This window comes from Pristiophorus japonicus, chromosome 2, assembly GCF_044704955.1.
Source record: "Pristiophorus japonicus isolate sPriJap1 chromosome 2, sPriJap1.hap1, whole genome shotgun sequence".
Classification (NCBI taxonomy): Eukaryota; Metazoa; Chordata; class Chondrichthyes; family Pristiophoridae; genus Pristiophorus; species Pristiophorus japonicus.
Genome location: NC_091978.1, coordinates 132,333,392 through 132,453,309, shown reverse-complemented (window position 1 = coordinate 132,453,309; position 119,918 = coordinate 132,333,392). Strand labels below are relative to the sequence as shown.

The 119,918-nt window shown below is 44.2% G+C and overlaps 2 protein-coding genes across 4 annotated transcripts; one reads left to right on the top strand and one right to left on the bottom strand.

The window, feature by feature from the left end:
* Positions 1-22,664: 22,664 nt before the first annotated feature.
* trim23 (tripartite motif containing 23) lies at positions 22,665-80,273 on the top strand. 2 transcript variants are annotated; one of them, XM_070869403.1, is made up of 11 exons: positions 22,665-22,878; positions 32,272-32,434; positions 34,288-34,409; positions 43,838-44,116; positions 47,964-48,146; positions 53,611-53,826; positions 60,970-61,104; positions 73,623-73,752; positions 74,236-74,346; positions 78,646-78,767; positions 79,178-80,273. In XM_070869403.1, exons 1-11 carry the CDS (start codon positions 22,786-22,788, stop codon positions 79,355-79,357), a joined length of 1,734 nt encoding a protein of 577 aa, XP_070725504.1. In that variant the 5' UTR covers positions 22,665-22,785; the 3' UTR covers positions 79,358-80,273. The 2 variants fall into 2 exon arrangements, with proteins under 2 accessions (XP_070725504.1, XP_070725496.1); XM_070869395.1 differs by having other exon boundaries at positions 22,671-22,878; positions 78,643-78,767; positions 79,178-80,272.
* Positions 80,274-84,183: 3,910 nt separating this feature from the next.
* ppwd1 (peptidylprolyl isomerase domain and WD repeat containing 1) lies at positions 84,184-118,863 on the bottom strand. Of its 2 annotated transcripts, none has more exons than XM_070862568.1 (11): positions 118,571-118,863; positions 113,370-113,472; positions 111,760-111,863; positions 101,224-101,344; positions 97,348-97,795; positions 95,040-95,230; positions 92,416-92,605; positions 91,576-91,757; positions 89,851-89,932; positions 86,031-86,213; positions 84,184-84,419 (listed from the first exon to the last, which is right to left on the bottom strand). In XM_070862568.1, the coding sequence occupies exons 1-11, from the start codon at positions 118,686-118,688 to the stop codon at positions 84,276-84,278; spliced, it is 1,866 nt and encodes a 621-aa protein (XP_070718669.1). In that variant the 5' UTR covers positions 118,689-118,863; the 3' UTR covers positions 84,184-84,275. The 2 variants fall into 2 exon arrangements, with proteins under 2 accessions (XP_070718669.1, XP_070718670.1); XM_070862569.1 differs by lacking the exon at positions 118,571-118,863 and adding an exon at positions 117,921-118,550 and having other exon boundaries at positions 84,185-84,419.
* Between the last annotated feature and the right edge of the window lie 1,055 nt (positions 118,864-119,918).

Sequence of the window (119,918 nt, the reverse complement as noted above, 5' to 3'; positions counted from 1 at the left end):
TGACCCTGGTCACCTCACCAGCCACAGCCCTCTCTTCCGACCGCCACATAAAACCTCGGCCGTGGAGGTACGGATTCCCAAGCAGCGGTTCCTGCAGGACGGCCGCCACTCCAGCCGGCGGAGAGCTGCGCTTGGTGGAGACTTTGTTCCAGACCCTGATGAGTTCCCTGTAAAAGACAGGCAGCTCCCGGAGGGCGGTCCTGGCACCCCCCAAGTTCACAAACAGGAGCTGCGTGTCATAATTGAGGTCGAGCTGCTGGCGGAAGAAATACCTCGCCAGAGCACACCACCTAGGAGGGGGCTCGACGTAAAGGTATCTCTGCAGGGTCTGAAGACGGAAAGTCGCGAGCTGGGCGCTGACGCACACCAACGACTGACCGCCCTCCTCAAGCGGGAGACTCAGGACCGCGGCAGAGACCCAGTGCTTCCTGTTGTTCCAGAAGAAGTCCACCAGCTTCTTCTGTATCTTGGCGACAAATGCAGGGGGAGGGGTCAAAGTGACCAGCCGGTACCACAACATTGCGGCCACCAGCTGGTTTATGACTAGCGCTCGACCCCTGTAGGACAGCACTCGGAACAGTCCTGTCCAGCGCCCTAGGCGAGCGGCGACCTTGGCCTCCAGCTCCTGCCAGTTCGCCGGCCAGGCTCCCTCGTCGGGGCTAAGGTAGACTCCCAGATAGAGGAGATGGGTCGTGCTCCAGGCAAAAGGCCTGAGCTTCTCCGGCAGGGAGTCCACCCGCCACTGACCCACCAGGAGTCCGGAACATTTCTCCCAGTTGATCCTGGCGGAGGACGCGGCCGAGTAAATCTCCTGGCACTCACGCATCCTCCGCAGGTCAGCGGGATCCTCTACCGCGAGGAGCACGTCATCGGCGTAAGCCGAGAGGATGACCTCCACGCCCGGCCCTTGCAGAGCCAGTCCCGTCAACCTCGTCCGCAAGAGGCGCAGGAAAGGCTCCACGCAAACAGCATATAACTGGCCGGACATGGGGCATTCCTGGCGCACCCCTCTCCTAAAGCGAAGGGGCGCCGTCAAGGACCCGTTAACCTTAATCAGACACTCCGCGGCGGCGTACAAAAGTCGGATCCGGGCGACGAAATGCGTCCCGAACCCGAAAGCGCGCAGAGTTCCGAGCAGATAGTCGTGATCCACCCTGTCGAACGCCTTCTCTTGGTCGAGGGATAGGAAGGCGACCGACAGACCAGCCTCCTGGGAACAATGGATGAGGTCCCGGACCAGATGGATGTTATCGTGGATCGTCCGGCCCGGGACCGTGTAGGACTGGTCGGGGTGGATCATGTGGTCCAGCACGGCACCAAGGCGAGCAGACATCGCCCTGGCGAAGATTTTGTAGTCCGTGCTGAGGAGGGAGACCGGGCGCCAGTTCTTAAGGAGGCGGAGATCGCCCTTCTTAGGCAGCAGGACGATGACTGCCCTGCGCCAAGAGAGGGGCATCTCCCCGGTCGCCAGACTTTCCCCCAGGACCCGCGCGTAGTCGCTCCCCAGGACGTCCCAGAACGCCCTGTGGAACTCCACGGTCAGCCCGTCCAGCCCCGGGGATTTTCCCCTCGAGAGCCGGGCGAGGGCACCGGTCAGCTCCGCCAGGCTTAGCGGAGCTTCCAGATTTTCGGCGCCCTCCGGGCCGACCCTCGGCAGGTCCTCCCACAAAACTCTACGCGCTTCCTCGCTGGACGGATCCGGAGAGAACAGAGCCCCGTAATATTCACGGACCCTGTTGTTGACGCCCTCCGGATCCGAGACGAGAGAGCCGTCGTCGGCCAGCAGCGTCAAGAGCTGCTTACGGACACTCTGCCTTTTTTCCAGCGAGTAGAAGAAGGGGGAGCCGCGGTCCAGATCCCGCAGGAACCGGATCCGCGACCTCACGAACGCGCCTCGGGACCCGACGAGCTGCAGGTCCTTCAGCGCGGCCTTCTTCGCTTCGTACACCGTCCGCAGGGCCGGGTCCTGGACGACTTGACCGAGACGGGCTTCCAGGTCGAGCACCTCTTTTTCTAGGCGCCCGACTCTGGCCGCCCGCCTCTTGGTCGACCCCCTCGCGTACTCTTGACAGAAGACGCGGACGTGAGCCTTGCCCACGTCCCACCATAGCCTCAAGGAGGGGAAGCCCCCCTGCTTCCTTCTCCAGTCGGACCAGAATCGACGGAACGAGTCCTGGAACCGCACGTCCTCCAGCAGCCGGTTGTTAAAGTGCCAGTACGCGGACCCCGTCCTCGCGCGGAGCGAAGCGAGCTCCGCCCACACCAGGTGGTGGTCCGAACACGGCACCGGCCGCATGGAGGCCGCCGGGACGCAGGAAACGTACGCCCGAGACACGTAAAGGCGGTCGACTCTAGACCATCCAACTCCAGGCCTCACCCAAGTAAAGGCGCTGGAGTCGGGGTGGAGATTTCGCCAGACGTCCACCAAGTCGAAGGACCCGACCAGGTCCCTCAACTTCTCCATCGCCGTCATGCACTGCGGGGCACCGGAGCGGTCCCTCGCCTCGAGGGTGCAGTTAAAATCCCCCCCGAGGACAATGCAGTCGCCGACGTCGACGGAGCCAAGAAGAGCGGACACCTCTTCAAAGAAGCGCGTTTGCTGCGGGCCGGGATGAGGGGCGTACACGTTCACGAGATGGAGCGGCACGTCCCCCAGTCGAACCGTTACGTGCAGCAAGCGGCCTGGCACGGGCTCCTCGACCCCCAAGATCTCCGGCTGAAAATGCGGGCCCAGCAAGATGGCCACCCCACTAGAAATGGCGGTGAGGTGGCTCATGCGGACCTCTCCTTGCCATTCCAGGAGCCACGTGGCTTCGTCTCCCGGAACGGTGTGGGTTTCTTGCAGGAAGCACACCGCATATTTCCCCTCCCGCAGGAGCGAAAAATTGTCAAATCTACGGCGTGCCCCTCTGCCGCCGTTGATGTTGAGGCTGGCTATGGTTATCTTCATGGCAAAAGCATAGTGCAACCTCTACCTTAACCTATTGTGGGGGAGGGAGCGGAGTCTTTTGTTGAACTCCGCTCCCTCCGCAGCCCAGCGAGGAGTCCCTCGAGCTCGCGCAGCTCAAGGTGCTGCTCCTTTGTCAAGGGCCCGCCCGCGGCCAAGGTTTTAACGGCGGCGCGGACGGACCCCTTGATCAGCTCCGGCTCGGACCATTTATCCAGGGCCAGTCGGGCTTGGTCGCGGCGACCCCGGCTCTGGGCCAAAAAGTCCCGGAGTTCCTTTGCAGGAACGAGGAGGGCCTCAGCGGCGGCCGCGAGCAGATCCACCGCCTCACTGGCGGTGGTCTCTAGGTCTTCACCCGCGTCCCCCACCGAGTCCCCGTCCTCCTCCGGGAGGTGGCCGCCAGCAGCCGGCCCATCGACCGCACAAGGTACGGCAAATGAACCGGCCGCTCCAACCGGCCCTGGCACTGCCCCGATCCCACCCCCAGGATCGTCGGCAGAGGAGTCCCCACTGGGCTCTTTTAAAAATGGTGCTGGGTCGGGAAATGACAGCGGAAGGGGTTCCCCCTCCGCCCCAGGAACCGGAGAACAAGGAGACACCCGGCCATAGGAAATCCCCAGGCCCTCCAAGTGCTCCAGCTCCAAAGTAAGGGGCGAGGGTGGGTGTTCCTCCCCCTCCCCGCTGCCACCCCCCGGCCCAGCATGTACAGTATCATTAAAATCAATTGTTTCATTCTCTGCCGGGTCGAGCAAATCCCGGGGGAAGTTGTGTATTGGCTGGGCGGGCTCAGGTTCGGCCTTTTCGGCCTCGCCCGCCTCAGTCCCCGGGACGCCCGGCCCGGCGGCTACGCATTCCTCCGCGGTCCCCACGCCCCCCACGACAGGCAGATCTTCCACTCCATCCCCGGGAGGCAGAGGCTGGGCAGCCTCAACTGTCTCACCCTCCCCGGGGAAAGACTCCTCGCGCCTGCAGCGCAATTTGGGGGCGCTGGTGGGGGACGCGGGACACGCGGCGGGCACCGACTCCTCCGCGGAGGGATATTGTTCCCCCTCCGCGTCATTGGGGCGGTGCCTCTTTTTGTTCCTGGGGGCGCGCGGAGTCAGGGAGACCTCCATGTCTGCCGAGGCCTCCCGCTCCGCCCCCCCCTTTTCCTTTTCTTGCCCGCGCCCGGGCCCCTCTGTGGTGTTGTTCAAGGGCTCGGGCACGGGCTCGGGGCACCCCGCGCTCGCCGGTGACGGGGTTGGGCTGAGCGCGGTGGTCAAATTATCCGGCGCACCGAGGGGACCCGCCTCTTGATGTTTTGTCTTCTTCCGCGCCTTCTTTACGGTCGGACGCTCTCCCTCCCCCCCGCCGGAGGCCCTGAAAACAAAGGCCTCCGACGATGCCCGCGCACCCATGGCTCCCGGCACGCGGACGCAACTAGGGGGAGGGGTGGCGGCAGCGCCAGCCTTGGCTGCCTTCGGTGGTTTGGCGGCCTTGGAGGCGGGGCAGTTCTTGCGAACATGCCCCACCTCCCTGCAGGCATGGCACCGCACGCCGTCCGACGTCCAGAAGACGCGGTAGGCAGTCCCCTCGTGCACCACATTAAAGTGCCCTTCTGTCATGTCCTCCCGCGCCAGCCGGACAAAGAGCTGGCGGCGGAAGGAGAACACGTGGCGCAGGCTGTTCTCCCTGAGGCCGAGCGGTATGGGGTTGATCCCTGACCTTACCTCCCCCAGTTGTTGTAGGTGAGGGAGGAGGAGCCCAGCGGGAACAAAGGGCGGGACGTTCGACACGATGACCCTCTGCGCGGTGGCCTCGAGAGGATCCACCGGCAGGAACGTCCCGCCCACCGTGAGCCCCTTTTCGAGGGCCAGGGACACCGCCCGCTCCGACCCCAGGAAGAAAACAGCCTTCCCAGACATCTTGGAGGCTGCGACAATGGCCGAGGGGCCGACTACCCCAGCCATCGCCCGCACGCACTCCTCGATGCTCATTGTGGGGTGAGTGTAGCTCTTGACCCCGTGTTTTTTTGTTATAAGTGTAAATGGTGGCAGGGCAGCGGGTGGCGCAGGAGGTGCTGTGGAAGCGGTTGCCACCTGCGCATACGTCCTTGCTGGCCCTGCCACCGGCGTGGATGGGGTCGCCATCACGGGGTCCCTTTAAGGGCTACACCCACCCCAAAGTCACAGGCCTTAATGGTCTTTAATGGCCTCTTATGTTAACTGAGCAGAGGAGCCCTTAACGAGGCACCTCTCCCCTCGTTGACAATTGGGGAGAGGCCTTGCTCCCTCTGCTCAGTTGTCTTAATTGTTTTTTTTTATTAATTTGGAAGGAAAGGGTTCTCAGAGAGAGAGGGGAGAAACAGAGGGTAACGGAGAAAGAGAGAGGGGGGTGGGAAGGGGGGGGGGCTGCGAGGGCAGGTCTCCCCTCGCAGCTGTGGGTGGGTGCACTCCCCAGATGGCAAAACACAAAAGTCTTTGGGGTGGTCTTCAGGTGGGGGGAGAAGATGTCTTCACCTGGGGTAGCTGGAGCCACCAGGCACTCCTAACGATCTTTAATTGGGTGATTAATAACAATCTTCAGCCTGGTAGCTCCAGCTATCCCAGGCTAGGCAAATGTGGGGGGTGGGGGGGGTTCCAATTGTGGGGGGGGGCCTAGTTGTAAGCACGGCCCCCACGCACACTACCACACACACACACACCCCCCGCGATGTTCCGGCCCTCAGTGGTCTTCTTTCCTCCCCCCACCGATACAACAAAGTCTGTTTGGGGAAATGCACCCACACCCACCTGTAGAGATAGTAGAGTCTCCCTCCTTCCACACTGGATGTTGTTTGTCTTTTCCCCCTCTCTCCAACTCCTTGCAGAATGATGAAGTTGTTGCAAAGTTTTCTGTTCTCCTCCTCTCCCTCTGGGTAAAGTTGGTGGTGAAACCCCTTCCTTCCTTCTGTTCCTGGGCTGGTCTCAGGGCTCTCCAGGCAGGAGCTCAAGTTGCTAGCTGCTTCCCTCACTGCTCACAGCTCCAACTGAGCAGGACACGCCTCTACTGCTCTACCATTGGTTCCTTCTGCATGAAACTCTTTTGAGTTAACCTGCAAAAACATAAAACATTAAAACCATGCCACCCGACCTGGGTGACACAGCAGACATTTTCAAGGCCCCTTTTTTTTTGGTTTTTTTTTTTTTTTTTGGGGCGTTAAATCAAATTTTTCCAGTGCCCCCTATAAAAGGGAAGGGGGACACTAAAAGCACCGGCAATTAAAACAAATTAAACTTAAAAACGTAAAATCAAATTAAAATTTGGTTGCCGGGCGTGATGATGCACTCCAGTCCCTCCGGTGCCCACCTCTCGCGGAAGGCCGCGAGCGTACCGGTGGACACCGCGTGCTCCATCTCCAAGGACACCCTGGACCGGATGTAAGAGCGGAAGAGAGGCAGGCAGTCAGGTTGAACGACCCCCTCGACCGCCCGCTGCCTGGACCGGCTGATGGCACCCTTGGCCGTGCCCAGGAGCAGTCCTACGAGGAGGCCCTCGGACCTACCCGCTCCCCTCCGCACAGGGTGCCCAAAGATCAGGAGAGTGGGACTGAAGTGCAGCCAGAATTTCAGGAGCAGCCCCTTCAAATAATGGAACAGGGGCTGCAACCTTGTGCACTCAATAAAAACATGGAACACGGACTCCTCCAGACCGCAGAAATTGCAGGCGGCCTGGGAGTCCGTGAACCGGCTTAAAAATTTATTGCACGGCACTGCTCCGTGCACCACCCTCCAGGCCAAGTCCCCGATGAATAGTGGGAGGACCCCTGCGTAGAGTGCCCTCCATCGGGGACCCCCGCCTCCTCCGGACGGCAAGATGGTACGCCATGGCGTGTCCGGACGGCCGGCGAGGATGGCAAAGTTGAGGGTGTGCAGGAGCAGCCCGTACAGGAGGAAACCCCTCCGCGCGGAACTGAAAGGCACGGAGGGGATTTCCCCGAGGCGGCTCAAGTTGTGAGGCGCCAGCCCCCGAGGGAGGTTCCGGGGTTTGGCGCCGATGAGGAATTCCGTCCGGACGGGGGTCAGTTCGGACGGGATCTCCCCACGTGCTTGAGCCTCCTCGATACACCTAACGGAGTCAGGGCCCAGAGCTGTTTTTAGCGACTCGATGGCATCGGCCGCGTGGCGGACGTTGGCAGAATTTAGGCGCCGCGCCAGCGTGTCTGGCGCCATCCAGCCCGCTCCTCCGCCATCGAGCAGGTCCCTGACCCTGGTCACCTCACCAGCCACAGCCCTCTCTTCCGACCGCCACATAAAACCTCGGCCGTGGAGGTACGGATTCCCAAGCAGCGGTTCCTGCAGGACGGCCGCCACTCCAGCCGGCGGAGAGCTGCGCTTGGTGGAGACTTTGTTCCAGACCCTGATGAGTTCCCTGTAAAAGACAGGCAGCTCCCGGAGGGCGGTCCTGGCACCCCCCAAGTTCACAAACAGGAGCTGCGTGTCATAATTGAGGTCGAGCTGCTGGCGGAAGAAATACCTCGCCAGAGCACACCACCTAGGAGGGGGCTCGACGTAAAGGTATCTCTGCAGGGTCTGAAGACGGAAAGTCGCGAGCTGGGCGCTGACGCACACCAACGACTGACCGCCCTCCTCAAGCGGGAGACTCAGGACCGCGGCAGAGACCCAGTGCTTCCTGTTGTTCCAGAAGAAGTCCACCAGCTTCTTCTGTATCTTGGCGACAAACGCAGGGGGAGGGGTCAAAGTGACCAGCCGGTACCACAACATTGCGGCCACCAGCTGGTTTATGACTAGCGCTCGACCCCTGTAGGACAGCACTCGGAACAGTCCTGTCCAGCGCCCTAGGCGAGCGGCGACCTTGGCCTCCAGCTCCTGCCAGTTCGCCGGCCAGGCTCCCTCGTCGGGGCTAAGGTAGACTCCCAGATAGAGGAGATGGGTCGTGCTCCAGGCAAAAGGCCTGAGCTTCTCCGGCAGGGAGTCCACCCGCCACTGACCCACCAGGAGTCCGGAACATTTCTCCCAGTTGATCCTGGCGGAGGACGCGGCCGAGTAAATCTCCTGGCACTCACGCATCCTCCGCAGGTCAGCGGGATCCTCTACCACGAGGAGCACGTCATCGGCGTAAGCCGAGAGGACGACCTCCACGCCCGGCCCTTGCAGAGCCAGTCCCGTCAACCTCGTCCGCAAGAGGCGCAGGAAAGGCTCCACGCAAACAGCATATAACTGGCCGGACATGGGGCATTCCTGGCGCACCCCTCTCCTAAAGCGAAGGGGCGCCGTCAAGGACCCGTTAACCTTAATCAGACACTCCGCGGCGGCGTACAAAAGTCGGATCCGGGCGACGAAATGCGTCCCGAACCCGAAAGCGCGCAGAGTTCCGAGCAGATAGTCGTGATCCACCCTGTCGAACGCCTTCTCTTGGTCGAGGGATAGGAAGGCGACCGACAGACCAGCCTCCTGGGAACAATGGATGAGGTCCCGGACCAGATGGATGTTATCGTGGATTGTCCGGCCCGGGACCGTGTAGGACTGGTCGGGGTGGATCATGTGGTCCAGCACGGCACCAAGGCGAGCAGACATCGCCCTGGCGAAGATTTTGTAGTCCGTGCTGAGGAGGGAGACCGGGCGCCAGTTCTTAAGGAGGCGGAGATCGCCCTTCTTAGGCAGCAGGACGATGACTGCCCTGCGCCAAGAGAGGGGCATCTCCCCGGTCGCCAGACTTTCCCCCAGGACCCGCGTGTAGTCGCTCCCCAGGACGTCCCAGAACGCCCTGTGGAACTCCACGGTCAGCCCGTCCAGCCCCGGGGATTTTCCCCTCGAGAGCCGGGCGAGGGCACTCCTTCTGCATGAATCCCAAAAGGTTAGTTTGCAGGTGCAACAGGTAATCAGGAAGGCAAATGGAATGTTGGCCTTAATTGCGAGAGGGATGGAGTACAAAAGCAGGGAGGTCCTGCTGCAACTGTATAAGGTATTGGTAAGGCCACACCTGGAGTACTGCGTGCAGTTTTCGTCACCTTACTTAAGGAAGGATATACTAGCTTTGGAAGGGGTACAGAGACGATTCACTAGGCTGATTCCAGAAATGAGGGGGTTACCTTATGATGATAGATTGAATAGACTGGGTCTTTACTCCTTGGAGTTCAGAAGGATGAGGGGTGATCTTATAGAAACATTTAAAATCATGAAAGGGATAGACAAGATAGAGGCAGAGAGGTTGTTTCCATTGGTGGGGGAGACTAGAACTAGGGGGCACAGCCTCAAAATACAGAGGAGCTAATTTAAAACCGAGTTGAGAAAGAATTTCTTCTCCCAGAGGGTTGTGAATCTGTGGAATTCTCTGCCCAAGGAAGCAGTTGAGGCTGGCTCATTGAATGTTTTCAAGTCAAAGATAGATAGATTTTTAAGCAATAAGGTAATTAAGGGTTACGGGGAGAGGGCGGGTAAGTGGAGCTGAGTCCACGACCAGATCAGCCATGATCTTATTGAAAGGCGGAGCAGGCTCGAGGGGCTAGATGGACTACTCCTGTTCCTAATTCTTATGTTCTTATGTTCTTATGACTGGACAGGTTAGATGCAGGAAGAATGTTCCCGATGTTGAGGAAGTCCAGAACCAGTGGACATAGTCCAAGGATAAGGGGTAAACCATTTAGGACTGAGATGAGGAGAAACTTTTTCACTCAGAGAGTTGTTAACCTGTGGAATTCCCTACCGCAGAGAGTTGTTGATGCCAGTTCATTGGATATATTCAAGCGGGAGTTAGATATGGCCCTTACGGCTAAAGGGATCAAGGGGTATGGAGAGAAAGCAGGAAAGGGGTACTGAAGAGAATGATCAGCCATGCTCTTATTGAATGGTGGTGCAGGCTCGAAGGACCGAATGGCCTACTCCTACACCCATTTTCTATGTTTCTATGTCCGCCGATAGTGACGCAATGCTTGCGGGAAAAGCACCCAAGACCTCCAGGAGTTGTCAGCTGAGCTGGATGCTCTCTGTGGACAATCCCACCATGTCCAAGTGTGCGCCTCGCTGTCTGATAGCAGACCGGCTTTGCTGATTCGCCCTCTGGAGAGATGGTGTACGGGATTCAATCCTGGGAGTCAGTGGCTGCACGCCACTTGGACCTGGGGCCTCGGATTGGCCAAAGCCCGAGAATGTATCTTCCTGGTCAGAGGTACTGGCCGCAGCTAAAAGTGGTGTCAATTGTATAGGCCCCTCCCCTCCTCCCCCGGAATAGCTTCATGAATTTCCTCCTCCCGTGGAGGTTCCTTGTCCTCGCTGCCTTCGTGGCCCCCCTTCTGCACCCCCACACAATGGGCTGAGGTGGAGGCTTCAATTGGCGGATGTGTTGCCTCCTCTTCTGGAAATAGAAAACAATAGATGAGTGGCTTGCAGCAGGTGAGGAGTGACATGAGGAAGGTCACATAATGCAGGCTCATTTGAAGGACCAGTGCTACTGCATTATATGTAGCCCACAGACACTGCATCACATTGCCCCAACCCAGCTTGGGGATTTTGTATTTCTTACCCTCAGTTTCAAAAAGGGGATCAGCACCCCTATGGGTATTTGACATCCCTGAGGCACTGATCAGGGCTGCCACGCACTCCTCCAGATCCATTAACGGCAGCGTTTGGGGTGGACCACTGCCTGTGCGCCGTTGTCTCGGCGGTTATGTGACAACTTTCTCTGCAAAGATGTCAATTGGAATGGTTACCAGAGGGCCCTTCTGCTCTTGTGGTACACACAGATAGCCATCAAAGCACTCATACCATACTGTGTGCATTTAATACAGTCCTCTGTTTAATGGCCCTGGTAGTTGCATGTGGTTCATGAGGAAGACATCGAAGTGCAGAAACATCTTTTAAGATGTCAAAAAGCAGTCTTACTAATGTGTAACGATCATTCATGATAAATAAGTTGCAACACTAAACCTACCTATACCAACATGTGTTAGATTTACAATTTAAGTAATGAACGAGTGAGTGCGGAGCACACAAAAAATTTGCAAAAGGACATAGACAGGCTAAGTGAGTGGGCAAAAATTTGGCAGATGGAGTATAATATTGGAAAGTGTGAGATCATGCACTTTGGCAGAAAAGAATCAAAGAGCAAGTTATTATTTAAATGGAGAAAGATTGCAAAGTGCCACAGTACAGCAGGACCTGGGGGTACTTGTGCATGAAACACAAAAGGATAGTATGCAGGTACAGCAAGTGATCACAAAGGCCAATGGTATCTTGGCCTTTATTGCAAACTGGATGGAGTATAAAAGCAGAGAAGTCTTACTACAGCTATGTCAGGTATTAGTTTTTGGGCGATGATCACAGAGGCCACATCTGGAATACTGCATGCAGTTTTGGGTTCCATATTTACAAAAGGATATACTTGCTTTGGAGGCAGTTCAGAGAAGGTTCACTGGGTTGATTCTGGGGATGGGGGTGTTGACTTATGAGGAAAGGTTGAGTAGGTTGGGCCTCTACTCATTGGAGTTCAGAAGAATGAGAAGCGATCTTATCGAAACGTATAAGATTATGAGGAGGCTTGACAAGGTGGATGCAGACAGGATGTTTCGACTGATGGGGGAGACTAGAACTAGAGAGCATGATCTTAGAATAAGGTGCCGCCCATTTAAAACAGAGATGAGGAGGAATTTCTTCTCTCAGAGGGTTGTAAATCTGTGGAATTCGCTACCTCAGAGAGCTGTGGATGCTGGGACATTGAATAAATTTAAGACAGAAATAGACAGTTTCTTAAATGATAAAGGGATAAGGGGTTATCGGGAGTGGGCGGGGAAGTGGAGTTGAGTCCATGATCAGATCAGCCATGATCTTATTGAATGGCAGAGCAGGCTCGAGGGGCCGTATGATCTACTCCTGTTCCTATTTCTTATCTTCTTATTGTTGTGTGTGCATGCCTGTTTACTGTGTGATGCCTGTAACACTGTTATGCCACACTGAATGTACCCTTATACTGTACACACCATACCTGTACACCAGAGGGTGCTACTGCTGGAGACCTAAGGGTTACCTACACATGGCAGGTAACCCAGTATAAAAAGGAACTCACAGCTTGTTGTCCTCACTCAGGAGCTCCAAATAAAGGATTACAGGTCTCCATAGTTTAAGTATCATACCCTGCCTCGTGGAGTCATTACAAAAGGTGCCTACATACACCACACTTATGTTCTTATGAATAAAAATATTACTTATTCTGACGACCCTGCGGTGGTCATTGAAATTTTTTCCGACATTGTTGATGGCCCCTCTCGATATTAACGACTGAGGAAACCTCCTCGGCCACGCTGGTCTACAAACGCCTTCGCAGAGCTGGGAGCACCCCTCCTATTAAATTCCCCCAATCTGCTTTGCACAGCTGCAATCAGGGCCTCAGTTGCCTCATAACTAAACTTTTGGACTGTCTGCCTGCTGGAGTCCCCTTCCATCGTGGTTGCTTGGTCTGTGAAAAATAGCTGATTCAGCCCTGGATGTACTGCGCAGGTGTGGGCGCACCCTGACAGCTGACCAGAATCGTAGGAAGAAAAAAATCGGAAGAAAAAAAAATCGCAACAAAAAAATTTGCGCATGTGCAAAAGGTCCATTTTTTTCTTTTTTTTCAATCACAAATTTCGGCTCCGGTACACAAATTCACTCGTGCAAGGCTGGATTTAGTGCTATCGCTATCGCTGGTCACTGTTTGGCGAATTTTGCGATGTCCAGTGATAATGCTACTCCGGCGCTAAAAATAATACTGCTGTGATCATCGCTAAAATCCGAATTTCTAGCCCTGAGGCTTTTCAGTCTGGTAAGGAGCTGTCTGAGATGTGATCTTGTAGAGGTAAATAAAAGGTAAATCTGGAGTATAACTTAAAATTAAATTGTGGGAATATGATAAGGAAATAAGTTATGCTGCTGTGAAGCACTTTGGGACATTTTAACAACAACAACTTGTATTTATATAGCACCTTTAACATAGTGAAATGTCTCAAGGCGCTCCATAGGAGTATCATGAGACAAAAAGTTTGACACCGAGCCACATAAGAAAAAAATAGGGCAGGTGACCAAAAGCTTGGTCAAAGAGGTAGGTTTTAAGGAGCAACGTCAAGGGGGAAAGAGAGGTGGCGAGGCAAAGAGTTTTAGGCAGGGAGTCAGGGAGTTCCAGAGTTTGGGGCCTGGGCAACAGAAGACACGGCCACCAATGGTTGAGCGATTAAAATCGGGGATGCTCAAAAGAGGAGAATTAGAGGAATTCAGATATCTCGGGGGGTTGTGGGACTGAAGGTGATTACAGAGATAGGGAAGGGCAAGGCCATGGAGGGATTTGAAAACAAGGATAACAATTTTGAAATCGAGACATTGCTTAACCGGGAGCCAATGTACGTCAGCACAGGGGTGATGGGTGAGCGGGACTTGGTGCGAATTAGGACACGGACAGCCGAGTTTTGGATCACCTCAAGTTTATGTAGGGTAGTGTTATAATCAGAATAAATCCACAGGACTATATTGCAAGCTCAAACTGTTGTGACCTTGGTCTCTTTATTCAGACTCCAGAGTGAGGAAGCAGCACGGTGAATCACCTTTTATACCTGCTTGCCCCAGGTTGCACGGGTGACCCTTAGGTCTCCCACAGGCATGCCCACTAGTGGCAAGTCTTACATTTGGGTAAGGTCTGCATACATATTTACATACATATCAGGTAGAATGTGGGAGGCCAGCCAGGAATACTTTGGAATCGTCAAATCTAGAGATAACAAAGGCATGGATGAGGGTTTCAGTAGCAGATGAGCTGAGGCAAGGGCAATATGGCGATATAACAGAGGTGGAAATAGACAGTCTTAGTTATGCTGCTAATGTGTGGTCGAAAGCTCATTTCAGGGTCAAATATGACACCAAGGTTTGCAAACAGTGTGGTTCAGCCTCAGACAGAAGTTGGAGCGATAGATGGAGTCAGTGCCTTGCGAACGGAATTTGTGGTGGGGACCAAAAACAGTGGCTTTGGCCTTCCCAATATTTAATTGGAGAAAATTTCTGCTCATCCATAACTTAATGTCGGACAAGCAGTCTGACAATTTGGAGACCATGGACGGGGGGGGGGGGTCAAGAGAAGTGGTCGTGAGGTAGAGCTGGGTGTCGTCAGCGTACATGTGGAAACTGATGCTGTGTTTTCGGATGATGTCACCAAGGGGCAACATGTAGATATGAAATAGGAGGGGGCCAAGGATAGATCCTTGGGAGACACCAGAGGTAACGATGTGGGAGCGGGAAGAGAACCCGTTGCAGGTGATTCACTGGCTACAATTAGATAGATAAAAATGGAACCAGGCAAGTGCAGTCTCACCCAGCTGGACGACAGTGGAGATGCATTGGAGAAGGATGGAGTAGTCAACCATGTCAAAGGCTGTAGACAAATCAAGAAGGACGAGGATGGATAGTTTGCATTTGTCACAGTCACAAAATATGTCATGTGACTTTGATGAGAGCCAGCTCGATGCTGTGGTACGGACGGAAACTGGATGCGAGGGATTCAATCATGGAGTTGCGGGAAAGATGGGCATGGATTTGGGAGGCGACAACATGTTCAAGAACTTTGGAGAGTAAAGGGAGGTTGGAGATGGGGTGATAGTTTGCAAGGACGGAGTGGTGAGGGGTTATATTTATGACGAGAGGAGTGATGACGGCAGATTTGAGGGAGAAGAGGACGGTACCTGAGAGAACCGTGTCAGCTAACATGGGAGCCAAAAAAGGAAGATGAGGTGGTCAGCAATTTGGTGGGAATAGGGCCAAGTGGGTCTCATGGACAAGATGAGCTTGCAGAGGTCATGAGGGGAGATCGGAGAGAAACTGGAGAAAGATGTGAAGTCAGGGCTAAGGCAGAGGGGATCCTAAGAGGAAGTTTGGCCCAATGGAAGGGAAGTGGCAGAGGCAGCTGAACGGATGGTATGAATCTTAGAGACAAAGAAGTCAATGAGCTCCTCACACATATTGTCGGAGGTGAGGGTGGAGATAGGGGAGAAAGGTTTAAGAAGAAGGTTAACAGTGGAGAATAGAAGCTGGACTTTATCTTTGCATTCCAGAATGATTCTGAAATAGTGAGCGATTTTGGCAGACGAGAGCAGGATTCAATAATGCTTTACGTGGTCCAGCCAGATCTGGCAATGAATTGCTAAACCAGTTGTCCGCTGTATCTGTTTAAGTCTGCGTCCCTTGGACTTAAGGGAGCAAAGATGAGGGCCAAACCAAGGGGAGCAGCCAGGCTGAGAGATAAATAATTGTTTTAATAGAGACTAAGGCATCAAAGGTGCTGGTGAGGGAGTGGTTGATCAGATCAGTAGCTGCAGAAATCTCATGGTGAATGGTGGACCAAAGGCTGGACAGTTGGGAGTTCATAGGAGGGAGAGAGAAAACAGGGAATTATAGACCGGTCAGCCTGACATCGGTAGTGGGTAAAACGATGGAATCAATTATTAAGGATGTCATAGCAGTGCATTTGGAAAGAGGTGACATGATAGGTCCAAGTCAGCATGGATTGGTGAAAGGGAAATCATGCTTGACAAATCTTCTGGAATTTTTTGAGGATGTTTCCAGTAGAGTGGACAAGGGAGAACCAGTTGATGTGGTGTATTTGGACTTTGAGAAGGCGTTCGACAAGGTCCCACTCAAGAGATTAACGTGCAAAGTTAAAACACATGGGATTGGGGGTAGTGTGCTGACGTGGATTGAGAACTGGTTGGCAGACAGGAAGTAAAGAGTAGGAGTAAATGGGTACTTTTCAGAATGGCAGGCAGTGACTAGTGGGGTATCGCAAGGTTCTGTGCTGGGGCCCCAGTTGTTTACATTGTACATTAATGATTTAGATGAGGGGATTAAATGTAGTATCTCCAAATTTGCAGATGACACTAAGTTGGGTGGCAGTGTGAGCTGCGAGGAGGATGCTATGAAGCTGCAGAGTGACTTGGATAGGTTAGGTGAGTGGGCAAATGCATGGCAGATGAAGTATAATGTGGATAAATGTGAGGTTATCCACTTTGGTGGTAAAAACAGAGAGACAGACTATTATCTGAATGGTGACAGATTAGGAAAAGGGGAGGTGCAACGAGACCTGGATGTCATAGTGCATCAGTCATTGAAGGTTGGCATGCAGGTACAGCAGGCGGTTAAGAAAGCAAATGGCATGTTGGCCTTCATAGCGAGGGGATTTGAGTACAGGGGCAGGGAGGTGTTACTACAGTTGTACAGGGCCTTGGTGAGGCCACACCTGGAGTATTGTCTACAGTTTTGGTCTCCTAACTTGAGGAAGGACATTCTTGCTATTGATGGAGTGCAGCGAAGGTTCACCAGACTGATTCCCGGGATGGCGGGACTGAAAGACTGGATCAACTGGGCTTATATTCACTGGAGTTCAGAAGAATGAGAGGGGATCTCATAGAAACGTTTAAAACTCTGACGGGTTTAGAGAGGTTAGATGCAGGAAGAATGTTCCCAATGTTGGGGAAGTCCAGAACCACGGGTCACAGTCTGAGGATAAGGGGTAAGCCATTTAGGACCGAGATGAGAAACTTCTTCACCCAGAGAGTGGTGAACCTGTGGAATTCTCTACCACAGAAAGTTGTTGAGGCCAATTCACTAAATATATTCAAAAAGGAGTTAGATGTAGTCCTTACTACTAGGGGGATCAAGGGGTATGGCGAGAAAGCAGGAATGGAGTGCTCAAGTTGCATGTTCAGCCATGAACTCATTGAATGGCAGTGCAGGCTCGAAGGGCTGAATGGCCTACTCCTGCACCTATTTTCTATGTTTCTACGTTTCTATAAGTGCAGTTGCCTGAGTGTTGAGAGAGAAGACAAACACAGAAGAAGGTAAAGTTGGGGAGGGGTGTGGAAGGGGGATGTGGAGGTAGTTTGCAAGGAAAGTGCTATATAAATGCACATTGTTGTTGTTGCAAAAGATAACTTTAGGATTAATGTCAGGATATTCTTCTTCATGCAGAGAGAACGGCACCTTGGATCCCCCCCTCCCCATGTCTTTAATTGCATTAATTTACCTGGTAGATTATTCCAAATGTTTGTTATTGTTTGAGTAAAGAAATGTCAGATTAAATGCAAAGAGCTGAATTCCAGAGGTGAGGTGAGAGTGACTGCCATTCATATCAAGTCAGCATTTGACGAGTGTTGCATCAGGGAGCCCTCGTAAAATTGAAGTCAGTGGGAATCAGGGGGAAAACTCTTCACTGGCTCGAGTCATACCTAGCACACAAGAAGGTGGTTGTGGTTGTTGGAGGTGAATCATCTCAGCTTCAGGATATTGCTGCAGGAATTCCTCAGGGTAGTGTCCTAAGCCCAACCATCTTCAGCTGCTTCATCAATGACCTTTCTGTAAAGTCCTTACTTTACAGCATGAAACAACATGAGGCACATTCCCGGGACAAGGCCACTCTGTGACCTTAATTACAGGACTCCAGAAGTGATGACCCTGCGTGGGACCTCCCTTTATATACCTGTGTTATGAGGTAAGGAGTGTCTCCCACAAGTTCACCCCCTGTGGTCAAGGTGTGCATCTAAGTTGAGTGTATACAATGGTGTTGCATTGTAGTTACAAACATGACACTTTCCTCTATCATAAGGTCAGAAGTGGGGATGCTCAATGATGATTGTACAGTGTTCAGTTCTATTAGCAAATACTCAGATAGTGAAGCAGTAATGGAGATAGTGATGCAGTAAGACCTGGATGACATTCAGGCTTGGGCTGATAAGTGGCTAGTAACATTCGCGCCACACAAGTGCCATTCAATGACTATCTCCAACAAGCGAGTGTCTAACCACCTCCCTTGATATTCAACAGGATTAGCATTGGCGAATCCATGCTATCAACATCCTGGGGTGGGGGGGTGCCGGGGGGTCACCATTGACCAGAAACTTAATTGGACCAGCCACATAAATACTGTAGCTACAAGAGCAGATCAGAAACTGGGTATTCTGCAGAGTGTCTCACCTCCTGACTCCTCAAAGCCTTTCCACCAGCTCATCATCATCATAGGCAGTCCCTCGAAATCAAGGAAGACTTGCTTCCACTCTAAAAATGAGTTCTTAGGTAACTGAACAGTCCAATACGGGAATTACAGTCTCTGTCACAGATGGGACAGATAGTCATTGAAGGAAAGGGCGGGTGGGACTGGTTTGCCGCACGCTCCTTCCACTGCCTGCGCTTGGTTTCTGCATGCTCTAGGCGATGAGACTTGAGGTGCTCAGCGCCCTCCCGGATGCACTTCCTCTACTTAGGGTGGTCTTTGGCTAGGGACTCTCAGGTGTTGGTGAGGATGTTGCACTTTACCAAGGAGACTGAGGGTGTCCTTGAAACCCTCTGCCCACCTGGGCCTCGCCTGCCGTGTAGGAGCTCTGAGTAGAGCGCTTGCTTTGGGAGTCTTGTATCAGGCATGCGGCCCGCCCAGCGGAGCTGGTCGAGTGTGGTCAGTGCCTCGATGCTGGGGATGTTGACCTGGTCAAGTACGCTAACATTGGTGCATCTGTCCTCCTAGGGGATTTGCAGGATCTTGCAGAGACATCGTTGGTGGTATTTCTCCAGCGATTTGAGGTGTCTACTGTATATGGTCAACGTCTCTGAGCCTTACAGGAGGGCAGGTATCACAACAGCCGTGTAGACCATGAGCTTGGTGGCAGGTTTGAGGGCCTGATCTTTGAACACTCTTTTCCTCAGGCAGCACTGGTGCATTGGAGGCAGTGTTGAATCTCGTCATCGATGTCTGCCCTTGTTGATAATAGGCTCCTGAAGTATGGGAAGTGGTCCACGTTTTCGAGAGCAATGCCCTGGATCTTGATGACGGGGTAGTGCTGTGTGGCGGGCTCAGTCTGGTGGAGGACCTTTGTTTTACGGATGTTTAGAGTAAGGCCCATGCTTTCGTACACCTCAGTGAAGGTGTTGACTATGACTTGGAGTTCAGACTGTGAATGTGCGTAGACGCTCGCATCGTCCATGTACTGCAGTTCGGCAACAGAGGTTGGGACGGTTTTGGATCTGGCCTGGAGGCGACGTAGGTTGAACAGGTTCACACTGGTTCTGTAGTATAGTTCCACTCCAGCGGGAAGCTTGTTGAGTGTGAGGTGGGGCATTGCAACGAGGAAGATTGAGAAGAGGGTTGGCACAGCCCTGCTTGACCCCAGTCCGGACATGGACAAGGCACAAGTCAGGAGTGTGATGGGATACTCTCCACTTGCCTGGATGAGTGCAGCTCCAACAACACTCAAAATGCATAACACCATAAAAGGACCAAGCAGCCTGCTTGATTGGCGCCCCCTCCACCACGGGTGCACCGTCGCTGCAGTTTGTACCATCTACAAAATGCACTGCAGCAATTCGCCAAGGCTTCATCGACAGCACCTCCCAAACCCACAACCTCTACCACCTAGAAGGACAAGGGCAGCAGGCGCATGGGAACACCATCACCTACAAGTTCCTCTCCAAGTCATACACCATCCTGACTTGGAAATATATCGCCGTTCCTTCATCGTCACTGGGTCAAAGTCCTGAAACTCCCTCCCCAACAACACTGCGGGAATACCTTCACCACACGGACTGCTGCGGTTCAAGAAGGCTGCTCATCACCAAGAATGATACTTAAAGGGTTGACGGTGGACAGGCAATGGCAAACATTTAAAGATCACATGGATGAACTTCAACAATTGTACATGCCTGCCTGGAGTAAAAATAAAACAGGGAAGGTGGCTCAACTCTGGCTAACAAAGGAAATTAGGGATAGTGTTAAATCCAAGGAAGAGGCATATAAATTGGCCAGAAAAAGCAGCAAACCTGAGGACTGGGAGAAATTTAGAACTCAGTAGAGGAGGACAAAGGGTTTAATTAGGAGGGGGAAAAGGGAGTATGAGAGGAAGCTTGCTGGGAACCTAAAACATGACTGCAAAAAAATTCTATAGATAGAAGAGAAAAAGATTAGTGAAGACAAACATGGGTCCTTTGCAGTCAGAATCAGGTGAATTTGTGACTTCCTTAACGAAGGAAGACACAAATTACCTTCTGGAAATACTAGGGGACCGAGGGTCTAGCTGGAAGGAAGAATTGAAGGAAATCCTTATTAGTCAGGAAACTGTGTTAAGGAAATTGATGGGATTGAAGGCTGATAAATTACCAGGGCCTGATAGTCTGCATCCCAGAGTACTTAAGGAAGTGGCCCTAGAAATAGTGGATGCATTGGTGATCATTTTTCAACAGTATATCGACTCTGGATCAGTTCCTATGGACTGGAGGGTAGCTAATGTAACACCACTTTTTTAAAAAGGAGGGAGAGAGAAAACCGGGAATTATAGACGAGTTAGCCTAGCATCAGTAGTGGCGAAAATGTTGGAATCAATTATTAAAGATGAAATAGCAGCGCATTTGGAAAACAGTGACAGGATCAGGCCAAGTCAGCATGGATTTATGAAAGGGAAATCATGCTTGACAAATCTTCTGGAATTTTTTGAGGTTGTAACAAGTAGAGTGGACAAGGGAGAACTAGTGGATGTGGTGTATTTGAACATTCAAAAGGCTTTTGACAAGGTCCCACACAAGAGATTGGTGTGCAAAATTAAAGCATCTGGTATTGGGGGTAATGTATTGACGTGGATAGAGAACTGGTTGCCAGACAGGAAGCAGAGAGTCGGGATAAACGGGTCCTTTTCAGAATGGCAGGCAGTGACTAGTGTGGTGCCGCAGGGCTCAGTGCTGGGACCCCAGCTATTTACAATATACATTAATGATTTAGATGAAGGAATTGAGTGTAATATCTCTAAGTTTGCAGATGACACTAAGCTGGGTGACGGTGTGAGCTGTGAGGAGGATGCTAAGAGTTTGCAGGGTGACTTGGACAGGTTAAGTGAGTAGGCAAATGCATGGCAGATGAAGTATAATGTGGATAAATATGAGGTTATTCACTTTGGTGGCAAAAACATGAAGGCAGAATATTATCTGAATGGCGGCAGATTAGGAAAAGGGGAGGTGCAACGAGACCTGGGTGTCATGGTACATCAGTCATTGAAAGTTGGCATGCAGCTACAGCAGACGGTGAAGAAGGCAAATGGCATGTTGGCCTTCATAGCCAGGGGATGTGAGTATAGGAGCAGGGAGGTCTTACTGCAGTTGTACAGGGCCTTGATGAGGCCTCATCTGGAATATTGTGTTCAGTTTTGGTCTCCTAATCTGAGGAAGGACGTTCTTGCTATTGAGGGAGTGCAGCAAAGGTTCACCAGACTGATTCCCGGGATAGCAGGACTGACATATGAGGAGACATTGGATCGACTAGGCCTGTATTCTCTGGAGTTTAGAAGAATGAGAGGGGATTTCATAGAAACACATAAAATTCTGACAGGGCTGGACAGGTTAGATGCAGGAAGAATGTTCCCGATGCTGGGGAAGTCCAGAACCAGGGGTCACAGTCTAAGGAGTAAGCCATTTAGGACCGAGATGAGGAGAAACTTCTTCATTCAGAGAGTTGTTAAGCTGTGGAATTCTCGACTGCAGAGAGTTGTTGATGCCAGTTCATTAGATATATTCAAGAGGGAGTTAGATATGGCCCTTACGGCTAAAGTGATCAAGAGGTATGGAGAGAAAGCAGGAAAGGGGTACTGAGGTGAATGATCAGCCATGATCTTATTGAATGATGGTGCAGGCTCGAAGGGCCGAATGGCCTACTCCTGCACCTATTTTCGATGTTTCTCAAGGTTAAATAGGGATGGGCAATTAATGCTGGCTGTTATGTTTGGAATAACTCCACAAGACTGAGTACTGTCTTAAACTGATGTGACCTTAATCTCTTTAATAAAACTCCAGAGTGCCAAAGCAGCATGACAGACAACCTTTTATACTAGTTTGCATGAGGTGTACAGGTGACCCTTGGGTCTCCAACAGGTGCGCCCTCTGTTCGCAAGTCTTACAGTTATAATGTTTGCATACATAATACTGGCCTTGCCAGCGACACCCACATCCCAGGAACAAATAAAAAGAGTCAGTGTTTGAATGGACTTCCGGGTAGAGTGATTGCAGTGAAAACCCTGGATGCATTTAAGAAGCAATTAGATAGTGCAAATGGGAGCTGTAGGAAAAGATAAACTGATATGGGCCAAGTGGTCTTCCTCATCCCCAATTGTCTTGTGACTTCATCTGTGTTATTGAGTAGTTCGTATATCTCAATGAGATCGCCCTTAAATTGTTCCAACTAGACTGTCGGGTTTAAACTTATTCTTTCCTGATAGGTCATCTCCTTTACACGTGGTTCGCTGTTTTTTGCATCCTTCCCATTTTTTGTACGCATTTTGAGATGCAGTTTTTTGTGAGAATAATTAAAGCTGTTTTTTTTGTCATTACTAAGAAAAATCTCTACTTATTTCAATGCATTGATCTGTGTTAATGTAAATACCTTATTGCTTACAATGACTGAGGTTAAATATTATTCCAATCTCCAGTAAAAAGTGCTTGGATGTGCTTTAAGTGCCGTAACCGACAAAGCTGGAAAGTGGGACTTGGTTAGCTCTCTGTCAGCCTGCAGGGATACAATGGGCCGAATGGGCTGTAAATGTCTCTGATTCTGACAAAGAAAGTATCAATCTGAGCATGCGCAGTTTACGACCAGACTGTGACGCGCAGCAATATTCGGACCATACCATTACGGTTATGAATGGGGAATTGGATAAAATCTGCGCCAACGCATCACACGTTTTACAAGAATCAATGACAGTACTAGTAACATGACGCATACTTTCATAAATTATCTAAATGCATGTTGTGATTGGGATGAGGCCGAGCTGGAGTTGAGATGTGCGGTGGGCTTCCCCTGTAATTGTGCGGGGGTTGGGATGCTCCAGCATGGCGGCGGCTGCAGTGAACAAGTTACCTGCGGCGATGGCTATGGGCAGTGGCGGCCGGTTGCCGCGTAGTACCAGCGTCAGCACTGTCAAGGTGAGTGTGGGACGTGTTTGCATATGCACCTCAGCGGCTGCCGGCCCTTCTGGTGTGCAGCCACATACAACAGAGCGGCCAGGATGGGGACAGGGCCACTCGGGGTTGCACAAAGAGAACGGGCAGTTAATGACCGCTAGATTGTTAATCAATGTTTTTTGTGTTGTGGACTCGCTAGGAATTGTGTAGAGACTGCTAACATTTATTTCACATAGGAGTCTTTCAACTGGTATGCAGAGAAGACAATCATATCAATTTACATCACAGAAGTGCATATCCAAGTACTTTTTATATGTGATAAGGGTTTTTGCCTCGACCACCCTCTCAGGCAGGGAGTTCCAGACCCCACCACCCTCGGGGTTAAAACATTTCTCCTCAACTCCCCTCCAATCCTTCTACTAATTACTTTAAATCTATGCTCCCTGGTTATTGCCTCATCTGCTAAGGGAAACTTCCTATCCACTCTATCTAGGCCCCCCTCATACACCTCAATTAAATCTCCCCTCTGCCTCTGTTCCAAAGAAAACAGCACCAGCCTATCCAATCTTTCCACATAGCTAAAATTCTTCAGTCCTGGTAACATCCTCGTAAATCTCTTCTTGTGCATTCATATCTTTCCTGTGATGTAGTTTTAGTATCACCTCCCTCCTTGGCTAATAAAGGAAAGTATCAGATGTGCCTTCACAGAATCATAGAAGTTTGTAGCCTGGAAGGAGGGTATTTTGGTCCACTGTGTCCATGCCGGCCAACAAGAGGCTATTCAGCCTAATCCCACTTTCCAGCTCCACGTTTGTAACCCTGCAGGTTACGGCACTTCAGGTGCACATCCAAGTACTTTTTAAATGAGGTGATAGTTTCTGCCTCTACCACCCATCCAGGCAGTGAGTTCCAGACCCCCCACAATCCTCTGAGTGAAGAAATTTCTCATCAAATCCCTTCTAAACCATCCACCAATTACTTTAAATTTATGCCCTCTAGTTGTTGACCCCTCTACCAAGGGAAATAGGCCCTTTCTATCCACAATATCTAGGCCCCTCAATTTTATACACCTCATTGAGGTCTCTCCTCAGTCTCCTCTGTTCCAATGGAAACAAATCCAGCCTATCTAATGTACATAAAAACATAAGTAGGAGTAGGCCATTTGGCCTCTCGAGCCTGCTCTGCCATTCAATAAGATTATGGCTGATCAGATCATAGACTCAGCTCCACTTCCCTGCCCACTCCCAATAACCCTTTACTCCCTTATCGCTCAAAATTCTGTCTATCTCCACCTTAAATATAGTCAATGACCCAGCCTCCACAGCTGCTTTGGGGCAGACAATTCCACAGATTTAAAACCCTCAGAAGAAATTTCTCCTCATCCCAGTTTTAAATGGGCGGCCCTTTATAAGACGATGTCCCCTAGTTTTAGTTTCCCCTATGAGTGGAAATATCCTCTCTGCATCCACCTTGTCGAGACCTCTCATTATCTTTTATATGTTTCGATAAGATCACCTCTCATTCTTCTGAACTCCAATGTGTATAGGCCTAACCTACTCAACCTATCCTCATAAGTCAACCCCCTCATATCCAGAATCAACCTAGTGAATCTTCTCTGAACAGCCTCCAATGAAAGTATATCCTTCCTTAAATACGGAGACCAAAACTGTACGCAGTACTCCAAGTGTGGCCTCACCAATACTCTGTACAGTTGTAGCAGGACTTCTCTGCTTTTATACTCTATCCCCCTTGCAATAAAAGCCAACATTCCATTTGCCTTCCTGATTACTTGCTGTACCTGTATACTAACTTTTTGTGTTTCATTCTCAAGGACCCCCAGATCCCTCTGTACTACAGCATGTTGCAATTTTTCTCCATTTAAATAATTTGCTTTTCTATTTTTTCTGCCAAAGTGGATAACCTCACATTTTCCCACATTATACTTCATCTGCCAAATTTTTGGCCACTTGCTTAGCCTGTTTATATCCCTTTGCAGATTATTTGCGTCCTCCTCACAGTTTGCTCTCCCACCCATCTTTGTATCATCAGCAAATCTGGCTCCATTACACTCGGTCCCTTCATACAAGTCAGTAATATAAATTGTAAATAGTTGACCCAGCACCGATCCCTGTGGCACCCCACTCGTCACTGTTTGCCAACTGGAAAATTCCCATTTATCCTGACTCTCTTTTCTGTTAGTTAGCCAATCCTCAATCCATGCTAATATATTACCCCCCCAACCCCGTCAGCTTTTATCTTGTGCAGTAACCTCTTATGTGGCACCTTATCGAATGCCTTCTGGAAATCCAAATACACCACATCCACTTGTTCACCTTGCTCGTTACTACCTCAAAGAACTCCAGCAAATTTGTCAAACATGATTTCCCTTTCATAAAACCACGCTGACTCTGCTTGATTGAATCATGCTTTTCCAAATGTCCTGCTACTGCTTCCTTAATAATGGACTCCAGCATTTTCCTAACGACAGATGTTAGGCTAACTGGTCTATAGTTTCCTGCTTTTTGTCTGTCTCCTTTTTTAAATTGGGGAGTTACATTTGCGGTTTTCCAATCCGTTGGGACCGCCCCAGAATCCAGGCATCCACTATCTCTGCAGCCACCTCTCAATACCCTAGGATGTAAGCCATCAGGTCCAGGGGACTTGTCTGCCTTTAGTCCCATTATTTTACCGAGTACTATTACATTAGTGATAGTGATTGTATTAATGTAAGTTCCTCCCTCCCTATAGCCCCTTGATTGTAGAAACATAGAAAATAGGAGCAGTAGTAGGCCATTTGGCCTTTCGAGTCTGCACCGCCATTCAATATGATCATGGCTGATCCTCTATACCTCAACACCATATTCCTGCTTTTTCCCCATACCCCTTGATGTCTTTTTTGTCTAGTAATCTATCTATCTCCCTCTTAAATATATTCAGTGACTTGGCCTCCACAGCCTTCTGTGGTAGAGAATTCCAAGGCTCACCACCCTGAGTGAAAAAATTTCTCCTCATCTTGGTCCTAAATTTCCTACCCCGTATCCTGAGACTGTGACCCCTTGTTCTAAACTTCCCAGCCAGGGGAAACATCCTCCCCGCATCCAGTCTATCCAAACCTGTCAGAATTTTATACGTTTCAATGAGATCCCTTCTCATTCTTCTAAACTCTAGTAAATACAGGCCTAGTCGACCCAATCTTTCTTCATACAACAGTCTGGAATCAGTCTGGTGAACCTTCGCTGCACTCCCTCTATGGCAAGTACATCCTTTCTTTGATAAGGAGATCAAAACTGCACACAATACTCTAGGTATGGTCTCACCAAGGCCCTGTATAACTGTACTAAGACATCCTTGCTCCTATACTCAAATCCTCTTGCAATGAAGGCCAACATTCCATTTGCCTTCCTAACTGCTTGCTGCACCTGCATGTTTGCTTTCAATGACTGGTGTACAAGGACACCCAGGTCCCTCTGTACATCGACACTTCCCAAGCCATCACCATTTAAATAATACTTTGTCTTTATGTTTTTCCTACCAAAGTGGATAATTTCACATTCATCCACGTTATACTGCATCTGTCATGTGTTTGCCCACTCACTCAACCTATCTTAATCGCCTTACAGCGTCTTTGCATCCTCCTCACAACTCACAATCCCACCTAGTTTTGTGTCGTCAGCAAATTTGGAAATATTACATTTGGGTCCCTCATCCAAATCATTTTTTATGAATAGCAGGGGCCCAAGCACTGATCCCTGTGGTACCCCACTAGTCACTGCCTGCCACCCCGAAAAAGACCCGTTTATTCCTACTCTCTGTTTCCTATCAGTTAACCAGTTTTCAATCCATGCCAGTACATTATCCCCAATCCTATGTGCTTTAATTTTGTACACTAACCTCTTATGTGGGACTTTATCAAAGGCCTTCTGAAAATCCAAATACACTACATCCACTGGTTCTCCCATATCTATTCTATCAGTTACATCCTCAAAAAACTCCAGTAGTTTTGTCAAACATGATTTTCCTTTCATAAATCCATGTTGACTTTGTCTAATCCTGTTGATATTATCTAAGTGTGCCATTATCACATTCTTAAAATAGACTCTAGCATTTTCCCTACTACTGATGTTAGGCTAACCAGTGTGTTTTCTCTCTCCTTTTTTTAAATAGTGGGGTTACATTTTCCACCCTCCAATCTACAATAACTGTTCCATAATCTATAGAATTATGGAAGATGACAACCAATGCATCTACTATTCCCATGGCTACCTCTTTTAGTACTCTGGGATGCAGATCATCGGGATTTATCTGCCTTCAATTAGTTTCTCCAGCACTATTTTCTTACTAATCATTTCCTTTAGTTCCTCTTGCTCACTCGACCCTTGGTTGCCTAGCATCTCTGGTACGTTATTTGTGTCCTCTTATGTGAAGACAGAACCAAAGTATTTGTTCAGTGTCTCTGCCATATCCCTGTTCTCCATTATTAATTCCCCAGACCCATCCTCCAGGGGACCAACATTTACTTTAGCCACTCTTTTCCTTTTTATGTACCTGTAGACACTCTTACTATCTGTTTTTATATTTTGTGCTAGTTTACTTTCATAATCTATCTTCCCTCTCAATCATTTTTTTTAGTCGTTCTCTGCTGGCTTTTAAAAATTTCTCAATCCTCCGGCCTCCCACTAGTCTTGGTCACATTGTATGCTCTTGCTTTCATTTTGATACCCTCCCTTATTTCCTTAGTTAGCCACGGATGGTTATCCCTTCTCTTAAAGTCTTTCCTTCTCATTGGGATATATTTTTGTTGCGAGATGAAATATCTCCTTAAATGTCTGCCACTGCTCATTAACCATTCCAAACTTTAGTCTATTTTCCCAGTCTACTTTAGCCAACTCTGCCCTCCTTTATTTAAGCTTAGGACCCTGGTTTGAGAACTAACCTTTCTCAGTATCCAACTGAATTTGAAATTCAACCATATTATGGTCACTCATTCCGAGAGGATCTTTTACTATGAGATCATTTATTAATCCTGCCTCATTACACAGTACCATATCTAAGATAGCCTGCTCCCTGGTTGGTTCCACAACGTACTAGGAAACTATCCCAGATACACTCTATGAACACTTCCTCAAGGCTATCCTGGCCAATTTGCTTTGTCCAATCAATATGAAGGTTAAAATCGCCCATGATTATTGCCATTCCTTTATTACAAGCCTCCCTGATGTCCTCATAAGCTTAGATTCTCCACTTCTAGCAACATTCTCATAAATCTCCTCTGTACCCTCTCCAGCGCAATCATGTCATTCCTGTAATTCGGTGACCAGAACTGCATGCAGTACTCCATCTGTGACCTAACCAGTGTTTTATACAGTTCAAGCATAACCTCCCTGCTCTTGTATTCTATCACTCGGATAATAAAGGAAAGCATTCCATATTTTTCTTAACCACCTTATCTACCTGGCCTACTTTCAGGGATCTGTGGACATGCACTCCAAGGTCCCTTTGTTCCTCTACACTTCTCAGTATCCTACCATTTAATGTGTATTCCCTTTCCTTGTTAGCCCTCCCAAAATGCATTACCTCACACTTCTCTGGATTAAATTCCATTTGCCAATGTTCTGCCCACCTGACCAGTTGATTGATATCTTCCTGCCGTCTGCAGCTTTCTTCTTCATTGTCAATGATACAGCCGATTTTAGTATCCTCTAAATCGGCTGTGTCAATCACTTAATCAGACCCCCTATATTCAAGTCTATATCATCAGGTTCTTAACCATCTGGTGTTCCTTCTTAACCATCTTAATCAAATCAAATTTGAGTTGGATTAATTTCAGCTCCAAGAGCTGCAAGGACCGTATGCTGAAGGACTGTGCTACTCGGTGCCCTATGTTACTTTTTGTAAGTTTTTCAATATCTTCCATGCAATTATAGATAATATACCCTACTATGTTTTTTTTTTCATGAGGGAAATAAAGTGCATTAAACAGTGCTCTTACTCCACATACTTAGATTTGAAAACAGCCCAAACATTGAGATAAAAGTTTAAACCATCTGATCCATTCCCCCTGTACCCGTGCCCACCACCCTCCCCAGCCCGCTAGGTCCTCATGGTTGCAAATTCATTGCATAATGTAATCTGTAAATCAGCAGTCATCAATAGGTGTGCTTAGAATAGCTGGTGTGAGGGAGTACTTTTTGTAGGCTGGAGTTAAAACAAATTGTTGGGGCAGTGTAGAGAAAGCTTTACTCTGCATCTGGTCATGCCATGCTCCACTTGATATCATTTGATGTTGACACTGGGTACCAAAAATGGAAAAAAATGTTCTATTTCCCAGCACTGACATCACTCACTGACATCATAAACCGCCTCCCACAAAAGACGTTCACTTTCTATTCTCTAGAATCTAATACTCAAGGCTGCAAATAAATGTCTTCATTTCTGGCATATACTTTATTTTTTATTCTGAAGAACACTGTTTAAAAACAAATCCATTTTGTTCCACCGACTGATATTGACGATTTATCCGATTGTGTGCAGAATATGGCCATGGTTCAACTGATCGTGGAATCATCTATTGAAAACAAGTCATGCATAATCAGATAAAGAAATGTAGTCGGACTTAAAACTTTTGAAGAAGCAATATTGATGAAAGATCTAGTATTTAAATTGAAAATATTCACCATTAGTAATTTTCATTGAGACTGCAGCATCATTTATCGAAATGAAATCATGTGCAAGTTGCACTTTTTAAAAAAAAAAAATGCCTGAGATTTGATATATTACCTATTTTTTATAGTGTATGATTTTGCATATTGTGCCTTTTTGGTATTTCTATAATCAAGGAATTAAAATAGAGAACTTGTTCAAAAGTAAGATGGTTTTAAAAAAAACAATTATAAAGATTTAGCGATATACGGGGGATGGAGAGGGATTATTTTTAATGCCAGTTTAAAAATAGTGACATTACTTAGAATATTAATAAAGGCTTCCTTGGTGGCTCTGACTTTATCCAGTATCAGGAAGAGGCTAGTTCAATCCCAAGTGTATTTGATTGTTGGTGCGTTAGTGGCCCCTCCCTCACCCAGATGTACGAAGGGCAATCAGTCTGTTCTCAGTCCTGATTTCTACCTCATTATAGATTGAAGTACACACGTGAAGGTGGAGTGAAATTGGGACCAAGCTTGGTTGTGATGCTACATATGGTTGAATAGCTTTTCAGCATTCACTGTCAAGACTCCTGTATGAATAATGGCCACTTCGGTCACAGTACTGGAGGACAACCAATGTTGGTGAAATCATGCCCCAGCAAAGAGTCAGTGCTCTCAGGAGGATAGGGCTATTCAATTCTGCTTTTTGACTATATGTGCCATGACAACAAGCCAAGTGCTTTCCTTCCCCAACATTTACCCAACACTTTCAGTAGAGATCATTGGATAATAATGATTGCATGCGAATCCTGGAGGTTAATTATATTAGTCGTTGTTCTGCCCGCCCCCCCACCAGTACAAACCAGCAATCAAACATCTGGGATCTTAGTATGTCTAGCTCAGTGGCTTGTTGGTCTAGGGGTATGATTCTTGCTTAGGCATTTATGAGTGAAGTTTGTGAGAGGCCCTGGGTTCAAATCTCGGACGAACCCTAATTTTCTGATTGAACAGAAAAAGGGGAGAAGGATAAATCTGGCAATTCCAGGCCAGTCAGTTTAATGTTGGTGGTAGGGAAGCTGTTGGAATCAATAATCCAGGAAAAAATTAACAGCTACTTGGACAAACATGGACTAATAAAGGAGGGCCAGCACCGATTTATCAAGGGCAAATTGTGTTTGACTAACTTGATGATTTGAGTTTTTTTTGATGTGACAGGGCGGATGAGGGCAATGCAGTTGATGTTGTGTATGTGGACTTTCAGAAGGCTTTAGATAAAATACCACATACTAGACGTGAACAAAATTGAAGCCCAATAAATTAAATAGGCAGTAGCAGCATGGGCACAAAATTGGCTAAGGGATAGAAACCAGAGTTGTGGTGAATAGCTGTTTTTCAGTCTGATGGGAGGTCTGCAGTGGCGTTCCCCAATGTTCAGTCCTAGGACCACTGCTGTTTTTGATCTACATTAATAATTTGGACTTGGGGGTAAGGGCACAGTTTCTCAATTTGCAGATGGTACGAAAACTTGGAAGTGTAGTAAACAGTGAGAAAGATATTACAGGTTGAACTTCTCTTATCCGGCACCTTCGGGATCTGGCCTGTACCAGATAAGGGATTTTGCTGGACGAGGGGAGGTCACATTAAATTGGATGGTACAGGTACTGAGCAAGGGACTATCTGGGCTGGGTGTGCGGCAGAAAGATCGTGGGGGACAGGGGTGGTGGATCGCACTGTCAGGCTAGCGATTGCGGTGTCGGCAGCGAGGAAAGACTTCAATTTGTTCATGTCGGAGCTCTGCGCATGCGCTACTTGGAGGCCGGGAATGGAGGCCTGGACGAGGGGTGGTACCGGATAAGGGAGTCCTGGATAAGTGAGGTTCAACTTGTAATAGACTTCAAGAAGACATAGACAGGGTGGTGGAATGGGCAGACGTATGGCAGATGAAATTCAATGCAGAGAAGTGTCAGGTGATACATTTTGGTAGGAAGAATGAAAAGAGATCATACACACTAAATGGTACAATTTTAAATGGGATGCAAGAACAGAGATCAATGGGTGCTTGTGCATAAATCTTTGAAGGTGGCTAGGCAAGTTAACAATGCATAAGGGATTCGGGGCTTTTTAAATAAAGGTTTAGAGTACAAAAGCCAGGAAATTATGCTAAACCTATTTCAAGCACAAGTTCAGCCCCGGCTGGAGTATTGTGTCCAATTCTGAGCACCACACATTAGGAAGGGCATGAGGGCTTTGGAGAGGATACAGAAGAGATTTACTCGCATGGTTCCAGGGGTGCGGGATTGCAGTTGTGTGGATAGATTAGAGAAGCTAGGGTTATTCTCCTTGGAACGGGGAAGGCTAAGAGGAGATTTGATAGAAGTTTTTAAAATCATGAAGAGTTTAAATAGAGAAAATAAAGAGAAATTGTTTCCAGTGCCTGAAGGGTCCAGAGCGAGAGGGCACAGATTTTAGATGATTGGCAAAAGAACCAGAGGCGACATAAGGAAAAACATTTTTATATGTGTGGCTAGGATTTGGAATGCACTATCTGATAGGGTGGTTGATACAGATTCAGTAGTATCCTTCAAAAGGGAATTGGATAAATACTTGAAGGAAAAAAAATTGCAGGAGTAGGGGAAAGAGCGGGAGCCTGGAACTAACTGGATTGCTCTTCGAGTGAGCCAACGCAGACCCGATGGGCCAAATGGCCGCCTTCTGTGCTGTACTATTCAATGATTCTGTGGTGCATTTACCGATTGAGTGTCTCCATTTTTAGGTTCTAGAATGTGGAGTTTGTGAAGACGTATTCTCTCTGCAGGGAGACAAAGTACCTCGCTTGCTCCTTTGTGGTCACACCGTCTGCCATGATTGTCTCACCCGCCTTCCATTACAGGGGCGAGCAATACGTTGCCCGTTTGACCGACAGGTGACTGAACTAGGTTGGTCTAGCAATTTATGTTTCTAACAATTATATTTGAATGTTTTAAATTTCTTATAGCATGCTCCAGTTTGAACATTTTTTTTGTTTACTTTAAAAAAAATTGTCAAGTTTATTGGCTTGCTTCATATATTATATATCCATTAAAATGCAAATTTTGTAACTGAACAAAACCTAAATAATAAAAGCTGTTTTTGCAATCATAGCTTTTAATGTTCTCCTGGAGATAATTAGACTTAATAGAACATATGTTTTAGGGTTCTGTTCGTTATGATATTTGTCCAGTGAGTGAACTCAATTTATTAATTGCAGGTGCTGACCCATGTGAGACATTCTTAACAGTCTGGGGCTCTTTTCTCTAGAAAAGAGAATAGTGAGGGGTGACCCGATAGAGGTCTTCAAGATTATGAAAGGTTTGATAGGATAGACGTAGAGAAGATGTTTCCATTTGTGGATGAGATCAGAACTAGGGGCTATAAATATAAGATAGTCACTAATAAATCCAATAGGGAACTCAGGAGAAACTTCTTTACCCAGAGTGTGGAAGTTGCTACCACAAGAAGTAGTTAAAGTGACTAGCATGGATGCATTTAAGGGGAAGTTAGAGAAATACGAGGCAAAAAGGAATAGAAGGATTTGTTGATGGGGGTGGATGAAATAGGATGGGAGGAGGCTCATGTGGTGCAGAAACACCGGCATGGACCTGTTGGGCTGAATGGCCTGTTTCTGTGCTATAAATACTATGTAATAAACTATGTATGTAGTATTGCAAATTTAATTTGAACCCTTAGTAGACCTTATTACTCTGCCATATGACTAATTGCCTGGTGACCCTAATATAAGGAGTTTTAGCAGTGGTTGGTTGGGCTCTAAATAGAATATTGCAGGTTAACAGTGGGCTGGTGAGAGTGGAAATGAACAACGCAAAAAGGTTGGCGGAATGAACATTGTCCAGAAGAAATACATCTTCTGTCAACTGATCATGAGATACACTTGTCTGAGATATTGCACCCATGTCTTGGCAGCAAGTTGCAGTGATTTAGTGGTGGACAATGGCTACATATTGACTTCTAATCCCATGGCACTATTTTGAAGAAGAGCAGAGGAGTTCTTCCGAATGCTGGCCAATATTTATCCTTCAACCAACATCACTAAAACAGATAATCTGGTCATTATTACATTGTTGTTTGTGGTACCTTGCAATGCATTTCCTGCATTACAAGAGTGACGACACTTCAAAGTACTTAATTGGCTGTAAAACACTTTTGGGCATCCTGAGTTGTGAAAGGTGCTATATAAATGCAAGTCTTGTGTTCTTTTTAATAATGCACACAAAAAATGTTAGTTGACCACAGGAACTTGAAGTAAATTATATGGGACAAGAAGCCACTAGACATTCAAAAATAGCATTTTGTTAGATCGTAATTGGGTCTGTGATGAGAGGGTGAACGTGTTTTTTTTAATCAAGTGATGAACTTTGCCATTACAGTATTAAGTCTTGTACTGCTTTTTCTCTCATTCAACATTTTCAAAGTAATTTTCACTTTGATGGACCTATTTCCACAATACAACTTTGAAGATAACTGCAGTGTTTCTGCACAAAAATCAATATATATAACAAGATTACAATGTTTTATACCCTATGCCAAAACACTTTGAATTAAGCAATGTTTTGATTCTACACATTTATTTCATTTTCCTTTCTCATGAAAAATGTATGTGGAAAAAATACTGGCTTTTTGAAAGCTGAAAACCTGTCGGTACTCAAGATATCCTTAGGTTAATTAGAATAGAAATTTAAAAGATGAAAATATTAAAAACTTGATTCAGACTGAATGTGAATTCATTTGTCAGGTGATTCAGGTGTCTGGGGCTTAAAGAAAAATTTTGCTTTGCTGGAGCTCCTAGAACGGTTGCAGAATGGCACTGCCAATCACCATGGAGCATCTGAAGAAGTTCAGGGAATATCAGGAGAGGTATGTAATTATGAATGTCATACTGGATGGGTAACTGGGATCTGAGAGTGATAATGGTGCCAGAGATGGAGGAGATCGACAGTGACATCAATGTCATGAGTGGCAGTGTTCGATCTCTTAATTCCCAATGAAATACGAACTCCGGTTGTAGTTTTAATGTAACTTTATTCTGGCAGCAGCAACAAGCTTCTGGCTTTAAGCCAGGCCTTTCTCCTTCTGAGACCACATGGCCAAAATGGCTGTACTTATACCTGGTTCAATTTACAGAAAAGAACTTGCCTTCTTTGACCTTATTGGCTCAATTGATAGTCTGTTAACCTCTTAATTGGCTCGCTACCCAAGGTCTTAAAATGTCAAGTTGATTGATGACTTAATGCAACATGCTGAGTTGCACGTAGCAGCTTTGACTTGGGGGTCTGTGAATTTTCCCAAAACTGCAGCCAGGCTGCAGAGCTTGAATTCTCTATCAGGCAGCTCAGAGGAGGGGGAGGTTGAAGCTGAGAAGAATTTTTTTCTATGGATAGAAAGCAACAGTGGATGGGGTTTTGAGTCTTTAGTGATGAGACACCTCAGGTTGTTACTTGCCGATCTGGTTCATTTGAAGCTCTATATTTGTCACTAATTTCTGGAAAATAACAGTAAAAAGGTTGCCAGAGGGGCCATTTAGGGACCAAAATGAAGATCTATTTGATGGAGGCAGAAGGCATGGTTCAAGTACTAAAGGTGTACTTTGAATCGGTGTTTGCCAAAGCTATAGTAAACAGGGAGGCTGATGGGTTACTGGATCAGATAAAGAGGAGGTCCTAGACAGACTGGCGTTAATTAAAGTGGATAAGGCACCCGGTCCAGATGGGATACATCCTAGGTTGATAAGTGAAGTAAGAATAGAAATTGCAGAGGTACTGGCCACAATCTCCCAATCCTCCTTAGATACAGGGGTGGTGCCAAAGTACTGGAGGATTGAAAATGTTCCACCCTTATTCAAAAAAGGGGAGAAGGATAATAAACCTGGCAATTACAGGCCAGTCAGTTTAACATCGGTGGTGGGGAAGCTTTTAGAAACAATAATCCGGGAGAAAATTAGCAGTCATTTGGAGAAGCATGGACTAATAAAGGAGAGACAGCACAGATTTTTAAGTGCAAACTGTGTTTGACTAACTTGACTTGAGTTTTTGATAAGGTAACAGAGAGGGTGGATGAGGGTAGTGCAGTTGATGATCAGGTGAGTGGAAATTTAAAAAGTCAGAGAGAAAGGAGAAGGCATCAGTGCAGGGCAGCGATAGGGGTAATGATAACCAAAGTGACAGCATCGGTCCAAGTCAGCACGGATTTATGAAAGGGAAATCATGCTTGACAAATCTTCTGGAATTTTTTGAGGGTGTAACTAGTAGAGTGGACAAGGAAGAACCAGTGGATGTGGTGTATTTGGACTTGCAAAAGGCCTTTGACAAGGTCCCACACAAGAGATTGTTGTGCAAAATCAAAGCACGTGGTATTGGGGGTAATGTACTGGCGTGGATAGAGAACTGGTTGGCAGACAGGAAGCAGAGAGTCGGGATAAATGGGTTCTTAAAATGGCAGGCAGTGACTAGTGGGGTGCCGCAGGGCTCAGTGCTGGGACCCCAGCTATTTACAATATACATTAATGATTTAGATGAAGGAATTGAGTAATATCTCCAAGTTTGCAGATGACACTAAACTGGGTGGTGGTGTGAGCTGAGAGGAGGACGCTAAGAGGCTGCAGGGTGACTGGGACAGGTTAGGTGAGTGGGCAAATGCATGACAGATGCAGTATAATGTGGATAAATGTGAGGTTATCCACTTTGGTGGCAAAAACACAAAGGCAGAATATTATCTGAATGGCGGCAGATTAGGAAAAGGGGAGGTGCAACGAGACCTGGGTGTCATGGTACATCAGTCATTGAAAGTTGGCATGCAGGTACAGGAGATGGTGAAGAAGGAAAATGGTATGTTGGCCTTCTTAGCTATGGGTTTTGAGTATTGGAGCAGATAGATCTTACTGCAATTGTACAGTGCTTTGGTGAGGCCTCACCTGGAATACTGTGTTCAGTTTTGGTCTCCTAATCTGAGGAAGGACCACCTTGCTATTGGGGGAGTGCAGCGAAGATTCACCGGGATTGATTCCCGGGATGGGTGGACTGACATATGAGCAGAAACTGGGTCGACTGGGCCTGTATTCACTGGAGTTTAGAAGGATGAGAGGGGATCTCATAGAAACATATAAAATTCTGATGGGACTGGACAGGTTAGATGCAGGAAGAATGTTCTCGATGTTGGGGAAGTCCAGAACCAGTGGACATAGTCTAAGGATAAGGGGTAAGCCATTTAGGACTGAGATGAGGAGAAACTTCTTCATTCAGAGAGTTGTTAACTTGTGGAATTCCCTACCGCAGAGAGTTGTTGATGCCAGTTCATTGGATATATTCAAGAGGGAGTTAGATGTGGCCCTTAGGGCTAAAGGGATCAAGGGGTGTGGAGAGAAAGCAAGAAAGGGGTACTGAGGTGAATGATCAGCCATGATCTTATTGAATGGTGGTGCAGGCTCAAAGGGCGGAATGGCCTATTCCTGCACCTATTTTCTATGTTTCTATGAAAGGGAATTCATGTTTGACAAATTTGCTGGAGTTCTTTTGAGGATGTAACGAGCAGGGTGGATAAAGGGGAACCAGTAGATGCCATGTATTTGGATTTCTAGAAGGCATTCGATAAGGTGCCACATGAAAGGTAAAAGCTCGTGGGGTTGGGGATAATATATTAGCATAGATAGAGGATTGACTAACTAACAGAAAACAGACAGTCGGGATAAATTTTCAGGTTAGCAAACTGTAACTAGTGGGGTGCCACTGGGTATCGGTGCTGGGGCCTCAACTATTTACAATCTATGTTAATGACTGGGATGAAGGGATTGAGTATAATGTAGCCAAGTTTGCTGATGATACAAAGGTTGATGGGAAAGCAAGTTGTGAGGAGGATGCAAGAAATCTGCAAAGGTATATAGGGCACAATTGGCCCATGCTGATTTTTGGCGCACTCATAAGAACATAAGAAATAGGAACAGGAGTAGGCCATTCAAATAAGATCATGGCTGATCTGATCATGGACTCCGCTCCACTTCCCCGCCCACTCCCCTTATCCCTTATCGTTCAAGAAACTGTCTATTTCTGTCTTAAATTTATTCAATGTCCCAGCTTCCACAGCTCTGAGGCAGCAAATTCCACAGATTTCCAAGCCTCTGAGAGAAGAAATTTCTCCACATTTCTGTTTTAAATGGGCGGCCCCTTATTCTACGACCATGCCCTCTAATTCTAGTCTCCCCCATCAGTGGAAATATCCTCTGCATCCACCTTGTCAAACCCCCTCATAATCTTACACGTTTCGATAAGATCACCTCTCATTCTTCTGAATTCCAATGAGTAGAAGCCCAACCTACTCAACCTTTCCTCATAAGTCAACCCCCTTATCCCTGGAATCAGCCTTGTGAACTTTCTCTGAACTGCCTCCAAAGCAAGTATATCCTTTTGTAAATATGGAAATCAAAACTGCATACAGTAGTCCAGGTGTGGCCCCTGTGATCATTGCCCCAAAACTAATACCTTATATAGCTGTAGCAAGACTTCCCTGCTTTTATACTCCATCTCCTTTGCATTAAAAGCCAAGATACCATTGGCCTTCCTGATCAATTGTTGTCCCTGCATACTATCCTTTTTTGTTTCATGCACAAGTACCCTCCAGGTCACGCTGTACTGCAGCACTTTACAATCTTTCTCCATTTAAATAATAACTTGCTCTTTGATTTTTTTTCTGCCAAAGTGCATGACCCCTCGCTTTCCAACATTATACTCCATCTGCCAAATGTTTGCCCACTCAACTTGCCTGTCTATGTCCTTTTGCATATTTTTTGTGTACTCCTCACACATTGCTTTTCCTCCCATCTTTGTATCATCAGCAAACTTGGCTATGTTACACTCGGTTCCTTCTTCCAAGTCGATAATATAGATAGTTGCGCCGCTTTTCTACGTTTCCAAGCGTGTTGAAAAAAAAGTCCCCACTTTGGCCGCTGTCCAGCCTCTCCCGGATCTTCGCGCAGCGTGGCCAGTCGAGTCGGGGGCGGAGTCAGCGCCGCGCTGAAGACAGTGCCGGGACGTCTGCACATGCACAGTGGAATGTGCACGCATGCGCAGTAGCTCCTCGCCCCCATCCTCTCAGTGTGTTGCTGCAGCGTGGGACCCGATACTGGCTACTGGAATCCCCAGCCTCTCGGTGTGTTGCTGCAGCGTGGGACCTGATACTGGCTACTGGAATCCCCAGCATCTCGATGTGTTGCTGCAGCGTGGGACCTGATACCAGCTACTGGAATCCCCAGCCTCTCGATGTGTTGCTGCAGCGTGGGACCTGATACCAGCTACTGGAATCCCCAGTATCTCGGTGTGTTGCTGTAGCATAGGACCTGATACCGGCAAATGTTGCTGTGAGTAGGGGTATTGAATTTGCAGCTTTAATCATCTAGAAATCGCATCGATCGGCCACTCGGCCAGGGCCAGGGGCGGGCGGGCAAGGCTATTGTGACAGAAGAACATGTGACGGAGGAACACTGAGAGAATATCTTATTTATTGAAGTCGACTTTATTTCGATAATATGGGGTCAATTTTGGCCTAGTATAATCATTACAAACAAATAATTGTTTAAATTAGTTGCAAGATTAGGGCAATTTAATTCAACTATCTTTTACTTTTATTTTTGTAGTTTAAGCTTCCATGAATGCTTCTGTTGTATAGTAAATTAACTTTGCGAAGTTTGTCATGTGATGTCCTGTTTGGCTGCTTGATCCTATTCACATTCTTTAGTCAAGTGATTAAGTTCTGCTGGCTCCGATGTACCTATCTGCACCGATTTCTTAACTCTCTGCAAGGGTTTTCTGAAGTGGCCACGTACGCTGGCCTAAGTAGATTTGGAGTAACTATTAGCTGGCCAAAGTGGCCAAAACTGGCATAGGTGGCTCGTAATGCCCCTTTTTGAGAAAAACAAAACTCAAAAAATCATTACCAACTCACTTGCACTGGTGCAAATTGAATGTGTAAAATGGGGATTGTTAAGGGGTCAAGTTTCAGCCTGAGTTGCTCCTATTTTTTTTGGAGCAACTAGTTTAGAATGGAGTATCTTAGAAATTGCAATTCTCGGCATTTAGTTTGCTCCAGTTCTAGTGAGTTAGAACAGTTTCATTTTAGAACAGATTTTTTTTTTCAAAAGTGTCCGGCCACTTGCGCCTGTTTTAGGCAGCGAAAACTTACTCCAAACTAACTTAGAATGGAGTAAGTGTAGATTTTTGTACGCTCAGAAAAACCTTGCCTATACTTACAAATCAGGCGTAGGGAATGAGAGATGGAGGTGGGGGGAGGGAAGTAATTAAATTTTACAAGCATTCAACAGTCTCACTTTTATGCAAATAAAGAGTCATCCTGAATAAAAAAAATTATAAATAAAGCAAATAAAAAATACATTAATTTTCCTACCTGTGTGAAGCAGCAGCAGCCTTCGAGCTGCGGAGCTTCAGGCCTTTCATCCAGGAGACACGGGTGGGACGGCAGCAAGCAGCCTTCGAGCTGCGGCGGAGCATCAAGCCATTCGGCTAGGAGACAGGGGCGGGACGGCAGCAAGCTGTGTCTCACTGTGCACGCGCAGGGCTGCCGGCACCACGTCGTCTTGGATGTAGCCTCGCCCCCCTGCAGTCTCGGAATTGGTGTCCCGCTTTGGCCCCCCCCCCCCCCACAGATCTCGCCAAGCCATGTCGCGCCGAGCTGGACAGAACCATCAGGGAAGCGGAGAATTGCTGCGTACGTTTCTGGCGCGCTTTTGAGCGTGGAAATCCGCCGTGGCTCGCGGGGAACGGCGCAGGCCAAAACTTGACCCCATGATACTCCAGAAAAATCAAATTGCTCCAACAAAAAAAACAGAGCCACTCTTGGCCAATTTTGAGCCCATAGATAGGCTACGTGAATAGAAAAAATTTGGCAGATGGAGTATAATGTGGGAAAATGTAAGGTTGTCCACTTTGGTAGGAAAAATAAAAAAACACTTATTTAAATGGGGAGAGATTATAAAATGCTGCAGTACAGAGGGATCTGGAGTTCCTTGTACATGAAACACAAAAAGTTAGCATGCAGATACAGCAAGTAATTAGGAAGGCCAATGGAATGTTGGCCTTTATTGCAAGGGGGATAGAGTATAAAAGTAAGGAAGTCCTGCTACAACTGTACAGGGTATTGGTGAGGCCACATCTAGAGTACTGCATACAGTTTTGGTCTCCTTATTTCAGGAGGGATATACTTGCATTGGAGGCAGTTCAGAGAAGTTTCACGAGGTTGATTCCTGAGATGAAGGGTGTGTCTTATGAAGAAAAGTTGAGCAGGTTGGGCCTATACTTATTGGAGTTTAGAAGAATGAGAGGTGATCTTATTGAAACCTTTCAGATTCTGAGGGGGCTTGACAGTGTAGATGCAGAGAGGATGTTTCCCCTCGTGGGGAAATCTAGAACTAGGGGGCACCCATTTAAAACGGAAATGAGGAGGAATTTCTTCTCAGAGGGTGGTTAATCTTTGGAATTCTTTACCCCAGAGAGCTGTGGAGGCTGGGTCATTGAATATATTTAAGATGGAGATACAGATTTTTGAACAATAAGGAAGTCAATGGTTATGGGGAGCGGGCAGTGAAGTGGAGTTGAGGCCAAGATTAGATCAGCCATAATCTTATTGAATGGCGGAGCATGCTCTAAAGACCAAATGGCTTACTCCTGCTCATATTTCTTATGTTCTTATGATGTGTATATGGACTTTCAAAAGGCTTTAGATAAAGTATCACCCTATTGGATAAAAGGGGCAGCAGCAGCATGGATACAAAATTGGCGAAGGGATAGAAAACAGTTGTGGTGAATGGCTGTTTTTCAGTGGGGTTCCCAAAGGTTCAGTACTAGGACCACTGCTGTTTTTGATGTACATTAATAACTTAGACTTGAGGGATACAGGGCACAATTTTGAAATTTGCAGATGACCCAACATTTGGCAGATGAAATTCAATACGTGAGGTGATACATTTTGGTAGGAAGAATGAGCAGAGACTTTACACACTAAATGTAACAATTTTAAAGGGGGTGCAAGAAGAGAAGGACCTGGGGGGTGTTGCTGCACAAATCATTGACTGTGCCACGGCAGGTTAACAAAGCAGTTAATGAAGCATATGGGATCCTGGGCTTTATGAATAGAGGCATAAGAGTACAAAAGCCAGGAAGTTATGCTAAATCTAGTTCAAGCACTAGTTTGGCCCCAGCTGGAGTATTGTGTCCAATTCTGGGTGCAATACTTTAGGAAGAACGTGAAGATTTTGGAGAGAGTACAGAAGGGATTTACTAGAATGGTTCCAGGGATGCAGGATTTGAGTTACATGGATAGACTGGAGAAGCTGGGGTTGTTCTCCTTGGAGCAGAGAAGGCGAAGAGGAGATTTGATAGCAGTTTTAAAAATAATGAACGGTTTTGATAGAGTAAACAAAGAGGAAGGGTCGATGGCGAGAGGACACCGATTTAAGGTGATTGGCAAAAGGACCAGAGGTGACATGAGGAAAAACATTTTAACGCAACAAGTGGTTAGGATTTGGAATGCACTGCCTGATAGGATGGTTGATACAGATTCAGTAGCAGTCTTCAAAAGGGAATTGGATAAATACTTGAAGGAGAAAAAACTGCAGGGATATAGGGAAAGAGTGGAGAGTGGGGCTATCTGGAGTGCTCTTTGAAGAGCTGGCAGTGACTCGATGGGCTGAATGGCATCCTGTGCTGTATTATTCTATGATTCTATACCTGGCCTTCTGAACTCTGATCCTGATTTAAGATTGGGTAATTTAGCAAAATTAATAATTGGATATTGTGGTACTGCAGATTTCAATACTGGTAGCTGATAGTGCCAGGTGTGATTGTATGCTGCTTATAAGAACACAAGAAATAGGAGTGTTGGGGTAAAAAGACTTCTCATTTAAGGTGGACCCCTGAAATAAGGGATCGACACCCGCCCATATCACGGAATCACTCAGACGAAACCTCGGTTCAACCGATCTTTATTCAAGCATATGCAGGGGAAGAGTTCTGATGAATCTTCAAAGAACAATGGTTTCACCCACAGTTACACACTTTCCGAGGTGTGCGACCCTCCTGCAAAACCTTCTATGACCACCGGTTGGTTTACAGCTGATTTACGAAGCGCTATTAATTCTTAACCCTTATCAGAATGGCTGCTGAGTGGTTTTGCAACCTCTCCATCTCGTGGGCCGATCTCAGCCTTTTGGAATGTGTTGTTCCACAGTCTTAACCTTGTTCTGGCGTTTCCAGCTTGGTCTGCAGTTTTTAAAGATAAACACACAAGCAAAGCTATTCCCTTTAACCTGATTCCATGCCATTTTCTATCATTCTGTACTAAAGTTCAACACATTGTTTTAGTTACTTAGGATGGTTCAGTTACCATCAAGCTTTGCTTCTTAGCACTTCACCATTTTAAAACCCATTTGTAAGCGAGTTTTATAAGCGAGCTTTACATACATAAGCAAGTTTTACATACAATCTGTCAATAGGCAATATATTACACTCCCTATCTTGAGATGAAAGAACTCCCGGCTCCTCACAACTTCCTAATACTGATGAGCCCTTTAATCTGGACCATTTTTCATGTCAGATCAATTCACTACCTGGCCACTTTGGTGACCATCTGCCTACACATTTTACCCCCTTGCAGGAGAAGGCTATTTGGCCCCTCGAGCCTGCTCTGCCATTCAGTAAGATCATTGCTGATCTGATCTTGGCCTCAACTCTACTTCCTGCCTGCTTATATAAGCTTTCAATTCTCATCTGCTGAGAGAAATATGGTTCTTTTTGTTTCCAAGGTAAAGCTGTGATGTTTTTCCTAAATAGAGCAGCACTACACAAGAAATGGGAGTACATGTTTTGCCAAAATAATGGAAACAGATGTTAGTAATTCACTGATGATGCATCTGTTAACTATAGTATGATGTACAAATTAGTCTAAGGCATGCTGCTAAGTAATGATGTAATGGACACTTTAGAGCTGTTTCGTCCACATTATGATAAAATTGAAACAGTAGCTTAGAGTTTTTCCCAGTAATGTTAATATTTTCAATTTCTACATGTGTAGAAAGCAGGAAGGGGGTACTGAAGTTGCATGTTCAGCCATGACCTCATTGAATGGCGGTGCAGGCTAGAAGGGCCGAATGGCCTATTCCTGCACCTATTTTCTATGTTTCTATGTTTCTATGTGTAGTAAACCAGTTAGAATTGGACAGAAAGCATATCGGTGTTTCTTGACATATGAACTAACTCTCTACTTTTTTAATGTGAATATTTCTGAAGCATATTATCCGCTGTGATGAAGATGAAAGCCATGTTGCATCAATGTATTGCACCGTGTGTGCAACTCATCTTTGTGCAGACTGCTCCCAGCTAACACACTCTACACGGACGTTGGCCAAACATCGACGAGTACCTCTGGCCGACAAACCGCATGAGAAGACCATGTGCTCGCAACACCAGGTGCACGTGATTGAATTTGTTTGTTTAGAGGAAGGATGCCAATCAAGTCCCTTAATGTGCTGTGTATGCAAGGAATACGCAAAGCATCAAGGACACAAGGTATTTGTAATTTAGCTAATGTTAAGCCAACCGTCTAAAACAGTGATTTCATAATATCTTGTCATCAGAGAATTTCAAGTGGAACAGATATATTAGTATCTTGAATTTATGATCAATTTTTGTGCAGGATTTTAAGCACTGGATATGAGCATGTTATGTAAGTTGAAAACAGAATCTAATGAGATATGTGCCCAGGGTCCAACTTTGGCCATGACTTGCATCAATTTTTTTGGAGTAAGTTTTTTCTGGTGTAAGTTTTTAAAAAAAATGCCATTTTCCCCTAAAAATTTGCTCCAGAGTAAGTCAGTTAGGTGCAATTTTTTTTTAGGTTAGTTTTTTTTTTCAAAAGGGGAGCGTTCCCAGACACTGAGGCTAGGTTTGGCCATTTATGCCACTTTGGCCAGCAAAAACTTACTCCAAATCGACTTGGGTCAGTGTATGTAGCCAGCTCTGAAAAACCTTGCGGGCAGTGAAGAAAAAGCAGCACACATTCGGCAGATGTTAGGGCAGGGATAGGGGAGGGAAGGGAACTGGAGAGAACCTCAACAACCAAGCACCAAACATTGCAAGGAAAAACTCGAACAATTAAAATACTAATAAAAATGAAGTAAATCCTACCTTAATCTTTGCAGTCGGCCTGGGATGGGGAGAGAAGACGCGCACTGGGAGTCCAGAGCAACCAGAGAAATGTGAGCTGCTGGCTGTGATGTCACGGGCAGTGGTGGGGTGGGGGGGGGTGTAGCAAGAGAGAGAGAAATGCTGGTATACAAAACACTCACTTTTCCCCCTCTCAAAATACTCTTTTTTTTTTTTCTCTCTCTCTCCCCACCCAATCAAAACTCTCAAGCACAACCAATAAATAAAAAGTAAAACTGAAGTCCTACCTCGGCCGGGAACTCAGTCGGCCGGCCGGTGCGGGAGGCCACTCGGCCGGGGAAAGGGTGCAGCGAGATCAGGGCATCCCTTCGGCCAGGAATAGGGGCTCTGAGCATCGGGTCCTACTCACAGCCCGCAGGACACGCTGGGAGGGCAAGAGCATGCGCGTAGACTTCACTGCGCATGCGCGCAGGTGCCGGCACTGTTTTCGGCGCTGGTCTGTTGCTCCGCCCCCCACTTCAGAATGCACACCACGCAGGGACTCGGAAGAGCGGCCAGGATGGGCCGACTTTTTTCTGGCGCCGTTTCCAGCACGCAAAGGCGACGCACTTAAGGTAAGTGCGCCGAAAAAAGTGGTTGGGCAAAGTTTGGCCCATTTTTTCTATTCAACTTTAACACTGTTTTCTTAGTGCAGAAAGACCAGCTTTCAAAAAGGAAGGATACTTGAAAGTTTCTCTTCTTTCTCCCTCTAAATATTTGACCATAATTAGTGTCTGGTACTGATAAAAGAAGTTTTCTTTTTTCTGGAGGGCTGACATGCTTCCGACTGATGCCACTTCAGTATTCAACTCTGTTCATCTGCCATTTTCTTTCTCACCAGCTTACATATCCACTGTTCAAAATAAAATTTCTCACCGTAAAATATAACTTATACTTTACACTAATATGCTTACCCTTACCTATACAATTCATTTTCGTGCTTTTAATACTTTGTAAAATATTAAAGGATATGGGGAAAGCGGGGCATGAGTGGGACTGTGAATAGTTGAGAGCCAGCACAAGTGGCTTCCTCCCATAAAAGTTGATGATTTTCATTAACATTTTCTTTGATGGTCTCAGTCTGTCTGAGAAACTTCAGATTATAATTGGTCCCTATATCCGCATCAATCATGCACCTTCAATTAAATAATCTCGCATCCCCCACCCTGCCAGTAGTCTAATTTCAATCTTTTACTATTCTCCAAATGAATAATTTTCTTCACTTCATGCATCTGCACCACCTCAATCACTGACTCACCCATAGATTTTGCATGTGCAAATTACCCATATTTTATCTCCAAAAAGTTACTTTTATATCTTTCTTCTGCCTATGAATTGTTTTGAGCCTTACATTAAACATCAGTAAGACAAAAGGTTCTCTATCAACCTGCCTCCGTCACACTATACTACTCCCTGATTGTCCAAGGTCTCGTCATGGATCTTGATAATGTGGACCACTTCCCATACTTTGGGAGCCTACTATCAGCAAGGATAGACATCGATGACAAAGTCCAACACTGCCTTCAGTGTGCCAGTGCAGCCTTCGGCCGCCTGAGGAAAAGAGTGTTCGAAGACCAGGATCTCAAACCCAGCACCAAGCTCATGGTCTACAGAGCAGTAGTGATATCCACCCTCTTTTATATGCTGCAGAAACATGGACTATGTACAGTAGGTACCTCGAAGTACCACCAACGCTGCCCCCGCAAAATCCTGCAAATTCATTGGCAGTATATGCGCACCAACCTCCGCGTTCTCTCTCAGGCCAACATCCCCAGCATCGAGGCATTGACCACGTTCGATCAGCTTCGATGAGCGGGCCACATTGTCCGCATGTCCGATATGAGACTCCCGAAACAAGCACTCTACTCCAAGCTCCGTCACAACAGGCGAGTCCCAGAAGGGCAGAGAAAACGCTTCAAGGACACCCTAAAAGCCTCCTTGAAAAAATTTAGCATTCCCACCAACTCTTGGGAATCCCTGGTCCAAGACTGCTCAAAATGGAGGAGAAGCATCTGAGAAGGCGCCGAACACTTTGAGTCTCTTTGGGAGCATGCGAAAGCCAAGTACAAACAACGGAAGGAGTGTACAATAATCAAGCACCCCACCCACCTGTCCATCCAACTACCATCTGCCCCACCTGTAACAGAGACTAGATTCCACATTGGTCAGTCACCTTAGAACTCATTTTAGTGTGGAAGCAAGTCATCCTTGACTCCGGGGGACAGCCTAAGTGGAAGAAGAAATTGTTTTGATTATTTCATTTTTTTACTTGAACTTCATTGAATTTTTTTCAATCCTACAATCCCTTTCCTGATCACAGAACTTGCTTTCTAGGCCTCACTGGAGAACCAGTTACCATTTCCCCCTAAATCAAACACTGCCTTCCTTCCATGTGCACAGCAAGCTTTTTATCTTAACAACAAAACAGCACCCAAAAAAGAGCTGTAATTGACCTGGAGCCTGTGATTTACAAGCAGATGTAGTTGCTCTGTAAATGACTTCAGTAGTTCACAACCAATTGGCTAAATTTCTTGATTTAAAGCGAAGAAAAGGTTACAACTAAACATCACAGCCTTGCTCTGAACTCCGACTACTATGCTCAACATCGGAGGAGATTAGCTCATATATATATATATATATATATATATATATCGATCTTTTTTTTTTTATATATATATATATAATATATATCTCTATCTCTATATCTGCAGTCATCAGCAGTCAAGGTGAAATTTTTGGAAGAACATATCGGTGATGATGCATGCCTATAAAGCAACTTTGTCTTTAGTTGAAACCTGAGCCAGACTAAACTGTGCAGCCAGGAATCATCGGGTAACACTTTGTGATTGTTAAGTACAACATCAAGACGTACCTTTTTCAAAATTCAATGCATAAGTGGAATAGTTTTATTTCAGCTATCTGATGGGAAGGGGAGAAATCAAAGTTTAATCCTACTTCATGCTCCTATACCTCTTTGCAATTGGTTCAAAGTGAATAAGGCACAAAAACACAAGTTGGTTACCCACTTGATTGAAAAGTGATAATTGCTCTAGGAGGTTATAAAATGGGATTGAAAAAGGGAAAGAATTTAAAAAAAAATGTTTTAAATTCATCTATAGTAATGAGTCAAGATACATTATGGTATACTGTTTAGTGACATGCCCCATTAATGTAATCTACATCTTAAATGTTAATCTTTTTATAATTACAGAATACACTCTTAGAAACTGAAGCAGACCAAATCCGTGCATCTATTTTGGATATGGCGCACTGCATTCGTACTTTTACAGAGGAAATCTCTGACTATTCTAGAAAACTAGGTGGAATTATTCAGAAGATCGAAGGAGGAGAACAAATAATAGAAAGCCGAATTGGAATGGCTCACACAGAACATGTAAGACCAATGCGTCCTCCTTTGGGGCTTAGAGATCATAGCTATAGATTCCTCAGTTTAATATTGATATCTTTTTGTCAGTGTCTCCATTATTTCCTTAAAAAAAATGTTTTATTCATTCACAGCCCTCTGGGGTAGAGAATTCCAAAGATTCAAAACCCTCTGAGTGAAGAAGTTTCTCCTCTTCTCAGTCCTAAATGGCTGACCCCATATTCTGAGACTGTCACCCCTGGTTCTAGATTCCCCAGCTAGGGGAAACATTCTCCCTGCATCTACCCCACCAGGTCCTGTAAGAATTTTGTATGTTTCAATGAGATCACCACTCATTCATCTAAACTCTAGAGAATATAGACCGAGTTTGCTCAATCGCTCAAAAAACAATCCCCCCATAGAACAATCCCCACCCCCATCCGAGGAATCAGTCTGGTGAAACTTCGTTGAACTCCCTCTATGGCAAGTATATCCTGCCTTGGGTAAGGAGACCAAACCTATACACAATACTCCAGGTGTGGTCACACATGAGCCTATATAATTGCAATAAGACATCTTAAAAACACAAAAAATAGGAGCAGGAGTAGGCCATACGGCCCCTCGAGCCTGCTCCGCCATTCAATAAGATCATGGCTGATCTTCGACCTCAACTTCCCTTTCCCGCCCGATCTCCATATCTCTTGATTTTTCAAGTCCAAAAATCTATCCTTGAATATATTCAGGGACTCTGCATCCACAGCCCTCTGGAGCAGAGAATTCCAAAGATTCACAACCCTCTGAGTGAAGAAATTCCTCCTCATCTCTCTCTTAAATGGCCTACCCTTTATCCTGAAACAGTGCTCCTAGTTCTAGACACTCCAGCCAGAGGAAACAACCTCTCAGCAACTACCCTGTCAATCCCCTTCAGAATCTTATATGTTTCAATGAGATCACCTCTCATTCTTCTAAACTCCAGAGAGTATAGGCCATTCCACACAATCTCTTGTCATAAGACAGTCCTCTCATCCCAGGAATCAATCTCGTGAACCTTTGTTGCACCGTTTCTAAGGCAAGTATATCCTTTCTTAGATAAGAAGCCCAAAACTGCACAGTATTCCGGGTATGGTCTCACCAAGGCCCTGTACAATTGTAGCAAGACTTCCTTACTCTTGGACTCCAACCCCCTTACAATAAAGGACAACATGCCATTTGCCTTCCGTATTGCTTGCTGTACCTGTGTGCTAACTTTGTGTTTCTCTGAACACCAACATTTAAAAATCTCTCACCATTTAAAAAATATTCCGTTTTTCTATTCTTCCTATCAAAGTGAGTAACCTCACATTTCCCTACATTATACTCAATCTGCCACCTTACTGCCCACTCACTTAATCTATCTACATCCCTTTGCAGACACTTTGTGTTCTCCTCACAGCTTACTGTCCCACCTAGCTTTGTATCGTCAGCAAACTTGGATACATGACACTCTGTCCCTTCATCGAGTTCATTTAATATAGATTATAAATAGCTGAGGCCCCAGCAGTGATCCTTGTGGCACCCCACTAGTTACAGCCTGCCAACCTGAAAAAGATCAGGTTATCCCTACTCTCTGTTTTCTGTCCATTAACCAATCCTCTATCCATGCTAATACATTACCTCCAATCCCATAATCCATTATCTTGTATAAAAGCCTTTTATGTAGTACCTTAGCGCATGCCTTATGGAAATCCAAATATACTACATCCACTGGGCAAGAACATGGCAAATGGAATATAATATGGAGAAATGTGAAGTTATCCACTTTGGTAGGAAAAATAGAAAAGCAGAGTATTTTTTAAATGGTGAGAGATTGGGAAATGTTAGTGTTCAGAGAGACCTGGATGTCCTTGTACACGAATCACTGAAAGTTAACATGCAGGTACGGCAAGTAATTAAAAAAGCAAATGATATGTTGGCCTTTATTACAAGAGGATTTGAGTATAAGAGTAAAGATTGAAAGAAAAAGGTAGATAAAAGTAACCCCTTTATCAACCCTGCTAGTTACATCCTCAAAAAACTCTGATCAAACAAGATTTCCCTTTCATAAACTGTGTTAATTCTGACTAATCATGTTATGATTTTCTAAATATCCTGATCCCACTTCCTTAACAATGGATTCCAGTATTTTCCCGATGACTGATGTCGGGCTAACTGGCCTGTAGTTCCCTCTTTTCTGTTTCCCTCTTTTCTTGAACAGCAGTGTTATATTTGCTCCCTTGCGATCCACTGGGTTCGTTCTAGAATCTAGGCAATTTTGGAAGATCAAAACCAATGCATCCACTATCTCTGCAGCCACCTATTTTAGTACCCTAGGATGTAGGCCATCAGGTCCAGGGCATTTGTCGGCTTATAGTCCCCATTAGTTTCTCTCGTACTTTTTCTCTACTTATATTAATTACATTAAGTTCCTAACCCTCATTAGACCCATGGTTCCCCACCATTTTCGGTATGCTTTTTGTGTCTTCTGCTGTGTAGACAGATACAAAATATTTGTTTAATATTTCTGCCATTTCCTCGCAATCATTTCTCTTGTCTCAGTCTCTAAAGGACCAACGATTAATTTTGCTACTCCCTTTTTTACATGTAAAAGCTCTTACAATATGTATTTTTATTTCTTGCTAGTTTTTTTTCTTGTATTCTATTTTTCCTCTTTTTATCGCTTTTGTGGTCATCCATTGCTGGTTTCTGAAACTGTCCCAATCCTCAGGCTTACTACTAATCTTTGCAATATTATAAGCTACTTTCAATCTTTACTCTTGTACTCAAATCCTCTTGTAATAAAGGCCAACATATCATTTGCTTTTTTAATTACTTGCTGTACCTGCATGTTAACTTTCAGTGATTCGTGTACAAGGACACCCAAGTCCCTCTGAACACCAACATTTCCCAATCTCTCACCATTTAAAAAATATTCTGCTTTTCTATTTTTCCTACCAAAGTGGATAACTTCACATTTCCCCACATTATTATTCCATTTGCCATGTTCTTGCCCACTCACTTAGCCTGTCTATATCCCCTTGAAGCCTTGTTGCATTCTCCTCACAACTTACATTCCCACCTAGCTTTGTATCATCAGCAAACTTGGATATATTACATTTGATCCCATCATCCAAATCATTGATATATATTGTGAATAGCTGAAGCCCAAGCACCAATCCTTGCGGTACCCCACTAGTTACAGCCTGCCAACCCGAAAATGACCCGTTTATTCCTACTGTGTTTTCTGTCCGTTAACCAATCCACAATCCATGCTAGTAAATTACCCCCAACCCCATGAGACTAATTTTGTTTAATAACTTCTTGTGTGGCACCTTATCAAATGCCTTCTGAAAAGCCAAATACATCACATCCACTGGTTCCCCCTTATCTATTCTGCTAGTTACAACCTCAAAAAACTCAACAAATTTGTCAAACATGATTAGCTTTTCATAAATCAGTGTTAACTTTGCCCAATCTTGCTATTATTTTCTAAGTGCCCTGTAACCACGTCCTTAATAATAGATTTCACAATTTTCCCTCCTACAGATGCCAGGCTAACTAGTTTATAATTCCCCATTTTCTCTCTTCCTCCTTATGGAGTGGGATTACATTTGCTACCTTGCAATCCACAGGAACTGTTCTAGTATCGAAGGAATTTTGGAAGATGACAACCAATGCATCCACTATTTCTATAGACACCTCTAGCAAAACCCTAGGAATTAGTCTATCCGGTCCAGGAGATTTATAAGCTTTCAGTCCCATTAATTACTCCAGTACCATGTTTTACTCATATTAATTTCTTTCAGTTCCTCATTCTCGCTATTCTATACTATTTCCGGGAGGGTTTTTTGCATCATCTTCTTGGAGGCGGAGGAGGGGGGGAAGTGGAGGTGGAGGAGTGGATGGGGGGTGGTGGAGGAGGAGGAGGAGGAGGAGGAGGAGGAGTGGGGGGGGTGGTGGTGGAGGAGGAGGAGGAGTGGGGGGGGGTGGTGGAGGAGGAGGAGGAGTGGGGGGGGTGGTGGAGGAGGAGGAGGAGTGGGGGGGGTGGTGGAGGAGGAGGAGGAGTGGGGGGGTGGTGGAGGAGGAGGAGTGGGGGGGGTGGTGGAGGAGGAGGAGTGGGGGGGGTGGTGGAGGAGGAGGAGTGGGGGGGGTGGTGGAGGAGGAGGAGTGGGGGGGGTGGTGGAGGAGGAGGAGTGGGGGGGTGGAGGAGGAGGAGGAGTGGGGGGGTGGAGGAGGAGGAGTGGGGGGGGTGGTGGAGGAGGAGGAGGAGGAGTGGGGGGGGGTGGTGGAGGAGGAGGAGTGGGGGGGGTGGAGGAGGAGGAGGAGTGGGGGGGGTGGAGGAGGAGGAGGAGTGTGGGGGGTGGAGGAGGAGGAGGAGTGGGTGGGGGGGGGGGGAGGAGGAGGAGGAGGAGGAGGAGGAGTGGGTGGGGGTGGAGTGGGGGGAGGGGTGGAGGAGGAGTGGGGGGGGGCGTGGAGGAGGAGTGGGGGGGGGCGTGGAGGAGGAGTGGGGGGGGGCGTGGAGGAGGAGTGGGGGGGGGGTGGAGGAGGAGTGGGGGGGGGGTGGAGGAGGAGTGGGGGGGGGGTGGAGGAGGAGTGGGGGGGGGGTGGAGGAGGAGTGGGGGGGGGGTGGAGGAGGAGTGGGGGGGGGGTGGAGGAGGAGTGGGGGGGGGGTGGAGGAGGAGTGGGGGGGGGGTGGAGGAGGAGTGGGGGGGGGGTGGAGGAGGAGTGGGTGGGGGGTGGAGGAGGAGTGGGGGGGGGGGTGGAGGAGGAGTGGGGGGTGGAGGAGGAGGAGTGAGGGGGGGGGTGGAGGAGGAGTGGGGTGGGGGTGGAGGAGGAGTGGGGTGGGGGTGGAGGAGGAGTGGGGTGGGGGTGGAGGAGGAGGAGTGGGGGGGGGGGTGGAGGAGGAGTGGGGGGGGGGGTGGAGGAGGAGTGGGAGGGGGGTGGAGGAGGAGTGTGGGGGGGGTGGAGGAGGAGTGTGGGGGGGGTGGAGGAGGAGTGTGGGGGGGGTGGAGGAGGAGGAGTGGGGGGGGTGGAGGAGGAGTCGGGGGGGGGGTGGAGGAGGAGTGGGGGGGGGGGAGGAGGGGTGGAGGAGGAGGAGGGGGTGGCGGTTGTGCGACTGGAGGAGATTATACAGAGATGGGGAGGGACAAGGCCATGGAAGGATTGAAAATAAGGATGAGAATTTTGAAATCGAGGCATTACTTAACTTTCACAATCTGTTTTTATGTCTCTCGTTAGTTCACACTCTTACTCTATTTTCCTTTTATCAATTTCTTGGTCCTCCTTTGTTTTGTTGCTACCTCATAACAAAATATTGTTTTTTCTTTTGTTAGTTTGGAGTTACTGAGTGACAGAAACAATACCTTTGTAATGACTATGCCCCACATTAATGAGTACGGTCCACACTGGAGCCTATAATACTCCTATTGTGTGAGTATAGTCCACATTCATGCTTTAACACTGTTTGCCCCTCTGGTAGGTTCCAGGCAGTGCTGAGAATGCACGTTCCTGTGTTCGTGCATATTTTGCAGAATTGCATGAAACACTCTGTCGGCAGGAGGAAATGGCACTGAGTGTAGTTGATGCTCATGTGCGGGAGAAATTGATATGGCTGAGGCAACAACAAGAGGACATGACAATTCTACTGTCTCAGGTTTCAACGGCTTGTCTCCACTGTGAAAAAACATTACAACAGGTAGGTGCTGAAACCATGAAACACCATTTGGTGCAACACCTTTAGTATGTAACTATTATCCAGGACACAATTAAAAATTTCAGGATAAGATTGGTGCAGTAAAACCTGTATTTCCTGCTTTCACTTGTATGGCTCAAACAGTGTAGTACAACAGTTCTCTTGGAGGACTAATGGGCATTTGCTCATGCCTTTTAAAAATCACATAAAAACATAAAAAAATAGGAACAGGAGTAGGCCATACGGCCCCTCGAGCCTGCTCTGCCATTCAATAAGATCATGGCTGATCTGATCATAGACTTACAGAAACAGTGCCAGCAATTAAAATTACTTTTGGCCAAAGAAAAACAAAGGTGTGCATCAAAGCAAGAGGTATAATCGAATAGGATTAATAGGATAGCTATTTCAGCTGCACTGGGAATTGAAGTTCAGACTGCTTGAACTGATAACCCGAGAAATCATTCATTTCAGTCAATTTGACTATTCTGCAGCCTTGATGCAATCCAAACTTTAGTTTAAGACTGAATAAGAAAATTGATAACATGAACAATGATGGACAGGTAAAGACCATCTGGTCCATTGAGCCTGTCACACAGGGTATCGCAATTGTGTGGATCACAACATATACATCCCACCACACCCAAAACCACATGATCTCCTAGGGGCCAAAAAAAACCACAGGCCAATTAGGGGAGAAAAGAAACTGGGAAATTCCTCTCCGACTCATCTCGGCAATCAAAACTATCCAGGAGATCACTCTGGCGCTGAATTCCCTGCAGTACCTACCTTCTGTAAGAGGTGATCTCAGCCCCAGCCAGTAACAAATCCAGCTCTCGCTTGAAGGAATTCAGTGAGTCTGCATCCACCACACAAGACAGCAGCCTGTTCTAGAGGTCCACTGTTCTCTGGGAAACGAACTACCACCTGACATCTAACCTAGATCTAGCCTTGTACAACTTAAATTTGTGACCCCGGTCCTGCCAAACCTATTTAATTTAAATAAACTGTCAGCTGGAACACAATCTATTCCCTTCATTATCTTATAAACCTCAATCAGATCCCCCCTAAGTCTATGCTTCTATAAGGTATAGAGTCCCAAGTCTTTTAGCCTATCTTGATAACTAAGATACTTTAGACTGGGAATTAGTCTAGTGGCCTATGCACCCTTTCCAAAGCCTCAATATCACCCACCATGTGAGGTGACCAAAACTGGACACAGTATTCCAAGTGCGGCCTAACTAAGGCCTGGGGTGTGCAACTGCCACCACACATTTAAAAAAACAATCCATGCACAGGCATCTTCCACCCTTCAATATGTAGTTTGGGACCTGGAATATTAGGTCCTTCATTGAAACACCTCTGAACTCATCCCTTTTTGGCGTGGAAGCAAGTCATCCTCATTTTGAGGGACCACTTATGATGATGATGAACTAAGGTCTTGTACAAGGACAAAACAGTATGCCTCGTCTTGTACTCAATTGTCCTCTGGATACAACCCAACATCCTATTTGCTCTAGCTATTGCTCATGTACCTTTTAAGGATGTATGCACCAGAATGCCCAAATCTCGTTCTATCACCACCATCTTTAATGTCTTTTCCTGACGGGTGTATGAATGTTGAGGATTTGCCCTCCCACATGCATAACACTGTACTTAGTTAAGTTATACGTCCTTTTCCAGTCTTGAGCCCAATCTCCCAACACCTTAAGATCTACCTGAAGAAGATGAGCATCATCTACAGTTCTAACACTCGCATATATCTTCAGATCATCTGCTAATTTACAGATTGTGCCCCCAACACCTACATCTAGATCATTAATAAAAATAATGAAGAGCAATGGTCCCAACACTGATCCATGTGGGACAGCACTGGTGACCGGTCTCCAAACAGATCCAAATCCATCTATTACTACTTTGTCTACATCCTACCAGCCAGTTCTCAATCCAGCTCAATATATTACCACTCATACCGGAGGCTTCGATCTTATAGAGAAGTTTCCTCGCGGTACCTTATCGAAAGCTTTTTGGAAATCTAATTGGACAATGTTTATTGGATTTCTCACATCCACCAACTTTGTAACTTCTCCAAAAAATTCAATTAGATTTGTAAGACATGACCTTTTTGTGAAGCCATGTTGGGTGTCCCTCTCTATCCAAGTATTCATATATTGCATCCCTAATGATTCTTTCAAAAATCTTGCCTATTACTGATAAACTAATGGGCCTATAGTTACCCAGGTCTGTCTTGTCACATTTTTTAACTATGGGGGCCTACATTCGCCTCCTTCCACTTTATAGGAACTCTTCCAGAGTGCAGTGAGCCAGTAAAAATACAGGCTAGGGGCTCGCACAGCACATGCCCCATCTCCCTGAGGACCCTCAGGTGGATATCATCTGGCCCGACTGCTCTATCTTCTTTCAAGTCCATAATTCTTTCTAAAACTATGTTCATTTATGTTAATACTAGTTTTGTTAGTAACATTATTAAATTCTAATAGTTGAGCCTTGTCTTCAAGGGTGAAGACTGATGCAAAGTGCTCATTTAATATTTCCGACATACCCAGTGAGTCATAACGTAAGAACATAAGAAATAGGAGCAGGAGTAGGCCATTTGGCCCCTTGAGCCTGCTCAGCCATTTACTAAGATCATGGCTGATCTGATCATGGACTCTGCTCCACTTCCCTGCCCGCTCCCCATAACCCTTTATTCCCTTGTCACTCAAAAATCTGTCCATCTTCGCCTTCAATATTGTCAATGACCCAGCCTCCACAGCTCTCGGGGGCAGAGAATTCCACAGATTACATCCCTCTGAGAGAAGAAATTCCTACTCATCTCAGTTTTAAATGGACGGCTCCTTATTCTGAGACTATTTTCCCTTAGTTTTGGTTTCCCCTATGAGTGGAAATATTCTCTCTGCATCCACCTTGTCGAGCTCCCTCATTATGTTTCGATAAGATCACCCCTCATTCTTAACTCCAATGAGTATAGGCCCAACCTACTCAACCTATCTTCATAAGTCAACCCCCCCATATCTCCGGAATCAACCAAGTGAACCTTCGCTGAACAGCCTCCAATGCAAGTATATCCTTCTTTAAATATGGAGACCAAAACTATACGTAGTACTCCAGGTGTGGCCTCACCAATACCCTGTAAGGTTGTAGCAGGACTTCTCTGCTTTTATACTCTATTCCCCTTGCAATAAAGGCCAACATTCCATTTGCCTTCCTGATTACTTGCTGTACCTACATACTAACTTTTTGTGTTTCATGCACAAGGACCCCCAGGTCCCTCTGTACTGTAGAACGTTGCAATTTTTCTCCATTTAAATAATAACTTGCTTTCTATTTTTTTTGCCAAAGTGGATAACCTCACATTTTCCCACATTATACTCCATCTGCCAAATTTTTGGCCACTCATTTAACCTAAGTATATCCCTTTGCAGATTTTTTGTGTCCTCCTCACAATTTGCTTTCCCACCCATCTTTCTATCGTAGAAACATAGAAAATAGGCGCAGGAGTAGGCCATTCAGCACTTCAATTCAATAAGATCATAGCTGATCATTCACTCAGTACCCCTTTTCTGCTTTCTCTCCATACCCCTTGATCCCTTTAGCCGCAAGGACCATATCTAACTCCCTCTTGAATATATCCAATGAACTGGTATCAACAACTCTCTGCAGTAGGGAATTCCACAGGTTAACCACTCTCTGAGTGAAGAAGTTTCTCCTCATCTCAGTCCTAAATGGCCTACCCCTTATCCTAAGACTGTGTCCCCTGGTTCTGGACTCCCCCATCATCGGCAACATTCTTCCCGCATCTAACCTGTCCAGTCCTGTCAGAATCTTGTAAGTTTCTATGAGATCCCCTCTCATCCTTCTAAACTCCAGTGTATAAAGGCCCAGCTGATCCAGTCTCTCCTCATATGTCAGTCCTGCCATCCCGGGAATCAGTCTGGTGAACCTTCGCTGCACTCACTCAATAGCAAGAACGTCCTTCCTCAGATTAGGAGACCAAAACTGAACACAATATTCCAGGTGAGGCCTCACCTAGGCTCTGTACAACTGCAATAAGACCTCCCTGCTCCTATACTCAAATCCCCTAGCTATGAAGGCCAACATACTATTTGCCTTCTTCACTGCCTACCTGCATGCCAACTTTCAATGATTGATGAACCATGACACCCAGGTCTCGTTGCACCTCCCGCTTTCCTAATCTGCCGCCATTCAGATAATATTCTGCCTTCGTGTTTTTGCCCCCAAAGTGGATAACCTCTCATTTATCCACATTATACTGCATCTGCCATGCATTTGCCTACTCACCTAACCTGTCCAAGTCATCCTGCAGTCTTTTAGCGTCCTCCTCACAGCTCACCCCGCCACCCAGCTTAGTGTCATCTGCAAACTTGGGAGATATTACACTCAATTCCTTCATCTCAATCATTAATGTATATTGTAAAGAGCTGGGATCCCAGCACTGAGCCCCGTGGCACCCCACAAGTCACTGCCTGCCATTCTGAAAAGAACCCGTTTATCCCGACTCTCTGCTTCCTGTCTGCCAACCAGTTCTCTATCCACGCCAGTACATTGCCCCCAACACTATGTGCTTTAATTTTGCACACCAATCTCTTGTGTGGGACCTTGTCAAAAGCCTTTCGAAAGTCCAAATACACAACATCAACTGGTTCTCCCTTGTCCACTCTACTAGTTACATCCTTAAAAAATTCCAGAAGATTTGTCAAGCATGATTTCCCTTTCATAAATCCATGCTGACTTGGACTGATCCTGTCGCTGCTTTCCAAATACGCTGCTATTTCATTTTTAATAATTGATTCCAATATTTTCCCCACTACTGATGTCAGGCTAACCGGTCTATAATTACCCGTTTTCTCTCCCTCCTTTTTTAAATAGTGGTGTTACATTAGCTACCCTCCAGTCCATAGGAACTGATCCACAGTCGACAGACTGTTGGAAAATGATCACCAATGTATCCACTATTTCTATGGCCACTTGCTTAAGTACTCTGGGATGCAGACTGTCAGGCCCCGGGGATTTATCGACCTTCAATCCCATCAATTTCCCTAACACAATTTCCCGCTTTATAAGGATATCCTTCAGTTCTTCCTTCTCACTAGACCCTCGGTCCCCTAGTATTTCCGGAAGGTTATTTGTGTCTTCCTTCGTGAAAACAGAACCAAAATATTTGTTCAACTGGTCTGCCATTTCTTTGTTCCCCATTATAAATTCACCTGAATCTGACTGCAAACTTGGCTACATTACACTCCAAGTCATTAATATAGATTGTAGTCCTTCGTAACCTGTCCTTAAACACCCTTCAGTGGTCCAATACCATCGTTGACAGTTCTCTGACTCTTCACATAACTGAAAAAGCTGTTCCCGTTTCTTCCACAGTTGTCTATGGTCCTTTTTTCCATTAGCCTTTTTGCTGATCTAACAGCAGCCTTCATTTTCTTTAGTTGTTCCTTGTACTCAACATCTGTTTAGTTGAGTATTAAATGTCTTTAATTTATAGAATCATTTCTGTTTACATCTTATTTGACTTTGTACATAACCAGTCAGCCACCATGACTTTTTCTTACCACATTTCCTTCTTTTGACTGGGTACATTTGTTTTCTACATTTTTTATCTTCTTAAAAACTTTACATTTTATAATCTACATTGGTCTCATCACTGCCTAGGAGGGTTAGCCAATTTACCCGTTTCCAAATCATCTACCATTTTGGTGAAGTTTACTCTTCTGAAATCTGGTACAAGTTGCAGGTTCTCAGTGCCTTTCGTTCTACTAGCCAATTGGAACCATATAATGGACATTTTTTCCACAGTAATAATTTTCAAAAGTCTCGGTGGCCTCCTATTAATGTACTTTAAATGTAAAATGTAAAATGATATTCCTTCTAATTTAAATAGATATTATGTAATTTATTTAATGGAAAATGACAGAAAAATCATGAAGTAAATTTCTAATCGAAACATTTGCATTTATATAGCATCGCTCATGACCTCAGGACGTCCTAAAGAGTTTACAGCCAAATGAAGTACTTTTGAAGTGTAGTCACTGTTGTAATGTAGGCTTGTAATGCTTTTTATTGGAGCCAAAGAATTTGATTTCAGAAAACCAGTGAGATGGACATGTGTGTGTCCTTTTTATCCATGTTTTGCTTTGTCCATCCACACAGCATTTGCAGCCAAGAGAATGGGTGTGTGACTGTTCTCAGATCTCTGCTGATGCCGTTGTAAAATTGCTCGCAAATACTCTTGTTCTCTTGCTGTCTCTGCTCTCTGATATTTATTCACTCTTCCTGTGGGGGAGAGTACCTGGCAGTTCTCCAAAGTGGCATAGATTGGAAATTCAGTTCATCAAGAATCCTAAATTGAAGCTCTTACCTTTGTTGGGAGTACTGTAAGTCAGAAGGTTAAGGGTTCAAGCCCCACCCAAAGACTTGAGCACATAATCTGGGCTGTCACTTCATTGCAATACTGAGGGAATGCTGCATTGTTAGAAGTACCATCTTTTGGATGAGACATTTAAATCGAGACCCCGTCTACCTATTGAGGTGGAGGTAAAGGATCCCATGGTACTAATTAAAGAGTAGGGAGTTATTTATGTCAATTACCATCATTTTTCTGTCAACCCATCCCACCAAAATAGTTTGTCTGGTCATTCACTTTACTTGCTGTTTGTGGGACCGTACTGTACAAAATGCTGACATAATGGCAGCGACTGCACTTCAAAAGGTAAACCATTGGTTTCAAAGTGCTTTTGAAAGTCCTGATAGTACGATAAGGTGCTGTATAAATGCAAGTTCTCTCAAAATTAAAGTTGTTTTATTACTGAATTAAGAACAGAAAACTTTGTAAAATCATAGAATGTCGGTCAGTTTTTGTAAAAAGTAAAGACATTTTTGATGTGTAAACTATCAGAATAGGTTTTTTGCATATGGAATATCTTTTTTTTTTCCCCTCAGCACTTAGTGCTGTATCAACACACAGCTCTGCAGATGTTTTCACATTCCTAATACAACAACTTATGCTGCACCATGATGGTTGGTATGTTTTTTTAGTATAATGAAATGCAGTACTTGCACTTGCAATTGAGCTCCATATGTGTGAATTTTTTTCCTGACTAGGATGACTGTCGTGTGGTGATGGCGAAACAAGAGATTACTCATTTGCTAGAAACATTACAGAAGCAACAACAACAGTTCACAGAGCTTGCTGATCACATTCAGTTGGACGCCAGTATCCCTGTCACCTTTACAAAGGTAAAGTATCTTTCCTGATCATTCAGTGGTTCCTCTGCAGTTCAATGTGCAGTATCTTCTTTCCATCTAGGTGTTTTGAATGCCAAACAAAAGTTGCCCATTCTCTTTGGCATACTGCTTACATACATTTCTTGAACCTGAGAAGCCAGTTGAAAGAAGCATGTTGAAATTACATAATTTACTTAACCCAGTTAACCATCTTCAAATAAAACAAGATGATGATTGTTGAATAAATGTTTTTTTTATATTATTTGGAACATAATGGAAATGATCTCTGATGGTAACTAGCTTTTATAAAACACAAGCTGGGCCAGACCATGACATTGGGACAATAGAAAAAAAGAAACCAGGCAACACAAAACTAACTGAAGTATTGAAATGAAAGGTTGAATTAAAAAGTAAATTCACCAAAAATGGACAAAAACGTTCATTTATAGAAACAAAGCTTAAAAAATAGAGGAGGTAGTGAGTAAGAGTCAAGATTTGAAGAGATGAGGGAGAAAAATTATATTTATTTTACAACAAATAAGGAGTTTTTTTAATTCTCATTTTCATAGATTCTCCTAGTCTTCAAAATAAAAGGCTTTGATTAATGGTTCACTTTCAATACAATCTTTTTGAAACATGATCATAACCAAATTATGAATCCAAATTACAGTTGTTTAAATGACCTAAGAGTGCAGCAAGATTCCTGCCGGACCTCAGACTGCCCCATCTTGGCTTGGCTCAGTTGGTAGCGTTTTTATCTCGTGTGTCAGTGGTTACAAGTTTAAGTCATACTTCAGACTTGAACACATAGAACTGGACTGACACTTAAGTGCTGTATGAAAGGGTACTGCATTGTCAGAAGTACCATCCTTAGAGTGAGATAGAAGCCACATCTGCCAGTCCAGGTGGCCATTAAAGATCCCGTGGCATTATTCTAAGAGGAGGAGAAAGTTCTTCCCTCAACTAACACTGCTACAAATAGATTAAATGATCATTCTCCATTGCTGTTGCAACATCTTGTGTGCAAATTGGTGACATTTGCCAACATAACAAGTGATGATAATTCACATGTCTGGTATGGTAACATAGTGGTTATCTTACTGGACTAGTAATTCAGAGGCCTGGACTAATGATCTGAAGACATGGTAGCTTGTGAATTTGAATTCAGTTAATTAAAATAAATCTGAAATGAGCTATTATCAGTAATGGTGGCCATGAAGCTATCAGATTGCCATAAAAACCCATCTGGTTCACTAATGTCCTTTAGGGAAGGAAATCTGCTGTCCTTAACCAGTCTGGCCTATGTGACTCCAGACCCACAGCAAAGTGGTTGACTCTTAACTGCCCCTCTGGAATAGCTTAGCAAGCCACTACGTTGTATCAAACCGCTACAATAAAGTACTACAAGAATAAAACTGGATGGACTATCCAGCATCGACCTAGGCATCGGATTCAGAGACGATCCACCAAATCGACCCTGCAAAGTCCTCCTCACTAACATAACATAAGAAATAGGAATGGGAGTAGGCCATACGGCCCATCGAGCCTGCTCCGCCATTCAATAAGATCATGGCTGATCTGATCATGGACTCGGCTCCACTTCCCTGCCCGCTCCCCATAACCCCTTATCATTTAAGAAATTGTCTATTTCTGTCTTAAATTTATTCAATGACCCAACTTCCACAGCTCTCTGAGGCAGCGAATTCCACAGATTTACAACCCTCTGAAGAAATTTCTCCTCATTTCAGTTTTAAATGGGCAGCCCCTTATTCTAAGATCATGCCATCTAGTTCTAGTCTCCCCCATCAGTGGAAACATCATCTCTGCATCCACCTTGTCAAGCCCCCTCATAATCTTATACGTTTCGATAAGATCACCACTCATTCTTCTGAATTCCAATGAGTAGAGGCCCAACCTACTCAACCTTTCCTCATAATTCAACCCCCTCATCCCCGGAATCAACTTACTTCAATCTGGAAACATCTGGGGACTTGTACCAAAATTGGGAGAGCTGTCCAACAGACTAGTCCAGCAACAGCTTGACAGAATCATACCTATCCGCTAATGTCTCAGAATTCTCCATGTCAAACCAGCAGGACGTATCCACCAGAGGTGGCAGCACAGTGGTACACATCGACTCTGGACCCCATGAAGTCTCATAGCATCAAATCAAACATGGGCAAACCTCCTGATTTTCACCTACTGCCCTCCCTCAGCTGTATGGATGAAGCACTGAGGGGAGAGAGAATGTGCTCTAGGTGGGGGACATCAATGTCCATCACCAAGTGGTTCGGTAGCACCACTGCTGGCTGAGTCCTGAAGGACTTAGCTGCCAGACTGGGCTTGCAGCGGGTGATGAAAGAATCAACATGAGGGAAAAATCGACTTGACTTTGTCCTCCTCAATCTACCTGTCGCACTTGCATCTATCCATGATAGTGGCCACTGCACAATCCTGTGGAGAGGAAATCCTGTCCTCATACAGAGGGCACCCTCCATCATGTTATGTGGCACTACCACAGTGCTAACTGGGATACATTCAGAACAGATCTAGCAGCACCCATAAGGTGCTGTTGGCCATCAGCAGCAGAATTGTATTCCATCACAATCTGTAAACTCATTGCCTAGCATATCCCCCATTCTACCCTTACCACCAAGCCGGGCGACCAACCATGGTTAAATGAGGAGTGTAGAAGAGATTATCAGGTGCAACACCAGGCATTCCTGAAAATGAGGTGCCAATCTGGTGAAGCTATAACACAGGAATGGAAACATGCTAAACAGTGGAAGCAGCATGTTGTAGACTGAGCTAAGTGATCCCACGGCCACATTCAATCGTGAATGGTAGTGGACAATTAAACAACTTAATGGAAGAGGCTCCATGAACATCATCATCTTCAATGATGGTGGAACCCAGCATGAGAGTGCAAAACACAAGACTGAAACAATCATCTTCAGCCAGAAGTGCCAAGTGTATGATCCATCTCTGCCTTCTCCTGAGGTCCCCACCATCACAGATGCTAGTCTTCAGTCAAATTAATTGGCTCCATGTGCTATCAAGAAATGGCTGAGCGTACTGGTTACAGCAAAGGCTATGGGACCTGACAACATCCTGGTTGAAGTAATTGAAGACTTGTGCTCCAGAACTAGCTGCGCCTCCAGCCAAGTTATTCCAGTACAGCTACAACACTGGCATCTTCCCGACAAAGGGGAAAATTGCTTGGGTATGTCCTGTCCACAAAAAGTAAGACAAATATAATCCAGCCAATTAACGCCCTTTCAGCCTACTCTTAATCATCACCAATGTGATGGCAGGTGTCGTCGACAGTGTTATCCAGCAGCACTTACTCGCCAATAGCCTGCTCACTGCTCAGTTTTGGTTCTGCCAGAATCTCTATGCTCCAAACCTCATTACAGCTGAATTCCAGAGGTGAAGTGAGAGTGACTGTCCTTGACGAGGAGCCCTAGTAAAATTTAACTCGAGGGGAAATCTCTACACTGGCTGGCATCATACCTAGCACAGAAAAAGATGGTTGTGGTTGTTGAAGACATAAGAACATAAGAATTAGGAACAGGAGTCGGCCATCTAGCCCGCTCGAGCCTGCTCCGCCATTCAACAAGATCATGGCTAATCTGGCCCTGGACTCCGCTCCACTTACCCGCCCGCACCCCGTAACCCTTAATTCCCTTATTGGTTAAAAATCTATCTATCTGTGATTTGAATATATTCAATGAGCTAGCCTCAGCTGCTTCCTTGGGCAGAGAATTCCACAGATTCACAACCCTCTGGGAGAAGAAATTCCTTCTCAACTCGGTTTTAAATTGGCTCCCCCGTATTTTGAGGCTGTGTCTCCTAGTTCTCATCTTCCTGATCAGTGGAAACAACCTCGGCCTCTATCTTGTCTATCTCTTTCATTATTTTAAATGTTTCTATAAGATTAGCCCTCATCCTTCTGAACTCCAACGATTAAAGACCCAATCTACTCAATCTATCATCATAAGGTAACCCCCTCATCTCCGGAATCAGCCGAGTGAATCGTCTCTGTACCCCCTCCAAAGCTAGTATATCCTTCCTTAAGTAAGGTGACCAAACTGCACGCAGTACTCCAGGTGCAGCCTCACCAATACCCTGTACAGTTGCAGCAGGACCTCCCTGCTTTTGTACTCCATCCCTCTCGCAATGAAGGCCAACATTCCACTCGCCTTCCTGATTACCTGCTGCATCTGCAAACTAACTTTTTGGGATTCATGCACAAGGACCCCCAGGTCCCTCTGCACGGCAGCATGTTGTAATTTCTCCCCATTCCAATAATATTCCCTTTTACTGTTATTTTTTCCCAAGGTGGATGACCTCACATTTTCCGACATTGTATTCCATCTGCCAAACCTTAGCCCATTCGCTTAACCTATCTAAATCTCTTTGCAGCCTCTCTGTGTCCTCTACACAACCCGCTTTCCCACTAATCTTTGCATCATCTGCAAATTTTGTTACACTACACTCTGTCCCCTCTTCCAGGTCATCTATGTATATTGTAAACAGATGTGGTCCCAGCACCGATCCCTGTGAAACATCACTAACCACCGATTTCCAACCCGAAAAGGACCCATTTATCCCGACTCTCTGCTTTCTGTTAGCCAGCCAATTTTCTATCCATGCTAATACATTTCCTCTGACTCCGCGTACCTTTATCTTCTGCAGTAACCTTTTGTGTGGCACCTTATCGAATGCCTTTTGGAAATCTAAATACACCACATCCATCGGTACACCTCTATCCACCGTGCTCGTGATATCCTCAAAGAATTCCAGTAAATTAGTTAAACATGATTTCCCCTTCATGAATCCATGTTGCGTCTGCTTGATTGCACTATTCCTATCGAGATGTCCCGCTATTTCTTCCTTAATGATAGCTTCAAGCATTTTCCCCACTACAGATGTTAAACGAACCGGCCTATTGTTACCTGCCTTTTGTCTGCCCCCTTTTTTAAACCGAGGTGTTACATTAGCTGCTTTGCAATCCGATGGTACCTCCCCAGAGTCCAGAGAATTTTGGTAGATTACAACGAATGCATCTGCTATAACTTCCAACATCTCTTTTAATAGCCTGGGATGCATTTCATCAGGACCAGGGGACTTGTCTACCTTGAGTCCCATTAGCCTGTCCAGCACTACCTCCCTAGTCATAGTGATTATCTCAAGGTCCTTCCTTCCCACATTCCCGTGACCAGCAATTTTTGGCATGGTTTTTGTGTCTTCCACTGTGAAGACCGAAGCAAAATAATTGTTTAAGTTCTCAGCCATTTCCACATTTCCCATTATTAAATCCCCCTTCTCAACTTCCAAGGGACCAACATTTACTTTAGTCACTCTTTTGCGTTTTATATATCGGAAAAGCTTTTACTATCCGTTTTTATGTTTTGCACAAGTTTACCTTCGTAATCTATCTTTTCTTTATTGCTTTCTTAGTCATTCTTTGCTGTCATTTAAAATTTTCCCAATCTTCTAGTTTCCCACTAACCTTGGCCACCTTATACGCATTGGTTTTTAATTTGATACTCTCCTTTATTTCCTTGGTTATCCATGGCTGGTTATCCCTTCTCTTACCGCCCTTCTTTTTCACTGGAATATATTTTTGTTGAGCACTATGAAAGAGCTCCTTAAAAGTCCTCCACTGTTCCTCAATTGTGCCACCGTTTAGTCTGTGTTTCCAGTCTACTTTAGCCAACTCTGCCCTCATCCCACTGTAGTCCCCTTTGTTTAAGCATAGTACGCTTGTTTGAGACACTACTTCCTCACCCTCAATCTGCATTACAAATTCAACCATACTGTGATCACTCATTCCGAGAAGATCTTTTACTAGGAGATCGTTTATTATTCCTGTCTCATTAGACAGGACCAGATCTAAGATAGCTTGCTCGCTTGTAGGTTCTGTAACATACTGTTCTAAGAAACAATCCCGTATGCATTCTATGAATTCCTCCTCAAGGCTACCCCGTACGATTTGATTTGACCAATCGATATGTGGGTTAAAATCCCCCATGATTACTGCCGTTCCTTTTTCACATGCCTCCATTATTCCCTTGATTATTGCCCACCCCACCGTGAAGTTATTATTTGGGGACCTATAAACTGCCCACCAGTGACTTTTTCCCCTTACTATCTCTAATCTCCACCCACAATGATTCAACATTTTGTTCATTAGAGCCAGTATCGTCTCTCACAACTGCCCTGATATCATCCTTTATTAACAGAGCTACCCCACCTCCTTTCCCTTCTTATCTATCTTTCCAAATTGTCAGATACCCATGTATGTTTAATTCCCAGTCTTGGCCACCCTGCAACCACGTTTCTGTAATGGCCACCAAATCATACCCATTTGTAATGATTTGTGCCGTCAACTCATTTACTTTATTTTGAATGCTGCGTGCGTTTAGGTAGAGTGTTTTAATACTAGTTTTTAAACCATGATTTTTAGTTTTGACCCCTCCTGCAGCCCCTTTATATTCATACATATTGTCCCTTCCTATCACCTTGTGGTTTACACTTACCCCAGTGCTACTCTGCTCTGTTGCCGCCTGCCTTTTGCATTCTTTCTTGGGGGCCCTGTTCATCTGAGCTCTCACCCACTCCAACTAGTTCATCTGAGCTCTCACCCACTCCAACTAGCTCAGAGCCCTCTCCTGCGTTCCGAATACTCCTTCCATTGAGGCACCGAGCTTTCATGCTTGCCTTTTTATTACACTTTGACCCTTTAGAATTTTGCTCTACAGTGGCCCTTTTTGTTTTTTGCCTTGGATTTCTCTGCCCTCCACTTTTACTCATCCCCTTTCTGTCTTTTGCTTTTGTCTCCATTTTGTTTCCCTCTGTCTCCCTGCATTGGTTCCCATCCCCCTGCCATATTAGTTTAACTCCTCCCCAACAGCACTAGCAAACACTCCCCCTAGGACATTGGTTCCGGTCCTGCCCAGGTGCAGACCGTCCGGTTTATATTGGTCCCACTTCCCCCAGAACCGGTTCCAATGCCCCAGGAATTTGAATCCCTCCCTGCTGCACCACTGCTCAAGCCACGTATTCATCTGAGCTATCCTGCGATTCCTACTCTGACTAGCTCGTGGCACTGGTAGCAATTCGAGATTACTACTTTTGAGGTCCTATGTTTTAATTTAGCTCCTAGCTCCTTAAATTCGTCTCGTAGGACCCCATCCCTTTTTTTTACCTATATCGTTGGTACCAATGTGCACCATGACAACTGGCTGTTCACTCTACCTTTTTCAGAATATCCTGCACCTGCTCCGAGACATCCTTGATCCGTGCACCAGGGAGGCAACATACCATCCTGGAGTCTCAGTTGCGGCCGCAGAAACGCCTATCCATTCCCCTTACAATTGAATCCCCTATCACTATTGCTCTCCCACTCTCTTTCCTGCCTTCCTGTGCAGCAGAGCCAGCCCCGGTGCCATGAACTTGGCTGCTGCTGCCCTCCCCTGATGAGTCATCCCCCTCAACAGTACTCAAAGCGGTGTATCGGTTTTGCAGGGGGATGACCGTAGGTCATTCTCAGCATCGTGGATGCTCCAGAGTAAATCCACCCTCAGCTCCAATTCCGCAACGCGGACCATCAGGAGCTGGAGGCGGATACACTTCCCGCACACGTAGTCGTCGGGGACATCAGAAGTGTCCCTGAGTTCCCACATGGTACAGGAGGAACATATCACGTGACCGATCTCTCCTACCATGACTTAACCCTTAGATACACTTAAATTGGCAACAACAATGCTAAAGTTTACTCGCTGTTATAGAAGAGAAAAAAGAAAAACTACTTACCAATCACCAGCCAATCACTTACCCCGTTGGCTGTGACGTTACCTTCCTATTTCTTTCTACTTTTTTGCCTTCTCCCTGTAGCTGCACAAGCACGCCTCTCCACTCACCACCTCGACGCTGGGCCCCGGACTCCCTGCTGTACCTTTTATAGGCCTCTCGCCGAAGTCCCGACTGCCTCTCCACGCACCTCCTTGATGCTGTGCCCCGGACTCTCTGCTGTGCCTTTTATAGACCTCTCGCCGAAGTCCCGACTGCCTCTCCACGCACCTCCTTGATGCTGGGCCCTGCACTCCCTGCTGTGCCTTTTGTAGGCCTCTCGCCGAAGTCCCGACTGCCTCTCCACGCACCTCCTTGATGCTGGGCCCCGGACTCCCTGTCATCTCAGCCCCAGGATACCGCTACATGGTTTCCTTAGAGCAGTGCCCTAGTCCCAACCATTTTCAGCTGCTTCATAAATGACCTTCCCTTCTTCATAAGGTCAAAAGTGGGGATGTTCACTGTTGATTGCACAGTGTTCAGTACAATGTTCCCTGTAAGCTGCACGGCCACGTAGCACTCCAGGGAACCCGCGCAGCCGGATTGCCAGCTTGTCATTACAAATGTGCGTATGTGTGGTACTTTGTTGCGCATGTGTGGTACTTTGGCCCTTGTAACTCCTTTAAAGTCACGCAGTACCAAACAAAATTAGAGGGAACATTGGTTTAGTTCCTTTTGTAATTCCTCAGATAATGAAGCAGTATGGGCAGCACACAGCAAGACCAGGGCAACAATTCAGGCTTGGGCTAATAAGTGGCAACTAACATTTGCGCCACACAAGTGCCAGACAATCACCATCTCCAACAAGAGAGTGTAACAATTTCCCCTTGCCATTCAATGGCACTAATAACGTCGAATACCCCACCATCAACACCATTGACCAGAAACTTAACTGGTCCAGCCACATAAATATTGTGACTGGAAGAGCAGGTCCGAGACTGGGTATTCTACAGTGAGTGTCTCACCTCCTGACTCCCCAAATCCTTTCCACCACCTACAAGGCACAAGTCAGGAGTGTGATGAAATGCTCTCCACTTGCCTGGATGAATGCAGGTCCAACAACACTCAAGAAGCTTGACACCATCCAGGACAAAGCGGCCCACTTGATCAACACCCCATTCACTCTTTCCACCAGTGGCGCAACGTGGCTACAGTAGTGTGTACCATCTTCAAGATGAATTGCAGCAACTCCCCAACCTGTGACCTCTACCACCTAGGACAAGGGCAGCAGGTGCAAGGTAACACCGGCTACTCCCAAGTCATACACCATCCTGACTTGGAAATATATCACCGTTCCTCCTTCATCGCTGAGTCAAAATCCTGGAACGCTGTGGGAGTACCTTCATGATACAGACTGCAGTGGTTCAAGAAGGCAGCTCGCCACTATCTTTTCTAGGGCAATGCTGGTCTTGTCAGCGATGCTCTCATATCATGAATTAATAAATGAAAAAAAAACACGATGCACTTTTGGACATCCTGAGATGTGAAAAGGCAGTCTATGAATGCGATCTGTTCTTTGTTGGATTTATATATAGTATGTAAACTGATGTAGCTGAAGAAACTCTTTGCCTGAAAGCAGTAACACAAGTGAGAGAGACTTGGTCAATAATTTGTTCTAACTGAAGCCTATATCTAAAACTGAACAGGCCAAAAGGATGAAGTAAAAACATTCTTGTTAACTTTCAAAATATTTGTTACCATGTGCAGTTCCAATTTCAGCAAGATAAGGGTTGACGAATCATACATTATGATTGCATGTCCAGCTGTGATAGCATGGTGTTATAAAAAATGTTTAGATCTGACCATTTCCTCACGTTTAAATTTCTTGCGTTTATTTGTGGAAGAATAACACATGACACAAGATTGGCAAATCTCACCCAAATCACTAACTCAAATGGATTTTAACAGTATCAATAATATCTATAATTCTGAAGAATAGCAACAGAGAAAAATCCAAAGAAAATGAAATCTGAAACAAAAATAGAAAATGTTGGAAACTCTCGGCAGGTGAGGAGAGAACAGCCAAGTTAACATTTCAGCTATAATTCTTCATCAAAACTGGGGGGTAAAACAGATGAATTAATATTTAAGAAGGACTAGAATAAAGGTGAGGCAGAGCAAACGCACGCACAATGTTTTTCATAGAGCCATGGTCCCACAAACAGCAATCGTAGGTAGCACTGACCTGAGAGTCAGAAGGTAGGTTGTGGGTTCAAGTCCCACTCGAGACGTGAGCACGTAATCTAGGCTGAAACTATAGTACTGGGGGAGTGCTAAAGTGGCTAAGGTGTCACCTTTTAGATGAGATGTTAAACTGATGTTAAATCTCGTATCATTAGTACCTTCTGCTGTAAAGAAACTGGGACTTAAGCTAAGGTGTGACGTTATTAATAACCCGCTTCCTGTGATTCTACTTGCACTCTATTATTCTCCTACAACTATTCTCGGGTTCCCCTCGTCCCCCATTTCCTGAGCCTCCACATTCGCTATATCGTCCACTATCCCCAACATGGTCCCATCACCAAACGCTTTCCGAAGGGACGAGTTCCTCCGCGACACCCTGAGGCTCTCTACCACCACCTGCTGTCCTTCCCTGGCACCCTATAGTGCAAGTGCAGGAGATTCAACATCTGTCCATTCACTTCCTTCCACGCTACTGATCAGGACTCCCAATACTTGTTTAATGTGAAACAGCAATTTGCATGTACTTTCTCCAACCAAGTATACTGTATCCACTCTATATTAGGGAAACCAAACACAGATTTGGGACTGCTTTGCCAAATTCTTTTGTTGTATCCGGAAGAATGACCTGAGCTCACTACTGCTTACCACTTCAGTTCCCCATCCTTAAAACTGACTTTAATAACTTCAAACCTTAACTATAACTTCCACGTTCTTTATGAAAGTAAATTCTGGCGATATGTGATGGGTGTTTTGGCATTTCTCGGGGGTGGGGAACCTTTCATCAGAACACTGCTGGTGGCACTGGTAACACTCTTCATGTTAACCTGTTTTTTTTGCTATTAAGGCTATTGTATTCAGTTCCACTTTGCCAACTTTTCTTGTTCCATCGGAACAGAGTAGGCCATATGGCCTCTCGAGCCTGCTCCGCCAGTCAATTAGAACACGCCTGAGCTGTACCTCAACTCCATTTACCTGGCTTTGCTCCATATCCCTTGGTACCCTTACCTAACAGAAATTTATCAATCTCAATCTTAAATTTCAATTGACCCATCATTCACAGTCTTTTGAGGGAGAGAGTTCCAGTTTTCAATACTCTTTTTATATGGAAAAAGTGCTTCCTAATTTCACTCTTAAATCAAAACTGAACGTAGTACTCCAGATAGGATCTGACCGTGCTTTGTAAAACGGAAGCATACCTTCCTCACTTTTATATTTCAAATCCCTTGAGATAAAGGCCAACATTCTATTAGCCTTTCTGATTATTTTTTTGGACCTGTGCACTAGTTTTTAGTAATCTGTACACATGGACACCTAAATCCCTTTGCTCTCTCGCAGCTCCTAGTCTCACTTAAGAAAATATTCCGATTTGTCTTTCTTGGATCCAGAGTGGATGACCTTGCACTTCCCCATATTAAACTGAATCTGTCACAGTTTGGCCCACTGACGTAAGACTCTCTATGTTCCTTTGTAACATCCTGCTTCCATCTACACAACTTACATGGGCAATAAATGCTGGCCTAGCCAGTGACACCCACATCATAGAAAACATAGAACATAGAAAATAGGTGCAGGAGTAGGCCATTCAGCCCTTCGAGCCTGCACCACCATTCAATAAGATCATGGCTGATCATTCCCATCCTATGAATGAATAATAAAAACTATGCCTCCTAACTTGGTGTTATCTGCAAACTTAGATATACAACTCTTTATTCCTTTATCCAAGTCATTAATATATATGATGAGAGGCTGTGGCCCCAGAACAGATCCCTGGGGAACACCATTTGTCACATCTTACCAGTCAGCAAGCAATCTCTAGCTTGACTCTCTGTCTCCTACCTTCCAATCAGTTGCCAACTCGTATCACAAGTTTACCTCCAATTCCGTGCACTTTCATTTTTGCTAATAATTGCTTGTGCAGAACCTTATACAATACCTTCCAGAAGTCCATCTCAATAGCGTCCATAGACACTCCCCTATCTACCATGCTAGTGACGTCCGCCAGTGCCTCGGTCATTCATGTGTACTCATCAATTCGTTGCCTTTAATTTGTTTTATTCTGCTTCTCATCTGTTAATATCATTTTAGTCATTTAACCATTTTATGTTTTCCTTTTAAGTATTTTACAGGCTATTCTACTTCCTCTTGGGCATTTTTTTTCTCCTTTCCCCTCCCCCCCCTTCCAGTTGTTCTGTTTCTTTTTAAATGCTGTTCATCTTCTGATGAAGGGTCCACACTTGAAACATGAACTTGCCTGTTCTCTCCACAGATGCTGATTGACCTGAATTGTTTCCAGCATTTTCTGTTCTGATAAAATATACGTTTGAATTACTACTGTGGCAAATAATTAAGTAAGATATATAATCAAATATTCGTTTAGCTTTTAAAAAAATATTGAGCCATTTGGTAGAAAGTTTCTATAAAATTCTGGAACCAATGTAATTTTCAGGTGGTGAAGATAAATTCAAATTGCATTTTTTTCCCCCCAAAAGGATAACCGTGTTCATATCGGGCCCAAGATGGAGATACGTGTAGTCACTTTAGGACTGGATGGCGCAGGCAAAACAACCATTCTTTTCAAACTGAAGCAGGATGAGTTTATGCAGCCTATTCCTACTATAGGTAATTTACATGGGCTCAAAGAGATGATTATTACTTTATTAGTAACAGTAATTGTTCACGTGCTCTGTTATACCTTTTAGATTCATTGATCAGTGTAATTATTTTCTTATAAGCAGAAAACCACATTTGCATTGTTTGTATAAGTAGCTCTGAGTCCCATTCATTGAAAATGCTGAGATTAGGGCTACTGGATTTAATAATGACAAAACTTCCTTGATACTATGTTAACAGCATCTGTTTGGCTCCTGTCAAGCACAACAGTTGAATAAGCAGAGTCTCTCTGTGTCTCTGTGTGTGTGTGTATGTGTATGTGTGTGTGTATGTGTATGTCTCTCTTTTAAATTATTTTTTCAACCCAGAGTCTTCCAAATTGAAGCATGAATTTCCTCAATTTATGATTTTAGTTGTAAGATGACTTTACATTTTTGGCAACATCACCCTGTATGAAAATGTAAAATAACACTTTTTCTCCCTCCACTGCAGGTTTTAATGTAGAAACTGTAGAATACAAAAACCTAAAATTTACTATTTGGGATGTCGGAGGCAAGCATAAGCTGAGGCCACTTTGGAAACATTATTATCTCAATACACAAGGTAAGACAATATCTGTGTTGGTGTTTAAAAACTCTTAGTGTAGAAAACTTTCATTTGTTGGCATCCATCTGGATAATTGTGCTGTTGTGGACTGCTGGCAGTAGCCCTGTGTCCTGCTTGTTACAAGATATCGTGCACCATATGATTTTATTTCCCTATGATTGTTGCTCTATAAGGATCGCTATTCCTTTATTAGATTTACTGCATCGAGGTGGGTTTTTTGATGGATTTTGCTATGAAGAGCTTTAACTTTAAATTTTTTTTAAAGACTTTGGTCTGGATTTTGTGATTAGCGGCAAAGGAATAGTGCTCACCGTTCATTACGCTTATAGCTGCCCACAGACTTTTTGTGGGCTTTTGAGCAGCAATTTGGGTATTTAGATCCTTTTCAGCCCGCGCCCTCTACAGGGGATTGGTGGCATGTGTAAGCAGGACAAGCAACAGCGTGTTGCCTCAACCAATCAGATTGACGAATCATCACTGAGACATGCGGAAGTATAAATTAGAATATTTAACTCAATGTAAAATCATGTACTGAACGCAAAATGGAGAAGGAAAGAAAGATGGGATTAAAATTTGCAGGGCTACAGGGATAGGGCGGGGGAGCTGGATTAGCTGAAGTGCTCTTGCAGAGAGCTGGCACGGGCTAAACCGGCCTCATGGCCTCCTGTGAATAATGAATATCTGAAGGAATGAGACTCCACACTTGTAAAATTTAATTTTCAGGGCCAGAGAGGTTGTTTGCGAGTAATTAAGACTTATCATGCCGTTAAAAATTCACTTGCACCTGAATGCACCATCCCTAAATTTTTCAGGTGTGTTTAGTAGGTATCTAGTGGGTAGGTACAGCAACTTCATGCTCTTCACATGTTTGAATGCTGTATTTCTTACTGAGATACCAGTTTGCAAAGCTTGTCGAGGAGCAGGACAAATCAGACAGAAACTTCAGATTTACACGTTTAAGTGCTCATGTGCGGAGATTGCTGTTCAATTTTCTCCATATTAATAGCGAGCGCTGATAGCTCCACCATTATGCCTATTGCAAAATCCGGGCCTTTGTCTCATGCAAGGAATTTTTACAATTTACTAACCAGCAGCAAATTGCTAGTAATAGTAATGCTAAAATGATAATTTTATGTTTCTCTCACCCAAATCTTCAAATGTATAAATGGAGAAATACTACAAACTTTGTAATTGGGAAGACTATTTTATTCCTTTGTTCAGTCCAACAACAATCCATGATGATTGATGAAATGGGAGTGAATACAGGTTGAGCATCCGAAATCCGGAAACCTCGGGACTGAGGCCATTCTGGATTCTGGGTATTTCCGGATTTTGGAACGTCTTTGCTTGGGCTGAGGTAGCTGGGGTCAGGCAGTCAAGGTAAGGGGGTGAGATCGGCCCCCCGGGGCCGGGGCGAGGCGAGGTCGGGCCACCGAGGGGTGAGGCGAGGTTGGGCTGCCCGGGGCGAGGGCGAGGCGAGGCCTAGGGCGAGGCCAGACCGGGGAGGCGAGGGCGAGGCCGGGGGCGGGGCGAGGCGAGGTCGGGCTGCCCGGGGCAGGGCGAGGCCGGGGGCGGGGCGAGGCCGGGCTGCCCGGGGCAGGGCGAGGCCAGGCCGCCGGGGAGGCGAGGCCAGGGGCGGGGCGAGGCGAGGTCGGGCTGCCCGGGGCAGGGCGGGGGCGGGGCGAGGCCGGGCCGCCGGGGGCGGGGCGAGGCCAGGCCGCCGGGGGCGAGGCCAGGCCAGGCCATGCCAGGCCGCCGGGGGCGGGGCAAGGCGAGCCCAGGCCATCGGGGGGCAGGGCGAGGCGAGGTCGGGGCGGGGGGAGGTTGGGCTGCCGGGGGAGGTCGGGGCGGGCTGGGGGAGGCCGGGCCGTCGGGGGGCAGGGTCGGCCCGCCCAGGGGCGGGGCGGGGCGAGGCGAGGCTGGTCTGCCTAGGGCCGGGGCGAGGTCGGGCCGGAGTGAGGTCTGGTCGCTGAGGTGGGGGGGGAGTCCGGATTTCGGAACATTTTCCGGTTTCCGGACAACCCCGCCACGGATTGGCCCGGTGTCCAAATTCCGGAACATTCCGAATTTTGGAACTCCGGATTTCGAACACTCAACCTGTATAAGGAAATAGTGCATACACGCTCAGATGTCAAAAACTGCAAAACCAAAGCTTGTTCATTATCCTTATCAGAACCTCAAGATTAATTGTTTACTTTTGATCTTATTTATATACATATATTGGCTCAGAAGTTCCGGCCTCCCCGGGTCAGTGCGGAGTGTGTACAATGTGCAATGCGCATGCGCTGAAAACTGGCTTTTCCGATCTGTCAAGCTCCAGCTTGAAGATCTTCGTATCTCGGAAGCAAGGACCTTTGCATGGGCAAGATTGCAGTATTTACCCACATCTTGCGTAGCAAATGCCCTGAAAACTCTTGCGCCTGATAAAAGCAGGTGCATAGCCTACTTTTACAGGTGTAAAAGTTTTAAAACACAAACATTAAAAATAAAATTTTAAAAACACTTATTGTTTAAAAACCCTGCCCTCTACGGTAAGTTTATTTTAAACCATAATTTAAAAAAAAAAACATTTTTAAAGCGGAATTTCTTTCCTCAGTTATTTAACTTTAATTTTAATTAACTTTAATTATGTGAGGTGTGTTTTTTATTTTTTATGTTTAGTGTTTTTTTTTCCTCATTAATAGCAATGAGAACTCGTAGACACGGAGTTTTCATTGCTATTAATGAGAAAGCTGTGGAGTACTGTGTCTGATTGGGTTGTGCAATCACGTGACTGCACCTTCTGTGTTGGAACCTGAAGGACTGGAGCATGCTTTGCAGCGCAGGAAGAGAAGGCCTCCCCAATGGAATCCCATGTTCCTCCGGGACTACCAGGTAAATTCGTAAAAATTCTCCGGTCGGAGGCGTTCATCCGAAAGAAGCCTCCAACTGGAATTTCTGGGCCATATATATAACATATCTTTAAGATCAAAATGAAAGTCTTTAACTTTTTCTTGCTGTCTGTAGAAGGCAGATGTTTGTGTTTTGTCCATTGCAGGCAATATAAATTTGCTTTTTGTTCAGTTTTAGTATAATGGGTTTATTCTAACAAACATAAAACTTTGAAGGAGTTTGCAAAATACATTTGAAAGTCGGTGTTTCATAAAGTGCACTAGTTCTGGTGCTGTATGCATGTTTGCTCAGGCTGTGATGATGTCAGTGAATGATTAAATATTGTGATGTAATCGTGGGATTTCTTTTCATTTAAATTTGATCAGACGTATACCTGCCCAGTCTAACCTGTCTGTGTGCTTCTGATTTTGCCTACAGTCACCGTGCTCCCTATTTTATGTTTCTCTTGCCCAAGACTTAATGTATAAATGGAGAAATACTACAAACTTTACCATTGTGATGATGCTGTTTATTCCTTGGCTCAGTCCAACAACAATCCATAATGATTGATTTACCTCTCTGGTTAAATAACTCATCGCTATTCTGCTTTATATATGAATAATGCTCCCTGGGGCAAGGTTTCAGAGGGAGGCCAGTGAGCGTGGAACCATTATCAAAAGTCAGTGCTTTCTGAAAATGGAAGAAAAATGGAAATGGTCTTATTGCTGGGTTTGATATAATGACCTGGAATTTGTGATCAGGATGATGGTGAACTGGCAGCGTTTTCCGTCATTCCGCCTTTGAAACTGACCGCATCTTTAGGATTTGGCGCACACGCATGCAGAAATCCCAAAGTTGCAGTCATTCAATGACAGCACTGACGCAGGCTGTGCTGTGTGCCCCCCTCCCTCCACAGCGCTGGTAATCAGTGAAACTGACAAACTTTGGCTCTTGCGCAATAAGTACGGCTGTTAAATTACCCATTAAAAGTTAGACCCAAAGCGATTAGATGTAACTGGTGTTTTGACAGCGTATTGACTGCTAAACAAATGTTAACGGTCTGGAAAACTATTTTTAATTTTGAGGTGTGAAATTTGTCTATTTTAATAATTTAAATTGGGAAACTTTTCCCAAAAAATGTTTTTGTCAATCTTTATTAGAAAAGTTTGAATATTAAGGGCTTACGTACTTTCTTGTTCGCTATCTGAGAATTCTGCCTTTTGATTGGCTTGTTAGACAGCTTGTTGACGCCACAGCAGTTCAAATGAAGGGATCCCTATTAAAATCCATTGAATGAAATTGTCAGTGAGAAAATACCAAGTTCTTGATGCAGGGATTGAGAGATCTTTATGCGGTGTGTACTTCGGGGCCATTATGTGTGTTGTTTACAGCAGTTTTATTCTTTGTCTTTTATTCCTGCAGCAGTTGTATTTGTGATTGATAGCAGCAACAGGGACCGATTGATGGAAGCACACAGTGAGTTGGCCAAGTTGTTGACTGAAAAAGAGTTAAGAGATGCTTTACTCCTTATCTTTGCCAATAAACAGGTATGTCAATAGTAGTCACCAATTTAAGTCTATAAAGTTTTACCAGTTAATTTTGATTGGCTAAAAAATTAAACTATTTTCTGAAATGTGCAATACTTGGGTAACAAAAACAGGAAAGCTGAAGTGAATAAGCAAATGAGGGATTGCAAGTAGAACCAACTGTCACTTCAGGTGGTTGAACAGGAAACTTTATAACGGATTTCTGAAAAGATTCATCATTGTTAAATTTGTGTCTTGTCCTTCAAGGGGACTAATCAGAAATCTGGTGCAAATAAATGTAGACAATTTTATGCATGGAATGGAAATGTGACACAGGGAAAAAGAATAATTGCATTGATGGGCTAATGGTCTTTTGCCAATGTCACTTTTTTAAGCAAGCTAATTTCCATTTGTTGCACTTTGTTCAACAGGATGTGACTGGAGCACTTACAGTCGAAGAAATGACAGAATTACTCAGTCTGCATAAGCTGTGCTGTGGTCGCAGCTGGCATATTCAGGGCTGTGATGCCCGGAGTGGCTTAGGACTACATGAAGGGTTGGACTGGCTTTCAAGACAACTGGTGGCTGCGGGTGTATTGGACGTGGCCTAATTTTACCGCAACAACAGGCTTTGTTGTCATTTTTCTCTGTATTTAGATGTTTTGCACATGTCACTATAACATCTCTACCATGTGTTAAATTGTGTTTGTAAATCAGACTTGAAATGTATTACAATGTAATTGAGTCTCATTTTGAGAAGATAAGTACAATTAAATTGTGTATTTGTTGCACTAGTCTGTTGTTGTGAATAGTGCAGGTAATGCTCTTAACTTGTAGCTCTAAACTGTTTTAGTGAGGCTGTGAAAGTTTTGAACTTAAAACAAGGTAGTGGTTTAACATTAAACAAGTCAATACCTCTTTTCAGAGCAAAATGTTTTAATTTCACTATGCACTATATCATTTTATTCAGTGGTAATGATGGGTGTGTATTGTGCTTTAGCTACACTCCTGAAATTCTGAGCTGGAAAACAGCCTTATGGCTGTCAAATATCTGATATAGTTGTGCATTACCATTGTGTACTGTATGTGCCTCACTATGAGCAGTCTAAATGCTTGTTAGCTCAGTAATAAAACTTACCTTAACAGTGGACAAATTCATAGTTAAAAAGCAAGTTAGGTAACAACTTTTTATTTGAAATATCCAGTTTATATACTGAAAAAATCAGTCAATTTGTATTGTACTACTGAAAGTCAGGCCTCTCACTGCCCAACTGAGTCCCACAGCAGCTCTGTGTAGAAAATAAGGCCGCAATGGCTTTAGACTGACCTGAACTTTAGGAGCCAGGGCAAACATGTTACTGGCTAAGTACGTTACTGCCAACTGGCTGCATCAAATGGGGTATTTTTGAATAAATAGCACTCCGAAGCCTTTAACATGTACAAGTTGATATATAATATTTAATGTTGCATTTACTAGTTAAACACTTTTTGCCTAAGCTGAATTAAAAACATTACTGAATTATTTTTGGAGCACAGCATTGTTTCTGACTTGTGTTTTACTTGTCTGGCAGAGGTACAGATAATCCATCTTCCTCTCAATGGGCTGAAATCAAACACAGCTGTGCAACTAGTAATTGATATTGTCCACATATCTCAAGTTAGGAGGTTCTAGTCAGCACTGTCACAAACTCATAAAAGCCTCAACTGTGGGGAATGACTGACAATTTTTTAAAATGCAGTTTGGGAGTGAGAAAGATGGTGACTTCAGACTATCATTCAAGGACTCAAACCTCTCAGTACTTTTTCCCTCATCACTGAATGATGGGTTTACTTGCACAATAGAAAGGATGTAATCCAAGTTTCAATAAGCCTGTGCCAAGAAATGTTTGAGTATACACTGTGAATATAAGTGCTTTCAAAGTCAACAAAATAGTCTATTGCTCAAAGCCAAAATGCTGTTTTGTTGATGAGTAGCATTAAAAACTGATGACCCATAGTCCATGACTGAGACTGTCAATAAATCCACAAAATATCAAACCCTGGTATCACATTAACAAGTGGCTTGATGATAATGCCATTGAATGTCATGGGGAGGTAGTTAGACTTTCTCTTTTTGGAGATCATCATTACCTGGCACTTGTGTGGTGTGACTTACTTGCTAATTATCCACCCAAATCTGAATAATGTCCAGATCTTTCTGCATTCTTCATTATCTGAGGAGCTGCAAATGGAACTGAACACTTTGCAATCAGCGAACATCTCCACTTCTGATTTTATGTTGGTGGGAAGGTCATTGATTGATTAAGCAGCTGACGATGGTTGGCCTTAGGACACTGCCCTGAGGAACTCCTGCAGCAATGTCCTGGGATTGAAATGATTGGCCTCCCAACAACCATCCTTTGTTCTAGCTATGACCTTAGTCTAGAGAGTTTTCCCTGTTTTCCATTAACTTCAATTTTACTAGAGCTTCTTGATGCCACACTCATTAGAATGTTGTCATCAAGGCAGCATGAGATTGTTAAACTTGCCATCTTCCCCCTGCACCAAATCACACTTGAACCACAATGTGCAGTGTTTCTCACAAGGTTTCATCAGCATTTGGTAAATAAAACTTTTAATTTTGTACTTCTCTGCTCACATTCCTACTGGTAATAGAACAGACAGTATCCAATCTTGTTTAACTACAATCAATCAATTGCTTGAACCATGGTTGTTGACCATGAATTAGCCTGTGAAAAATCAATGCGCTCCTTGACATCCCAATACAATTTGTTCTCAACCACCCTGAAAAAAATTTGGGATATAGCTCACAACCATCTTTTATATTTTAAGCCATCCACAAAATTGCAACTTCAGCCAAAACTGATTGAAAAGCTGTCTCCAATCCAGGTAGGATTCTGATCTGTAAGTACATCATCCTTTGGTTGTGATTTTTCCATGCAAAATCTTGTCCTGATGGTTAAAAATACAGGCAGCTAACCGACCATGACAAGATTTCATTTGTCACATCTCCATTTTTAATTAATTGTTCTTCAGTATACTTCATACAAGAGAACCAATCTCTTTAAACCACAAGAAAATAAAGGTAGAGTTATACATGATAGGAAAGGGCAATTACATAAACGCATCTTGCAGCAGTATTACTACTTCTTCGCTGCAAGCCACAGTGCAAGAGAACCATTGTGAGGCAGTTTCTAACACTTCACTACTGAGGAAACAAACCAGGTTTCTACCTACTATTCACATATGTGGAAAACTGACTTCAATCATTTCGCTGTAGACGGTTGCCAAGTGCAAGCAAGACATGGCAGAGGCCATTAAGTTGTACTTTAATAGGACCCATGACTTTACTGTATGAAATCAAAGTAACTTTTGTTGCTCATAAAATCGCTTTGCATTTTTGCTGTTGGAGGAAAAAACATTTAATAAGTGTTTTATTTACCAATTGCTTCAGATAACATCACACATTGGAGCAGCTGGAAGATGATTTAAACATTAGTGTCTCCCTGACAACTGAGACAGAGCAAGCCTGGAGCAGCTAAGGGGAGATTTAAACATCAGCGTCTCCCTGACAATGGATATATTTGTGACTGGAAGGATGTTTCCAATAGGGTTCCGCAGGGCTCAGTACTGGGCCCCTTGCTTTTTGTGGTATACATCAATGATCTAGACTTGAATATAGGGAGTATGATTAAGACGTTTGCAGATGACACTAACATTGGCTGTGTGGTTAATAATGAAGAGGAAAGTCATGGACTGCAGGGGGATCTCAATCTACTGTCAGGTGGGCAGAACAGTGGCAAATGGAATTTGTTTCAGAAAAGTGTGAGGTACTGCACTTGGGGAGGGTAATAAGGAAAGGGCATGTACATTAAACGGTGGGCCACTTCAAAGTGTAGATAAATAAAAGGACCTTGGAGTGCTTGTCCACAGAACTCTGAAAAAAATTAAACATTAAATCATTAAATCGTGTCCCCCCGATCTGGGGGACTCCCTGACAATGGAGGCAGCGTGAGCCTGGAACAGCTGAAGGGAGATTTGAACATCAGTGTCTCCCTGCCACTCGAGCTTGGAGCTATTACAGGTCTTATCAAGAGGACAAAATGAGAAATAAAAAGTAATAAAATTGACATCACAAGGATGGAGGACAGTGATTGGTTCTTCCATATTAATTGAATCACTGGACAGGGAATGGATCTTAAAAGAAAGCTAATAGCTGATTTAAATTGATTCAATTGGTGATTTTCTAATTTTAAACTTAATTTATAATTATAGCATTTAATTTTGTTTAATTATAATTAATCTTTATTATGCTGATTTAACTATTGTATACTCTTATTGTATTATTTATAATGTTATTTGAATTTCATTTTATTTTAGTTTTTTCGCCTGTGTCTACGTGCGCATTTTGGCTGCCGTTTCGGACTCGAGCCTTTAACCTCTTTTTACACTTCCTTCTCGCTCTTTTTTTCTTTCCTTCAATGGTCAATATCTAACGCATTGTGAAGTGCCTTGGGACGTTTTACTATGTTAAAGGTGCTATATAATTGCAAAGTGCCACAGTACAGCGGGACCTGAGGGTACTTGTGCATGAAACACAAAAGGATAATACGCAGGTACAGCAAGTGATGAGGAAGGCCAATGGTATCTTGGCCTTTCTTGCAAAGGGGATGGAGTATAAAAGCAGGAAAGTCTTATGACAGCTATATAAGGTATTGGTGAGGCCACACATGGAATATTGCGTGCAGTTTTGGTTTCCATATTTACGAAAGGATATACTTGCTTTGGAGGCAGTTCAAAGAAGGTTCACTAGGTTGATTCCAGGGATGAGGGGGTTGACTTATGAGGAAAGGTCAAATAGGTTGGGCTTCTACTCATTCAGAAAAATAAGAGGTGATCTTATCGAAATGTATAAGATTGAAGGGGCTTGACAAGGTGGATACAGAGAGGATGTTTCCACTGATGGGAGAGACTAGAACTAGAGGGCACAATCTTAGAACAAGGGGCCGCCCATTTAAAACAGAGATGAGGAGAAATTTCTTTTGAGAGTTGCAAATCTGTGGAATTTGCTGCCTCAGAGAGCTGCAGTAGCTGGGACATTGAATAAATTTAAGACAGAAATAGACAGTTTCTTAAACGTAAGGGGTTATGGGGAGCGAGCAGGGAAGTGAAGCTGAGTCCATGATCAGATCATCCATGACCTTACTGAATGCGGGGGGGCTCGGGGGGCCGTCTGGCCTATTTCTTATGTTCTTATAAATAAAAATTATTAGAGGACCAAAGGTAAAATGATCTTCAGGTCTATTAAAAGTCACAGATGAAAAGGAAGCAGCACCACAAGCATCACTGTCTAAAGGGACATGACTTTCCTTTCTTTGTTATTTATTGGCATGGCAGAGAAACATTGAAACACTCAGCCCTTTGTAAAAAAAAAAGTTTATTTTTAAAAAAAATGAAAGTTACTTTCACAAAATGGAAACATGCAACCTTCAATGACATCTTAAATGTTGTTAAATTGGTACTTTTGTTTTATTTTACAGTAATATTGATAATACTGATATCTTCATAGGGCTTGTCTGTTTTTGGGTTACACTTCACATTGGCAATCCTCTGGACCACTTCCATTCCTTTTGTCACACGGCCAAAAACAGTATGTTTGTTGTCAAGCCATGGCTAGAAATATCAAAACAAAAATTGAAGTACTTTATCCTGAGGGTTATTTTCTTAAACTCTGTATTAACATTACATAAAGAAATGACCCATGACTAATATAATATAGAAGCTTCACAAATCATACCACATAAAGCTGTTTAAAGCCCCACATAAACAATGGTCAAGTTTATTTAAGCAAGAGATCAAGAAAGATAGCAATTGGGGTGGGGGAAAGAGGAGAAAGGACATAGCCAGAGGTTCTATTTTACCAAGATGTTGTCTGAGTTTTGAGCATGTCACAATGATTCAGCAACAAGATGCTCTGCATTGTGTTTTTGGGTCCTTTCTTACTCTATACTATTTTGTCTCTTGTATCATTCTCACAGTCAAGCCTCAACTCCCCATAACTTTATGATTATCACATCCTCAGATCTAGGTTAGCTTTTAGCAATGTGCCTGGGATAACGAACACACACTGGTAATTATCTTTAAGCTATGGAATTTATCTTATGCCTCCACAGGATCTCATGTCAAATCTCTTTTCATGTTTTAAAAATTTAGTGAGCATATTAATCCACATAGCAAACTCTTTAAATGATGTAAATATATATTTACAGTAGCTAAGTTTGAACGAAAAAAGAGTTGCAATTTAATTTTAAGTTATTCTTTTATAGAAAACAGTTATATACACATCCTTGCAATCTTCTGACTGTGGGAGTTAGCTAGTTTTCCGTTTCTTTTCCCCAAGAAGATTCCAATTTCCACTTGTATATCCTTTTGCTGCTTTATGCTTTTAAATTTTCACAACTGGACTTTAAAATAATTGGCCATTATATATTTTAAATGTACAGAACCAGAAAATGTCACTGCAATCCATCTGGCTGGTCTCAGTACCTAAGAAATAGCATATCCCACAGTCAATGTTCCCTTTATTTTTTTTGATGCATGGCCCATTCAAAATACCACACATGCATGATTTTTCCTGTTAAAAAGCTGGTTAGTCGGCTGAGCAAGAGCTGCAGAGCACTGCGCAATTTTAAGAGAACACTTCCACAATACTTCTCAATCATAACCTAATTTTTTTTCCCCACATACTGATCCATCTCTCGAATTTGCTGATTCCATGGGCTGTGCATAAAGTAGTTAAATATAAACAGTCTTTTCAGCTTCCCATTTCACAATTTGTGTTTGTTCAAAAGTAGCTTGGTCCCTCCCCTAAAGCCTACACTTCAAAAACCAGTTCAAAGCAATTTTGCACCATACGTACTGAATTTGGTTGAGACATGTATTTCAACCCCCCTCCCCCCTCTAACTGCAGCGGGCTTTAAATCCCTTATATAGTGTGACTGGATTTAAAAAGGGACAGTTACCATGCCTAACTGGAAGTGTAGCAGACATGTATTTACATAACTGAAAACTGCTATGAAGCACTGGAATCAGGAAGTAAGTTTCCCCAAGTTATTTTATAGTGGCAACTATCATTTTAAATTAGTTAGTTACTGTACCTGTATCATTTTCTTGGAGGGTGTATTTTTCCACAGGTTAAGGTTTTTCAGATATTCAATTAAATCTAGCATTATTAAGCAATAACATTCAATTAATAAAAGCAAGTGATAAAGTGTAATGACTTACTGTAGGTACAACAGTTACAAAGAACTGGGATCCATTACTGTTAGCACCTGCATTGGCCATGCTGAGTGTATAAGGTCGATCATGCCTCAACGTTGGGTGAAATTCATCTTCAAATTCTCCTCCCCAAATACTTTCTCCCCCCATCCCTGTACCAGTTGGATCTCCAGTTTGAATCATGAAACCCTAAGAAAAGATGCATGAATTCAAATCATCTTTGCAGATGCTTTAAATATACAGTCTTACATTTACTATGTCTTTAATTTGACTGATTCACCACCCAATAACAGAAAGGTGTAATTTAGACAAATAAAGGCCCAGAAATTGCAGTCGGAGGCTTCCCACGGTGGATGCCTCCGACCTGAAAAATGTCTACAAATCTACCTGGTGGTCCGGCAACTTGCATAGAGGCCCAGGTATCCCTGGGACTTGGGTGCTTTGCACGTGCTCCTGAGACCACGTGGGCCAGCCCAATCAATCCAAGTAGGAGTATTCCTATTCATACTTGTGGTGATTCCGGAATGGGAATACCCCCAAAATCACAAACACTTTAATTTTAAATTTAAAAAAAAAATTATTTTATCAAAATGGAATTTAATTAATTATTTAAAACAAACTTTATTTTTCAAAAAAATTAAATTTTATATATTTTAAAAGGTCTAAAAATAAACTTACCTTATACAACAGGATTTTAAATATTTAAATTATTGAAAAAAGTGTCTCTGTGCTTTACAAGTCTTACGCAGATAAAAGCAGGCCTTGCGTCATAAGACTTTCAAGGGCGTTTGCTGGGCAGAAAACCCAATACTAGTATTATTAGTAAAAAAATACTGGAGAAATTAATGGGACTGAAAGCCGATAAATCCCCTGGACCTGAGGGCCGACATCCTAGAGTTTTGAAAGAGGTGGCTATAGAGAAACTGGATGCATTGGTTGTCATCTTCCAAAATTCCATAGATTCTAGAACGGTTCTCGCAGATTGGAAGGTAGCTAGTGTAACCCCGCTATTTAAGAAAGGAGGGAGAGAGAAAACGGGGAACTACAGACCAGTTAGCCTGACATCAGTAATAGGAAAAATACTAGAATTTACTATTAAGGATGTGGTAACAGGACACTTAGAAAATAATAATAGGATTGGGCAGAGTCAACACGGATTTATGAAAGGGAAATCATGCTTGATAAATCTGTTAGTTTTTTTGAGATTGTAACTCGCAGAATAGATCAGTATTTGGATTTTCAGAAGGCATTCAAAAAGGTGCCACACAAGAGGTTATTGAACAAAATTAGGGCACATGGGATTGGGGGTAATATAATAGCATGGATTGAGGATTGGTTAACGGACAGAAAACAGAGAGCAGGAATAAACGTGTCATTTTCAGGTTGTCAGGTTGTAACTCGTGGGGTGCTGCAAGGATCGGTGCTTGGGTGGCAGCTATTCACAATCTATATCAATTATTTGGATGAGGGGACCAAATGTAATATATCCAAGTTTGCTGATGAATCAAAGCTAGGTGGGAATGCAAGTTGTGAGGAGGATGCAAAGAGACTTCAAGTGGATATAGACAGGCTAAGTGAGTGGGCAAGACCGTGGCAAATGGGGTTTAATGTAGGAAAAATAGAAAAGCAGAGAACTTGTGGGGCCCCTACGGGCGCGTGCGCACCGCATACAGAAGAATTAGGAGGAGTAGGCCATTCTGCCCCTTGAGCCTGCTCCGCCATGCAATATCTTCTATCTCAACTCCACTTTCCTGCACTATCTCCATATCCTTCGTTTAATAACCAAAAACTTATTGATCTCCACCTTGAATATACTCAAAGACTTGAGTCTCCACAGCCCTCTAGGGTAGAGATTCACCACCTTCTGAGTGAAGAAGTTTCTCCTCATCTCAAATCTCAGAAGTGGTTGGCCATTTAGGACTGTGATCCCTGATTCTAGACTCCTCATCCAGAGGAAACATCTCCCTGCATCGACCCTGTCAAGCCCTGCAAGAATTTTGTATGTTTCAATGAGATCACCTCATTCTTCTAAACTCGAAAGAATATAGGCCTAGTCTACTCAATCTCTCCTCATAGGACAATCCCCCCATCCCAGGAATCAGTCTGGTGAATTTTTGTTGCACTCCCTCTGTGGCAAGTATATCCTTCCTTGGGTAAGGAGACCAAAACTGTACAAAATACTCCAGGTGCGGTCTCACAAGGGCCCTATATAATTGCAGCAAAATGTCTTTACTCTTGTTCTCAAATCCTCTTGTAATAAAGGCCAACATACCATTTGCTTTCTTAATAGCATGCTGCCCCTGCACGTTAACTTTCCGTGATTTGTGTACAAGGATCTTCTGGGTCCCTCTGAACACCAACATTTCCTAATTAACCATTTAAAAAATACTCTGCTTTTCTATTTTTCCTACCAAAATGAATAACTTCACATTTCTCCACATTATGATCCATTTGCCATGTTCTTGCCCGTAGGGGTTGCGAATTCAGGACCAAAATTTTCTCTGCTTATTAAATCGACAGTCAAGCTATAACAAATGCCCCACTGCAATGTTTCTGTTCTCATTATAATTAGCAGAAATGAACCGCTAATGAGAACTTAGTCTCTGGAGGAGCTGTGTTTTGGTGCAATTTAGGACCACTGATTTTAGTGCTTTTAAATTTGCATGGTTTAAAGGAACTGATGCAAAGTCTCATTTTGCTCTCTCACACAGTCACACAATATATCTTAATTGCACTATTTTCTGGACCCCCAAATCATAGTTCTATATTAAACATTTTATTGTCTGTAAGAGGATAAAAAAAAAACGGTCACTTGAGTGGAGACAGACCGATGGTCAAGAATGGAGATACTGAAGGTAGTGAATTGATCTGACACGTAAAATGGTCCAGATTAAGAGGGATTAGGAGATTCTGAGGAATCAGGAGTTTTTCTGTCTTACGGTATGGATTGTAATATTGACCGATTATGTATAACCCGCTTATATATGTAAAGCACGCTTATACACTCGCTTACATTGGGCTAGTAAGAGGGGAATAACAAAGCCTGATGGGTAATGAACCATTCGTTGGATTAACCTTAGAACACTCATTCAGTACAGAACAAGGACACAAATGTTTGGGAACATAGTGACTGGTAATTTTGACTAGAGTTCTTGGGGGAGGGATAAGGAGGCACCACCCTGGAAAACAAAGTTAATCAACACGGCATGAGAAACTGAGGCAAAGTTGACACCATGAGAGATGGACAGGTGGGGGAGAACCACTCAGAGCCAGTTGGAGCAGTAGGCCAATCGGTGGTTTTGTAGTAGGCTCGCAAACCTCGAAAAACTGTATAATTATAAAACCTCTGATCGGGGAAGTGTTCATTGGAACCTTCCCGAGCACATTCGAATGAAAAAAAAACGGTTAACCGAGGTTTCGTCTGAGTGATTCTGTGGTCACTAAACAATACAGGCAGGTGTTGATTCCTTATATCTGGGAGTCCACCTTGAGGAAGAGAAGTCTTTTTACCCCAACATTGTTCATACTATTTTAAAATGAAAATTGTATACAATCAAGTAGTTTAACTGTACAAATCACCCAATCAAGCAATGTCATCATCCAGTGTCAACACATTGTATTTTAGGTTAACTGTTAGGCTTAGTGAGTCCATCTTGCCCCAGTAATCAAAGAAATTAATTCCCAGAGTTGGAAAAAAAAAAGTTAAAACAGAACCACCATTTCCTCACAGGAGATCTTAATCAATAGTTACCTTAAATAAAAATATGCACTCAGTTTTCTAAATTACAACATGGAGTTTAGCAACACAAGATCCAGTCAAAAATACCTTAATGATACGGTGAAATATGTGTCCATTGTAATATCCATTTCTGCTGTGTACACAGAAATTCTCCACAGTTTTTGGACACCTACATACAAGAAAATAAAAAGTACTGGTTACTTTTACCAGAAGAATTGCATTAAAAGGAAGAGGGACCAATATTGATCACTGAAAAATGTAAAAGTACTCTTTACGTCCCCCGCACCCCCACCCCACAAATTTTTTTTAAAATAACTCTAATTTTACCTAGAGATCAATTACAGTTGTGCTGGATACTCACAATACCAGTTCCTCCAGCAGGAGTAATTACTTAAAAACAACACAAGTTCAAGGAGGGAAAGCTTTAGATTGTAAGTACAATGCTCTTCTGGCCCAGCACAGAACATTGTTGTAAGTTAAATCAGAACAGAATTTCCATACATGACTTCTTGGAACAAACATTTAACTTGATAACACTCTGCAGTCCACAAAACTGAAAATTGCTATACAATTTACCAGTTTTTTTTTTAAATCACAAAAATTTCACAACTTCCAGAGGCATGTGATAAGGTGCCACATAAAAGGTTACTGCACAAGATAAAAGTTCACGGTGTTGGGGGTAATACATTAGCATGGTTAGAGGATTGGCTAACTAATAGAAAACAGAGAGTCGGGATAAATGGGTAATTTTCTGATTGGCAAACAGTAACTAATGGGGTGTCGCAGGGATTGGTGCTGGGGCCTCAACTATTTACCATCTATATTCATGACTTGGATGAAGGGACCGAGTGTAATGTAGCCAACTGTGATGATGATACAAAGATGGGTGGGAAAGCAAGTTGTGAGGAGGACACAAAGAATCTGCAAAGTGATAGAGACAGGCTAAGTGAGTGGGCAAAAATTTAGCAGATGGAGTATAATGTGGGAAAATGTGAGATTATCCGCTTTGGCAGAAAAAAATAGAAAAGCAAGTTATAATTTAAATGGAGAAAAATTGCAAAGTGCTGCAATACAGAGGGACCTGGGAGACCGTGTGTGTGAAACACAAAAAGTTAGTTATACAGATACAGAAATTAATCAGGAAGGTAAATGGAATGTTGGCCTTTATTGCAAGGGGGATAGAGTATAAAAGCAGAGAAGTCTTGCTACAACTGCAGGGTATTGGTGACACCACACCTGGACTACTGTGTGCAGTTTTGGTCTTCGTATTTAAGGAAGGATATACTTGCATTGGAGCCCATTCAGAGAAGGTTCACTAGGTTGATTCTGGATATGAGGGGGTTGACTTATGAAAATAGGTTGAGTAGGATGGGCCAAAATTCATTGGTGTTCAGAAGAATGAGAGGTGATTTTATCGAAACATATAAGATCATGAGGGGGCTCAATAAGGTGGATGCAGAGAGGCTATTTCCACTCATAGGGGAAACTAAAACTATGGGACATGGTCTCAGAATAAGGGGCCGCCCATTTAAAACTGAGATGAGGAGGAATTTCTTCTCAGAGGGTTGTAAATCTATGGAATTCTCTGCCCCAGAAAGCTGTGAAGGCTGGGTCATTGAATATATTTAAGGCGGAGATAGACAGTTTTTTGAGCGATAAGGGAGTCAAGGGTTAAGGGGAGCAGGCAGGGAAGTGGAGCTGAGTCCTTGATCAGATCAGCCATGATATTAAATGTCGGAGCAGGCTCGAGGGGCCAGGTGGCCTACTCCTGCTCCTGCTTCTTATGTTCTTTAAATATACCAATAAACTTACTCAACAGGGAAAAGCTTAACATGCACATCTCCCATAGTGGTGTGGATAACTGCACTGTCTGAAACACGCTTAGGGCCATCTGCTTGTGTGGCAGCCATGACCTCCTCCTTGGAGGGTTTCTCATTGAAGACATCTCGATCAGACTCGGCACTCTTCGTGTCCTCTGGTTCCCTCTTTGTAAACTTTAAATAATAAAGTCAGACCAGTAACAGCTTAATTACAGAACACATTTAAAAATGGTAAATTCACCATTATGTATAAAACAACTACTTGTGTTAAAGATCTTTTGGATATCGTAAAGCAAGGATATCCAAACTGCAGCCTGTGGAAACATGGCTCTGGAGCCCTGGCAATCCAGTCCTTGAAACCTAAGCAACTCATCTGATTTGTGCGTGTTCCTTAACCACTGGTTCGGCTAGTTTGAATTTTATGAGCTGATCATAACTCTGTTGCCTCATTGGTAGATTAAATCCTAAATCAGAGCATCAAAATGTGGTAGTAGGAGTGTGCAAATTAATGTTAATATTGATTTAAACTGTTTACATGTGCCCCAACAAAAAGCTTGGACACGCCCCACTCACAAAGGATCCCCATCACATTGCCATTTCATCCCATACATATGACACATCAAAGTAAAAATTGAAAAGTTATGAAACAAGAAATGCATGCAACAGTCAGTTTAAAAAAAAAATCAAGCCACTCTGCATCAAAGAATCGTAACCTTTTAACACAGATGTGCAATGAAACCATTTTCTGAAGTGTTGGAAAGGGAAAAAAAAAGTTAACTTGTAATACTACTGAAATTACTGACTAATTTGCATATCATGAATTCCCACCTACCATATAAAATCGATTCTTTTTAAATGCTGTACAGAATACAGTTGGGTCCTGTTGAACATTTTGTAGCACAGGGTTGTCAGAAGCTTTCATCTCCATGGTCATTACAACCTGTGCCTGTTTAGCTGCACCTTGGAACAAGGCTAGCTGCACCACCCGTATATTTTCTTGTTTGCCCAAGATTCGCACACACCTTAAAAGAGGGAAAAATGTTTTTATTTATTTTTCAAATGACACCATCACAATTCAGTCATAATACCATAGCACTTAAAAGAATGGCTAAATATTATCCCTTACCACCTTGAGATCCAGTGCATTATTTTAAACCCCTCTATAAATGTCCTGTTATTGCTTCTGTGCATCTTACTTGCCGATGATTTGGAGAGGAAGCAAAGAAAACATAATGCAATAGGAAGGACACATTCTTAACCTGAACCAAGGAACAAAATCTTGTGTTTTTCTGTCCTTGGAAAACCACTTTCACTAAGGTGGGGCTAATACTTGTGTCAAATCTGTTCCGGAGCTTTTTTAAAATTCTCTCTTTACCCTGCATTGTCACACTTCCACTGGCTCCCTCTGCTCCTGCAAATGGATTTCAAGATCCTCATTTTCAAATTGCTCTATGACCTTGCATCACTTATCGCATCAATCTACATCCCCATATTCTCCAACTCCAGTTCGTTCTTCATTCCCCTCCCTCCACTCAACCATTGGTGGCCACTCTTCAGCCACTATGCTCCTGCTCTTTGGAATTCCTTCCCGCTCTTTGGAATTCTCTCCCAAAATATCTCACTTTCAAAAGCCTTTTAAAAACCTATTTGCCATGCCAACTTTTCTGTTTCCTTTCTCCCTCCTGCTCAGTGTCCACTTTTTCCTCTATCATGCAAATGCTTTAGGTCTTTCTGTATGAAGAGCACTAGGAACATAGAAACAGGAGTAGGCCATTCAACCCCTCATTCAATTAGATCATGGTTGATCTGCAACTTAAACTCTGTTCATCTGCCTTCCCCCCCCACCCCCCCAAATCCCTTGACGTCCTTGCCTAATAAAAACCTAACTATCACAGTCTTGAAAATTTCCACTAATCTAGCATCCCACAGCCTTTTGGGGAGCAAGTTCCAGAATTCCATTACTCTTTACATGAAAAAATACTTCTTGATTTCACTCTAAATTGGCCTAGCTCTAATTTCTATATTATGCCCCCTTGTTCTGGATTCCACTCCCCCCCCCCCCCCCCCCCCCCCAGAGAAAATCAAATCACCAACCGTCTAAACTCAAGGGAATACAAACCAACTTTATGCAACCGGTCTTCATAATTTAACCCATTTAAGCTCAGGTATCATTCTGATGAATCTGTGCTGTATCCCCTCCAAGGCTTATATCTTTCCTGAGGTTCAGTGTCTAAAAGTGATTGCATTATTCCAGATGGGATCTGACCATGGCCAAGTTGTTGTCGAGCCTTCTGTGGACAAATGTCTAAGTTCAATCTTCAATTGCCAAACCATGAGGAGAATTATTTGGACACATGTCTTGTGTACCACAAACTTAACCTGCACTGAAAGCATGTGTTGTCACTGAAGAGAAGGATCCTTCAGTTGGCATCCACCAGAATTGGATTGTATTAATATGAAGCAATAAATAGACAACGCAAAATGATCAAAAACATTTTCAATGTATCGTCGAATACTGATTTAGTAAATTGCCAATGTTATGATCTGAAATGGTGGTGAAAGCAGTTTCAATAATAACTTTCAAAAGGCAACTGGATACATAAGGAAATATTTGTAGTGCTATGGGAAAAGAACCAGGGAGTGGGACCAGATGGATAACGCTTTCAAGAGAGCTGGCACAGGCATGATGGGCTAGATGGCTGCCCTATGTGCTATAAAAGGTTCTTTTCTATACTACACACCCATTCCAGCCAAATCACTGAGTAGCCATTAGGATGAAGAACCGTGGCTGACTTTTCCCTCTTTCACTTGCAGCCAATGAACAAATACTGCTTCCTCACTGCAACCCCATCTACTGAAGCAAAACAATTACTCATCTATGCATTCATTGCCTCCAAGCTCAACTTATCCATTGCCGCAGCATCCTCCAGTGCTTCACCCTACATAAACTCCAACTCATCCAAAATTCCACAGTCCACATCCTATTCTATAATAAGTTATTTTCCCTTATTAATCCGGTCCTTGCCAACCTCAGTTTACAACTCTGGTATCTCTCCCTCTATTCTACCATTGGTAACAAAGTCTTCAGCTATCTTGGTCCTACACTCCTCCCTAAATCTCTCTTCATATTTAAAATCCTCAAAACCTTCCCGTGATATTTTATTTTCATCACTGCCTGTTGGAAGGAAGTCTCAATGACTTCTTCAGTTATTTCTAATCAACTGCTGAGCCTTCTCGTCTGCCTCTGTACCTGCAGATGTTCACTACATTAAAGTGTCACATAAATACAAGTTATTGTAACAAATTATATATGAAGAAAGGGGATATAACTATAGGATCAGACTACTTGCATCCATTCTAAGGATAATATTCAATATTCAGTCCTACCACTATTCTAATAGTTCTAACAGTCTACCACTGCATTTATTTCATGCAGCGTTCTTCGTGAATATATACCTGTTCGTTTCTATATTTATTACTTTGATTCCCAGCATTGTACCGTAAAGTACAAAATGTCCAGTTTCATCAAAAATGATGTTGGTTAGCCTTATTCCATCCACTTTTTCCAGTTCTCTTTCAACAGCCATACGTCGACCAAACTCCATGTCAGGAAGCTGTTGTCTCATCTGTTGTAATTCTGTAAACATCTTAAAAACATTAAAATGAGAGAGTTCAATTCATGGATCAGTGAATTCTATTAGAGTAATTGTAAATTAAGATTCTTCAGAAATTTTAATATGACCTACAGACCTGATAGAATGTACTGAATAGATCTACAGAACTTTCAAGGGTTGTGGGAAAAGTGTCAAGATGTCTCTCCAACAAGCAGCGATGAAAATAAAATATCACATGTAAGCTTGACCCAGTTATGCTGCAAGTGCCAGTGTAGAGCAATCTATAGTTGCCAGTGCTGAGTTATACTGCTGGTATACTGGCCCGGCCTACAGCGAGGTCCCGACCTGGGAGGAACCATCTGCGGCAGGTCGGGGCCATAAAAGGAGCATACCACCACACGATACAGTGTGAGCCGGTCCGGGAGGGTGACGGCTGTGAAGAGGGCGACTGGATTGGACATCACCAAAATCCAGGTCTTTGATTGGAGCGTGGGCAGGTAAGCAGGAGCGGCTAGGTCGGGGCGAAGGAGCAGCGCGAACTCGGGGCCCAGAAGAGGCGAGGGCCCAGGGGCAGCAAGGGCCAGCCCACACTGCGATGTGTGCGCGCAATAGGTCCGTGCAGCAGAGCTGGTCTCCAGTCATCTTGGTTAATCCTTGTCATTGGACCAAGACCTAGCTCTGTCCAGCCCATGTGGTGACTGGTGTGCAACGGCCACCACACGGTAAAAAAATCCACACACAGGAATCTTCCACCCTTCAATATGCAGTTCGGGACCTGGAATATTAGGTCCCTCATTGAAGTACCTGTGAACTCATCCCTTTTTGGTGGAAGCAAGTCATACTCTACGAGGGACCACCTAAAATGATACTGCTGGTTCCACATCTCGTTGTTCAGAAAAGCAGAATTGCATACACATACACTGGGCTCCGCTCACTGCAAACATTAAAAAAACAGCATTTGGATGCTAAAGAGCTGACAGGACAGTCGACTCTGCTGCATGACAGTTAGAAATAAAGCCCAGGAGACCTGGGAACTTCTTAAAAGTTTACTTTGCAGCAGATACAGTTGTGCTAAAGATGGTGTCAAACTGAGACTATCTCAAGGTGGTCTCACACTGCTTGCCGAAACAGAATTTCACCCCTGAATTATACAAGTATATCAAAAGGAAACCATTAAAGCAGTGAACAGGAGCCAGGGCTAATTTACAAAGCAAATGATAGCTCCCCATCTGCATGCAAAAATAAAAACTCCACTTGTCAACAGGGATATCCCCACAGACTAAACATGAACTCAGTGGTGCGCTCATTACAATAATTTGCATGCCATTGATGTAGAAACACAAGAGAGGTGCTTCATATTGAAGGTGCAGAGAAGCAGTCAGACATTGCGCAAGTACTGGAAAAATCAAAGATAGGTGACTGAAGGGGAGGTTGTAAGTATCAATGAAGACTTTGAAGGTGCGAAAGAGATGGAGCAGAGGGTATTAGGAAGAGAATTTCAGTGTGCAGTGAAAAGATAGCTGCCGCCTTCGCCATCAATGATGACCCAGATGGAAAAGGGATGCATGGTAGACCAAAGTCAGAAGAATGGAGGGTGCAAGATGGAACATAGAACACTAAATGTATTCAGTGAAAGATATTGCTTGCAACAAGGAGCTGCTTTAAATGTGTGCTCAAGAGACCAAATATGGTTATCAGATGATAATCTGATGACTACTGAAGTGCATGAGTATAGACAGTAGGCAAGGACTTCGCTCAAAATCACTCTTGTGGTTGAGCAGCATGTCAACACACACTGTCCAGGTTCATGGATGAAATTGGCCACTTCAGTAAGGGTCCAACATGAAATTAACCCCATGTCTGGTGAATGCAAAATCACAGCATAGTGCTGCCTAAAATCCAGGACAAATTGGGCCTAAATTACCAATCTGAGAGGTGGTAATGGATGGCTGTTGAGAGATGGGAAAAAGTTATGTTGCATTACGGACAGCTCAAACATTGGAATGAAGACATCTTTAGGGCAGATTGCATCTGACCCCAGTATATGCAGTGCTGGCACCAGGTGACAAAAGCATTCCATCCCCCATTACTGACATGCCTAATAATGAGGAGGATTAAAAAAAGTTTCTTAAAAATCATTTTTCACTTACTGTAAGGGATTCATCAAACACCCTCATGAGCTTTCCGGTCAAAAACCTGAAAATCCGTACTTTGCGGTCAGATCCAATGGTAGCCATTTTTTTTCCATCCGAGGAGAATGTGATGCTTATTGGATATGATTTACATTTTGCAAATTCATACAGGTCTGTATCTGTCTTGTACTCCCACTCCACATTTTTGGGGAACCTGTACTCAGTGGGTGGCCCAGTCCAGTATTCCAACATTCCTGATCTGTCAGTTGATACTACAACCTTGTAGACAGAATTTAAGTTGATCTCATTGAGGGAACAACTATGCAGTTTTTCAAATATATGGAGTGGCTGGCTGCTTCCTCTGGCATCATATACAAAAATCTTTCCCGTGATTTTTTCAGAACATGCCACAGCAGATATAGCATCTCCTGGTGAGTAAATCCACCCACACTTGCCAGGATGGTACCTGCATAAATAAAAGTAATTTATGACTCTTCATTTAATTCTAAACTTATTATTGGTTTTTCATCTACTTCTTGATTATAACCTATTGAAATTTCAGTATTCCAATCTTTAAACACATATCTAGAGAAGCAAAATAAGGCAGAAAATGCACAATATTTTACCAATGTTCAGACTAGTGGAAATAATTAAAACAAGTACCTAGCATCAAAAACAGACAAACAATAATGAGAAAAGATTGTTAGCAATGCTTAGTGCCACTAGACATCTCTACCCTGCTTGTAAGTCTTGATGCACTTTAATACCAAGACCTATTACACAGCTCGAGCTTGGAGCAGCTGGAGGGAGTTTCAAAAAAGCTGCTTCCTGACAATGGAGGCAGCTCGAGCCTGGAGTCTCAATGGACCTCTCAAGAGGACAAAATGATAAATAAAAAGTAATGACATTATAACATCACAAGGATGGAGGGCAGTGATTGATTCAATTAATATGGAAGAACCAATGGACAGGGAATGAATTTTAAAGAAAGCTATAAACATATTTTATTTGCGTCAATTGCTGATTTTCTAATTTGAACTTAATGTATAATTATTGTATATATTTAATTTTGTTTAATTATAATTAATCATTGTACTGATTTTACTATTGTATACTCCTTATTGTATTATTTACAAAGTAATTTAAATTTATTTTTTCGCCTGTGACTATCGGCGTGCGCATTTTGGCTGCCGCTTCAGACCCGAGCCTTTTACCACTTTTACACTTCCTTCTTCCGCTTTTTCTCTCTTTCCCTCCCTTGTCAATATCTAACATGTTGTAAGACTGTTGTGAAGCACGTTGGGTGTTTTACTATTTTAAAGACGCTATATAAATAAAAGTTATTATTATACCTTAAGCCCCTCAAATATAAATGCAAGTTAATCAAAATCTGTGGGTCGATTCTGGAGCTACCCCATTTAATAACGCTGGACAGCATTAAAATACTTAAATTGCTTATCTTAAATTATACCATTTTTAACTCCCCAGAATGGTGATATGAATTGACAGACACCAAAGGAGGTTAAAACAGGAGGATACAAGAGCCAAAGGCAAAATACTGCGGATGTTGGAAATCTGATATTAAAAAATAAAATGCTGGAAGTACTCAGCAGGTCAGGCAGCATCTGTGGAGAGAGAAATCGAGTTAATGTTTCAAATCGATGACCTTTCATCAGAACTGGAAAATGTTACAAACATAACATGTTTTAAGCAAGTACAGAGGTAGGGAAAGGGGAGGGGAAGGAAAGAACAAAAGGGAAGGTCTGTGATAGGGTGGAAGGCAATGATTAAATTATAAAAGGTATAATGGTGCAATGCAAAAGAGGGTGATAAGAAGATAAATAAAGAAGCAAAACATGGGTCTAAAGGAGCTGTAAATGGCAACAGCAAAGTCGTTACCAGCACCTGTTGTCCCAAAAAATGGGGGCAGTGGCAGAAGGTTTTAAAGTGCCGAACAAAAATGAAGTGCTACAACACAAAAGCAAAATACTGTGCATGCTGGAATCTGAAATAAAAACAGAAAATGATGGAAATCTCAGCAGGTCAGGCAGCATCTGTGGAGAGAAAAACAGAGTTAACCTTTCAGGTCGACATCGAAGGGGAGAGTCGAGGTGCTGTTACTTGAGCTTCATTGGAACAGTGTAGGAGGCCGAGGACAGAGAGGTCAGGGTGGGAGCGGGATGGAGAATTAAAATGGCAAGCCAGCGCAAGTTTAGGGTCACGCTTGCGGACTGAACAGAGGTGTTCAGCAGAGAGATCAGCCAATCTGCGTTGGTCTTCCCAATGTAGAGGAGACTGCATCGTGAGCAGCAAATACAGTATTCTAAATTGAAAGAAGTACAAGTAATTCACTGTTTCACCTGGAAGGAGTGTTTGGGGACCTGGATGGTGGGAAGAGAAGAGGTGAAAGGGCGTGTATTGCAACTTCTGCACTTGCATGGGAAGGTGCTGTGGGAAGGGGAGTGTTCGGGCTAACGGAAGGCTGAACCAAGGTGTCAGAGTCCCTTCAGAATGTTAAAAGAGTAGGGGGAAGATCTGCTTGGTAGTGGCAGAAATATTGGAAGAAGATCCTTTGAATGTGGAGACTGGTGGGGTTGATGCTATTGTGGTTGAGAGACAGGGAAAGAGCCAAAGTGTGGGAAATGGGACTGGCATGGTCGAGGGCCCTGTCAACCACGGTGGAGGAAAAAGGAAGACTTATTGAAAGTACTGGTATGGAAGGTGGCATTGTCAGAACAAATGTGACGGAGACAGAAAATAGAATAGAGTCCTTACAGGAAATAGGTTGGAAGGTAGGTGTGGGAGTCAGTGGCCTTATAGTAGACATTGGTTGACAGACTATCAGAAATAGAAATAGAGAAGTCAAAGAAGAGAAGGGAACAGTCAGAGATGGACCATCTGAAGGAGAGGGAGGGGTGGAAATTAGAAGCAAAGTTGAAATTTTCCAGATCGGGATGAGAGCAGGAAGCACTAGCGATAGTGATCAATGTACTGCAAAAAGAGGTCAGGGAGGAGACCAGAGTAGGACTGGAGCAAAGAATGTTCCACATATCCCACGAAAAGGCAGGTACAGCCAGGACCCACCTGTGACAGAGACTGTGGTTCTCATATTGGACTGTACAGCCATTAAAGAACTCATGTTACGAGTGGAAGCAAGTCTTCCTTGATTCAGAGGGACTGCCTATGATGATGATGATGGGTTCCCATGGAGACACATTTATTTGGAAGAAGTGAGAGGAGTCAGTCGAAGTTGTTCAATGTAAGACCAAGTGCAACCAGGCAGAACTGCGGAAGAGAGAATAGAGAAAAGAGAAGAGAATGAGGCTATAGGTAGACATAGATATAGTGCGAGAGAGGACGAGGGAATGGGCATAGAGAGAATGGAGATAGAGAAAGAATGTGGAATAGAGAAAAATAGATTTTGATGCAGAATTTTAAACATGCAACCATTTTTTGCTGTGTTGACCAACAATTGTACAAAGGCAGTGGCCAACCATAAAAATGGTTAGCCATGACCACTATAATAATAGCAACAATATTTAATTAACAGCTGCTGATAGTTTGCATTGGGAAATCTTTTGCCTGTTGGTAACGAAGTATCATTTCTCTAAGTTATTTTGAACTCTCAGCAACCACCATGATTAATTTTGTGAAACAGCTGTTTCATTCCTCTATTCTAAAAAAAAGTGCACTGGTGGTTAGCAATTTTTTTTCACTTAAACAGAGTAATTTTCAGATCTTAAATTTAATTATATAGACAAGCAGCATCAGAAAGCGTGCACTATGTTGAATTTGTGCAACTTCCATTTAAAAAGTAATAAAGCATTACTGCAATACTACTAAAAGCACTGTTTTTAAACAAGGGAAAAAAGTCTATAATTTTTGTTTCCTTACCCTAATTTGAGCATGTTAATCATATCAAAGTTCACTACATCAAAAATCTTCATTGCCTGGTCATCACCAATAGAACAGAGCAGAGCTCCTTCTGCACTAACACCAATAGATTCAATAACTCCTGCATTTAAAAAAAAGATGAAACACAAATGAGCCTACTTAAGAATATAAGATAAGAAATAGGAGCAGGAGTAGGCCATCTGGCCCCTCGAATCTGCTCTGCCATTCAATAAGATAATGGCTGATCTGATCTTGGCTTCAACTCCACTTCCCTGCCCTCTTCCTCGAGTCCCTTATCTCTCAAAAATATGTCTATCTCCATCTTAAATATATTCAATGACCCAGCCTCCACAGCTCTCTGGGGCAGAGAATTCCAAAGATTCACAATCCTCGAGAGAAGAAATTCCTCCTCATTTCCATTTTAAACGGCAACCCCTTACTCTGAAACTATGCCCCCTAGTTCTAGATTCCCGCATGAGGGGAAACATTCTCTCTGCATCTACCCTTTCAAGCCCCCTCAGAAAATTATACGTTTTATTAAGATCACCTCTCATTCTTCTAAACTCCAATGAATATAGGTCCAATCTTTCTTCACAAGACAACCCCTTCATCTCAGAAATCAACCTCGTGAATCTTCTCTGAACTGCTTCCAACGCAAGTATATCCCTCCTTAAATACGGAGACCAAAACTTCTACACAGTACTCCAGGTGTGGTCTCACCAATGTCCTGTACAGTTGTAGCAGGACTTCCCAACCTTTATACTCCAACCCCTTTCCAATAAAGGCCAACATTTCCATTTGCTTTCCTAATTACTTGCTCTATCTGCATGCTAATGTTTGGTTTTTCATGTACAAGGACCCCCAGATCCCTCTGTACCACAGCATTTTGTAATCTCTCCCCATTTAAATAATTTGCTTTTTTATTTTTCTTACCAAATTGGATAACCTCACATTTTCCCAAATTATATTCCATCTGCCAAATTTTTGCCGACTCACTTAGCCTATTTATATCCCTTTGCAGATTCTTTGCGTCCGCCTCACAACTTGCTTTCCCACCTATCTTTGTATCAGCAGCAAATTTAGCCACATTACTCGGTCCCTTCATCTAAGTTATTAATATAGATTGTAAATAGTTGAGGCCCTTGCACTGATCCCTGTGGCATCCCACTAGTTAGTTTGCCAACCTAAAAATGACCCATTTATCCCGACTCTGTTTTCTGTTAGTTAGCCAAGCCTCTATCCATGCTAATATTACCCCCAACCCCATGAACTTTTATCTTGTGCAGTAACCTCTTATGTGGCACCATATCGAATGTCTTCTGGAAATCCAAATACACGACATCTATTGGTTCCCCTTTATCCACCCTGCTCGTTACATCCTCAAAGAACACCAGCAAATTTGTCAAACATGATTTCCTTTTCATAAAACCATGTTGACTCTGCCAGACTGCATTACGATTTTCTAAATGTCCTGCTACTACTTCCTTAATAATGGACTCCAGCATTTTCCCAATGACAGATGTTAGGCTAACTGGTCTATCGTTTCCTGCTTTCTTAAATAGAGGCGTTACATTTGCGGTTTTCCAATCCGCTGGGATCTGTCCAGAATCCAGGGAGCCTGTTGTACATCATGTAACATCAACTTAAGTCATTTAGCAGTTGACTGTTCCGTTGTTTTTTTTGTACCTGCAACAATTGTACCTAGTACTGATGATTTCACAAGATTATTTTCTTTTAAAAGTCAGCATTTTTCAACTCAGCTCAGCATTAGCAACCACGCTACGATTTCACCTCCACTGCTCCAAGTGAAGTCCATTCCATGTATTGATCACTGCAAAAAAACTTCTTGACATGTTCTAATTTTGCCTCATTCTAGTTTGAATTTGTGTACGCTTGTCCGATTCCTACAATTTAGCTTGAAGTAATATTCCAGATCTATCTTTTCCATACCATCTGACATAGCCGTATGATTACCCCTCAATCAAATCTACCAAGTCTCCTAGATCTCTCTCACCCCTAGTTATTTTGACACCATGGCCGGAATCCTACCAGCCCTGCAAGTGCGGGTTTGGAGGAGTGTCCGCTGTCAAAATGGCCGAGATTGACAGTGGGGCGGGATCCCTGCTTGTGCCCTCCTGTGCAATGTGCAATCAGGCTGCATTAGTGTCCTGAGAGAAAGGGAAGAGAACCTCCCTGCATGCTGTGTCTCCCTCCATAAGCATATGAGGGAGTCACGGGAGAGCCTGGGTGCAGCTGTGCACCTCTGTGGTGCAGTGCAGTGCTTGTCAGTGTTTGCAGCACCTCAATGCTGCAGAACACTGATAACACAACTGTCAAAATCAACGTGGCCGTGGTCCCTTTAAGGAAACCGGCTTATGACGCATCATCAAATGGAGTCATCAGACCAGCTTCCTTTTAATTGGCCAAGAACATCGCAGGGCGGGCTTAACAAGCCCAATCAACAGAAGATTCTTCATAAACTGCGGGCTGGATGGAGGAGCAGCTTCACCACCCACCCCGGACGTCTCGGCCTCGCTACGGTTGGCGAGATCACGGTCCATTTGTGGAGTACATGTTTCCCATTTTCCCAATGCGCAGTACCTTACACTTAACCATATTAAATCTCACCTGCTACCGCTCCACCCACTTACATAATTTATCCAATTCATGTTATACTTCTTAAACCATATTGAAAAGTGGTGCAGGCTCGAAGGGCCGAATGGCCTGTTCCTGCACCTATTTTCTATGTTTCTAAACTGCCTCCTCAAAATTAGACACATCTGCTAATTTGGCTTGTATGAGGTAGAAGGTGAACTCCAATATCTAGATCCTAGCAATCATTTCTCTTCATTTCATCTACAATAGAGGTAATATTGCTTTGGAGAGATCACTAAAATCCTTTAGTTGCCAAATTGCCACTGACAATACATGACAAATAACAAATGTCAATACGAAAGTGCTTATATATAAATTTTCATTAAGCTCTTTATTTGCTATTATTTTATTTTCTGTTTATTAAGTGCAGAAAAACGTGAATGAAGGGAACTGTGGCAAAGATAGTTGCCACACAAAATTGACCCCAGTGGGTGCCAAGACATCATAGCCATTTATTTCTTTGTGTACCATTGGGGAAACACAACAACTTGCCATGGTCGAACAGAAGTTACATTTTCTTGCCACTGGTGATACTAAGCTCTGCTGTACTTATTGAAAAAGTGCATATTTAGAACAAATACAACACTCTCAAAGATACAGTATTCTATGCATACAGTTAACTCAAACTCAAGTTCACCAGAAAAGGAAAGCTCCTAATCTCAACTAGATCATTAGATACAGCAACAAGGTTGGGCTGAGATGCCAGGCTTGAAGGAGACAGGAGCAACCCATACTAAGGACATAATGTGCCTATGTGGAACAGAGCTGGACAACAAAGAGAATACAAGGAGATAAAGAAATAGGGCTGGCACATATTTCTCCCAGGAACCACCATGATACAATTTAATGAGAATAGGTGGCTAAACTGCTCTACCAAAGTAGAATTTGTTTTGGCTATACTGTGGAAATTAAATAAAATTGTATTAGTGCTGGGAAACTGATGAAGGACTGCTCTTTAGCAGACTGCAACCGGCTTTCTTTTTCATACATAAACCATGTTGGCGTAACAAAATATTTTTAGGATAAATTTAAAATACTAGCAGAGCCTGTGGTATTGCTCCTGGACCTGGGTGCAGCTTTTGAAGTCTACCATAGTCCCACAGCATTAACCCTAAACAATAGTTGCCTGTTGCTGCAATACAGCAAATGTATTCAAGCAATTTACGTGACTGGAATGGTAAAAATATTACACATCTTAACCAATACTGAAGGACACATTCTTCAGATATATTTGTAATATCATTTACAGAGCACTTTACAGAACTTATCCAAGTCCCTCACCAAACCTGTATTGCCATTATAATGTATTTATTTGTTTTCTACTGCTTACAATTAAACTCTGATTGACTTGAGGTTGTGTTTACTTAACTTTCTGGCCTCAATGCAAAACTGTTCCACTTCATCAGCAGAAATAATACATTGTGCATTGAATGATATAACCACTGTTCTTATAAAGGATTGGTAAGCAAGACTGGCCATACACACAGCATTATTAGGAGTTACTGTCTCTGATTCCCACCCCTCTTCCAATCCTGCATATCATGGAAAATTAAGGGGCAAAACAACACCCAGGGTAACCAATTAAGAGCTGTGAATGTAACCATAATTTGCATGGAACTTCAAAGCATTAAGTCCAACTTTAAGGTAACTTCCCTGTAAAAACCATGTAGGTTACCACATCTCAGTGCAAGTACAATGCCACAAATGACTTTAGAATCCTGCACTGGTTAATAAAAATGTTGTAATGTATTCTAAATGCTTACACCAGACGCATTTGTTTTATTTATGCTTTTCTCAGAACTCAGAAAAAAAAATCAGCAATTCTGGAAGGACCACCATTATTCAAGTCCAGATATGTTCTGATTTATTTAAACAGAACCAATAAGTAATACTAAGTATTGTTACAGAGATAAATGGCAAAGGAAAGATGTAATCGGCTAAATGTTTTATGTTTTTTGGCTTATGCTATAAAGAGCTGCCCCTTAATCTTAGATGCAGAAATGTAGTTATATAAAATGTGATCAGTAAAAGTTACCACCACCATATTTATTTAGCTTCCAGAAACCAATTAAGACACTTACTTCATTGTCTGAGTTTATAGTATCTGTCCAGTCTTTTCAGTGTGTAATGAGAAGGGACTAATTAGCAATCTTGTTGTGCGAGGCCCCTTGGGGAAGAGTGACCATAATATGGTAGAATTCTTTATTAAGCTGGAGAGTGACACAGTTAATTCAGAGACTAGGGTCCTGAACTTAAGGAAAGGTAACTTCGATAGTATGAGGCGTGAATTGGCTAGAATAGACTGGCAAAGGATACTTAAAGGGCTGGCGATGGATAAGCAATGGCAAACATTTAAAGATCACATGGATGAACTTCAGCAATTGTACATCCCTGTCTGGAGTAAAAATAAAACGGGGAAGGTGGCTCAACCGTGGCTAACAAGGGAAATTAAGAATAGTGTTAAAACAAAGGAAGAGGCATATAAATTGGCTAGAAAAATTAGCAAACCTGAGGCCTGGGAGAAATTTAGAATTCAACAAAGGAGGACTAAGGTTTTAAGAGGGGGAAAATAGAGTACGAGAGGAAGCTTGCAGGGAACATAAAAACTGACTGCAAAAGCTTCTATAAATATGTGAAAAGAAAAAGATTAGTGAAGGCAAATGTAGGTCCCTTGCAGTCGGATTCAGGTGAATTTATAATGGGGAACAAAGAAATGGCAGAACAATTGAACAAATACTTCGGTTCTGTCTTCACGAAGGAAGACCCAAACAACCGTCCGAATGTACTAGGGGACAGTGGGTCGAGTGAGAAGGTGGAACTGAAGGATATCCTTATTAGGCGGCAAATTGTGTTCGGGAAATTGATGGGATTGAAGGCCGATAAATCCCGAGGGCCTGATAGTCTGCATCCCAGAGTACTTAAGGAAGTGGCCCTAGAAATAGTGGATGCATTGGTGATCATTTTCCAACAGTCTATCTACTCTGGATCAGTTCCTATGGACTGGAGGGTAGCTAACGTAACACCACTTTTCAAAAAAGGAGGGAGAGTGAAAACAGGTAATTATAGACCGATTAGCCTGATATCAGTAGTGGGGAAAATGTTGGGATCAATCATTAAGGATGAAATAGCAGCGCATTTGGAAAGTAGTGACAGGATCGTTGCAAGTCAGCATGGATTTGTGAAAGGGAAATCATGCTTGACGAATCTTCTGGAATTTTTTGAGGATGTAACAGCAGAGTGGACAAGGGAGAACCATTGGATGTGGTGTATTTGGACTTTCAAAAGGCTTTTGACAAGGTCCCACACAAGAGATTGGTGCGCAAAATCAAAGCGCATGGTATTGAGGGTAATGTACTGACGTGGATAGAGAACTGGTTGGCAGACAGGAAGCAGAGCGTCGGGATAAACGGGTCCTTTTTAGAATGGCAGGCAGTGACTAGTGGAGTGCCACAGGGCTCTTTACAATATACATTAACGATTTGGATGAAGGAATTGAGTGTAATATCTCTAAGTTTGCAGATGACACTAAATTGGGTGGCGGTGTGAGCTGTGAGGGGGACGCCAAGAGGCTGCAGGGTGACTTGGACAGGTTAGGTGAGTGGGCAAATGCATGGCAGATACAGTATAATGTGGATAAATGTGAGGTTATCCATTTTGAGGGCAAAAATATGAAGGCAGAATATTATCTGAATGGCGGCAGATTAGGAAAAGGGGAGGTGCAACGAGACCTGGGTGTCATGGTTCATCAGTCATTGAAGGTTGGCATGCTGGTACAGCAGGCGGTGAAGAAAACAAATGGTATGTTGGCCTTCATAGCTAGGGGATTTGAGTATAGGAGCAGGGAGGTCTTATAGCAGTTGTACAGGGCTTTAATGAGGCCTCACCTGGAATATTGTGTTCAGTTTTGGTCTGCTAATCTGAGGAAGGACGTTCTTGCTATTGAGGGAGTGCAGCGAAGGTTCACCAGGCTAATTCCAGGGATGGATGTACTGTCATATGAGGAGAGACTGGATCAACTGGGCCTTTATTCACTGGAGTTTAGAAGGATGAGAGGGGATCTCAGAAACGTATAAGATTCTGACGGGATTGGACAGGTTAGATGTGGGAAGAATGTTCCCGACGTTGGGGAAGTCCAGAAGCAGGGGACATAGTCTTAGGATAAGGGGTAGGCCATTTAGGACTGAGATGAGGAGAAACTTCTTCCCTCAGAGTTGTTAATCTGTGGAATTCCCTGCCGCAGAGAGTTGTTGATGCCAGTTCGTTGGATATATTCAAGAGGGAGTTAGATATGGCCCTTACGGCTAAGGGGATCAAGGGGTATGGAGAGAAAGCAGGAAAGGGGTACTGAGGGAATGATCAGCCATGATCTTATTGAATGGTGGTGCAGGCTCGAAGGGCCGAATGGCCTACTCCTGCACCTATTTTCTATGTTTCTGTGGAAAAATGAACTCCCTCATTTCAAAATCCAAGCCTCGCTACAGATTAACCTCTGACTTGCCATGTGCAATGCCAAAGATCTGCAAACTTAGTATTTTTAAAACAGTTGTTGGCATGATGTGTCTTTATAACCAGACTCATTATTTCAGAACAAAGACTCGAAGCATCTGTCCAATTATGTAGTTGATCGACCACTCCAGTAAATTTATTTAAAAATAATACAATCTTGCTGTCGGTTAAAGCTATTCTAGCAATTACTTCAGTTATGATAGCCACATCTCTAGCATGAAATTCCTATAATGCTGATAGCACTAAATAAAATTTATTCTAGTACCCACCTCCTTTTACTTCAACTCTCAGAGCAGAAATGGGATAACAACATCCATGGGTATTCAACATTCAGGAAGGATAGAATAAAATGAAAAGGATGTGGGGTAGCATTGCTGGTTAAAGAGATTAATACAATAGTTAGGAAGGACATTAGCTTGGATGATGTGGAATCTATATGGGTAGAGCTGCAGAACACCAAAGGGCAAAAAACGTTAGTGGGAGTTGTGTACAGACCTCCAAACAGTAGTAGTGATGTTGGGGAGGGCATCAAACAGAAAATTAGGGGTGCATGCAATAAAAGTGCAGCAGTTATCATGGGTGACTTTAATATGCATATAAATTGGGCTAACCAAACTGGAAGCAATACAGTGGAGGAGGATTTCCTGGAATGCATAAGGGATGGTTTTCTACACCAATATGTCAAGCAACCAACTAGGGGGGAGGCCATCTTAGACTGGGTGTTGTGTAATGAGAGAGGATTAATTAGCAATCTCATTGTGCGAGGCCCCTTGGGGAAGAGTGACCATAATATGGTGGAATTCTGCATTAGGATGGAGAATGAAACAGTTAATTCAGAGACCATGGTCCAGAACTTAAAGAAGGGCAACTTTGAGGGTATGAGGTGTGAATTGGCTAGGATAGATTGGCAAATGATACTTTAAGGGTTGACTGTGGATGGGCAATGGCAGACATTTAGAGACCATATGGATGAACTACAACAATTGTACATCCCTGTCTGGCGTAAAAATAAAAAAGGGTAGGTGGCTCAACCGTGGCTATCAAGGGAAATTAGGGATAGTATTAAAGCCAAGGAAGTGGCATACAAATTGGCCAGAAATAGCAGTGAACCCGGGGACTGGGAGAAATTTAGAACTCAGCAGAGGAGGACAAAGGGTTTGATTAGGGCACGGAAAATACAGTACAAGAGGAAGCTTGTAGGGAACATTAAGACGGACTGCAAAAGTTTCTATAGATATGTAAAGAGAAAAAGGTTAGTAAAGACAAACGTGGTCCCCTGCAGTCAGAATCAGGGGAAGTCATAACGGGGAACAAAGAAATGGCAGACCAATTGAACAAGTACTTTGGTTCGGTATTCACTAAGGAGGACACAAACAACCTTCCGGATATAAAAGGGGTCAGAGGGTCTAGTAAGAAGGAGGAACGGAGGGAAATCCTTATTAGTCAGGAAATTGTGTTGGGGAAATTGATGGGATTGAAGGCCGATAAATCCCCAGGGCCTGATGGACTGCATCCCAGAGTACTTAAGGAGGTGGCCTTGGAAATAGCGGATGCATTGACAGTCATTTTCCAACATTCCATAGACTCTGGACCAGTTCCTATGGAGTGGAGGGTAGCCAATGTAACCCCACTTTTTAAAAAAGGAGGGAGAGAGAGAAAACAGGGAATTATAGACCGGTTAACCTGACATCGGTAGTGGGTAAAATGATGGAATCAATTATTAAGGATGTCATAGCAGCGCATTTGGAAAGAGGTGACATGATAGGTCCAAGTCAGCATGGATGTGTGAAAGGGAAATCATGCTCGACAAATCTTCTGGAATTTTTTGAGGATGTTTCCAGTAGAATAGACAAGGGAGAACCAGTTGATGTGGTGTATTTGGACTTTCAGAAGGCTTTCGACAAGGTCCCACACAAGAGATTAATGTGCAAAGTTAAAGCACATGGGATTGGGGATAGTGTGCTGACGTGGATTGAGAACTGGTTGGCAGACAGGAAGCAAAGAGTAGGAGTAAATGGGTACTTTTCAGAATGGCAGGCAGTGACTAGTGGGGTACCGCAAGGTTCTGTGCTAAGGCCCCATTTGTTTACATTGTACATTAATGATTTAGACGAGGGGATTAAATGTAGTATCTCCAAATTTGCGGATGACACTAAGTTGGGTGGCAGTGTGAGCTGCAAGGAGGATGCTATGAGGCTGCAGAGTGACTTGGATAGGTTAGGTGAGTGGGCAAATGCATGGCAGATGAAGTATAATGTGGATAAATGTGAGGTTATCCACTTTGGTGATAAAAACAGAGAGACAGAGTATTATCTGAATGGTGACAGATTAGGAAAAGTGGAGGTGCAACAAGACCTGGGTGTCATGGTAGATCAGTCATTGAAGGTTGGCATGCAGGTAAAGTAGGCGGTTAAGAAAGCAAATGGCATGTTGGCCTTCATAGCGAGGGGATTTGAGTACAGGGGCAGGGAGGTGTTACTACAGTTGTACAGGGCCTTGGTAAGGCCACACCTGGAGTATTGTGTACAGTTTTGGTCTCCTAACTTGAGGAAGGACATTCTTGCTATTGAGGGAGTGCAGCGAAGGTTCTCCAGACTGATTCCCGGGATGGCAGGACTGACATATCAAGAAAGACTGGATCAACTGGACTTGTATTTACTGGAGTTCAGAAGAATGAGAGGGGATCTCATAGAAACGTTTAAAATTCTGATGGGTTTAGAGAGGTTAGATGCAGGAGGAATGTTCCCAATGTTGGGGAAGTCCAGAACCAGGGGTCACAGTCTAAGGATAAGGGGTAAGCCATTTAGGAACGAGATGAGGAGAAACTTCTTCACCCAGAGAGTGGTGAACCTGTGGAATTCTCTACCACAGAAAGTTGTTGAGGCCAATTCACTAAATATATTTAAAAAGGAGTTAGATGTAGTCCTTACTACTAGAGGGATCAATGGGTATGGCGAGAAAGCAGGAGTGGGGTACCGAAGTTGCATGTTCAGCCATGAGCTCATTGAATGGCGGTGCAGGCTCGAAGGGCCGAATGGCCTACTCCTACACCTATTTTCTATGTTTCTATGTTTTCTAACTCCACAAGATCCATTTACACTATATATGGAATTGTGTATCTGGAGCTCAACCTGTCAGCCAGGCTACAGCAAGATAGAAGTTTCACGTTGGGTATTTACTACCTGCATGTTAACACACAGCCACTAAACTCGCAACATCAAACTGCCATTTATTTGCTGCAGTTTTTTTCCTAACCTGTCCTCTATATTTAAAGGATAAAAATGTGACTAACCAAAGAGAATTTTATATTTTGCATCAATATTCATTTTAAGTTGTAAAAGACATATATAAAACTTGAATATCAGAGCATTTTACCTAAATGACTGCGAAAATGTTTAACAAACTCTATCCCTTCATCATCTTTCTTCTTCCAGAACTTGATATGTCCATCCTGACTGGCAGTTATTATGAAATCTGTCCTGTGTATTTACAAATCAAACAGCAATAGGTTAGTAAGCTTGTTGAACATTGGAAAATTTACCTCATCGTAGAACTGTACTACAAAAGTGGAAAACCTTCAACAACTTAACTGCAAAAGAAAAATATCAATGCACCCAATTAACAATATTCAAAAGACAAAAGTTAATTGCAATTTTATCTATGCATCTTCATCTCCTAAGTCTCCACCACCCATGTTCAGAATTTTTGAACTTGAACAATTTACATCAGGGTCAGAAATAATTACCGTCAATATCAATTTGGACCTTGGTACCCAAACAAAACACACACATAACTAGCTGTGGTGGTAACTGCTTGGAATTGTATCATAAGTGAATTTACCATATCTGTAATTTTTTTTAAACCTTTAAGATCAGGATGCTTTGTATCTACAATTCCCCAATGTTGATTTAGAGCCAACTGTTGCAACTAAGGGGAACGATGCTGAAAAGAAGTCCTGGGATACTCTATACAACAATTTGCATTTATACAGCAGTAACACAAAAAGTTTTACATGGAACATGGAGTTGTGTGGGGGTGTGGCAGAGAGAAAAAGGACAAAATATAGAAATAATAAGGGACAGGGTGCCAAGCCATGGAGGGAAGAGATTAGGAGAGGTGACCTAACGCTTGGGTTTGAGACGATTTTGACAGGTGGAGAGGTGCAAATGGGGGTTTTATAGAGGAAATATCAAGAAGGGCCAAAGTAGTTGAAGGCTCTGTAGGATGAAGTTACAGGGGATGCACAAAAGGGCAGAGTTAAAGAACCGAAAGGTCCAGGATGAGACACAATACTGAAGGAGGTTAAAGATAGGCTATAGAAGGATTTGAAAATGAAGACTTTAAATTTAATGGTGGACTGGGAGCCAATGTACATCAGCAAAGATGGGCGAGTGGGACTTAAGTATACAACAGGATGAGGACTCGGGTTGGAGCTTACAGAATGTGGAAGATAGGAGGCAAATAGGATATTAAGAGGGACCCGAGCTTGGGACCGCAGTAAGTGAGAAAGTAGGCTGAGGAATAGTGGCAAGTGAGATAAAGTATTGACTGAGGTATAATGCTGGAAAAGGGGCTGATGAAAGCAGATATGAGTGAATGGCGACAGGGGAAAGATGAGGGAAGGCAGAGCAGGGCTTGGAAATGGCTGTAAAATGGAGAATGGAATTTGCATTCATGCAACAGCCAATATGTGCAAGCAAATGGAACGAGGGTAATCTTAAATTGTGAATCAATAGCATAGAGATACAGGAAACAAATCAAAACAAAGAACGATCACGAGAATAAAATGTCATTAACTACTCAAACAACCATCACTGTGGCTGCAGGATTACTTGTGTATTATGGAAAACAGCAGAGAACATGACTTCCACAATCCCACACCAAAACTTCCAAAATAAATAAATACTCTGCAGCAATCACTTGAACCCCTTATTAATTCCAGTTTTTGTTTCCGGTTTGAAAAATAAAATGAAAGCAGGTCTTACCGAGTGCAGACCATGTGTGTTATAACATCTCTGTGCATGTAGCTACGCTCATACATTGAAGCACTGGGCAGGTTGTCCAGATACACGTGTTCAAAATCAAGAACTGAAAAAACAAAGCAAATCGATTTCCAATTTTATCAGAATGATTATATAATTAATGATAAGTACACAAACCAAAACTCAAAGGGACACAAGTAGCACCCATTCTATATTAGGGATCAATTCACCACCTTCAGAGGAATATATTAAATAAATATTGTCAAAATAGCTTTATTCACTTGGGAAAAAATTTAGTCGCTCAGCTTTCATAATTTTCTCCTAAATAAATCTATGGCTCATGGAAATGGTTACAAGTTAAAAGCTCAAAAGTTGAATATTTTAACTCATGTTTCACAAACCTCAAAAACGGCAATCAGCTGTAAAAAAAAAACTGACCCTTTTTTGTAAGCCTAACTTGAACAAACTGTAGTTACCCGGAACTCGTCCACGGCAAACGAGCCAAAGGCGGGTAGAGGAAACGTTACAAGGACACCCTCAAAGCCTCCCTGATAAAGTGCAACATCCCCACTGACACCTGGGAGTCCCTGGCCATAGACCGCCCTAAGTGGAGGAAGTGCATTCGGGAAGGCGCTAAGCTCCTCGAGTATCAGCGCCGAGAGCACGCAGAAATCAAGTACAGGCAGCGGAAGGAGCATGCGGCAAACCAGGCTCCCTGCCCACCCTTTCCCTCAACGACTATCTGTCCCACCTGTGACAGAGACTGTGGTTCTCGTATTGGACTGTACAGCCACCTAAGGATTCATGCTAAGAGTGGAAGCAAGTCTTCCTCGATTCCGAGGGACTGTCTTTGATGATGAGTTACCATTAAGATGGGAGGGCTACTGCTGCACCCATGTATGATGAAATGAAATTCAGGTTAAGAACTGGGTTAAAGATTAAAATTCTGCGGGCAAACACAACCAGAGAAAATTTAATTATGGATCTTAAGTTAGGAAGAACCATGCTGCACTTTTATGTACTGCACTTCATAATCTAGCTCCAGAATCATCTTATTAAATTCCATCGCAGTCCATTATCAAGACTCTGCCAGTACTAACCATAACCATTTGTTCCTCAAAAACAAACTTGTCACCCAAGCTTTCAATCACCCCTCCCCTAATTTCTCTCTTCCTGGCTTGATAACTATTTTCCTCACACCTATCTGTGAAGTGCCTTGGGATTTTTATTTATAATAAAGGGAAGCTTTTGTTAAAGCTCTAGGCTTGGTCCACTTCTATGTCTACCGAAAGCACTATATTTCTGAGTTAAACTGGCCACTGACACAAATAAGACTTTGTTCATGCAAATTTAAAATCAAATCAGAACTGCTGCTCCCTCTTATTACAATGATAACTGCCTTCAACACACATAGATAACTACACCACTGCTATCGCGAGGCAGCACAATACAACCACAAAGGTGTAATTATATTATAGAATCATAGAATAGTACAGCACAGGAGACGGTCATCCGGCCAATTGAATCTGCGCTGGCTCTTTCGAAGAACAATCCAGTTAGTCCCACTGCCCCGCTCTTTCCCCATAGGCCTGCAATTTTTTCTCCTTCAAGTATTTATCCAATTCCCTTTTGAAAGCTACTACTGAATCTGTATCAACTACCCCATCAGGTAGCACATTTCAAATCTTAACCACTCGTCGTGTAAAAAAAAATTCATGTCGCCTCTGGTTCTTTTGCCAATCACATTAAATCTGTGCCATCTCGTTATCGACCCTTCAGCCATTGGAAACATTCATGATTTTAAACACCTCTATCAAATCTCCTTTTGCCCTTCTCTACTCCAAGGAGATCGACCTTTGATATTGAGCTGCATTTAGGGGATTTGGAGGAGATAACTGAAAGGGTGGTCAACTTTTAAAAGTAGGGAGGAACAGAAGCATTTAGGAAAGGAGTTCAGAGGGTAGGCAGAGACAGCTGAATACTCTGACCACAGGTTGAATTGAGCAGGATTAAGAGACCAAAGGTTGAAGTCAAAGGACTGAAGGGCAAGGATAAACGAGCATATTTTTTCCATTTAAAAAAAAAGGTTTCTATTTACGATACAGGGCAAAATAGCAAGTTGAATCCAAAATTGGCTCGGAGGCACGAAGCAAAGCGTAATGGCTGATGGGTGTTTTTGTGACTGGAAGGTTGTATCCAATGGGGTTCCACAGGGCTCAGCACTGGGTCTCTTGCTTTTTGTGGTATATATCAATGACTTGGACGCAAATGTTGAGGGTATGATTAAGAAATTTGCAGATGACACTAAAATAGGCTGTGTGGTTGATAATGAAGAAAGCAAGCTACGGACTGCAGGAAGATATCAATGTACTGGTCAGGTGGGCAGAACAGTGGCAAATGGAATTCAATCCGGATAGGTGTGAGATAATGCATTTGGGGAGGTCCAACAAGGCAAGGGAATACACGTTAAATGGTACGACATTGAAAAGTGTAGTGGAACAAAGGGACCTTGGAGTGCAGATCCACAGATCCCTGAAGGTAGCAGGCCAGGTAGATAAGGTGGTTAAGACATATGGAATATTTGCCTTTATAAGTCGAGGCATGGAATACAAGATCAAGGACGTTATGCTTGAACTGTATAAAACACTGGTTAGGCCGCAGCTGAGTACTGCGTGCAGTTCTGGTCACCACATTACAGGAAAGATGTGATTGCACTGGAAAGGGTGCAGAGGAGATTTACAAAAATGTTGCCTGGTAACTGGAGAATTTTGGCTACGAGGAAACATTGAAGATGCTGGGTCGGTTTTCTTTGGAACAGAGGAGGCTAAGGGGAGACCTGATTGAGGTGTATAAAATTATGAGGGGCCTGGATAGAGTGCATAGGAAGGACCGGTTTCCCTTGAAAGAGGGGTCAACAACCAGGGGGCATAGATTTAATGTAATTGAGGGGAGATTTAGAGGAGATACGAGGAGAAATTTCTTCACTCAAACGGTGGTGGGGGTCTGGAATTCACTACCTGAAAGAGTGGTCGAGGCAGAAACCCTCACCATATTTAAAAAATACTTGGATGTGCATTTAAAAGGCAGTAACCTACAGGGCTACGGACCAAGAGCTGGAAAATGGGATCAGGCTGGATAGCTCTTGGTCGGCCGGCGCAGACACGATGGGCCGAAATGGCCTTCCATGCTGTAAATTTTTCTGATTCTATTTATTAAAGTGAAATTTAAAAACTCTATTAACTGCCTTCCTGGCTGTTATTGCTTTAATCAGCTGAACATTCAGGAAACTCCAGAGAGCTCTTCTTTCACACATTTATATTAGCTGCCCATTTCCTTTCCATTCATTGCCCAGTCCTAACCCAATGGCATAACTTGTCCACTCAAGTTGTGCAGGAGCAGCTGAAGCAGCCACTTCTCAATCCCAATATTCCCTCATGCTGTGCATGGGAACATCCGATCTCTGCTTGCCACTTCCTTCATAACTGACACACAAAACCTAAATTATACATGTATTTAAAGAATTTAAATTCACTTCTATAGAGTTGTCAACATGGAGCATTATTTACACGAGATGGTGTTTATTAAGTGACATGCATCAAAACAGATCAGATCATTGAGGCAGTGAATATCCCATCCCCCTCTAGTACCTCTCCCCCACTATCCAGGCATTGCATGGCTTCTACCCATGTAATCATAGACAGATCATCTTCAGCAATAATTGCACTTCCCACCCCTGCACTGTAATCTCTGGCATCTTCCAGATTCATCTGTGGTTTCCCCCCCTTCTCTTCCTCTTCTGCATACTGCCCCTCAGCAACATCACCTGTGGACAATGGGTCAGCTTCACACTTACACAACCAACTTTACCTCCTCACCATCTCTCCTGACCCCTTGATTACCTCGGGTTCTGTCAAATTGCTTGCCAGATATCCAGTCGTGAATGAGTCTGAACTTGTGTCAACTAAACATTTGGAAGACTAAAGCCATCACCAAAATCTTTGTACCCTCACCTCTGACTTCATAATGCTGGCCACCATTTCAGGCTGAACCAGACTTTCACAATCTTAGAATTCTGCTTAATCACAAGTTGAGTGTCTGGTCCCATATACCGTCAATCACAAAAACAGCTTACTTCCAACTTCATAATATCGTCCACCTCCACCCCTACTGCTGCCAATTTGGCATTGCAGCTCATTCATTTCCAGACTTGTCTATTCCAATGTTCTCCTGACGAGCTTCCCATCCACCATAAACTTCAGCTCATCCAAACTCTATTGCCCATATCCTAACTCGCATTCCTGTCCTTGCTGACCTGCATTGGCCCCCAGTTCCCCAAAGCCACTAACATAAAATTCCCATCCCAATGTTTAAATCCCTTCATGGCCTCACCCCTTCCCATCTCTAACCACCTCCACCCTTCTTTTCCCCCTCCATTGACAGTTGTGCCTTCAGCCATCTAGGGACCCCTCTCAAATTATCACACTAAATCTCTCATTTCAGTGTCAGCCATGTTACATCTCTAAACGTTTTCAGTTCTGACAAAAGGTCACCCACCTGAAACATTAACTGTTTCACTCCACAGATGCTACCTGACCTGCTGAGCATTTCCAGCATGTTGTTTTTATTTCAGCAATGGTTCCGTGGGTAGCACTCTTGCCTGAGTCACATGGTTGTGGGTTCAAATCCCACTCCAGAGATTTGAGCACAAATCTAGACTGACACTTCTGGGAGTGCTGCACAGTCGGAGATGCCGTTTTTCGAATGCGATATAAAAAAAATCCCAGGGCACTATGCAAAGAGCAGAGGAGTTATCCCCGAATCCCTGGTCAATATTTATCCCTCAATCAACAACAAAAACTGCTCATTATCACGTTGATGTTTGTGGGAGCTGCAGTGCACAAATTTACCAGCTGCCGCATTTTCCTACAACAGTGACTTCAAAAGTAAGGTTGTAAAGTGCTTTTGAACATACTGTGGTCATGGAAGGCGCTATATAAATGTAATTTCTTTCAGGTGCTCCTTTGACCAAGCCCATGGCCAACTTTCCTCATGTTAATTATAAAATGGAGGGTGTAGCTGCTGATGAAAGCGGGTCTATTCGGGATCAGTGCTCAATCTAATGTGGATCATTGTGGCGGGCCGGGCTCTCAAACTGCGCTGCGCCAGCAAACCCCGAGCGACTACAGCGGGACGGGCCCAGCTACCTTTCCTTTTCTTTAGGTGCACAGCCTGGGAGGGGAGCGGCCCCACCCACTCCTCGTCCGCCGACTCCGGCCCGCTTCCCTCGGCCGCCTGCTCTCGCTTCTTCTTCCCCGCCGCCATGCTGTGGTAATAAGATAACCTTTACTCTTTCCCTCCAGCCTAACCTCTAACCTTTACTCTTTCCCTGCAGCCTGAGGAAAGCTGATTGGCAGAAGAACCAGAGAGCGGTCGAAGGGACGGAACAATAAAGATCACAGCCCACGGAACCTGAGCTGGCGGATCCGCGCGGGCAGGGGGCGGGGCCTGGCTGGTCCGCGCGGACAGGGGGCGGGGGCCTTGTGGTTCCGCGCGGGCAAGGCGGGGCCTGGCGGATCCGCGCGGACAGGGGGCGCGGCCTGGCGGTGGCGCGGGCAGGGGGCGGGGCCTGGCTGGTCCGCGCGGACAGGGGGCGGGGGCCTTGTGGTTCCGCGCGGGCAAGGCGGGGCCTGGCGGATCCGCGCGGGCAAGGCGGGGCCTGGCGGATCCGCGCGGCCTGGCGGTGGCGCGGGCAGGGGGCGGGGCCTGGCGGATCCGCGCGGGCAAGGGGCGGAACCTGGGCAGGGGGCGGGGCCTGAAGAAGCCACTTTTACTTTGTTTGGTCCCATCATCACTCTCTCCCTACACCTGACCTAACACTGCTCTGGATCCAGGGCCTGTACATTTGTATATTCAGGAGCTGCACAAAGATGGCTAAGAGTCATTCCTAAAGGGGAGGTCCTGATAATATCATCATAGGCAGTCCTCGAGGAAGACTTGCTTTAACTCTAAAAGTGAGTTCTCAGGTGGCTATACAGTCCAATATGGGAATTACAGTCTCTGTCATAGGTGGGACAGACAGTGGTTGGAGAAAAGGGTGGGTGGGGAGCATGGTTTGCCACACGCTCCTTCCACTGTCTGCACTTGTTTTCTGCATGCTCTCGGCAACGAGACACAAGGTACTCAGTACCCTACCGGATGTTCTTCCTCCACTTAGGTGTTGGCGGGGATGTTACACTTTATCAAGGAGGCTTTGAGAGTGTCCTTGAAGTGTTTCCTCTGCCCAACTGGGGCTCGCTTGCCGTGTAGGAGTTCCGAGTAGGGCGCTTGCTTTGGGAGTCTTGTGTCAGGCATGCGAACAATGTGGCCCGTCCAACGGAACTGGTCAAGTGTGGTCAGTACTGCGATGCTGGGGATGTTGGCCTGAGCGAGAACATTGACGTCGGTGCGTCCATCCTCCCAGTGGATTTGCAGGATATTGCGGAGGCAGTGCTGGTGGTACTTCTCCACTGCTTTGAGGTGTCTGCTGCATATAGTCCATGTCTCAGCCATATA

Bases quoted from the DNA above. Each gene is read 5' to 3' on its own strand.
- trim23 (XM_070869395.1), top strand. From the start codon at position 22,786: ATGGCGGCGGCTGCAGTGAACAAGTTACCTGCGGCGATGGCTATGGGC. The intron at 22,879-32,271 runs GTGAGTGTGGGA...CTCCATTTTTAG, and splicing joins CCAGCGTCAGCACTGTCAAG to GTTCTAGAATGTGGAGTTTG. The intron at 34,410-43,837 runs GTATGTAATTAT...ATATTTCTGAAG, and splicing joins TTCAGGGAATATCAGGAGAG to CATATTATCCGCTGTGATGA.
- ppwd1 (XM_070862568.1), bottom strand. From the start codon at position 118,688: ATGGCGGCGGGGAAGAAGAAGCGAGAGCAGGCGGCCGAGGGAAGCGGG. The intron at 92,606-95,039 runs GTATATATTCAC...CCCTCTTTTAAG, and splicing joins ATAAATATAGAAACGAACAG to GTGTGTGCGAATCTTGGGCA. The intron at 91,758-92,415 runs GTAGGTGGGAAT...TATTATTTAAAG, and splicing joins AAAAGAATCGATTTTATATG to TTTACAAAGAGGGAACCAGA.